Source organism: Cnephaeus nilssonii, assembly GCF_951640355.1.
Source record: "Cnephaeus nilssonii genome assembly, chromosome: 7".
In the NCBI taxonomy this organism is placed as follows: domain Eukaryota; kingdom Metazoa; phylum Chordata; class Mammalia; order Chiroptera; family Vespertilionidae; genus Cnephaeus; species Cnephaeus nilssonii.
Genome location: NC_137078.1, coordinates 94593092 through 94731577, shown reverse-complemented (window position 1 = coordinate 94731577; position 138486 = coordinate 94593092). Strand labels below are relative to the sequence as shown.

At 52.3% G+C, this 138486-nt stretch overlaps 5 protein-coding genes and 1 pseudogene across 13 annotated transcripts; all 6 read left to right on the top strand.

The window, feature by feature from the left end:
• The first annotated feature begins 5474 nt into the window (after positions 1 to 5474).
• On the top strand, positions 5475 to 41851 carry DDI2 (DNA damage inducible 1 homolog 2). Of its 4 annotated transcripts, XM_079777244.1 has the most exons (10): positions 5476 to 5796; positions 15315 to 15444; positions 18673 to 18906; positions 20595 to 20721; positions 23227 to 23354; positions 27183 to 27311; positions 32492 to 32595; positions 34757 to 34949; positions 37315 to 37377; positions 39708 to 39846. In XM_079777244.1, exons 1-9 carry the CDS (start codon positions 5659 to 5661, stop codon positions 37329 to 37331), a joined length of 1200 nt encoding a protein of 399 aa, XP_079633370.1. In that variant the 5' UTR covers positions 5476 to 5658; the 3' UTR covers positions 37332 to 37377; positions 39708 to 39846. The 4 variants fall into 4 exon arrangements, with proteins under 4 accessions (XP_079633367.1, XP_079633370.1, XP_079633368.1 ...); XM_079777241.1 differs by lacking the exon at positions 37315 to 37377 and having other exon boundaries at positions 5475 to 5796; positions 39708 to 41851; XM_079777242.1 differs by lacking the exons at positions 5476 to 5796; positions 15315 to 15444; positions 18673 to 18906; ... (2 more) ...; positions 27183 to 27311; positions 32492 to 32595 and having other exon boundaries at positions 34874 to 34949; positions 39708 to 41851.
• Positions 9053 to 12383, top strand: LOC307102718 (ferritin light chain-like; annotated as a pseudogene). The gene is made up of 2 exons: positions 9053 to 11668; positions 11866 to 12383. The product of its transcript is annotated as a ferritin light chain-like (transcript).
• A 14655-nt stretch (positions 41852 to 56506) lies between the features above and the next one.
• Positions 56507 to 95028, top strand: PLEKHM2 (pleckstrin homology and RUN domain containing M2). 4 transcript variants are annotated; one of them, XM_079777531.1, is made up of 21 exons: positions 56509 to 56682; positions 78088 to 78194; positions 78560 to 78669; positions 79208 to 79307; positions 79868 to 79955; positions 80717 to 80903; positions 82319 to 82378; positions 85512 to 85737; positions 86114 to 86302; positions 86399 to 87250; positions 89097 to 89166; positions 89289 to 89379; positions 89719 to 89783; positions 90108 to 90196; positions 90743 to 90875; positions 91006 to 91196; positions 91608 to 91673; positions 92485 to 92644; positions 92940 to 93119; positions 93200 to 93316; positions 93756 to 95027. In XM_079777531.1, the coding sequence occupies exons 1-21, from the start codon at positions 56623 to 56625 to the stop codon at positions 93888 to 93890; spliced, it is 3276 nt and encodes a 1091-aa protein (XP_079633657.1). In that variant the 5' UTR covers positions 56509 to 56622; the 3' UTR covers positions 93891 to 95027. The 4 variants fall into 4 exon arrangements, 3 of the variants coding, with proteins under 3 accessions (XP_079633657.1, XP_079633659.1, XP_079633658.1); XM_079777532.1 differs by having other exon boundaries at positions 56543 to 56682; positions 78560 to 78682; positions 93756 to 95028; XM_079777533.1 differs by lacking the exon at positions 86114 to 86302 and having other exon boundaries at positions 56510 to 56682; positions 93756 to 95024.
• A 393-nt stretch (positions 95029 to 95421) lies between these two features.
• On the top strand, positions 95422 to 100741 carry SLC25A34 (solute carrier family 25 member 34). The gene is made up of 5 exons (XM_079778446.1): positions 95422 to 96761; positions 97894 to 97959; positions 98050 to 98202; positions 98504 to 98638; positions 99253 to 100741. Exons 1-5 carry the CDS (start codon positions 96342 to 96344, stop codon positions 99412 to 99414), a joined length of 936 nt encoding a protein of 311 aa, XP_079634572.1. The 5' UTR covers positions 95422 to 96341; the 3' UTR covers positions 99415 to 100741.
• A 439-nt stretch (positions 100742 to 101180) lies between these two features.
• TMEM82 (transmembrane protein 82) lies at positions 101181 to 105337 on the top strand. Its single transcript, XM_079777538.1, has 6 exons — positions 101181 to 101451; positions 101577 to 101649; positions 101848 to 102022; positions 102464 to 102881; positions 104302 to 104489; positions 104976 to 105337. Exons 1-6 carry the CDS (start codon positions 101187 to 101189, stop codon positions 105063 to 105065), a joined length of 1209 nt encoding a protein of 402 aa, XP_079633664.1. The 5' UTR covers positions 101181 to 101186; the 3' UTR covers positions 105066 to 105337.
• Positions 105338 to 113654: 8317 nt separating this feature from the next.
• Positions 113655 to 138125, top strand: FBLIM1 (filamin binding LIM protein 1). 2 transcript variants are annotated; one of them, XR_013813768.1, is made up of 9 exons: positions 113655 to 113753; positions 117719 to 117989; positions 123953 to 124140; positions 125424 to 125541; positions 127045 to 127214; positions 128614 to 128792; positions 130302 to 130419; positions 135076 to 136065; positions 136158 to 138125. XR_013813768.1 is itself a non-coding variant. In XM_079776540.1 (8 exons), the coding sequence occupies exons 2-8, from the start codon at positions 117740 to 117742 to the stop codon at positions 135187 to 135189; spliced, it is 1137 nt and encodes a 378-aa protein (XP_079632666.1). In that variant the 5' UTR covers positions 113655 to 113753; positions 117719 to 117739; the 3' UTR covers positions 135190 to 138125. The 2 variants fall into 2 exon arrangements, 1 of the variants encoding a protein (XP_079632666.1); XM_079776540.1 differs by having other exon boundaries at positions 135076 to 138125.
• Positions 138126 to 138486: the final 361 nt, after the last annotated feature.

Sequence of the window (138486 nt, the reverse complement as noted above, 5' to 3'; positions counted from 1 at the left end):
TTGCATTATACATATGCACATGATCTTGGCCTAAGAAATAGGAAACCGAATGAAAAAGATTTTGTGTTAAGGTGAAATGAGTAAAATGGAGCACTATCCGCTCTCAGTTGACATGCCAGAAACAGTAAGGTGAGATAGGCTTCTTTGAACAACCCACAATGGATCATGAGGGGAAATATTAAAGACCAATATATACATGCTTTAAAAAAAAGTAACAGGTCACAAATATCAAACAAGTTCCTCAGTGTTTGTGGAAATTGGTTCTTATTGTAGGAATTTTTGTAATCAACAGGGTTTACTGATTTGTTCTTTCTGGTAGAAAAGAATTAGGCAAGAACCTAGAGGTAGGCAAAAACTTTGCTGGTAGTGACCATACAGTGATGAAAGTCAGGGTGTTGGCATTTCTGCTCTAGTGAAGGGTTGGAAATAGATGTTTTCACTTAGAGTTTCTTCCAGTTTGGAGAATCTGCCACTGACTAAATGTATGAAGTTGGGCAAGTGTAAAACCCCCACATGTCAGTTTCCTTATCCATGAAATGGGAATAAATATAGTTCCTAGCCTGGCCGGCATGGCTCAGTGGTTGAGCATCGACCTCTGAACCAGGAGGTCACAGTTCGATTCCCAGTCAGGGCACATGCCGGGTTGTAGCTTGGTCCCCAGTAGGGGGTGTGCAGGAGGCAGCCAATTAATGATTCTCTCTCATCGTTGGTGTTTCTCTCTCTCTCTCTCCCTCTCCCTTCCTCTCTGAAATAAATATATTTTTAAAAGTTCTCTCTTTTTTAAAGGAGTTTATTGGCTGTGCCTTTATTCAGTGTACCGGTTATCGTTGCTTTGTAAAAAGCCACCCCAAATACTCATTTTTGTGTGCTCACAGATCCTGTGGGTCAGGAATTCAAAAAGAGTATAGTGGAGACGGTTCCGTGATGTCTTGGGCATCAGCTTGGAAGACTCAAAGGCTAGAGATGACTCAACAGCTGGGGTTGAAATCAACTGGAAGTATCTTCATTCATGTGCTTCATGGGTTTTCCTGATAATTGGCTTTGATCTCAGGTGGTTTGTTGCCTGGAACATCTACACATGTTCTCTCCATGTTGTCTCACTACCTGGGGTAGTTTGGGCTTCCTCACAGCATGGCTATTGAGTTCCAAGAGCAAGTGTTCCAAATGAACCAGACAGCCAGGCTAGTGTGGTTCAGTGGTTGAGCATTGACCTATGAATCAGGAAGTCACGGTTCAATTCCCGTTCAGGGCACATGCCCAGGTTGTGGGCTTAATCCCCGTAGGGGTCATGCAAGAGGCAGCCAATCAACGATTCTCTCTCATCACTGTTTCTCTCTCTCCCTCCCTCTCTGAAGTCAATTATATATATACTAGAGGCCCAGTGCATGAAAATTCATGCACTCAGGGTGGTCCCTCAGCCTGGCCTGTGCCCTCTCGCAGTCCAGGACCCCTTGGAGGATGTCCACCTGCCAGCTTAGGCCCACTCCCCAGGGGATCGGGCCTAATCTGTCAGTCAGACATCCCTCTGGCAGCTGGGAGCCCTCAGGGGATGTCCAACTGTGGCTTAGGGGAGTGGGCCTAAGCCACAGTCAGACATCTTTAGTGCTGCTGAGGAGGCAGGAGAGGCTTCCACCACCGCTGCTGTGCTAGCAGCCGTCAGCCCGGCTTGTGGCTGAGTGGAGCTCCCCCTGTGGGAGCACACTGACCACCAGGAGGCAGCTCCTGTGTTGAGCATCTGCCCCTTGGTGGTCATGCGTGTCATAGCGACTAGTCGTTCCACCGTTAGGGTCAATTTGCATATTACCCTTTTACTATATAGGATATGTGTACACACACACACACACACACACACACACACACAGTATATGTATGTATATATATATATATATATATATATATATATATATAGTAGTATTTATATAATAGAGGGACACACATATATATAAAAAGAGGTAATATGCAAATTAGCCAGGATGCTCTAACAGTCATGACCAGCTCAGGAGGAGGCTATGCATGCAGATGGGCCAGAGGGGACTGCGTGTGCGGTGAGGCAAGCCACGGATGGAACGTGGCACGGCTGGAGCAGGCCCGGAGCGGAGATGGGGGCCTGCCAGCAGTCCCGCCTCGGCGCTTGAGCTTCAGAGGAAACACCTTTTCTGACAGCTCATTGGCTAAACTCTCAGTATGCCACTCGCAGCGTTCTTGGTAACTTGGGTAATAAGAATCCAAGAAGGTGATCTAGGGTTTTTCCACCTCGCTCCTGGAGGAAAAAACGAAGGTCCGCTGCTGGAGGGGCTAAGGAATGTCATATCCTACCTTAGCCAGTTTGGCTCAGTGGATAGAGCCTCGGCCTGCGGACTGCAGGGTCTGGGTTCAGTTCTGATCAAGGGCATGTACCTAGGTTGCAGGCTCCTCCCTGGCCGGGGCCCAGGTCAGGGCTCATGCAGGAGGCAACCAATCGAAGTGTCCCTCTCACACTTTCTTTCCCTCTCATGCTCTCTAAAAATCAATGGAAAAATATCCTCAGGTGAGGATAAAAAAAAAAAAGAAAGAAATGTCATATCCTATGAAAGAGACATCTTGAAAATGCCTAAAGAAAGTTGTCATATTTTTTGTGGTGAAGGGACTGGAGTCCGTGTTGATGAAAACACCTTGGCGACTGCAGCAGCCGGCAGTGGCAGCAGCAGTGGGGTGATGGGGGTGGCACCTTCCCCTGATCATCCCAGTTTCCTCCCACAGAGGGAGGCCAGACTGTGGCTTAGGACATCCTCTGAGGGCTCCCGGACTGTGAGAGGGGGCAGGCTGGGCTGAGGGACACCCCCCCCCCCCCAGTGCACAAATTTCGTGCACTGGGCCTGTAGTGTGTGTGTGTGTGTGTATATATATATATATATATATATATATATATATATATATATATAAAGAACCAGGCAGAAGCTGTATTGGCTTTTATGACCTATCATCAGAAATCAAACAATGATACTTATGCCAGAATCTATCTGCCATGATTCAAATGGAGGGATATAAACCCCATCTCTTAATGGGAGGAATGTCACAATATTGCTGTGGAAAGATCATGTAAGATGAGAGATACTATCATGGCCATCTTTGGAAAATAAAACCTGTCACACCTGGACACCTGAGCACTACTAGAAAAAAAAAAAAAGTAACAGAAAAAGTAATTCATAATTCAAACTCCAACTGAATCCTTGACACTACCTGGCAATCCTACATCATTTCTCTGCTGAACTTGCTTCAACTTGGAAATGGTTATTTCATACCTCTGCTGTAATAGGCACTATGTATGTCTCACCTAATACTCATTTCTCACCCCTTTTTCTCTGTCCCTGCCCTTTGAGGAGGTGAGAAAAGCTAAACACTCACTTTCCTAGCCTTTCTTGCATCTTTGTGACATAGTTCTGGTTAGTGGGATGTAAACAGAAACCAACTGGGGCACTTCTGGGAAAGATCTTGCCTTGAAAAAGAACTAATGCGTGGAGCGGAGGCAGCCAGCCACACTGTGACCCTCAGGGAAAGCCCCTCACTCTCCCCACCCCCAACCTCCTCTTTATTCTCCACAGATGACCTTCTCTCCTCCTTTACAGAAAAATAAAAAGTCTTCAGCTGGTCATTCTCTTTCTTGTGTTAACATAAGAAACATTCAAACCTGTAAAGAATTTTTGTGAGTGTATTTGAGCCAAACTGTCAGTAATTGCCTCGAAGCATAATCTCAAGGTAAGTAGGTTACATGAACTCCATTGGTGATAGATTAGGGAGAAAGCAAAGTGGGGAAACCTCTGGGATTGGATAAAAAGTAAAAGGATAGACACATACTTGTTTTACATAGGTGGGTACAGGATAAATAATAGTCAACAAGATAACAATAACAACGGAGTTTTTGTGCTCTGCACCCTGGCCCCCTGGCGCATTGCTTGTGCCCTTGAGGGGGTCTGGAAAAAAGGGACGTTACAAGTAACCCTGACATTCCACAGGTATGTTATCTTAGATGCCAAAAGACAAATAGGCTCAGTAAAGACCGAAGATACTGGCCTAAGACTTGACAACTCACTATAAACTGCTTTTTAATTAAAAGGTTTTAATTTCTGCCCTAACCAGTTTGGCTCAGTGGATAGAGCGTTGGTCTGCGGACTGAAAGGTCCCAGGTTTGATTCCGGTCAAGGGCATGTACCTTGGTTGTGGGCACATCCCCAGTAGGGGGTGTGCAGGAAGCAGCTGATTGATGTTTCTCTCTCATTGATGTTTCTAACTCTCCTTCTCCCTTCCTCTCTGTAAAAAATCAATTATATATATATATATATATATATATATATATATATATATATATATTTAAAAATAAAACAAAAGGTTCTAATTTCAGACCATCCTTTGTGGTTACTTTAGGTCTCTTAGTTTGCAAGGCCACTACACAGGCCTTCCCTTAGTCAGGTTGTTAGCATGTGGCTCCTTGTCATCCACACTTGTCACCAAACCTACCTATTTACCTGCTTGCATGCCATCCTGTTTCCTCCTTCCCTCCCATTATAATAGAAGAGGGGTCCCTACTCCATGGATGGGTGAGTAGGAGGAAAACAGGGAGACGTCAGTCTTGCATCCATTTTCTCTTTCTCTTTCTGTTTTGGTTTTCTGACTCATCTCATGTTCTGGGCCTCTATCTCTCATCAGCTATGTGGCCTAAACAGGCCATTGAAGTAACAAATATTTTATCCAGTGGATTCTAAGCCCAACAAAGGCACCGCACTAGTTGTTGGGGGCATGCCAGGGCTAGGAGAGAGACCGCCCAAGTAGAGAACACTACAAGGCAGGGGAATGAAGCCTTCCTTGGAGGAACTGAATCACCCTGTGGCTGGGAGAGCAGGGTGTAGAAAGGGCTCCGGAGGCAGGGCTGGAGGCGAAGACGGGCCAGAGGTAGCAAAGTTCTATGGACCAGGCTAAGGATTTCGGTTTTAACCCTAAACCATTGGGACAGGAAGTGAATTAATCCCTCTGGGCCTCAATCTTTACTTCGGAAAACATGTTTTAGAACTATGCTCAGTTCTCAGCCTCCTCTACTTGCTTCAGAGTTCCTTAAGGACAAAGAACTGTGTTTTTTAGGCATCTTTGTAACCACATGACAGGCGCTTAAATAAATGCCTGTTGGGTGAATAAATGATACTGTGGAGTCCTCCACAGACTTTTATTAAATCAATCCATTACTACCCTTTCTCTTTCCTCTTCTCCCTCCCTCTCCTCTCGCGCAGACCCTCCGGATATTTTTCTGGCTTCCCGCCTCCCTTCCCCATCCCGCCCCGCCCCGCCCTTCCGCTGCGTCGCGAAGGTGGAGCGGGCCAGGCGTGCTTTACGGCAGCCGCGTTGCGGCGGGGCGGGGCGGGGCGCGGGGGGCTGGCGCACTTGGCGGCAGGCAGCGGAGGGAGGCAGGCCGGCAGGCGGCAGACGGAGTAGCAGGCGGCGGCGGCGGCTGTGCTCGCCAGCCTGGGCGGGAGGGAGGGAGTCGCTGAGCGTGTGTGAGGGAGGGAAGGAGCTCGCAGTGGAGCTCGCAGCCCGCGCCGTCTTCCCGCAGCACCAGCCAGGCCCTGCCGCCGCCCGCAGCCCTGCGACGAGTCCGGGCCGAGCCGAACCGAGCTGGATCAGGCCGGGGCCATGCTGCTCACCGTGTACTGTGTGCGGAGGGACCTCTCCGAGGTGACCTTTTCCCTCCAGGTCGACGCCGACTTCGAGCTGCACAACTTCCGCGCGCTGTGCGAGCTCGAGTCGGGCATCCCCGCGGCCGAGAGCCAGGTACGCCGGGCAGCGAGCGGGGCCTCCCCAGAGCTCGCCCGCCCTCGGAGGGGCCTCGCGCCTTCCTTGGCTGCTGGGGAAGACTTGGGGGTGGGGGAGCAGGATGGCCATTTCTCAGCTCGCCCCCGCATCCGGAGGGAGCTGGGATCGGCGGCTGCCCCCACACACTCCTGGGGTGGGGTGGGGTGGGGTGGGGTGGGGTGGGGTGAGGTGAGGTACGGTGCTGGGGGAGGAAGTGGAGACCCTGACCTCCGACGCACCCACCGCAGCCTGAGGGGCGCGTGGACTGCTGTGCGGCCCGCCCTACCTTCCAGCTCTGGGGCCCATTCTCCTCTAATAGCCCCAGTTTGGGGTGTCGTGGTGGATCTAGGAAGAAGCCCTAGGTTCGCACGAGTTCACACATCCTGCTTCCCCAACCAGAAATACCAGTTTGGATCACTGGTAGATGTTCATCTGCATGGAGGAGAGGGTTCCTGCTTAAGGAGACGTAATTTACCTTTAAATATACACATTTGCACTCTTCAGTGAAGGAAAAAGTTTGAAACTGGCACTGCCTTGTTTTGAGGCCTTTAGAAATGCGTTTCCCTCCCCCTCTACCACATTGGTTTCTAGTTAAATTTCTTTAAAAACAAAAAACAGTTATTAGTGCAATTCAAACTGTTTGTGTCTCTGGCTTCTTCCCTGGTAGGCCAAAATCCCTCTTTCAGGTCACAATTGAGAGTTTGGATCCGTTCGAAGCTCAGTGCTTTATGAGGATATTTGCTTTAAAAATGGCCTGTGTTCTCTGTGATTTGCATGTCTCAATTCCCTACCCTGCTGGGTAGAAGTTCAGCTGCTCTTACATTTTAAATAAGCTGCAATTTATTCCCAAAATGCTTTGGGGCTGCCACCAAACAGAATTGGGGACAGTAACACTGTGGCTTTCACACTCACATTTAAATCTTGACTTGATAAGTCTAAATATTAAGAAAATTGAAGAAGTTCTCCAAGGTCCCAGAAAGTAAATCTTGATTTCCTACTGCAGTTATGAAATAGTTACAAAAAACTATTGCCCAACTGCAGCTCTGTGATATCATAAACACATGGGTTAATATTTTCTTCAGAAGCGAGTATGGTTCCTTCACACTGTGTGAATTTTAGAACTTTGGCATAAAGCTGAATATCAAAAAGAATTTATTTCAAGGCACAGTGTCACTCAGACACGCATTCTGGCAAAAGCTACAAAGAAATTGGAATGAGGGATTTTTTGTAACTTCTATAAGGACCCAGTTCCTGTCAATCAATCCCTCAAGTGAAGAATAGGAAAGGACAGTTTAAATAGGGAGGGAAATTTAACTCTTAAATTTTTGAAGTTGGTTTTAAAGCCCCACTGTTCTCCCTCGGGCTGTTGTATTACCCTGGTTATAATCACCAGCTGGTAGAGGAAATAAAATTAAAGTGTAAATTGATTTTGTTGTTATTAGGGCTTGGGAGAAGACAGATGTAACAAAATTTAAATAAAGAGGGTGCAGGCTGAAAAACAATTGTGTGGTTAAAACAGGCCCTGTTCTCTGCCAGCTTAGAATGTGAGGAATACCTTGCCAATTGAACAACTAGTCTAACTCCATATTCTTTCTTATTCGCTAGGTCAACATTTGGCATTACCTTCTATCCTAAGCCATATTAGCATATGGAGCCTGGGCTCCAACTGGTGTTAAGCCTGTATTACATAGCTGTAAACAACTCCTGTTTTTCAAGTCTGTTCTGTGGGCCTTACTGTAACCTAACACAGTGTCTATTTTAAGATGTCTGGTGGTCGGTTGTCTTTCAGTTGCTTGCCCATCGGGCAGGAACAGAATCCACCCTAGACACTTGAGTCATTTCCTTTTCACCAAATCATAATAGTAAACATTATGGTTTTTGCCCACAAATAGATCATCTTGGCTCACTTGAAGTACCCCCACCTTTACCTCCCAGGATTCTCCATGTTACTCATCTTCCCTTCCTCCCTCTCATTGTTCTGGTCTCTACCTCGTTCTTCTTATTTACCTTCTCCATTCTCACCCTTCACTTCCATTTCTAAAAGGAGTATATATATTTATGTTCCTGGCTATTCTTTCCTGTCACTGTGTGTCCAGACCACTGATCTCCATACTTTTTCCGTCATGTTTCCCTCTGAGTAAAATGTTTTGAAACATACATCTTTGTGATGTATGTAAAATATGAAATAAGTTATATACCCAAACTAATGTTATGTGCATGTATATTGCATATGTGATAACTATAAACACCAATTACATATACATGAAGTAATATCTTCTGTGCCTGTTTATAATGTACAGAATAGAATTTAAAGAAGGATACAAATGAAATGGAAATTCTGATATTTTTCTGTTTTCTTTCTACATCCTTAAAGTATTATCTTGCATTGAGGATCACTGGTTTAGAATTCAGTCTTTCACAACAACATCAATTGTGCATAAGCAAACACTTAGAAAAGGTGTTAAATTTTAACATCTCTGGTCTTATTATAGTAGTTATAATGTGATGATAACAAATTTAGAATAGAAGCCATCTCTACTTTACATGTGACTGAAGCTTAATACAAGTGTGTGCTTGGAAGCCAGTCATGGCTCTGTTTGATGCTTTGATGCAGACCTGGCTGGGCAAACTTCAAACAGTTATCCGAACTTAGCTTCACTTTAATGTCTGTATTTTTGAAACACTGTTATAATTTACCCCTGTAGGTGGCATGTGGTAAAGAGGGTGTGAAATGTGTAAGTACTCTCAAGTGAAAGACATTTAAATGCCAAATAATAGCAATAACTGTATGATCCTGGAAACGCAGCTCTGCACACAGCATGAGTTGTGGTTTGTAAAATACTATTTTAAACCAGTGGAAACTGAAATTTTCTATTGTAGCTGGTTTGGGTATGTTTATTTTTGCAGGTAATTTTCATGTATTTTTCCCCCTTGATAAATACTATGTAGTCATTATAGAAAACTTGTAACAAAGAACACAATTACTTATTACCTCTTAACTTTTAGATAACTGCAGTTTACTTTCTAATGTATTTTTTTAATAACATTTTATTCCCTTTATATATTTAAAATGTGTTTTTTAAACATGGCCTGAACTGTATAAACAATAGCTTCAGCCAACACTACATTGTCGGCATTTTCCCATATATTATAAACGAGAGGCCTGGTGCACGAAATTCGTGCACTGGGAGCGGGGGGGGGGGGGGGTGGAGGCGCGTGGGGGAGAGTTTCCCCAGCCTGGCCTGTGCCCTCTCATAGTGCGGGAGCCCCTCAATCGATCTCCCCAAAGAGGTAGGCCCCGCCCACCCATCCAGGGCTCCTCGATGGATTGCCCCAAAGAGGTAGGCCGGAGCTGGGGGATCTCTGGCCTCACCACATAGAGGCAGAGCTGCCAGGACCCCTGGCCTTGTGCGCGGAGCCACCGGGACCCACCTCCATGGCTCCGCGAACATGCAGCCCCGCCCACCCGTGCGCACACGCAGCCTCCTGGTGATGGATTGTGACAGCATGGGGGCGTAATGACCATTTGCATATTAGCTCTTTATTATATAGGATTCTTCAAATTCATCCCTGTAATGGCTAAATGACATGTCATCATATTGATGTACTACAATTTATTTAATAATTTCTCTATGTCTGGATATTGGAATTGGGGGGATTGGAAGCAATTATGGGTAACATTTCCATGGATATCTGTATACTTTAAGGCTTTCTCTTCATTTCTGATTATTTTCTCAGGATAAAGTCTTATGGAATTGTCAGGTCTTTTGAAAGGCTTTGGTAACTGTTGCCAAGTTATCTTCCAGAAGGGTTGTAAAAGTCAAGCCATTACTTGGAATAGTGTATATAGATCACTTGGTATATAGTGGGTTTTCAACTCATGGTAGATACTATTATGAAGCCATTGAGATGTGATTCCAAGGGTTTTGTGGCCAGTTTGTGGTCCTTAATGCTAGAAATAGTGTTATGATTTCTGTTCAGAGATCAGAAAACATTTTACATCATCCTTAAAGGTCTTGGAGTTGTATGAATTAGTTTATTGTTAAATATTGGTTAAGATTAGAATCCAATCTCGGGTACCTCCTGGGGTGAGCACCAGCAGTGTGCCCCTTCTGCAGATTAAAACCTGTAGCTGTAAGAATTGTATGCCCTTGTAACTGTCAAAACTTCCAAACCGGCTAGGGCTGAGCTTTGTACATTTGAGTTGGGTGTTATGAATGGTGGAAAGCCTCACCAGTGCCATTACTAAAACTCATTTTGTTTTGTCTGGTGGGTATTTGAAACCATGGTCTGATGGACACTTCTATTAAGTTAGAAAATCATTCAGATTTATTCTGGGACCTAAGCTGCAAAATAATTATCTTTCTTAGTCTCTTAACACCTATTTTAACAACAAAAAATTAGTTCTTTGCGGCAATGATAATTTCATCTAAGCTTTTGTTTATTTATTTTGTGTCCTTGAATTAAAATGGAACATACCTGGCGCTTTGTCACGGTGAAGAATGTTTGCCCCTCACACATTCTCCAGTCTGGTATTTTTATTTAAAAAAATATTTTTATTGATTTCAGAGAGGAAAGGAGAAGAAGAGAGAGAAATATCAATGAAGAGAGAGAATCATTGGCTGCCTCCTGCACCCCCCCTACCGGGGACCGAGCCCACAAACCAGGCATGTGACCTTGACCAGAATCTAACCCAGAACCCACAGGCTGACTCTCTACCCATTGAGCCAAACCAGGTAGGGCCAGTCTAGTATTTTTAGGAAGTTGGGGCAGATAGCAATATCCCATTAGTGATTATCTGGGTCTTACCTGGTACATTTTTATTGTTAGATCAGGCTGCCCTCCTTTAAAAAGAAATTGTATGTCTTCTGAGGAAAGGCTATGCTAACTGAACAGTGGAGTGGTGTACAGCATCTGTGAAATGGGTCCCCAAAGAGTGAGGACTTGGTAGTGTTCCTTGTCTGGGTTCAGGGCAGGGGATGCATTGAACAGTGGACACTGCTTTGATCCTCCTGGTGAGTATAGGCCCGTAATGGTGGTAGATGGCTTAGTAGCTCCTGTTAAGGTCACCCAGCTAATCTATATATATAAAAGCCTAAGTGACTGGCCGACCATTTGACTGTCTGACCGATAGCTTGACCCACACTGACCACCAGGGGGCAGACGCTCAACGCAGGAGCTATCGAGCTGCGGTGACTTGGCAGCTGTGGTTCTCAGGTGATGCACCTGGAACCAGAGAGGAGGGAAGCCTGATTCTGGGATGCGTCACCCGAGAACCGCCCTCTCGCAATCCAGGACCCCTCGGAGGATGTCAGAGAGCCAGTTTCAGCCCGATCCCCGCAGGCCAGGCCGAGGGACCCCACCAGTGCACGAATCTGTGCACCGGGCCTCTAGTTTACCAGAACACTTTGGACTTATGTGTAGGAAAGTTGTGTGTGGTACCTGAGAGTTCCTGCATGTGGGCTTTCGAGTCAGGCTGATGTGGTTCCACTCCCAGTTCTCCTTGATAGCTGTGTAACCTCAGGTCACTCGTCTGTTTCCCTGTCCATAAAATGGGACAAATAGGCAGTGCCCTCGGCGGTCCCGGATCTGTCTCTTGCTTCAACAGTGTTTGGACGGAACAGACCCAGGGGCGCCCCTTCTTCCAGCCTCCAACCACCCTCCTGTGTCTTATCCAGTCACCACCTTCAGAAACACCTCCGGGACCAGCCAACACAACAGTTTTTTTTTTCTACCTTAACTCCTTATTGCTGAACAACCATGAGCTCCCAAATCCGTCAGAATTATTCCACCGAGGTGGAGGCTGCGGTCAACCACCTGGCCAACCTGCATCTGTGGACCTCCTACACCCGTGGTCAGCAAACTGCGGCTCGCGAGCCACATGCGGCTCTTTGGCCCCTTGAGTGTGGCTCTTCCACAAAATACCACGGCCTGGGCGAGTCTATTTTGAAGAAGTGGCGTTAGAAGAAGTTTAAGTTTAAAAAATTTGGCTCTCAAAAGAAATTTCAACCGTTGTACTGTTGATATTTGGCTCTGTTGACTAATGAGTTTGCCGGCCACTGGCCTACACCTACCTCTCTCTGGGCTACTATTTCGACCATGATGATGTGGCTCTCGAGGGTGTGGCCACTTCTGCGAGTTGGCAGAGAAGCGCGAGGTCACCGAGCATCTCTTAAAATTGCAAAACAAGCGTGGCGGCCGCATTCTCTTCCAGGACGTGCTGGAGCCTCCCAAGATGAGTGGGCAAAACTCAGGATGCCATGGAAGCCGCCCTGGCCTTGGAGAAGAACCTGAACCAGGCCCTTTTGGAGCTGCAGGCCCTGGGTTCTACCCATGCAGACCCTCAGCTCTGTGACTTCCTGAAGAACCACTTTCTGGATGAGGAGGTGAAACTGATCAAGAAGATGGGTGACCACCTGACTAACCTCCACAGTCTGGCTGGCCCCAGGCTGGGCTGGGCGAGTGTCTCTTCTAATGACTCACCCTCAAGCACAACTAGGAGCCTTTGGAGCCCAGAGGCCTTTGGGGGGCCCTCTGCATCCCCCTGGTGTCTGACTTTTACCTGAGCCTCTTCCCGAACTACTAGCCATTCTTTTAACCACCCTGGAGCCCTCTCCCATGCATTGGACCAAATGAAACAAAGCTTTTTGCAGCAAAAAAAAAAAAAAAGGGTGGGGGGGGGGGCGGACAAATAATACCTGCTTAAGATGATTATAAGACTTAAATGAGCCGAAACCGGTTTGGCTCAGTGGATAGAGCGTTGGCCTGCGGACTGAAAGGTCCCGGGTTCGATTCTGGTCAAGGGCATGTACCTGGGTTGTGGGCACATCCCCGGTGGGGGTTGTGCAAGAGGCAGCTGATCGATGTTTCTCTATCATCGATGTTTCTAACTTTCTATCCCTCTCCCTCTCTGTAAAAAATCAATAAAATATATTTTTTTTAAAAAAGATTTAATTGAGAGGATATGAGGATTATGTGGGCGACTAAGAACCTGGTATGATGCTGGCTCTTCGTGGAAGTTCTCAGTGGTAGCTGTCTGTCTACTCTTTTAATAAGGCTTTCCACGTGTCATTTCCAGCCTGAAGAGAACTGTGATCCTGTGGATGGGAGCATTCTGACTCTTGGTTTTGATTGCTTGTAGATAATTAAATATTCTTCTATAAGTACAGTTAGAATATGTCGACTGATTGTGTATCTCTAAATATACTGATGGTTGAACTTGTGAACCTGGAAAACTAAGAAGTAAGCCTTGGACCCACTGGTGGCTTCATAATGTTGATGCCACCTCATGAGTGTCTGCATGGCATTACTCTTAGCACGCCCCTTCTTTCTTGCTGTACACTTCAACCTGGAACACTGGTCATTTCAGACTTATGGTGGTTTTTTCAAGCAATCCTACAAGTTATAGAATGACTTGGGTTGTATTGCAAACAATCTGTGTTGATTTTGGTGTGCTTTTTATTGTGAGATACATAAATAAGGGAGTGTGAATAGATTGATGGTGACAGTTGCAGTCTGTTGTAACATGTTTTAAGTTTGTGTATAAAACTTATAAAGTATAATTGGACCTACAAACTCTGCAAATCAATTTTTTGCTCATCCCCAGAACTTTTTTACGTTGGAGGGAACTACATTCAGTTTCCTGTTCTGTTCCTCATTTCAGTGTAAATTCTGAGAGCAGATAAGACAGATCATATTTCTCCTGTTTAAATCCTGGGTGTTTCAGGTTCTGTGTCAGGCAGTCTTAGTGTTAAGAGTTATGAGGACACGTGAGGAAACACTGTAAAATGGGAGTGTAGCAGAGAGGCCTGGAAGAGACAGCTGTAATGATGATCTAGCCCCACTGCTTGCCGAACAAATGAGAAGTGGGGTGCCTGGGCCAGCTGAGTGACGGGCCCGGTCAGAGCCAGGACAGAACTGAAGCCTCTTTGCATGTGGCCTGTGAAAAGCGAATTGTTAGGAAGAAAACCTTTCAAAGTCTGACTGTCCCTCTGGAGTAGAATGATGCAGGGAGGTTTTATGTTCCTTCATGGTAAAATTATAGCTTGCCCTCGGTGTGTTCCTGTTCTTTCCAGAGCACAGTGTTTCACCTGTTTTTATGCTCTCAAGCTTTCTTCAGTGTTTGATTGCACATCGTCAAAATAGATCTTTTTAATTTTATTTACTGATTTTTAGAGGGAGGGAGGGAGGGAGGGAGGAAGATAGGGTGATTGATTTGTTGTTTCGCTTATTTATGTATGTATTGGTTGATTCTTGTGTGTGCCCTGACTGGGGATTGAACCCGAAACCTTTATATCTGGACGATGCTTTAACCAACTGAGCTACCCAGCCAAGGCCCATAAAAATATTTTTATTAGTAGTACATCCCTGTTTCTTTTTTCCACTGTGTTCAATTGTTCTTTTTGGTGTCTTCCATTTTTATCTTCCACTCACAAACATGAGTGATAAAACCTTGGGGATTTTTTTTTTTTTAAAGGAAGAATGCAGGAAGGTTGGTGTTTGGGTACCTTTTAGACTTGATAGTGTGCAAGATCATTTTAAAAATGGGCACATTGGGTCCTGGCCAGGTGGCTCGGTTGGAGCGTCCTGTAAACCAAAAGGTTGCGGGTTTGATCCCCAGTCAGGGCGTGTACAAGAGGTAACCAATTAATGTTTCTCTCTTTCCCTCCCTTCCTCTCTAAAATCAGTGAACATATGGTTGGGTGAGGATTAAAAAATAAATAACTAATGGGCACATTGGGATGTAATGTAAGTTCTCACAGGGAAGAAAATTTGTAGCTATGTGAGATGATGGATGGTTAATTTATTGTGATCATTTCCTAAAATACATATATCAAGCCATGGTGTATACCTAAAAATAATGCCAGTTTTTAAGTCAGTTCTAGCTCACTAAAACTGGGGGAGGGGGAGAACTGCACGCGTTATTTCATAGTATTTTAGTTTGCGTACCCAGAGTAAATCATTCCCATTTCCCTCTCTGCTCAAAGTGAAATCTGAAGTTATATCCACTACTTCCATAGACTTGTTCGTCCTTTAATTCAACAAATAGTTGGGCATTATTTATCTGACAGGCCCTGTTCTAGGCATTTGGGATATGGCAAGCAAAGCCAAGTCCTTGTCCTCAAGTAGTTTACATTGTAGCGGGGGCAGGAGGACAATAAAGAAATAAATATATGTGTTAAGTGAAGGTGATTAAAAGAGGTCTCTGAAGAGGTGATGTTTGATCAGAGACCTAAAAAATGACAGGAAAGAACATTCCTCAGGTAGAGAGAAGAGCACGTGGAACGGCCTTGAGAGGAAGTCGTTACTTGAGAAACAGCAATCGTGGTGTGAGATCGGGTCAGAGGGAGCCTGGAGGTGGTGAGAAGGACTGGCTTTTATTCTGGGTGTGATGGGAAACTGTTGGCGGGCTGTGCAGGAAGTGACTATCTGATGAAGAGGAAACCTAGTCTTTCTTTGCTCAGTGCTTTGTACTGTGACATCTTTTCTGGTTGTAGATTGTCTATGCTGAAAGACCTCTCACAGACAACCACAGGTCTCTGGCTTCTTACGGCCTGAAAGACGGAGATGTCGTGATTTTACGACAGAAGGAGAATGTGGACCCTCGACCTTCAGCGCAGTTTCCAAGTAAGACATCTCGGAATGGTTAGCATCCCCTGGCACAAGCATGACTAGATAGCATAGCGTAGTGGTTCAGAGTTTTGAATTAGCTTTTGATTCAGACCACTAGGGTGCAGATCCTGACTCTGCCCCTTTAACTCAACTCCTAGAATTGATGTGAGAATAATGCTTATAAAACCTTCAGCACATAGCAAGCCCTCACTAAATGTTAGCTTCTGTGGTTATCAATGATAATTTTGTCCTGGAAGGACTTGGAGAGGCTCCACATGCCTGATTGCTGACTGACATGCAACATTGTGTCTGGGGTTCAGTAGCAGGTCTTTGCAGTCAGCCAGGTACTCACGTGATCTCCTAACTCCGATGTAAAGGAAGAGATTCCTCTTTACAATTTACTATCATTAACAGATGAAACTGATTTTATTTATTTGTTTGTTTGTTTGTTTGTTTGTTTAGAGGAAGGGAGAGAAACATTGATCGGTTGTCTCCCAGATATGCCCTGACCGGGGATCAAACCCGCAACCTGGGTATGTGCCCTGACTGGGAATCAAACCCACCACCTTTTGGTGCACGGGAGGATGTTCCAGCCAACTGAGCCACAATAGCCAGAGCTGAAACTCTGATTTTAAATTATGTCTTCCAAGTTACATAGCTAATAAGGGAAGGCATAGGAATTAAAACTCGGTGCTTTTCTATTATACTGAACTTTATGAACATTAAGCAGCTAAACCACTAACTTCTGGTTCTTTCTCACCACCTTCGTTAATCATGTAAAAAGAAGAAAGGAGCCCTGACTGGTTTGGCTCAGTGGATAGCGTGTCGGCCTATGGACTGAAGGGTCCCAGGTTCGATTCTAGTCAAGGGCGTGTACCTTGGTTGCGGGCACATCCCCAGTAGGGGGGGTGTGCAGGAGGCAGCTGATCGATGTTTCTCTCTCATCAATGTTTCTAACTCTCTATCCCTCTCCCTTCCTCTCTGTAAAAATCAGTAAAATATATTTTAAAAGAAGAAGAAGAAGAAAGGATTCTTATCTTAGGAGTCCCACCCAGAGTAGGTGTTTATAATTTTGAATCTGTCCATTGGGTTTAAGAGGTTTCTGTGTCCCCGAAATAAGAAGCACAATTGTGAGGGTGTGGGCATTTGATGGGGACAGGGCTCATAAGTTGCTTCAGGTACTCAAAGGGGTTTTTGATCTACCAAAGTTTATTATAAGGTTCTGATGTGGAACTACTTGATGGAATGAATTAGTTTTTCTCCACTCCCTATCGTATCCTGATAGGTTTCTTTAAACAGTGTTTGTTCTCTAGGTCACTTGGTTTTAAAATTTTTGGTAACAACTGATAGGTGTCCAGGTGATGCCAGTCTCGAGCTTAGAGCACAGTGCTTCCATTCAGCCTGGAACTGGGCTAGAGGAGATCACTGGCAGGGCTCCTCCAGATTCGGATTACATTACCCCCTGGGGCTGCTGTTAAACTTCAGAAAGGGTAGTGGTTCCAAGATGCCCGTCAATAAAAACCAAGTCTCCCTTTGATTAAGTTGGTGAGATTGTTAGTTCTGGAAACGTAGCTGTGTTTTTCTGGACGGCCCCATATGGACAAGAGAGCCACCGGGTGAGGGAGAGAGTGGGATCTGGTCTACAAGGTGAACAAGTTTTCACATTTTTTCTGAAGTGAGCAGATTCTCAAGATAAGTATAACAGGGTTGGAGATAAAATTTCTCAACCCACAAAGAAGGCCCCCCATATGTGTTTTGCTAATTGGTATAGTTTCCCTCACAGAGATCATGCCATTCCTTTCACCTTTTCATTGGTTGGAAGTTCATACACATACACTGCTAACTGCCAGCTGAGTGACTAGTTGGACCCATGCTAAGAGACAGAAACCTTATGCCCAAGTTAAAGCATTCCCTCCTACTTGAGGTCCAAAGGGTTCAGGATAGCCCCAGGCTTGGCACAAGTGTGACCATCATCTGCATTTTGTGATTGGAGAAATGTGGATTAATTCAGTCCTAGCCCCTCATTCTGGTTCTACTTCTCTTCTTCCTTTTTAAAAATAAAACTTTTAAAGTAATAGTTTAATGAGATCATTCACATACCACACAATTCTCTCATGTAGAGGATACAATTAGATGATTTTTAGTATATTGAGAGTTGTGCAACCATCACTACAATCAGTTATAGCACATTTCATCACTTTAATTAAAGGAACCCTGTAATTCTTCATCTTCCCTCAAGCCTCCTAGCCCTGGCAACCATTGGTCTACTAACTGTCTCTGTATTTTCCTGTTCTGGATATTTCATATAAATAGAACCATTTGGGTCCTTTGTGTAAGGCTCCCTTTCATTTTACTTTTAGTTTAATAAGTCAGCTCAGCCTGGAGTGTGGGATCTGCCATGTCTGTTAGTGTACTCAGCACTGGGAACCTGTGCACATTATTTTCCTTCTGTTTTTCTCTCTTGTAAAATGATTACACCTGCGAGCTCCCCAGGGCTATTGGAAGAGTTAGTAGTGATGCACAGATGGAAGTGTAAATTCAAAGAACTGCTATGTACAACACAGACTTGTAGAATTTAACATCGGTCATTTGTGCTGTGCACTTGATATACATAGTATTCTTTACCCAGGGTGTCAGGGTCCTCAAAGCATATTTCAAAGCAGACCACGGTTTTTCTTAAGAACCACATCGATTTTTGTCGTTACATTTGAGACTAGCTTTACTTTTTTAAAAAACAAAAAGAAAAACATCTATTTTATGATATTTTATAAGCCGAAAATTTGGGGTTACTACCATAGTCTCCCTCCCCCCTTGTATTTTTTTCTACCTGTTCACTCTCAGGCTGCAGCCTTTATATTCAAAGTCAACATGAGAAACTTGAGCAAGGGAGAGGGCGTTTGGCTCAGTGGATAGAGCATCGGCCTGTGGACTGAAGGGTCCTGGGTTCAATTCCAGCCAGGGGCACATGCCCGGGTTGTGGGCTCGATCCCCAGTGCGGGGTGTGCAAGAAGCAGCCAATCCATGATTCTCTCTTATCACTCATGTTTCTATCTCTCTCCCTCTTCCTTCCTCTCTGAAATCAATAAAGAAATATATTTCTTCTTTTTAAAAAGGGAGAGGGCATTAGTCTATCTGCGATCACCACTTACTACATTACATACCATGTATGAGCACATGTTCTGTTTCCTTCAGATGCTTGTTTTCACGGATCATTTAAAGTAAACAATCACTTTTCCTCAACAGACATACCCCGAATAGACTTCCGTAGTATATCTGTGCCCGGCACCTCGAGCTCCCGGCAGCGGCAGCCCGGAGTACAGCAGTCCCACTCATCTCCCGGAGAACTGGCTTTATCTCCGCAGGGCTTGGATAACCCAGCCTTGCTCCGAGACATGCTGCTGGCCAACCCCCATGAGCTGTCCTTGCTGAAAGAGCGAAACCCGCCCCTGGCAGATGCTCTGCTCAGTGGAGATCTTGGTAAGTTAATCTGAAAGGCTGTCAAGCTGACCTGAGGTGAAGTAGTGTATCATAGCAGGTGGGGAGAATTGGAAGCAACTAGTGTGTTCAGTCCACTGTGGCACATGAGTTATGAACATATCAGTTGGTCTGTGAGAGGTAAGTTAGCACTAATGTAGAAGTCTGAGTTAATGACAGTATTGACAAAATTTCAGGGCTGCATAGAGTCCTGAAATCCAGCTAAACCAGTCCTTCCATTTACTCTTTTTTTTCCTAATTATTTCAGCAGCACATAACCCAGGTACTGATATTTTAACCTGTTTAGTTAGACCTTCAATAAAGAGAGCGCCAATAAGCCTATGGTGCTTGTTAGCTACAGGAAACAGGTCTGAGGCCTTCAGCCTGTGTGGCTAATTGAACCCCCTTACTCGCATCCACCCCAAGTTTAATGAAGGGGTTGTTACCAACAGTCTATTTGGAGCTGTACTTGAGCCATTCTTTCATTTCACAGAACATTTATTTTTAGTCCTCTTTATGAGTCAGGTTTTCTCTGTAAATTTCTCCCATTTTACGAAACTGTACTGATTAAATTTTAAAACATAACAAATACTTAATAACTCATTTCTTAACCATTCTGTAAATTGAGGTAATATTTACCTACAGAGAAATTCGCAGATTTTATGTATACAGTTTGTTTTGGCTGACTCATATATCCACCACCCCAATCGAGAACTAGAACATTTCTTTCCAGAAAGTTGCATTATGTTCTCTTTCGGTCAGTTTCCTCCCCTTATAGACTACCAAATTCTGATAATCATTTTAAATTAATTTTGCCTAGATTTGATCCTCATGTAAATGGAATCATGCAGAATGTCCTCTCATGTCAGGCTTCTTTCACTCAACTTAATGATTATAGATTCATCCATATTGTGTGTAATAGTTCATCTGACCAGTATCTTGGTTCCTTTAATTTCTTATGCAGCATATTTAATTGTCAAAGACCATGATGATGCCACATTTAAGTTTACACATTTAAATGCACCCACATTTAAGAAATAGCAAAATAAAGGTGATTTTTGTAATGTATCTTATAGTAAGCAATCTTTCCTCTTTACTAATATTCCTGTCTATTACCCATCAGGTAATAGACAGGAATATTAGTAGTTTGCATTTAATTTGTCTGCTTTAAGGCAGATTGTTATAAAGGAAATGAGACCAGAAGAGGAAATGGGGTTATAGCGCTTTATTTTATTTCTAGCCAAAAGAATAACAAGGGCAGTGGGGAGGAGACAAGTGGGGTCCTTTATAGCATTTTCCAGATTTAAATTGAGAAGTCGTGATCTCTGACTATAGATAATGTGGTAGGTAACTTCTTAAAAGACTAAATGATTTTTCCAAATATTTTATTTCTTTATACTGAATTTAGGTGAAGAAATAGTCTTGCCTCGGAGAATATAAAGTAAATGTAATTGCTTATTTATTTTTAGGCATCTTGTAGAATTCTGCACCTGAAACCTGTACAATTTTCTTAACCAGTATCATCCCAATACATACATTAAAAAGGGGGGAAAGGAGTAAGAAACAAAAAATAATTTTTTAGGCATCTTTTCTGCATCTCTTACAGTTATATTTTGAGAAATTGTCTGATGTGGAAAAGTACTAGTAAGGAATGAAATCTAGTGGTACTTAAGATTTTCCTCCTTTTGTAGAGAAATTCACTAGGGTCCTGGTGGAGCAGCAGCAGGACCGAGCCCGGAGAGAGCAAGAAAGGATTCGTCTCTTTTCTGCTGATCCTTTTGATCTTGAAGCTCAGGCAAAAATAGAAGAAGATATAAGGTAATGATGCCTTCACCTAAACAGCAAGAGTTAGAAAATGGAAACTGCCAAACTACAGGCTGTCTGGTATTGATTGGGCATTTGCTTTGAGGTAGATTCCTTATTTTGCACCTAAGCTAGTAACTTCAGTCCTTTCCTTCATTCCCACTCTCATTTTCCTCACATTTTGATTCAACATTACAAAGGTACCCCATACAAATGACTTTTCTCCTCTAAAATTTTAGTAAAGACTCCCTGACTAGCCCAGTGTGTCATCAAAGCAACTGCAGTAGATGACCCCAGGATTCAGTGATGTGGTTCCCACCTGAGGCTGCATTAAAATCTTGTTGGAATCTTTTAAAAATGCAGATGCTTGGGCTCCACTCCTAAAACAGGTACAATAATGCTAATGCCAACCTTGGTTACATGACTAGCCACAAGCCAGATGATGTTCAGTCAATCCCTTTGAAGTCTAACTAACAGCTGCTACCCCCTCAACACCACCACCCACGTCTCAGTTTTTGTGGCTCATTGTAATGGTTTTAGTATAAATATGAAGACCATAACTTTTACCAGTACTACTTTTAGGGGCTTTGTCATCATCTTTGGTTATTTACATGAAGGCTAAGTTGGTCATTATATTATACTGTCAACTAGGAAGTTAAATCATGGTTTTCTTCTTTCTTATTTCTCTGACTGCATTTGAAATCAAAGAAATGTAAATTGTACACTAGAATCATGTGACAGCCCTAAGCCATTTACTTATGTTCTTATTAAGTGTTCCCATTAATTATATCAGAAATTGTATCAGAATTCATGAATATCTTTGAAAAACGTCTCACTCATTAAATCTACTCAGAGAAATAGGAAGATATCTGTGCTCTCAGAACTAGACTGCATTACAGCTATAAGGGAACCTTATATAATTCTCAAGAATATGTTCAACCCAGGAAGCAGGAGGTGTGGGAGGGAGTGTGGTGAGGCATCATAGCTAAACCATGGCACTGAGCTGTTGGAAGAGCAGAAGTGAAATGAGGCATATCCATGTGGCTCATGTTTCTTCCCAGGGCGGGGTAAAGGAAATGGGGAACGCACACATTCTTTCCAAGGAGAAAACCTGGTACCTGTAAAGTCTACATACAGAGCCCAGAATACCGAAGGAGCTGGCATTGTCTCGAAGGGTTTTTGGAGCCACTGCAGTGTCAGGAGTGCATAGTGCACAGCTAATTTTAGGCTATTTCTAACTTCAATAATACGGCACACGAGAAAGCTGTGATTATTGAATGCCTGTTAAAGTTTATGCTTCGCCAGTGATTGTACAGGGAATGTGTACTCAAAAAAAGGTATAATAGCTTGCGTGTTTGCCTAAGTTAAAGGAGTGTGCCTTTGCTTTTATAAGAAGTTTAATATTCCAATAGAGAATGGCTGATAAAACCATCAGTTCAGTTGAGCTAGAGTGTTACTACAGAAAGGATAGTTTAGAACAGGGGTCAGCAGACTTTTCCCATTAAGGGCCAAATAGTAAATAGTTTAGGCTTTGCAGGCCACACTATCTCTATGGCTGGTGCTCAGTTCTGCCAGGGCGGTCAGATACAGTGCCGGTATGTAAATGAACTGGGCTATAGTTTTCTAATGCCTGGTTTACAGTGTAACTTGTCCAAACCTTGGACCTTGTTTTGTTACTGTCTCAGCCTTCAAGTAAGTGTCCTAGTCCCTGCCCTAGTTTCCATTAATGTTGGTTCTATTTGGTTATTTTTTTTAAAAGGAGGTTGGGAATGGAGGAGACATGAGATGCTAGAGTAAGCTGGAACTCCCTTTTATGTGCTTTTCTCATGTAAGAATTAGAATGTTCAATTTTAGAAGAAATTATTTGACCAGGTGAACAATGATTTATATGTGTGTATATTAGTAGTTTTCTAAGTGATAGGTAGAAGGATCTTTTTTGAGTTTTTTTTTAACATCTGCTCTTAACGTTGGCATCATATAATGATGCTTTCCACCTCTCAGCAATCCTGTAATAGGAATGAATTATCCTCATTTTGCAGATTAGAAAACCCAGTCTTAGAGATTAAGCAGCAGATGCAACAACAAGCAGTTAAGACATCAGTATTGTATTTGCAAACAATTTTTAATGCCCTGGACATAGGAAATGTACCCAGATACCCAGTAAGTCCTCAGTTAAAATTAGAGCACTCATGAAATTTTAACATTCTATAGGATAAAAAGGGTTGTGACCCTTACTCTCCAGAAGTTTCTTTTCCTGTTTCTGAGCTTGTAAAGGGAACAAACATAGTCATTTTACATGAGGGTAATTTGTATGCCTTTAATTTTCTGCTAACTGTGTATCTCTCTGCCTCCTACTAAATCACAGACTGCAGGGTAGAGTACCAATTTCCATTTCAGTGACTCAGCTGCTATAGCTGGAGCAAAAGATATGCACAGATCTGTTTTAATATCGTGACTTTGAAACAGATCTTTCTTCATGGAAGTAATGCTCTTAGTGTCCCTGGTTTTGGTTTGTTACAGGCAACAGAACATTGAGGAAAACATGACCATAGCTATGGAGGAGGCTCCGGAAAGTTTTGGCCAAGTAGTGATGCTTTATATTAACTGCAAAGTGAATGGACATCCTGTGAAAGCCTTTGTTGACTCAGGTGACGTCTCCGTCCTTTGTATCTTTGTCTCTCCAGCAAACATTCTGACCTGACACAGGGAGAAGGAGAGACCCTGGGGTCCTTAAAGATGGCATTCGTCCTATGGACTGCTCACCAGCAAACCTGGGGGTTGTTTCACTTCCCATCTTTTCTTGTTTGTGATAGCTTGTTTTTTTAATCATTTCTTCACCAGTTTTGTATTTTCAGTGTCTCCTTTATCTTCCTGCTCCCCTTAGTTGGCATCCTGAATTCTAGGATACCTCTAAGGAATTGGGGAATCATTTGAATAAGTTTAGAATAAGAATCTAATAAAGAAGGAGCTGTGTAGCCCTAGCCAGTTTGGCTCAGTGGATAGAGCGTGAGCCTGCGGACTGAAGGGTCCCAGGTTCGATTCCGGCCAAGGGCACATGCCCAGGTTGCAGGCTCGATCCCCAGTAGGGGGTGTGCAAGAGGCAGCTGATCAATGATTCTCTCTCATTGATGTTTCTGTCTCTTCTCCCTTCCTCTCTGAAATCAATAAAGAAATATATATTTTTTTTTTAAAAAAAAGAAGGAGCTGTATAGTGTAGGTCAAACCAGTATTTCTGCCTCGTCTGTGTGCCATCACTTTGCCAGGAGCAATGAGGAGTGTAGGATACAGGGCGTGGTTCTTGCCCTGAAAGAAGAAAGAACGGCCAGGTAGGGAGGCAGGGAGTTTTGCACTTGAAGATTCAGAATATCCCTGTACTAAATGTCACCTTATCTCTTAGTAACAGCTCTTTGCTTTTTGTGTGACCACACACAGGCAGTATCGTGGGTGTGACAGTGGCCCTCCGGGAATGACATCCTAGAGTACTAAAAGCTCCTGCTCAAGTTAACTTTTCCTCCATTTTTTGTTGTTGTTGTTGTAGTTTTTTGTAATATATATTTTTATTGATTTCAGAGAGGAAGGGAGAAAAGAGAGAGAAACATCAGTGATGAGAGAGAACCAACGATTGACTGCCTCCTGCATGCCCCACACTGGGGATTGAGCCCGCAACCCGGGCATGTGCCCTGACTGGGAATTGAACCGTGACCCCTTGGTTCTCAGGTCAACGCTCCACCACTGAGCCACACCAGCCGGGCACTTTTCCTCCATTTGTTCATCCACAAGTACTTGAGCACATGCTAGGTTTCAACTGTTGGAAATAGTTTATACTGAGATGCATACAGTCCTGGGAGAAGTAAACTGCTGATTACTCAAGTTTTAAAATGTCTGTTGAATGCTGTGTACAGGGCCTTGTGCTGAGTGCTTGGGGGGTAAGACTTACTAACTGGTGCTTCACAGGGCTCCTGTGAGCGAGAGACAAATACCTATAGGAGACCCTAATCTGACACTAGTATTTATTGAACCCTTTCTGTATGATAAGCACCATGCTAATTCATGCTAAGTTACCTAAGTGCTTAATATATATCAGTTGATTCACTTTCACTTAATCCTCAGCATGTCCCCCATGAACTGCGCTCTACTGTTACCCCTATAGACACAGAGAGGGGAAGTCATTCTCCCAGGTGTCCAGAGTTCACGAACTGCAGATCTTGGATTCAGCCCCTGGTCTGCTTGGTGCCAGAACTCAAGCACTGTGCAAAAATCAGATGCATGTTGGATGAATATAGAAACCACATTCTCACTGACTGGGATGCTTCACCTCAGGTGTGGCTTCAAAAGAGAGGCCATTTGAACTGAGCTGTCTCCATGGGCAGAGGAGTGGGGCTTGGAGCTGAGGCTTGAAAAGAGGCAGGAGCTCAGTAAAAGGGACCCTTCCCATCCTGGGGTTGCTTGCTGTACATCAGTAACTAGTTTTTGTGGAGTAAATGGGGAGGGAGGAATATAAAAAGAATCGCCTTCCCAAACTCCCTTTTCCTTTTTGATTTTCATTATTTCTCTGCCTTCTTGACTCTAACCTTCAAATGCCAAGACCTTCCAGTGCCCGTGTAGTGTGAGAAGCCTTAATGAGCAACATAAACAGGAAGTGTTGGGATTGAGTTTGAGGAGACATCGTGGGGAAAGGACAGTCAGTTGGGGAGGAGGTTGGCCTTGAACTGGGCTTAAAGCATCAGCACGACTAGAAAGTGAACGCAGGGGAGGGGCACTCTCCCGGAGGGTCAAAGTGAGTAAAAGGCAAAGGGAACGCACCCCCCTGGTAAAGTACAAGGTGTGGAGCGTTTGGAATATAAGTCTGGCGTCTGGGTCTGTTTGGGCTGCCATAAACCGGTGGCTTATAAACAACACATTTATTTCTCAGTTCTGGAGGCTGGGAAGTCCAAGATCGAGGCGCTGGAAGGTTGGTGTCTGATTCCTAGTCCGTAGATGGCAGTCTTCTCCCTAGGTCCTCACGTGGTGGGAGTGGTGAGGGAGCTCTCTGGGCGGGCTCTCATAGGGGCATGAATCCTATTCAGGAGAGCTCCACTCTAGTGAGCTAATCACCTCCCTAAGGCCCTGCCTCTGTATCATTGCATCGGGGATTAGGTTTCAACATGAAACGTTCAATCTACAGCAGCTGGAAGAGGTTTGGCCTGGATGAGGGGGGGTCTGAGGCTGGATGTGGTTTGAAGTTGGTCTTACAAGGAATAGGAGCCATTGAGGATCTTCGAGCAGATGAATTAAGTGATCTGAAGAAGGTGGTAAATAGGAAGACAGAGGCAGTGTGACAGATCTGGAGAATTTTGTGCCACTGAGGGTCAACTAGCTCCTTGCTTTCAGTTATACATCCAGAGTGGTTTGGAAAGCAGAGAAATGGTCCACTAGCAAGGGGGTAGAGTGTGAGCTAGGCTCACTGCTGTGGTTGGAAGAAGGAGCATCAGAAATAGCAGCAAGTGCACAGAACTTATTGTTAACAGGATTGGACCAGAATTTGAAAGTGGGGAAAGGCTAAAAGGAGTCAAAAGTGAACAATGCCTAAGTTTTATTATTGCAAGAAAACGATTCAGTTGGCAGAAAGAGAAATCCAAAGAGAATTATTTGTGGAGAAACAGTTTTATACCTGTTGGCTTTGAAATAGAAATGTCCGACACAGGAGTGGGAACTAGAGTCTGGGGGAGAAATGAGCACTGTAGGTAAAGTTTAGAGGAGTGTGTCTTCCCCAGGCCAACTCCAGCTGTGGCCGAGTACATGTCACTGCAGGAGAAAAGTCCCTCCCTGCCCGCTTCCTGAGAGGGAAGAGGGTCTGACTGTTGGAGCAGACAATAGGGAGTTCACGTCCAGTTTTTTGAGAGACTATATGATGTACTTTTTAACTGGTAAATTAGAGTGTCCCAAAATTTGGAGTGACAATAACTTGGCGAGGTGTCTAGAAGCTTTGTGGAACACATCTGAATGTAAAGTAGTACTTGGTGAGCATTTCTGTGTGTAGTCATTTTGACTTTTTGGAAGTCTTTTCACGTAGTTTTGCTTCCTGTTGGTAAAGTTTTTAAGTATCATTTAATAATTACATTTAAACAAAATATTCTTCCTCTCAATGTCAAGTTTCTACACTGTTTCAGATTCCACTGTGGAACTGAAAGCTGAACTAAGCCTGGCAGGAAACCGCTAGGTAGGAACAATGTTGCACAGATAAAAGCTGTGGGTAGCCCTGAAGGGGCTGGTCAGTTGCCCATCAGGCACATGTCCCTGTTGCAGGCTTGATCCCCAGAATGGGGTGTGCTGAAGGCAGACGATTGATGGTTCACTCATTGATGTTTCTCTCTTCCTCTCTCTAAAATCAACAAGCCTGGGGTATACTTGCTTTGCCCTGTTCTTAGTGCTGCATTTTTAATCTTAACATAATGTGGGTTTTGTCTTTATTATCTGATCTTTCCCTCCGCCTCCAGGTGCCCAGATGACTATTATGAGTCAAGCTTGTGCGGAAAGGTGTAACATAATGAGGCTGGTGGATCGTCGGTGGGCAGGGATCGCCAAAGGAGTGGGCACCCAGAAGATCATTGGAAGGGTGCATCTAGGTGAGTGCAAGGCACTGGGAGGCTTGGTAGAGCAGTGGATTTAAAACCTTTTCTCTTGGACAGGTACATCTGATCCAGCAAGCCTTACAGAAATTCAAACTCTAGATTGAAGTCATATATATATGTGCATATTAGCAGGTGGCAAAAAGAACATCAGTCCCCTATGTACTTCTCTCTTTTCTACTCCTGACAGATAATTCCTTTCAACTATTTTAGCAGACTTCTATTGGTGCTTGCCTCCACATTTCTAAACACGTTTATAGTGCTATTTACTCATATGATTATATAAATACTATTGAGAGCATAGCCATCTAATTGAAAATAATTGCTTTTCCTTTTCTTGGAATTAATCTCTCTCTCTCTCTCTCTCTCTCTCTCTCTCTCTCTCTCTCTCTCTCTCTCTCTCTCTTTTTGTCATTGGGATTTTGGTGTGTCACTCATCCCAAACATTTCCCTGGGTGGGTAAATGTCCTTGCTGCAGTCCATCCCATTGAAGATGCTTCTTCAGGACCTGGGCTGCGTCATGCTGCTGTTTTGGAATCGCCCTTGACTGAGTCCCCAGGGTTCCTTTTTCCTTGGTCTGATGTTGGGCTACATGAATCCCGTGTCATCCTCTTTTTATTTTGCTCCTCAGTTTATAAGAGCACATCTTCCAGTAACTTCCTGAGAAAAAGTGCATGGTAGTAAATTGAGTCCTTGAAAATCAGAGCATGTCTTTTTCCCCTACATTTCACCAGTCCCGCTAAGTTGGAAATCATTTTCTTTCACAATTTTTGATAGTATCGCTGTGGAAAAGCTGGCTGCTCTTCTGGTCCTTGATCCTTTATATGAAAGATTTCCTTTTCTGAAGGTTGTAGAATCTTTTATTTGACCTCAGTATTTTGAAATTTCACGATGATGTACTTGGATATGGCTCTCTCTTCATCCAGTGTGCTGAGTGCCTTTCAGTCCGAGAATGACTTCCCCCCCTCTCGGATGTCTGTTATTCAGGGAGGATGGTCTCCGGTCCTGGAATTGTTCTGAAGTTTTCTGTTTTCTTTCATTGTGCCCTGGGGGGCTTGGGTGAGATCTCCTCAACTTTGCCTCCCAGCCTTTCTGTTAAGTTTTGGTTTTTTTGTGGGTGTTTTTGGTGCTGTTGGTTTTTGTCTCTCATATTTAGATAGTTTTCTCAGATGTCTGGTGATCCTTGGCACCTGCTCATATTGAAGAGTGGAACACCAAAAGGCTATTCGGAAGATTGCTCGGGTGGGCAGCCATGGCGGTTGTGGGTGATCTAGAAGTTGAGTCTCAGTAAGCTTTCACTCAATCCCCTGGGTCTTCATTAGGTGCTTGTGTTGTGTCCCTGTCTTCCTCTGTGCCCATCTATTATGAGAGCCTCTGTTTCACCCTCTTGAGAAAGAACCCCTCTGGCCTGCTGTTGAGGCAGAGGGAGGTACTTAGCCACCTGGCTGAGCAGAGTGCAGGAGAGGACCCCAAGATCTAACTGCCTGCCTAGACCTTCAGCGAGTCTCTGCTCTGGACCTGCCTTTACCCCTGTTTTCAGAGGTACTTGTTTCCACCAGCGCATCGGCCTCTGGGGAGGTCTGGGGTGTTAATTGGGTTGCTTCTTAGTTTTCCTTTCTGTCATCTGCTTTCTACTTCCAAAATTGTGTTTCACTTGTCTCTTTCATTATTTTTGACCTTAGTGATTTTATGCTGGCAGAGTATTTCAAAAGTATAGAAATGTGAAAAGAAGCCAAAATATCTTAAATTCTTTTAGGTGAGAATCAGCCATTAATAGCACTTGGACATGCCTCTTTTTGATCTTGTTTCCGTGTGTTTTTTTTCTTGTAAAGGATAGTCATATGGCAGATAGAATTTTATCCTCTGCTGTTTTTTGTTTATTTGTTTGTTTTTGTATATTTTATTGATTTTTTACAGGGAGGAAGGGGGAGGGATAGAGAGTTAGAAACATCAATGAGAGAGAAACATTGATCAGCCGCCTCCCGCACACTCCCTACTGGGTATGTGCCCACAACCAAGGTACATGCCCTTGATCGGAATCGAACCTGGGACCCTTCAGTCCACAGGCCTATGCTCTACCCACTGAGCCAAACCGGTTAGGGCTATCCTCTGCTTTAAGAAAAATTAACAGTCGTAGCATTTCTCAAATGTTACTAAAAATTTCATAAGCATCATTAAGTAAATGAGTAACAGTCTGTTGTATAGGTTTAGTGGTCAACTTTTGGGATATATTTTTATCCAGTATTTTGTCGTTGTAACATGGCATTGGATTTTTGTGTAGTGCACTGATGTTTTTCCTTAGTCAAGGTTCCTGTAAGTACTGAATCAAAGGTTATGGATACTTTAAGACTCTTGTTAACTGATACCAATCTGGTTTCCCTAGCCCTGAATGAATATTCACCTCAACTTTGCACAGGGGCAGTATCATAGCCAATGAGGTTTATCCGAGGCGTGGTTATTGCTAATTGAATGAATAAATGAATATTCACCTAGTGTCCTTGTACAATCAAGTATTGTTAGTTTTAACTCCTTTAATTTGCAGATAAAGTGGTTTCTTATTATAAGTTACTTTTCTTTTATTGCAAGTCAAGTTTCTATTTTCTTTTTAAATATATGTCTGTTAGTCTTATTTTCTTTTATTGATTTGTATAGCATAGGATTATTTAAATACCTTACTTTCATATACTTTCCTACACACAGAATGTAAATTGAGGAGGAATATCACAAATTGGTTGCTTCAGAGCCTGGCGTCTCAGATTTTTCTTGGTTTTCAGTGAGAGGATAATAGGAGATAAAGTGATACCAGCCCCTTGTGTCCTTCCTTGTGGGTGGACAAGTTGTACTATTTTGCAACTTTGCATCTGATCGGCATGAAGAAAACATTTTAACAATAAGGAGAGATTTACCAACAGAAGCTTGTTAATATATCCAAATCCCAGGAGGGTGTGTGTGTGTGTATGTGTGTGTATGTATGTGAGAGAGAGAGAGACATGATGTGCTAATTTTAGATTTTATATATGGGCTTTTTACATCACACCCAAAAGTCAATTCAAGGTTGATTAAAGACTTCGATGTGCCCGACCAGAGTGGCTCAGCTGGTTTAATTCCTGGTTAGGGCACATCCCTGGGTTTCAGGTTAGATCCCCGGTCAGAGGGTCAGGGCACACGCGGAAGGCAACCAATAGATGATGTTTCTCTTTCCCTTCTCTCTAAGCATATCCTCAGCGAGGATTTAAAACAAAAGACCTACACTGTTTCAGATTCCACTGTGGAACTGAAAGTTGAACTAAGCATGGGAGGAAACTGCTAGTTAGGAACAATGTTGCACAGATAAAAGCTGTGGGTAGCCCTGGCCCCTGTAAGTCAAAGTCAAAGCTTTTAGAAGTAGGGGGTGGGGGATGGCTTGTGGGGGTCAATTGTGGGAAAGGGAGGCATATGTAAGACTTTAGACACTTAAAAAAAAACAATTAAAAAAAAAAGCTTTTACCCAACGTGGACACCCCGGGAGGTCACTCTCCCCGGGCTCTGTCCAGGTGGCGTCGGGGAGCGTAGGGCTCTGCCCCGTGACGTACAGTCCCTTTCCACAACGTTGGAGAGAAAGTCGGGCCTTGGGTCTGCGCCTGCATATTCCTACAACTTCTCAGAGTCCTGGGGACCATGACTGAGGAGGTAAACCATGCAGGAAACATCTAGAAGAAAGAAAAAAAAGCTTTTAGAAGAAAATGTAGGAGAATATCTTGCATAGGGAAGAGGTTCTTTCAAAGGTAGGAAGGAAATTATTTGATAAATTCAGCCACATTAAGATTAAGAACCTTTTATCAAAAGACAAAAAAGTGAACAAACACAAACCAGGAAAGGATTTTAGTAATGCATGTGACTAATAAATAATGCATATTCAGAATATACACATACTCTGTTTGTTTGTATATCCTCCAACTCCCTAAGAAAGACAATATTAAAAATTACATACATACTTTCAGAGGAAACCAATACGGTTAATAAGTGCTATATATGAAAAGTTGCTTAACCTTATTTTTAACCAGGGAAATTCAAAATTACTGCCACATTTAGCAAAATTTTAAATCTAATCATATTGAATGTTGGTGAGAATGTGGAGCAATGAGAACTTTCATGCACTGCTGGAAACATTTTTAGAAACAATTCAGCATCACCAAGCAAAGTTGAGCCTAATAGAACCCTGTAATTCCCCTTCTTAGACTGGACCTTAGAAGAACTCGTGGCACAGCAGTAGATAAGTACAGAAGTATTCAAGTGAGCAGAAACGAAGCACCCCAGAAAGGCCCGTAGGAGTGGAGTGCGTACCTCAGTTCTGGTGTGTTAGACATTACAGTACTCTAAGAAGTGATGTAAAACACAAGACTTAGTCATGTGCACCTACAGGGACCAGTATCTCAAAATATTTTTTGAGTAAAAGAGCAGGTCATAGTTTAAAAATACAAAACTAATTTGCTTAGAAATCATACAAAGCTGGTAAGAACTATAAGAAATGCGGGAGTGATTAACACAAAACCCAGGATAATTGGGAGGGTGGGAGGAAGCAAAGAATAAGCTGTGTCAGTAGGACATACGGAAACTTCGTAGTTTCTATTTCTTAACTTGGGGAAGAGATTTGTGGGTGTTAGTTTTATCAGGCTTTATGCTGTGCATATGTTTCATACACTCCTATTTATAAGATAAACTTACGAATAGCAAAGTACATTTTTTAATCTTACATATTAAGTAAGGGGAGAGATTGATGAGAGAGTCAAGGCAAACACAGGCCTTGGTGTTGTCTCTGGTTCGGCATATAGAAACTTGATTATCACAGGCGGCAATGAACAGTTTACTCTTTGGAGGCTGATTTAAAGGGTTTAAAGTGCAGGTTTTATTTCCCTTTAGAAACCTTCTGTAAGTGTATAGGAAGTGGGTGGTTTATTGGAGGGATTGGTCCCCTTTTTTTTTTTTTAATCCTCTTTACCATCTGGTGCCTTCATTGGCTTTTAAACTGATTATTAGTCTTACAGGATTTTCTTTTTATACTCCCCCTCTTTGCATGCTTTGCCTTGGTTTTGACTGATTGGGAGAAGCAAGGCACAGAGTGAAAGATACATTTCCAAAGTTTGTGTTGGGCTTCTGAATAAAAATCGGTAACATGGTCTTTCCTTCACGTGCTTTAGCTCAGGTTCAGATCGAGGGCGATTTCCTGGCGTGCTCCTTCTCGATCCTTGAGGAGCAGCCCATGGACATGCTTCTTGGACTGGACATGCTGAAGCGACATCAGGTACTCAGCCTCACTTGCTTTTGCATTGGCCTTTTGTATGTTCTGTGGTTATTCCTGCATCGCTACCCGTGGCCATGTGCACTGGAAAACTAAGAAGCACGGCTCTTAGAACCTGAAAAGGTCTTTAATTGATGACAATGTCATGCAGGTTTGAAATGGTGTGTAAGGAGAAATAGAATCTTTTGTGAAATTTCTCTGAATCTTAAACACATTGCGAAACAGTAATTTTATTGCTAGCTTTACCCAGTGGCCAGATAAGTTTCTGTTGAACGGGTACAAAAAATGTTTTATATAAATGTTCAAGGCACGCTTTAAAATTAAATGCCCATTGCATTTTGAAGTTATTTATTACATCTATACTAATAAAAAGGGTAATATGCAAATTGGTCAGGACACCCTCACAGTAACGACCGAACAGCAGGCAGCATGGGGAGACCAGGCCGGCCGGGAGGTTAGTGAGGAACAACCAAATGTCTGAACAGCAGGCTTCATGGGGTGACCAGGCCGGCAGGGAGGGCAGTGAGGGGTGACCAGGCCAGCGGGGGGGGGGGGGCAGTTGGTGGCAACCAGGCCGGCAGGGGGGGGGGAGTTGGGGATGACCAGGCTGGCAGAGGGGACAGTTGTGGGTGACCAGGCTGGCGGGGGGGGAGGGGGGGCAGTTAGGGGCAACCAGGCCGGCGGGGGTGGGCAGTTGGGGGTAACCAGGCTGGTGGGGGGGGCAGTTGGGGGTGACCAGGCCAGCAGGGGGGAGTCAGTTAGGCGCAACCAGGCTGGCAGGCAGAGGCAGTTAGGGGTGATCAGGCTGGGGGGGGGGGCAGTTAGGGGCGGGCAGGCAGGCAGGCAGGTGAGCAGTTAGGAGCCAGTGGTCCCGGATTGGAGAGGGTGCAGGCTGGGCTGAGGGGTCCCTCCCATTCCTGTGCACAAATTATGTGCACCAGGCCTCTAGTGTTCTTATAAGCTGATATCTTTTTAAAGTATGATACTTTGCAAAACACTGTGTAATATGAAGCGAGAATTCTCGTGATCCGTCCGCAGTGTGTTAAATCTTTCCATCTGTTTTGATCTTAAAATGGGCTTCAGTTCCCTTGTGTAATGTGTAGTTTCTGATTAGAACTCAAGTAATTTTTTTATGGGTTTGTAGGGAAGTGTGAGTAACGCACGGTGGTGGTTGTGTGCCAGTGCGAGTTTAGCAGGTTCCTTAGTATCTGGTCAAACGATCCTTGGGAAGAAGAGCTTCAGGATTAAGGGAGAAGCCATAGCTGTTGGGAATGGAAATGTTTGTTCAGCACAGAGAGAGGGACTTGTCACTGTATTCATTTGCAGTGATACTTATATTTCTACTCCAAAGCCTAATCATTTGTTTAAAGATAAACAGCTCTCAGTGAAGAAGCAATTAGTGTCCCCTGGGTAGTAATATTGTTCACAACTAGGTTTTATATCTAGCCAGTATTTTTATGTCACTATTTAAAATTCTTTTAATACCAAATTCAATGTGCAGACTTTTAAGTAGAAGGAATGAGTGAATGCATGTATAAATAAAACCTATTTTATTGTCGCTGTCTTTCCTTATTTTTTTAGTCATGGTACAGACCATGGTATCTCCAATTACAGATATAAAGCATATATGTATGTAATTGTCCTATACTAATTAATTATAAAAATACACAAAGAATGAAAGAGTTTTATATAGATTGCCTTACCTTTATATCACTTTTGAGACCATTAGTACAGAGTTTAAATATAAGCTGTATGTGTAAAAAATAACAAAATATAAAACTGTATAAACAATATGTCTCCGTTTTATTTTAAAAAGTCACTTACATGTTTGTAAAAGGTGGGGCCATTGATTATGCCTGGCATTTTCCCAAATTTGCACAATGAACATGTATTACATTTAAACTTAGAAATGAATATACATTGTGTTAGACAAATAAGTGTGAACTGTATTCTGTAGAGATTATTCTGCTATAAACTTCATTAAACAAATTCTAAATTAACTGTCACCTAGGTTAAAGTTTAAATGCTTTTAGGCAAAGTTGTTTGGAACCATCTCTGTCTCTGTCCATGTTGCTCTTTGTGAATGAGTTTTAAATTCAGGATCACAATTTTCCTGCATGGTGTTTTATCTGCTATCATCTGTCTTTGGTTTCTTCCTTCTAAGTGTTCCATTGACCTCAAGAAAAATGTACTCGTGATCGGTACCACAGGCTCCCAGACCACCTTCCTCCCCGAGGCAGAGTTACCCGAGTGTGCCCGGTTGGCATACGGGGCCGGGCGGGAGGAGGTGCTGCGGCCGGAGGAGATTGCAGACCGAGAATTAGCAGAAGCCCTTCAGAAGTCCGTACAGGATGCAGGTATTTGCAGTGCCGGGCTCTTGAATACGTACCTTTTTACTGGCGGGTGAGCAGGGAAGTTGAGCTTTAGAGGGTAGGGACCTTTCCAGGTCGTGATCGGTCTCATCGTCCTGTCAGATGTGTTTCTGTCCTCTTACCACCTTCTTCTGTCTCTCAGCACAACAGAAAACGTGGTGTTTCCAGGGCCAAGAAACAGCAATCCACTGCTGTGTGCAGAGTGGGAGCTGTTGGCTTAGGCACGTTTTGCTAGGCTTCCTGAAAAACCTTGTATCTTTTTCCTAAAGAAAACTGTAACAGTAAGCAGACACTTCCTTTTGCGTCCAACAGTATTTCCCTGAAAATTTCTTTGCCTTTTTGTAGGCCCATTTTCGCAGGCATTGTCTCTGCGACTAAGCAGCCCAAACCTTTTTTATCGACTAAAAGTGCTGCCACCAAAGGAACCAACAATAGAAGCACCATTGAGCGCTAGTCAGCATATAGGATTATGCTGTTAATGAGGTCACAGTAGTGAGCCAGTTAGAACAGGATGTGAGCTATTGAAATGAAGTCACCTAATATGTGTGTTTTTTCCTAAGTCTGAATTGTTGTAGCCCATTTCAACCTAAAGTCCAAGCCAAGTTTCTGGGTAAAATGGAGGGGCATGGTTTTGCTGAAACCCATGAGTAATAGACTGGGGTGCATTTTCTAGAAGCTGAAGAGAATTAACTTTTAACTTTGGGTTATTTTAAAGTCTTGAGTTGTAATTATTCATCAGTGACTAGTATCACATGTTGCATTTTTCAATATGGTGAAGTATATTGGATCTACAAGTTCAGGGACTAGCTTTCTTCTAAAGACAAAAAAGATAAGAGCTTTAAAAGGCAGATTTTGCCAGTGTCTGTTACTGGAGAACACCCAGTGGGTCAGCCTTGAACCTCCCTTGAATGGACATGTGTAGCAGATGGAGACTTCTGAGCTGGCCTTGTTCACAGTCTACTCCACTGCCTTATAGTTCAGATTTACATACAGACTACAGTTTTAAATGTGACTTAAGTATTTTGTAGGAAAGGGAGGATTTTAAGCAACCATACAGAGAAAAAAAATAAGTTTTGTTTTTATCCTCACCCAAGGAAATGTTTTTATTGATTTGAGAGAGAGTGAGAGAAATCAATGTGAAAGTGAAACATTGATCAGTTTTGTCCCCTATGCACCCCTCCTGGGGATTGAACCCGAGACCTGAGTATGTGCCCTGACCCAGAATCAACCCACACAACCTTTTGGTGTACAGGATAACACTAACCAACTAGGCCACTAGGCCACCCAGCCAGGGCAAATTCAATTTTAATCTTACCTGCAAGGCAAAATTGAATGAGGTTGACATACCTACTTAGAATGTTTCACATTTTCTTAGTAACTTGTCAGCTTAGTCATAATACTCTGTGTTAATAAACTAGAATATATTAACATTTTGTGAAACCTCTATTTTCCTCCCCATGGTTTTGGTGCTTTTATTTAAGAAACAGTAGCTGATGGTAGCAGTGCTATCTAAACTAATAACAGTTACCCTCTTTGGGTAATTACCTTTTATTAAAAAGCTTAGGAGATTAAAATAGAAACCACAGATGTTTTCAGACATAGTGAAGATGTATCCACTTTAAATGATTAAAAGGAAATGGCTCTTTACCCATGTGACCTTTTGTTGCTGATGCGTATTGGCTTGTGCTGTGTGTAATGTTTAAGTAATGAGGTAATTCTACAACATGAGGTTCTATTTGTTTGGGACTTCCCAGTATCATCAAAGTCAAAACTCTGGACATAAAAGGTGAAATTATTTTTGCTAAAAACTGCTTCTTTGGTGGCACTCATTACCAAAGTATCTATCTTTTCTACTAGTTGAAAAAATAATTCAGAATAAGAGCTGTATTTGATCTGTTTTCTACAAACTGATTAAAAGATAAAGAAGTTAAGTCAAGCTAGATAATCATGTTTGGTTTGTATTTCTTCTAAAAATAAGTCTCAACTGAGAAAGGAATTTGGAAAGTGACGTTATGTGTGTTCACTTACCCTGTACTCCATAGAGGATGTCCATGTCACGTAATTCTGTGCATGGGCCTACCTCTTTTCACCTGTCCGACGTGTTTGCCCATGAATTTTCTGTGTGTAAATTAATTCTTTCCAAGTTCTATTAAAAATCTGTTGAAGTTGACGCATTACTTTATGTATTGTGGGAGAATTCTTTTGATGTCCAAACTACAGAAACATTCCCCAGCATTGACTGCCAGTTCCTGAGGTTAAAGATGGCCAAGGAATGGAGACTGTAACCCCGCATGCTGTGTGGTTTGCATTGTTAACCCAAGTTTGCTTGTCTGTTTCCTAATTCAAACAGAGCGTCAGAAGCCATGATGCATGTAGTGTGTGTGTGCTGCAGCTGGAGTGGGCCCCAGACCAGGTATTTATAGACACTGCCTAAGCCTTCCATCAGTCGTCTGTGGTCTATATCTGCAGCAGTTTCGGAATTTAGCGTCCGTCATTCACCATTTCACCTTGTTTAATCTGGTTACAACTAGCCTGTATGTGTTTATATGTTAGCATACATACACATCTAAACATAATTTCTTATTTAAAATTTTATCAATTATTAGAACAGTCCAAGGGGGAAATCCCAGAAAAGCGATGTCCATCTGACTGACCATTGTGACTGTCAAATGAAGAATGTCAGCCTCCCAGCCCTTCGTTGGATAACTAGTCTGTTAGGGATTTTATAGACCTGAAAAACTGGCAGTTCTTTTTGCACATGACTGCACACAGCCACCTGGAGCTATAGAGCGGTAGAAATTTTCATTCTGTTGAAGAAGCGATGGAAACAGGCCAGGTGACTTGTGCAGGGTCACAGAGTCAGTTAAAGGTGGGACTGGCGTTTTATACTCCCGGCAGTAAGAGCTGAGACCCTGCTTTTGCCTCTCCCTGGCCGGACCGATTTCCCCACCCTCCCTCTCTTTCCCTGCAGTGTAAACGTGGCCGTTGTCAGCCTGAGCATATTGGCGGATGTATCAAGAGGAGGAAAATCGGTCTTTTAAACTATCAACCTCAGACTTGATAGGGATTCGCAGGCTGGTTGTAATGAGATACATGGGACTTAATTTCTTCTTTCTTTTTCTTAAAGGCTGGGTTAAAAGCAGGCATAGTGTAATTATTCTTAATATCCATTGTCCTCATCATCTTCTCCTATCTGATGGTACTGACCCAGACCTCCCCTGCACTTAGGACTTAGGCCAGTGAAACTGACTCTCTCAGCTACAGGAGGACTGTATGCTGCTTTCATAGTGAGTACAAAATACACTCAGGCCGTGTTCACCTTGACCTCACCCAGTTGTTAAAACTGTTATCAGTTGCCAGAAGACCGTTATCATTCTGCCCCAGCCCATGCTGTTGGCATGGATATTTCACTAAATGCATCTTTCCTGTTCACAGTAATTCAACATTGAATCTTTTCAGAGTCAGCCTTAGAGATTGACAAGTAAAACTAATAACTGTTTTTAGACTCTAAGGGATATGGTTTGCACTGAGATAAATGCTGTTTTCCTGTTTACCCCTAAACTATAAGTAAGACTGTTTCATAGAAGCCTGTCACTCCCTGGCATAGTGCTTCATCGTCTCGTGCTGTTAACCAGTGTTGTGTCAGAATGATCTAGAGCCATTTGAACTGGAACCGCATTGCTTCAGACTTCTTAAGTCAAGATCAAGCCCCCACGTTGGACACTATAACGTTGAGCTTGAAGCAACTGAGTTGTATCTGCCCTAATAGATTGTATTGTGAAGTCATTTTGTTGCCAGCCTTTGACTTTTGAAGATTGTGTGATAACTGCATAGAAGACAGTTTTTAACCTATCAGTGGCAAACAGAGAGTTGGAACCTATGTTTCATGACAGCATGCTTACACTGAGGTCATGTTTAACCCTGCCATCTTGTGGGACTGGTCAGAAAGCTACTGTGGGTCTATCGTCATTGCCTATTGAAAACTATCTCCCTCCACTGCCCGAACTACCTCCACCCCTACTCCCTTGCCCTTAACATACTTCAATGTTCTTACTTAGTTCTACTATGTTCCTGTGATAAAAGTAAGTGATAATCTTTTTATTTGGTAACATGATGATTGGGACTTAATCTGTTTGGTCTTTAGCTTTACTTTTGTTCTCCCAGTCAACGCTCACATAGTTTTATTGTTATTTTGGGGAAGTTTGGATAGAAATAAATAGAATGTTTACTTTTCTGTCTTCTGGAGATCCCCAAGCATTACATTCTTCTTTCTCTTTATAATTCCTGCTCTGACCCAGATGATATGCCTGGTTTAGACTTCTCATTTATAACCTCCCAAGAAAGTGTTCCAGAATCTGCGTGCTTAGCAAACATCCCAGTGATTTTAGGACAAGTGGTGGAGAACACACTGGGGAAAGTATCCAGGGTTCTGAACTCACTAAGATTAAAGGTACTGAAATGGCCTTCAGTCTTGAGCACAAACCAGCCATCATGTATGTTTATTAATGATACTTAAAATACGGAATGCAGTATGCATCTCTTATTAAGAACATTCCTACCTCTTATTTTCATGCTGTGATGTTAAATTGTCTACCACAGTGGGAATGGTTCTTGTGCAAGTTTGTGAATATAAGCAAACCCAAGTTTAAGGACCTGTCCTGTCGTGTTTATTTGTATCCTCTGGTAATTTAGTGGTCTTCATAACCTGCTGATCTCTTTTCCTCTCCCTTTTGTTCCATATAGAGAAAAGTGGTGAAGAAACTACCTCACTGGGAATGTCATCGTTACCACCTTCAGATGGATTTAACCATCCGGCCCGTCCTTCAGGACAGAGTCCTGAGATTGGTAATCCTGCGGGTCTCGCTCACTCTGTCTCTGCTTCAGTCTGCCCCATCAAGCCCAGTGACCCAGACAGCATCGCACCGAACGCTGTGAAGGCCTCGAAGGCTACCACTGAATTCCAGATACCCTCTGAAAAGAAAGAGCATCTTCCTCTACAGGATCTCTCTGGTCCTGCTTCTCCAGCAGACTGGAGTCCGGCTATGCCCTGGCAGAATTCACCCGAGGAAGCCACTGTTGCAGATAATCTGGAGCCATCTCCTGCTGAAAGAAGCACCCAGAGCCTCAACTCTCCTCTCCACCCAACACAGGAAGTGTCTGTCACAGCGACTAGGATGCAAGAACCACGGAGGTTTCTAGGGGGAAAGGGTTGGCATCCAGAAGGTCAGACTCTGAGTCAGATGAATGGCCTTCGGCAGCAAGAGGAACCAGGGAATGGACAACAGAACGTGCCACGTGACCGAGAGCATCTTTGTAACAAGGGGGACCTTGAACTTCTTGGAGAAAGGCAACAGAATCAACCAGAAAGTGTGGATATGGAAGCTGCGCTGAAAGGAGACGGGCTGCGGCAGGATGTGGACCTCCCAGGTGTACAGAACAGTCTGCCCTCAGGGTGCTCTGACTGCTCCAGTTCAGAGACACTTATGGAAGTAGATGTAGTTGAACAGCCCCCACTCGCTGTGCTTAGTTTGGCAGGCGGTCAGAATGCCAATGTCAAGAGCGTCAGTGCATCTGATCTCACCTCCGATAACCCCTTGATGGAAATGGAAACATCAAAATGCAACCCTTCGTCTGAAATCTTGAGTAGTTCCATTTCCACTCAGAATTTACAGCTCCCAGAAAGTAATGTGGAAATGTCTGGAACAAATGAAGGCTGTGGGAATTGCTCCCCCGCCGTAAGTCTCTGTGGCAGTTGTCAGCCCTCTGTGGAGTCGGCAGAGGAATCTTGCTCCTCCATCACAGCAGCCTTGAAGGAACTTCAAGGACTTCTGGTCACTAGTAGTAAACCAGCTTCAGAAATTACATCTGAAGAAAGTATCTGTCAATCAGAAACAGTAACTGAGGGCCAAACAAGTCTGGGGGTCCTTTCTGAAAGATGGATCCAGAGTGAACAGTGTTCACAGGTCTCCTTTCATCAGGCCACATCTGTTTCAGTACAGACAGAAAAATTAGTAGACACTTCAGCTGGCACTGGAATGGAAGATGTAGAAGATATTAACTTCAGGGGTCCAGCTGATGGCCTAGTAACTGACTCGGAAGGTGCCCCCCAGTCTACAGAATCAGTAAATGAGAACAGTTCTGTCATTCTAGCCTCAGCTAAAACGTCTAATCAATTACACTGCACCTTAGGTGTAGAAATTTCACCAAAACTTCTAGCAGGTGAGGAGGATGCACTCAATCAGACTTCGGAGCAAACTAAGTCCTTGTCATCGGATTTCATATTGGTTAAAGGTTTGGGTCAGGACACACACAATCCAGTGACAGATGGGCCTGAGACCAGAGAAGACGTCTGTCCTGAAGCTGCAGGGCCACTTGTTGAAGTTGAGCCACCTACCAGCTCTCCATCCTCAAGTCCCTCCATTCTTCCCCCATTGCTTTTTCCTGCTGCAGACATTGACCGGATTCTCCATGCCGGCTTCACTTTGCAGGAAGCTCTTGGGGCTTTGCAGCAAGTTGGTGGAAATGCAGACCTTGCACTTCTTATTTTGCTAGCAAAGAACATTGTAGTTCCTACGTAACCATGGAAAAGTGGGCTAGACCATACTCCATTCCCTTGGGAGAAAAAGCTATTATACACACATACACACATTCACCACATATACAGTATATGTACTAGTAGAAACCTGCAAGCAGAATGTTGAGCCAGATTTTTTTTTAAGATTTTTTTTTCAGCCAAAGTAATTTATGATCTCTTGTCTGATGAATTTGTCTATTTGTTAAAATTTGGGCCTTTTTAAATGTAATGGCATATATGTATACAAAAGCGTTTTATTCTCATTAAGATGATGTATTCTGGAATAAAATTGATGGCTTTGTGTTTAGCATACCATTTTAGAATGAGAGTGAGTCTTTGAGAAGCAGAAGCCCTGAGAAATCCCACCACCCATGCAGCTGAGAGCAGCTCAAGTTCACACTTTGGCTGTGTCTGTGCCACAGGCAAGGTATGGCTTGTTGGTTCCATTGTCAACTTACAAACTTTTGATCACATAGTTTGGGTGTTCGGAATTCTACTCAGTGCTCTATGTATTATGACTCATCAGCTATAACAGGAAAATTGAAGAATAATTGAATAATATTGCCTGGCGTGGTTTGTGGTTAGGATTTGACATTTTAAAGGGCTGAATCGGGAGGGTTTAAATCTTGAGTTACTTTGTACATCATAGGCTGCTGCATGGATTGCCACCTTGGATGGGCTATTGTAGGGGAATTGACCTTAGAGTGAAACATGGTGCTACCCAGATTAAAAAAACAAACCAACCTGGAATTCCATTTGCAAATGTCTTGGTGATGTTTCAAGAACTGTGAGTGAAAAATAGTGACCTAAACACTGGAATTTACTAGCGATTGGGTTTGCTAGCATCTCACTGATCACACTTCAGCCCTCAATGACAAATGATGGTCTCGAGTTCAGCTAATGGGCTGATTGTCAGCAGTATATTATCTTTCTAAATTCATCTTCTACTAGGAAGTTCTTCTAAAGCTCAGTTTGAGCTGTGATCTGAGTGAACTGGTGAAGTGTGAACCGTGCCGCTGGTTCATCGTGGTGCTTGGAATGTTCCGTCTGTTTGGCGAGTGTGCTTCGTGGCAATAGAAATAAATAGTAATGGCAGTTTCTGACTCAAGTGGCCTTTTACTAGATGGTTGGTAGTGTATTCCATCCCCTTCTTTTCTCAGGAGTTTCTTTTATTAAACAAGAGGTTCACATTTGTGTTTACCATGTCAAGTTAGAGTGGGGCATAGTGTCTCGATGTATTTATTGTGGCCTTTTCCTAGATGAGGACTAGCCCTTGGAATCCCTGTCCTGTGGGCCCCACTGTGCAGTAATCCTACTGGAAAGACACCTGCTCTCTTCTGTACCCAGAAGGAGTCTGAAATCTTGTTTTATTGGAAAGAATTTTGAGCATGATAATTCCCAGTTCTGGGTTACAGTTTGCAATATGTTTGAAACAGAACTTTTGAAATGGTGATTTGTGAACTTAGTGTTAAGTGATTTTGTCTAAAGTCTGACTCTCTTTAAAAGCTTATTCTTTCCATCAAAATGCAAGTCATTTAGCACAATCAAAATGGAGGCTCATATCTCAGAGGAGTTTTTGAAATTTTAATTTGTGGCTACTTCAGGCATTTCTCTTGTACCCTATTCCATCTTCTCTTGGCTGTACAGTTTGTGTGTGTGTTAGGAGACTTGAGTGACGTGATGGAACATCACCTAGATCCGGCACGATCCTCTGAAGTCAGGGTTGTGACAAGTTGTAGTTAACTGTTTTCAAGAGGGCGCGCAAAACAACAGGCGAGCCAGATTGTCTTCAAAATGTCCTTTTAGACAATCACATGCTGCAGACCCTTTTGCCCGCCTGACACCAAAGATGTAAGATGCACTAGGAAACTGCTTGTAGTGTTTCTGTCAGCCACCTCCGAGAGCTGTGACTGGAATGAAGTAGTTAGTGCTGTGTGATTGGGAATTTATTCTGAGTTTATTTATAAATCTTTAGGGCCACAGAGTGGTGGGTGGGGTGGAGGAACTTCGCAATGACAAGAAGGCCTGTGTGAAGGTGGGCCTCATGGTGTTCCGTGAGCAGGCGGCAGGCACCGCCCAGAGGCGTGGCCACTGTCTTTTCACAGTGTGGAGACTGGGGAATCGGTCCCAAAGATGGAATATGGGAGATCAATCGGAAAAGGTTTCATTGCAATAGCGTTTAAGTGTGTGTGTATTTAGATTAGGCCTGTAGATGTCCATGTATACTTGTTAGGAATACTTTGAGGGAACTTAACCCAAGTATCCTTGTCCTTTTCCATCATTTATTTTCCAATGTATAGTTGCTTTTTATTTCTAAGATCTTATTTCCTGTCCATCGTTTTTTTAGGGAAGTTAGGTGGTTGATATTGTGAGGTTTTGAGTCATTTGTGAAGTCAGAAGTTCTAGAGTGACACTAGTGAACCGTCACTGGCAGTTTTTATTCAAAGTGCAGACATTGGAGATTAACTTCTCTAAAAATCCGATGAAATCATTGTGAAACTCCTCTGGTTGCCAGCAGTAAGGGCCAGCCCGCCCAGTAATGGGCCCCTTCATCGGCGGCTCCTTCGCCATTACCAGTCGTGGACAGCGGTCTGGTTCGTGATCACCTCCAGGGCTGGTCTGTTTATTCACCAGAGAGGAGGCGATTGTTATGTATGACTTCCGCATTTCTCCTTAAGCTGGTTCCTGTGTGTAAGAATGTGTTTGGTAACCAGACACCTATATCTGCGTTACAGATTTTGCCCATTGAAGGTGATAGGAATTATTTCCACTTGTACCTGGTTAGGCCCCCAGACGGCAGCCAGTAGCCTTCATCCCAGAGTTTGGGCTTTAGCTATAAACATAAAGATTACCAATTGCTTGGCGAAGGGAACTGGTTAGATGGTGAGTGTGTGTTAAGGTTATTTTGCCTTGCAGCCTACCCCACGTGTTTCTCCTTAAAATACTTACCCAGCAAGAGGGTCGCATAAAAATGGAAAGACACATGAGGCTTCATGTCACTGGTTTCATTATAACCATTTCAAGTGGAATCTGCCTGTTCTTCCTTAGCACTTCTGTCTCTAGTAAAAGCCATAAAAATGTTGGTTTACCCGCCAGCTCTTGTGTATATATACGTGTGTGCTTGACAAATATCCTACAGTTAACTTTACATAGATTAAAAAGCAAACGGTTTTCATATCTACAGATAGAGTCTTCACTTGTGGCTTTTACCCCCCTCTGTATATAAAAAACAGCCTTGCAACTAAGTGGCCAGGAATTGCAGTGTTTTCTGATTTCTTTGTCTTACCTGTTTGACACCTGCCCTGAGGGTAAACCGGATACTTGAACTGTTAAATATTCCAAAGTTGTTATCGCTGGTAACATCGGAAGAGAAGCTGATTGGATGATGCCTTCTGCCATCCTCTAGCACAAATTCCAAAAAGCGTTTCTCCTTTGAATTTGGTGACTTAGTGTACTCTGTGGCTTTACTAGAAAAAAAGTTTCCCATTCCCATCCTGGAAGATGACTGTTCCCGTTCGTGTTAGGAGTTCCATAAAGTGAAAAGAGCTTCTCCTCTGAGAGAATTTCAAGTGCCGGTTCCTCATAACAAAATAGATTGAAACCATGTCCTTGAGAACGGGAAATGTAAAACGGGCTCAAGTTCTGTTCCTCGGTGGGCCCTCAGTAGGTGTCACTAGGAGTTCATTGCATAAACTAAAGAACTTTAGGTGAACCTTTGATGTGCTTGATCTTCTCTTGTGCCTTAGTTTCTCCAAATAGCAGAGGCATCTCATTTTGGTGGGAAATGAAAAGTATGGGGGCTCCATTGAAAGTGGCCCTCCTGAAGATAGGGGGCACACATGGGGTGGCCTTGAGGCTCACCGTTAGTGTTCATTCAGAATTGTCCTGCACAAGTCATTTGGTGGAACTAATTGAAGAGAGAAGGTATTCAGAAATCAGTTAATACTGAGGGGGTGGGGGGAGAGTACAAGTAAATGGAAGATGACCCTTGCATGCAGGGTAGAGATATGATGGAGTGTGCTGTAGCATCCTCCCCAGTCCCCCAAGCGTGGCTGCTCAGAACACTGACCGTTGGGGCCAACAGGACTTAGAGGGTTCTGCAGGGCTTGCTGTTCTAAAGCAGCTGAGTGCAATGTGTGAAAATGGGGACCTAGAGCAGGACATGTAGCCAGCAAGGGTGTGGGACCGGTGATGGGCAGGATTTATAAGAGGATTCGAGGCTTTAGCAAACCTATGGGACAGCTCCATCAAAGGACATTCTTAAACCCGTTTAAATGCCATCGCGTGATCCTGCGGCATACAGGGAGGATTTCTGGACTTTAACTGCTAGTGATTGGGGTTTACAGTGAGTTATGTATTGGTGATAGGTAACCTAAACCCTCTGGGGGCTCCAAGGTGAGAGGCTATAGCTGATACGTTTTAGGACACAATCTTATAGAATGAAATCTGCAGAGAGAATGGTTCAAGGGTGTAGAAGTTAGAAAATATTTTTGCCTAAAACTAAGCAAACTACGAAAGACCTGGAATGGAGGCGAGGAATACAAAATTAGGACAATGCTTACAGAACTATATCCCTTCAAATATGTACCATATGGTTTCATTAGCTGACTTTAGGAGGGGGCATGCTGGGATTTTTTTCCTGGGAAATACATGTCTGATGGGAAATGATGCTGTTTACCAGGAGTTTGTTTTACACACAACCTTGAATGAATGCATCTGTGGCTTAAAGAAAGGCAGACCCTTACTAGTTTCCTGCCGGAGGCAGTCAGATTGGTTTATTTCTGAATTCCTCTGGTCTGAGGTTACCTGATGCTGACCAGACTTCTTTTTCCTTCCCTGAAGGCTCCCCAGCTGAGTTAATGCCACCCATCTGTGACCTTTCCCTCTGAGTGATTATATTTCCATTCTCTATTCTTTTTATCATTCTTTTGAGATAGTTCTGGTGATAAACTCAGAGCAATTCAGCATAGAAATTGCATTTGCCTTTTTCACTGCACCTCTGATGGAACTTAATTTACTCATTTTAATTCTAAATCTCATCTTCATGGCAAGTTGGGCCAATGGCCTTTGCACTCAAGGTTTGTTTACCAGTTTTGTAGCCATATTTGGCAAATCTGAGCAAATAGAAATGGCTCTTTTCCCCTTATTTGTTCTCGCTATTGCTCATGCTTTCCTGACTTTTCTTTAAACTTTTGAGACTACTGCATCTTACAAGAACTGGGCTGATTGGCAAAATAGGCTTGCCAATAGCTCAGTCTCTCCCATAATGCTTTGGTTTTGAGAGTTGGGAAACTCTGAGAACTTAAGGGAACCAAACTCAGGAATCCCAAAGTTGGTTGCGTTGTGCCATTGGTTTAGGGGCTGGGCATAGGACCAGTCTGTAGCTGAGTGAAGTAGATGCATTTGGGTTTGAGTTTGTGTCACGTAATGAAATGTAAGTCAGCCCTAAATAATCAAAACACTTTATTTTCTTTTCTTTTTTTTTAATAGGAACTTTCTGAAGAAAAGTGATGTGTAAAACATTTGATATTTAAGACAATAAAGTTTTTATCCTAAGACTCTGGTTTGATCAATTTCTTTTCCATTGAGATGGTTAATTAATTTGAATTCCTGTCTCTTATCTCCCTGCCCCTTTAAATAACTTCTACCCAGGCTCTGTGACTTGTCATGTGCCTGAAACCCAGAAGAAATGGGCATCTCCAAGCCATTAAAGTAACTTGCAGATAACCACTGCAGGAGGGTGGCTGTTGCTGTTCATAAAGTGTGCACTGTGGCTCCACATGGGCGGTTGATGCAAAGTAATAGAAACGCGCGATGGGGGACTGTGGTTCAGGCTGGTCTCCAGAGCCGGGCTGCTTGGGTTTGAATCTCGGCTTTGCTACTTACTAGCTGTGTGACTGGGTAAGTAAGTTACCTAACCTTTCTGTGCCTCGGTTTCCTCTTCTGTAAAATAGGGACAATTGGAGGTCACAGGGATTAAACAATACATATAAAGTCCTTAGAAAATTACTGGCACATTGTAAGTGCTCACTAGGTATTAACTAGTATCCATTGCATCGCGCGAGATTTGAGGATGCTAAAGGAAATTTCCGGAAGTCGGGCAACTCCAGCAGTGATGTGTGGGAAGGGAGGGCTCAATCACTAAGGGCCCTAGGCTACCAGGGTTCTGCCCTTTTCAGCGACGTGGCTTCCAAGATTCCTTTGGACATCCGCGTGTAGCTGGCATACCAGGAAAAGAATGAGTTCAGTGAAGTTTCTATGCCAGGCCTGGAAGGGGTGTTCATCACTTCTCTACCGCGTTTCACAGGCTGGAACTTTGCCGCATGGCCATGCCACACTGCCGGGGAGGCTGTGCGTGCCCGAGAAGATGAGGAGTACAGTGTGGTGGTCAGCCAACAGTCCTCCACCTTCACCTCAAGCATGGGCCACACAGCCTTTCTCCCAAGTGGAGCGCCCCATACCCCACCCCAGCATGCCACTGACCTCCGTCTAGAATCTTCTGCGATGCCCTGTTCTCTCCTTCAGGTCTTGCTTGTGGCTTTTTAAGGTCTGACAAACAACTGGAGGTACCTTAACTGCTCCTACGCCTATACAGGTGTTGGTGCAGGGATGGACAGCTGCAGTAGAGATTCATAAAAGTGCTAAGTTATCAGCTTATACTGCATCCTTGCTCACAGCTGTTGGTGTGGGAATGGGATTAAGCAAGTATATCAATCCTTACTTGTGGCTTTTGTCCTTTAAAAACTTAGAGCTAGGGTGAGTGGGTTCCTCCTAGAAAGTTCCTAAGGCCAACATCATTTTTCCTCTTCTGCCTCAGGAATCTGAAATGCCCTGAGCCCCAAATCCTCCACCCCCAACTGCTCCTCTCACTGTCTTCCCGGGAGAAGTAAGTGGCAGCTTCATCCTTCCCGTTGCTCACTCTCAAACCTTTACTTGCACACCCTGCATCCATCTACCCTAAGTCCTGTTGGCTCCACTTCAAAGTCTATTCGAAATCTGATCCTTTCTAGAGCCCTGGTCCCAGGCACGGGCACCTCTCAGCTGGGTTATTGCAGGAGGTCTCCCTGCTCCTGCCCTTGTCTGCCTGCATTCCCTTAGAACAGCTGCCAGCATGAGCTGGGACCCTCCAGTGAGTCCCATCTCAGAGTGGAAGCCACAGTCCTTACAGTGCCCCCCAGGCCGCTATTGCCTCTGCCTTTACCTCCTGCTTCCCTCCCCCTGACCGAGCTTGACCTCACCATGACCTCACCGGCTCTCTCCACCTCAGGACCTCTGTATTTGTCCCTCGTCTGGAATGCTCTTTCCCCAGGCACCTCTCGCTTCCTTGAGGTCTTAACTCAAATATCACCTCAGTAACGTCTTCTCTGGCTACTTTTTCTAAAATTGTAGCCGCCCACTTCTCTTCCTATGTCACTTCCCTTATTCATTTTCCTCAGCAGTGACCCCACTACCCAACACACTCTGCATGTCATTTCTCTACCTAGTTTATTGTCTTCCTCCCCCATTAAAACAAGGTCTATGAGGGTAGGGATTTACATCTGTCCTTTTCACTGCTGTATATATCCCCAGTGCCTGATGCATAGTAGAGTTTCGAATGAATAAATCCATGAACACCATTACACTGCCTCAGTTTCTTAGCTCAAAGGCCCTCAGGGGTTGTTGTACCGTAAGTGGGGTGACAGCAGAACTGGGTTATTGAGGTCAGTTTGCAGGTTTTAGGGATTCTAGACCAGGATGACTGTTGAGTTTGAGTAATATAGGTTTTATTTTTATTTTTTAAAATATATTTTTTATTGATTTCAAAGAAGGGAGAGGGAGAGAGAGAAACATTAATGATGAGAGAGAATTATTGATTGGCCCACCCCCTGGTGGGGATCCAGCCCACAACCCGGGCATATGCCCTGACCAGGAATTGAACCAGTGACCTCTTGGTTCCTGGGTCAATGCTCAATTGCTGAGCCACACCCCACTGGGCTAATGTAGGTTTTAAAAGACATGACATTCTGAGGTTAGTAAGCTTGCAGGCATCTATGTGAAGTACTACTTTTTATTACGTCCAAATATAAGACTAATTTGAAATATTGACAAACTGCACTTCTCTGCCAATGATTGTACAGACTGACCGTAGTTCTTCATCCACTATCTTCCTAAAACAGAAAGGCCCAGATCAGGTACAACGAGAAGCAGCCTTCTATCAGTCCCTGGTTTTTTATGGCCTTTTAATTCTGTAGATGGCTAAAAAAATTTCTGCATCCCTTTGAGTTAAAAAATTCATCAGAAGATATTAATTCAATAAACATTGAGTCATGTGCCAGATTGCAGGAACCGAGCAAAGATGCCTATTCCCATGGACCTTACATGACAACAGTCTCTTTGAAGAATGATGACAAACAAAATGCCAAGTAATAAATTCTATGATGAAGATTGACTAGATTGGTATGATGGAAGGAACTAGAGACTACTTAATGTTGAGTAATCAATGAGAAGGTCTTCTGAGAAGCTAAACTTTAACATTTGAGTGCCAAGTGAGGATTTGGGATGTTTTATGTTAAGCTAGGCTGGGGAACAAAGAGACCTAAAATTTCCAAAATTTATAACCACAAAAATTTTGATCTTGCCTATGTGACAGTCCAAGACAAGTGTTCCTGATTGATGGGCAGCTCTCCTCCACTAGTGATTCAGGGAACCAGGCTCTTTACACCTTGTAAGTCCAACATCCTCCTTGCTTCATAAACAGCTTGGAGAAGCCCAGCCTAGAAGTGGATCACTTTATTTCTGTTCATGCTGTGCTGGGGAGAACTTGATAGTAGTCTTGCTTACTGCTAAGGAGGCTGGGAAATGTAGTCCAGCACTGCCTGACTACAATGCCATCACTGTGGAGAGAGCAGATTTGGGTGAACAGCTAGAGGCCTCTGCAAAGGCCCTCAGATGTGTACGCACTGGCATGTTTGAGAAACAAGGTTGGTGGGGACTGGCACACACCTCAGAAATTAGGACATGAGTCAGGGAGGGAGGCAGGATCAAATCAGCTATGGCCTTAGAGGCCAGAGAGAAGAATATGGAGGTCAGTCTAGACCAGTGATGGGCAACCTTTTGAGCTTGGTGTGTCAAACTTTGCCAAAAAACTGAGCATAACTCGGGTAGTGTGTCACTTTGAGGAAAAAACATTATTTTGCAAATGTTTCATCCTCAGGAGCAGCAAATGTTTCATCCTCAGCATGCGGCTGCCTCAGTGGCCGCATGTCATCAGAAATGGCTACACGTGTCAGTGCTGACACGCGTGTCATTGGTTCGCCATCACTGGTCTAGATGCTATGGCCGGAAGCTGTTGGAGGCTTTTAAGCCAGGAGGTTGGGTAATATCCCAATGTTCACCAACCCCATCTTGCTGACTGAACAGTAATGAGGAAGGGACTGATGTTCAACATCCTATCTAATAAAAGAGTAATATGCAAATTGACCATCACTCCAACACAGAGATGGCTGCCCCCATGTGGACACAAGATGGCCAGCAGAGGAGGGAAGTTGGGGGCGACCGGGCCTGCAGGGAAGGGCAGTTGAGGGGAACCCAGGCCTGCAGGGGAGAGCAGTTGCGGGGCACCAGGCCTGTAGGGGAGGGCAGTTAGGGGTGACCAGGCCTGCAGGGGAGGGCAGTTAGGTGCAAACAGGCTGGCAAGGGAGCAGTTAGGCATCAATCAGGCTGGCAGGGGAGTGGTTAGAGGGTGATCAGGCTGGCAGGCAGAAGCGGTTAGGGGCAATCAGGAAGGCAGGCAGGCAAACAGTTGGGAGCCAGCAGTCCTGGATTGTGAGAGGGATGTCCGACTGCCCGTTTAGGCCCGGGCAGTCAGACATCCCTCGAGGGGTCCCAGATTGGAGAGGGTATAGGCTCGGCTGAAGGACACCCCCCACCATGCACGAAATTCATGCACCGGGCCTCTAATTTTAAAATAAAATCACCTAAAGTCCGGCCAGCGAGGCTCAGTGGTTGAGCATCAACCTATGAACCAGGAGGTCAGGGTTTGATTCCAGGTCAGGGCATATGCTCAGGTTTCGGGCTCAATCCCCAGTGTGGGGCGTGTAGGAAGCAGCTGATCAATGATTCTCTCTCATCATTGATGTTTCTATCTCTCCCTCTCCCTTTTTCTCTCCCTTCCTCTCTGAAACCAATAAAAATATATCTTTTAAAAATAAAATCACCTAGATTAAAGCTGCCTTGTTTGGGTTTACTCAGTCCTAGAGCTGTAGATTGCACTTGCAGAACCACTGCTGTTACGTACAACCAGCCCCTCCTACCTCCCTCTCTCAGATGGGATCAGCTGTACAAGCCTGTTGGACAGGAAATACAGGGTGTCCCCCAAAAATGTATACAAACATTTGAATAAGTATAAAGGTAGTGTTTATTAAAATACATTTCAGCCCCAGCTGGTTTGGCTCAGTGGGTAGAACGTCAGCCTGCGGACTGAAGGGTCCTGGGTTTGATTCTGGTCAAGGGCACATGCCTGGGTTGCAGCTCGATCCCCGGGGGCGGGGAGGGGAGCCTGCGGGAGGCAGCCAATCAATGACTCTCTGTCATTGATGTTTCTAATCTCCCTCTCCCTTCCTTTCTGAAATCAATAAAAACAATTTTTTAAAATACATTTCATTTTCAAAATTGAGCTTACAGCTGCTACAGTGTGTATACATTTTGGGGGGACACCCTATATTTATTCCCCTCTTTGGAAACAAATATATTTGCCTTGAGTTGGGGGGAAAGAGAGGAATGAGTCCCTTAAACCATCCTGCACTTTTTTTTACAGTCCTGTCCCATGACCTTTTAAGGATGTGATAGGATGAAGGTGCCAGAATTATTTTGTTTCCTCTCTGAGGCATAACACATCTTTGGAAAGAAGAGAAAAGGAGACAGACCGGTGGGCCAGGGCTATGGTCTCTCTAGGATCTTGCCTTTCTTCCCAACCTCTTCCTTCATCTGATGGAGTTTAGCAGTAGGAGACTTAGGTGAGGACAAAATTAAATGAAGAAGGAGGAGGGGGAAGAGGAGAAGAGGAACAACAACAACAAAATCATTTTTCCTGTGTCACTCACTGATTTGGAAACTAAGACAGTGATTTGCTCGAGGCCCTCGCATGAGTCAGTCGGAGCTTTTGATTCCGACGCCTCAGAGTCTCGTGCCCTTTCCATGTGATCAGGGTTGTGCAATAAATGACTGGGCTTCAATTTTGAGTGGAAATGACTCCCAGTAACAGGATTGATAGGCGTCCTGGTTGTGGGTGTTTGTTTGTTTCTGACTTGCCTTGTTTTTGACAGGCAAGGATGGATTCCACATTTAAGTTCTCGGCATGGGACATTCATCTGCACATGAACACCCACACGGGGGCCCTCTCCTTTCCTGCAAAAGGTCTTGTGGGATTAAGACTTTCTTCTCCCACCCACTCTCATACCCATGCAAACCTTAGGGATTGATAGGCCGTGAGACCAGATGTTTCTCCTACGTGTTGTAAAAAGTTGATTGTGACCATACCCAGTGTGCGAAGATGAAAGCCATAGGGCAGAAATGCCATCACCTTCTCACACCACAGGATGCAGCCAAGCGATTAAAAACACCCACCGGTGGAAGGTGTCAAGTGCCCAAGCACCTGACCGGAAGGTGGCGCCCAGCAGAAGGTGCTGCCCGAGCGGGCTTGCTACCTAACAGTGGAATTACAAAGCTAGTTGCTTCCACTCTGGGTTAATGGCTTCTCAGGAGCTGGGGTTGCATCCAACAGGTTGGGGCCTGTAGGCACCCTAACACGGGTGGAGTAGGCAGGGAGTGCACCCAAGCTATGAGACTGGTCATTCAAGCCGGCTTCCCTCCTCCTCTTCCTCCTCCTCCCCACAAACACTCAGACACCTGGCTGTTTCTTTCCTCCTAAGTAACGTGGCCTCTGCTCTCCTCCTCTGCTCCACCTGTTCAGTAGCTGCAGCCTCCATCCCCACCTGTCATTCTGCCCCTGCCCAACTCCGCGGAGGCTATCTCTTTATTTTTCTAAACTCGGTACTAATGAGAAAATGCCCTGGGTTCAGAGATCTTACTTCTTTCCCTAAAGGGTTAGACCAAAGAGGTTACCTCCTAGAATAATACGAAGAAATGAAAAGGGATCTTTAGCTCAGAAAAGGATACAAATGGCTTCTGGGCTCCACCATTTGCTGTATGGTCTCAGGCAAATGACCCCACCGCTCCATGTCATCTGTACAGGAATGCTGTGAGGATCCATGAGGCAAACGTAAGGCATTTGGTTCAGTGTGTGGTACCAGTCAGCATCCAACACATCGTCATCGTCATCATCGTTCCCGTGAGCAGCTCTCGCCCTGACCGTGAGGTGGTGATAGAATGCAGCGAGCCCAGTTCCTCAAGTAGGTAGTTGTTCTCTTTCCTTTTCCTGACACACACTCGTCCCCTATTCAGTCACATCAAAACAAAACAAAACAACTGCCACCATCTTGGGTGTCCCCTGGAGAAATGGAGGGAAGGGGAGGGGTCTCTGGGTGTGTATGGGGTTAGGCCAGTGGTTGGCAAACTCATTAGCCAACAGAGCCAAATACCAACAGTACAACGATTGAAATTTCTTTGGAGAGCCACATTTTTTAAACTTAAACTTCTTCTAACGCCACTTCTTCAAAATAGACTCGCCCAGGCCGTGGTATTTTGTGGAAGAGCCACACTCAAGGGGCCAAAGAGCCGCATGTGGCTCGCGAGCCGCGGTTTGCCGACCGCTGGGTTAGGCCCATCCAGGACAGGGATGGGAATGTCTGAGGGTAGGAGGGTGTTTTGGAGGTGGGGAGGGGCAGCAAGGGCCCGGGGCTGTAAAAGGCCAGAGAAATCACTGGGTCTGGCCCTGCCAAGGGAACTGCAGGTGGAACTGGAAATTCAATAAATCTAGGAGCTTTTTTCATAGCAACATCAACTCATATGAAGTGAATTACGTTACGCGAATGATGTTATAAACACCCAAATGGCCCTTGGCAGAAGAGAGGTTCCCCACCCATGACTAGAATAAGCTGTAGAATCAGTGTTTCAGGTGGGTGCTAGGGTGACTAAGTGTGGGAGGCTGCAGGAGGGGTAACCTGAGCAGAGGAGAGGAAAAACTGGGGGGCTGAAGTTGAGAAATGGGGTGTCTTAAGCATAAAAGGGGGAATGATCATTTTGCAATATATACATATCTTGAATCATGCTGCATACCTGAAACTAATGTTATGTCAGCTATATCTAAATTTTTTGGAAGTGAAAAATAAGTATATATTGACATTTGAATAAAGAATAAAAAGGAAAGACTAAAGGAATGTATTTATTTGGGACCAAAGGAGTGAAGAGAACCAGGCAGGAGAGTGGTGTGTGAGGGCAGGGGAGGGGTGTGTGAGGGGCAGGGGAGGGGTGTGTGAGGGGCAGGGGAGGGGTGTGTGAGGGGCAGGGGAGGGGTGTGTGAGGGGAGGGGAGGGGTGTGTGAGGGGCAGGGGAGGGGTGTGTGAGGGGAGGGGAGGGGTGTGTGAGGGGCAGGGGAGGGGTGTGTGAGGGGCAGGGGAGGGGTGTGTGAGGGGGAGGGGAGGGGTGTGTGAGGGGCAGGGGAGGGGTGTGTGAGGGGAGGGGAGGGGTGTGTGAGGGGAGGGGAGGGGTGTGTGAGGGGCAGGGGAGCGGTGTGTGAGAGGCAGGGGAGGGGTGTGTGAGGGGAGGGGAGGGGTGTGTGAGGGGAGGGGAGGGGTGTGTGAGGGGAGGGGAGGGGTGTGTGAGGGGAGGGGAGGGGTGTGTGAGGGGTAGCAGTGCTGTGGGTTCGGGCTGAGGGAGGTGGCGCCCTCAGGTGAAGCAGTGGGAGGGGTGAGAGGAGGAGGGCGCTGGGGCTGCAGGTGGGGGAGAGGTGTTTGGAGGTGGGGGGGGCACAAGGACTGAATGGCCTGAAAGTGTGGGACTGAGCGGGAGGGTTAGAACTGAGCTCCGGAGGGCCAGGGTGGCCAGTGAGGGCCAGAGGGCTGGGGGCGGGCGGCAGGTCAAGGTGGGGGTGCTGGGGTCTCTAGGCTCCGCAGCCCTGGGGCCCAGGTCTGTGCACTGCGGGGGTTGGAGGTCCCAGCACGGCAGCCTCTCTGTGGCCCTGGCCAGCGGGTTCAGTGGTTAGAGCATCGGCCTGCGCTCGGAAGGGTTCAATTCCCCGTCAAGGGCAGGTACCCGGGTTGCGGGTGGATCCCTGCCCCAGTCCCCCTGTTGGGGGCGCCTGAGGAGGCAGCCATTGATGTGGCTTTCTCGCTGTGGGATTGATGTCTCCCTCCCGCCTCCCGCTCTTCCTAAAAATCAGAGGAAAAAATATCCCTGGGTGAGGATTAAAAAAAACAATCAACCAATGAATGCATAAATAAGTGGGACAACAAATAGATGTTTCTCTTTCTCTCTAAAATCAATTAATTAATGAATAAAAATGTTAAAAAATAAATTAGAAGAAAAGGAAGGGGAGGGTGTTGGCGGGGGGGTCTGCGGGCTGAGGGAGTCTTCAGCTGGGGGGGGGGCGCGGGGCGGATAATGTGAGGGTCTCCGGGGTCCCCAGGGTGTCTGAGCTGATGGGAGTCTCGGGGTCCCCGGGGTCAGTGGACTGAGTGGGGTGTCGGGGTGTCGGGGCCCCGGGTCTGCGCGCCGATGGGAGTCTCAGGGCCCCCGGGGTCCGTGGACTGAGTGGGGTGTCGGGGTGTCGGGGCCCCGGGTCTGCGCGCCGATGGGAGTCTCAGGGTCCCCGGGGTCAGTGGACTGAGTGGGGTGTCGGGGTGTCGGGGTGTCGGGGTGTCGGGGCCCCGGGTCTGCGCGCCGACGGGAGTCTCAGGGTCCCGGCCCCGGACGCGCCCGCCCCCAGGCGCCGCCCCGCTGACATCAGTTCCGCCGCCGCCGCCCGCGGCCTCCTTCCCGCCGGCGCTCGGAGCCCGGGCCGCGGAGCGAGGGGCCGGGAGGCGAGGCCGGGCGGGCGCCGGGCCCGCGGCCGGCACGACGGAGCCCCCGCACGGCCGGCCGCAGCGGTTGGCGGCGGCCCCGGGCCCGCGGCGCGGGAAGCGGCGGCGGCGGGGCGGCGGCGGCGACATGGAGCCGCGGGAGGTGAAGGACCGGATCCTGGAGAACATCTCGCTGTCGGTGAAGAAGGTGAGCGCGGCCTGTGCGCCGGCCGGGCCGTCAGCCCCGCTTCCCGGGCCGCTCGCCGGCCGGGCCCCCCTGTCGCCCCGCTCGGGCCCCCGCCCTGCCCGCCGCGAGCCCGGCCGGTGCGGGTGCGGGTGCGGGTGCGGGGCGCTCACGTGAGCGCGGCCTCCGGGCTGTTTCTAAAGGAGAGGCGAGGGCAGCATCCTCGGCGCGGCCCCGGGAGGACCCGCGGCAGCATCGCCCGCATCCCGCCTCCTCGGCCTCCGCCCGGCATCGCACGGTCAGGGCAGAGGCCGCCCCCGCGGCCCCGGGCTCCCGGTTCTGCGGGCAGTGCCGCCGGCCCCGGGCTCCCGGTTCTGCGGGCAGTGCCGCCGGCCCCGGGTTCCCGGTTCTGCGGGCAGTGCCTCCGGCCCCGGGCTCCCGGTTCTGCGGGCAGTGCCTCCGGCCCCGGGTTCCCGGTTCTGCGGGCAGTGCCTCCGGCCCCGGGTTCCCGGTTCTGCGGGCAGTGCCGCCGGCCCCGGGTTCCCGGTTCTGCGGGCAGTGCCTCCGGCCCCGGGCTCCCGGTTCTGCGGGCAGTGCCTCCGGCCCCGGGTTCCCGGTTCTGCGGGCAGTGCCTCCGGCCCCGGGTTCCCGGTTCTGCGGGCAGTGCCGCCGGCCCCGGGTTCCCGGTTCTGCGGGCAGTGCCGCCGGCCCCGGGTTCCCGGTTCTGCGGGCAGTGCCTCCGGCCCCGGGCTCCCGGTTCTGCGGGCAGTGCCTCCGGCCCCGGGCTCCCGGTTCTGCGGGCAGTGCCTCCGGCCCCGGGTTCCCGGTTCTGCGGGCAGTGCCTCCGGCCCCGGGTTCCCGGTTCTGCGGGCAGTGCCTCCGGCCCCCGGCTCCCGGTTCTGCGGGCAGTGCCGCCGGTCCCGGGAAGTTCCCTGATCATCGGCAGTTTGGAAGGGGCTGCTCGGAGCTTTGCTTGCGAGCCGGAGCACCTGGGGGGGTGCGTTTTGTTTGCTGACTCCCAGGACCTGGCGACACCACAGACCCCGAGCTGTGTGGGGCTCCCTGCAGTCCAGACCATTGACCATTTCCAGGTGGGAAAGACTATTACCCATTGCGGGGCCTGCAGCTGTAAGCCGGGGAGTCAGCGTCTTTGAAAAAGGGCCCCGTTCTCCAAGGCAGAATGCACAGTCGCTTAAAACCAGGCTAGAACTGACAAGCATTTCAGGATGTCGTTGGATTTTATTCCCGCCCCCCCCCCCCACACTTGAATTCCTCGATCACCTGTCTCAGCAACTGGGGGCGGGGGGGGGGGGGTGTGACTTGGGGTGGAGGGCTCATCCGAGTGTTTTATCACTTCAACAAACCAAAGGAAAAAAAGTTAATTAAATCAACCGTTATATTTAAATAACTTTTCCCCATTTAAATGCCTGGAAAGTAACTTAGGCAAGCAATTTTGCCTTTCCTAAAGGTCCGTGCGGCTTCAAAAGAAGATTCCAAAGGCTCTTACTAAAATACTCCTCTAAAATGCACAACGAAAAGTTACATTGCAGGCATCCAGCAAACGTTTCATTTATCTCATTCCCCCCAGCTTTGCTAATGCAATTGGGGTGTAGGTTTTGCTTACCCAAGGAATGCAGAATGAGCCAATACTCGGTTAAAACGCAATACGTCTTTCGTAATGGAAGGGAAAGATTGCTGACTTGACTCATCTGATCCGGGCGGGTTATGGCTTCAGGTAGGCCCGGCGTGGTGTCTCTGGATTTCCGACAAACAAGTGGGGAAGCCCGGGGTATCAAGGCGGTGGACGTGGACACTCTGTCGTCAGTGTAAACGTGGATGGATTTGAAGGCAGAGACACGCTCTGTAAATCAGAGTAAATTAGGAAGGAGTTGTCCAAGTTCTTATCATTGTGTGGGTTTGGACAGGCACGTTTTATTGAGCTGTAACGAACGCCACGCGATGCAAGTCGCACACGAGAAACCGGAAACCCATCCCTGGGTGCGTCGCAAGGGAAGGCCTGACTGACGGGCATCGTGGTGAAGGGCATGGGTTCTGGAGTCTAGCTGCCTGGGTTGAACCCCTGCCCTGCCCGTTAATAACCCTGTGATCTTGGGTAGGTTCGTCAGCCTCTCCACACCTCAGTTTGTTCACCTGTAAAGCAGGGGTAAAACTGGGGTTGCTTTGAAGAGTTAAGGAGAGTGTGTATGTAGAGTGTTCGGCGCGAAGCTTGACCCAGTCTCAATAAGTAAGTTGTCTTAGTCCAGTGGTCGGCAAACTCATTAGTCAACCGAGCCAAATATCAACCGTACAACGATTGAAATTTCTTTTGAGAGCCAAATTTTTTAAACTTAAACTTCTTCTAACGCCACTTCTTCAACATAGACTCGCCCAGGCCGTGGTATTTTGTGGAAGAACCACACTCAAGGGGCCAAAGAGCTGCATGTGGCTCGCGAGCCGCAGTTTGCCGACCACGGTAGTCTGGGCTGCTATAAAACAACATGCACTTACTGGTCACGTTCTTCGCCGGGGCGAAGACTGCTGATCTCTCCGTGTCCTCCCAGGGGGGAAGGGGCGTGGGGACTCCCCTGGGTTTCTTTGGTGAGGCTGCCACCCTCATCACCTAGCACCTCCCTAAGGCCCAGCTCCTAATACCACCCCATTGGGGGTCAGGACTTCAGCCTGTGCATTGGGGGACATGTTCCGTCTGTAGCTAAGTGGTCATTACTTCTGTTTGTTTGTCATGCAGTTAGTAATTCCTTACTTTGATAAGATCTGAAGACGGCTCAGTGCCTCGCCACCTAAAGGTTGTTATACAACAGCGCTCTGGACTTGTCGCCTGCTCCCTTTGTGTGCCGTGTCTCGGAGAACTATTTTATGATTCTTGCGCCATGAGGTGCATCTGGTTTCCTGAGGATCTGCCTCTCGTAGGAATCGGTTGGTTCGGTTGCAGCAGGAGGCGGTGCGGGCTGGCGGTCTTGGGGGCCGATGTGCCCTGGAACACCAGCGTCACTGAAATTTGTTACCCAGCCCGTGAGCGTGGCTCCACCTCTTTCTTCCATCCACCACCAGTCAAATGGGCATAAAGAAAATGAGATGTGGCCCTGCTGGTGTGGCTCAGTCTGCAGCATACGTGGTTGGCAATCTAGGAATCAGGAGGTCACAGTTAGATTCCTGGTCAGGGCACATGCCCAGGTTGCAGGCTCCATCCCCAGTGTGGGGCGTGCAGGAGACAGCTGATCAATGATTCTCTTTCATCTTCCTCTCTGAAATCCATAAAAATATATAGTTGTTAAAAAATTTTAAAAAAGAAAAAAATGAGATGTGTATTTCTACAAAAAAATTTTAAGGATCCACTGTGTATTACTATGCTTGGAGAGGGTAGTGTAGGACTTTTTATTGAAGTAGAATATACCTACATCCTATATACCTGGGTGAGTCCTCACAGCGTGAAAACGTTCACATATGCAGCACCGAGATCAAGAAACAGAAGATAGCTGTCATCCCCAAAGCCCCCTCTCCGGTGCCAGGTCCCCCTCCCAGCCACTTCACCCCCAAGTGTAGGTAACCCCTCCCCCCAAGCACTGTTGTGAGTTCAGCTCTTTCCCACCTAGATTCTGTGATGGTGAGCATGCACTGTAGCACCAGAGGTGAAACAGCTGTTACCCGCCGGACCCGAGGGAACCTGTGTTCTCGGAGGCAGGATTCCCGGGGGGGTTAAAGAGAGAGACGAGTTGAATGGGGAACGCAGGTAAACGACAGTGGTCACCGTGAAGGCAGGCTCCACGTGTTCCCAAAAGGGAGAGAGCAGCAGAAACGTCCCAGGCGCAGATAACAGAGCTTGTGGTTGCCGATTTGTTCATCGTTCAAGAGAAACATCCAAATCAAAGACGTTTTGCATCGGCATGTGGTGCTGACTAAATAGCAGCCCCTCCAGGGGAAAGGCAGTGGTTCCATCGCAGTTTTGTGTGGTGTTGAGGACCGTGTCCGCGGATGCACGTGCCGAAGGAGGAAAGGCTGTGCTGTGAGGGGCAGCCTCTGACCCCCCCACCCCCCGACAGTTTGCGCATGGGTTGGAGGGAGAATTTTAAAAATCACTAGGGCAAGGAGAAGCCTCAGAGGAGGAGGACTTAACTGAGTCTTGACCAATTGGTGGAATTGAGAGAAAGAGAAGAAGCTGGCATTCAAGACAGAAGGAGCAGCCTAAGTGTCCCCAAGGAAGTGGGGGTGTCTGGTGGACTTCTGAGGACAGCGAGGAGACGGATCAGTGTCCGAGGGCGCGGCTTGCTGTGGCTGGAACATACTCTCCCTGGAAGCTGTACAGCACAGTGGATACAAAGCAGGTGTCAGAGGGCACAGACCTGGAGCTGGGGGTCACTGACCGTGTTGACCCCGGCCAGTGGACCTCTGGTGGCCTCAGCAGTCACCACTTACTCGTGGTGTAATGGGAATGAAATTGCTGGAGAGAACACTCTGAACGCATTCAGCAAAAGCCTAGCACATAACAGGGCCTAAGTAAAACGCAGCTGCCATCCTCACCTGCGAGTGTCTGTGTGAACTCTGCATGTACTCTCATGCAGTTTTCAGGAAAACTCTTTTTTTTAAAAAAAAATGTTTTTAATGAGTTTAGAGAGAGAGGAAGGGAGGGGAGAGAGAGAGAGAGAGAGAGAGAGAGAGAGAGAGAGAGAGAGAGAGAGAAACATCAGTGTGAGAACGAAACATTGATCCGTTTCCTTCCCTTTGCACCCTGACTGGGGACCAAACCCACAACCCGGGCACATGCCCGACGGGGAATTGAACTGGTGACCTTTCGGTGCTCAGGACAACGCTCAACCAACTGAGCCACACCAGCTGGGCAGGCAAAATTGTAACACTACACTTTTCCATTGTTTGCAAGCTCAGAGTTTGTCAAACTTCTTAAAAGCCCAGCTGGTAAATATTTTCAGCACATACAATTGTTGGCGCAACTACTCAGGTCTGCCCTGGGAGGAAAAAAGCAGCCTCAGACAGCCCTTACATGTCTGCGTTCCAGTAAACCTTCGTTACAGCTCCAGGCAGCAGGCTGGAATGGGCAGGCCGTCCTTTGTATGTGTGCATGTGTGTTCACATGGAAAAGGCCTCGCGGGGGCAGGTTGGGGATCCCGTTTAGAGACTTGGTGCGACCGGTCCAGTTCACCGAACCTCTGTTGTCACTGTGTTGGAGCTCCTTTTGTGAGGCTTGTGGGAGGAATGTGGACACTTGTCCGTCCCATCATACGTCCGTGTATTCCGGTTTTCGGAAAGACATAATGATCACTTCCATATGTCCCCACCGTCCTGGGCCCAGGAGGGAGGGCCGTAGCGAGCGAGGCAGGTAAGATCCCGGGCCTCACGGAGTGGATATTCCAGGAGGAGGAGAGATGAGTAGACAAACCTCTACAAAGAGGGTTTCAGCCAGGCCGGCGTGGCTCAGTGGTTGAGCATCAGCCTATGAACCAGGAGGTCACGGTTCTATTCCCGTCAGGGCACATGCCGGGTTGCAGGCTCGATGTGGGCCATGTGGGAGGCAGCCAATCAATGATTCTCTCTCATCATTGATGTTCCCCCCCCCCCCCCCGTCGCCCCCCATCCTCTCTGAAATCAATTTTAAAAAACTTTTTAAAAAATGATAGTTTCAGACCGAGACAAGTCTTTACTTGTCACGTGATCAGTAATTGGCCAGGGAGTTTGCTGTGGATGAGGTGTCAGTTAAGACCTGTCTAAGGAGGTGGCATTGCATCCAGCAAGGGGCACTGCCTAGGACAAGAGAAGGAGCAGCTGTTTTAAAAAGCACGCAAAGAGCTCGGAAGTGTATAAAAGGAAAAGTAAGCGACCCCTGTCCTCCGTCTCCCCAGCCCCAAGTCTGCTCCCCTTGAACAGGGTAAATAGATGAATTTTGGTAAAGTCACCGCCCTTCCGGGAATGTTGCTGGACTGTGACAACCTTCCCTCGCCCAGGGCACCCAGTGTCCCGCCCACCTCAGTGTGACTGCCCCACCCGCCCAGAGCGAGGTTGTTTCTGACCAGGCCCAGCCTTCGTGGGGCAGGGGGTCTCCCGGGCGGTCAGCTGGTGAATGAGCAGCAGCTCACCCATCTAGCCTGTCAGCGCAGTGTGGGGGGTGGGCTTTCCCCGTTCCCATTTTTCCACTCCTTCAGACAGCTTAGGTCTGCCAGAAATTAACAATTAGTCAGGGCAGCTCATTCCTAGACAAGGCCTGGTAGTCAGATAAATGTGGGAATTATATTGACCATTTGGTTTCAATCAATAGTTTTGTGCTCTCTGGTTTCATGGAAAAACTCTTAAGAGTTTTAAGAATCTTAAAAAGTCACTGAGCAAAGCGCTAAAGAAAATAATATCTACACACACATTTTATAAACTGAAGGCCAAGGGTCGGCTGCTGCTCCTCGCTTCCTCTTTCCCTGCCTCAGTCCTGGCATTGGCAGCAGCTACTTCTCCGTGCCTCTCCTCTCGCTGAATAGAGGCTGTCTAGTGAGGGATGTGAGGGGCCAGAGACCCCCAACCAGGCAGCACAGGCGTGTGCACCTGACCCCATGGTGACCCCACCCAGGCCTGGCGTTAGATGCCAGGGGAGAAGTGTGAACGGCCCTGCCCATTCCACTTTAAGATGGTTCTCCTTTTACTAAATGCTTCTCTAACATTAGGTTTCTGTTTGAAGCCTTGTGACTGTGGTCCTCCCTCTTTCTTCCTTCCTTACTTTTTTTTTTTTTAATATATTTTTTATTGGTTTCAGAGAGGAAGGGAGAGGGAGAGAGAGATAGAAACATCAATGATGAGAGAATCATTGATTGGCTGCCTCCTGCAGGACCCCTACTGGGGACCGAGCCCACAACCCAGGCATGTGTCCTTGATCGGAACCGAACCCAGGACCCTTCAGTTTGCAGGTCAGTGTTCTGTCCACTGAGCCAAACCAGCCAGGGCTCTTTCTTTCTTTTTTAATATATTTTTATTGATTTCAGAGAGGAAGGGAGAGGGAGAAAGAGATAGAAAGATCAATGGTGAGAGAATCATCGATCGTCTGCCTCCTGCATGCCCCCTACTGGGATTGAGCCCACAACATGGGCATGTGCCCTTGACCAGAATCAAACCTGGGACCCTTCAGTCCACAGGCCGACGCTCGAGCCACTGAGCCAAACAGGCTAGGGCGGTCCTCCCTTTCTCTGTTGCCTGGCTCTAGCGTGAGGCCCATCCAGATGAGTGGGGTCCTGGCAGAAACTCACCTGCACTTGGGGTTGGACATAGACAGGTGGCCCCTGTCAGTCGGGGTGGACTACAGCTGTCTCTCTATAGTCACAGTTATCACTCGGAGTTCCAGGTGGAGCAGTGGCGAGTCCCACAGGCTTCCCCAACCTCCCAAAAGAAAACCAAACTCATCCAGGTGCAGCCCATCCTATATAATAAAAAGCCTAATATGCTAAGTGTCCGGTCAGCTGTTCAACCAATCAAAGCATAATATGCTAATGATATGCTAAGGCCACTCAACTGCTCGCTATGACATTCACTGACCACCAGGGGGGGAGACAGTCGACTGGTCGACCAGTCGCTCTGATGTGCACTGACCACCAGGGGGCAGATGCTCCGACTGGTAGGTTAGCTTGCTGCTTGGATCTGGCCGATTGGGACTGAGCAAGACGGGCTGAACACATCCTCGAGCCCTCCTGCGATCCTTCCCTGGCTGGCCAACCTCCCCGTCCCTCCCTGGCCCCATTGTGCACCAGTGTGGTCCCTCGGTCTGGCCTGTGCCCTCTCGTAATCCAGGAGCCCTCGGGGGATGTTGGAGAGCCAGTTTGGGCCCCATCCTACAGGCCAGGCTGAGGGACCCCACTGGTGTATGAATTTGTGCACCGGGCCCCTGGTTATGAAAATAAATTCCCAGCAAAATTGGAAATCTGTTGCTGGTGGACAAAAATGTTAGGCCTGGAAACTAATGCTGAGTAAGGGGTGGAGTGGCGAAGTCCTGTGTTTACGTGGAAAGAAAGGAGCTGGTATGGGGAGTGAGCACTGTGGGAAGAAGGAGGCCGGCATTTGTAGTCACTGTGGGCTCCTGGGTGGGTCATTCTTCCCCCGCGAGTCTTTGGTGCTCCTCTCAGGCATGAGGACTTTCCACCTTGGCAGTAGAATGGTGCCATTGCAGCTGGCGAAGGCAGTGGGTCTCTGCTCCCTTTGGATAAACAGCTCTCCTGGTGGCCTTGCTGCTGCCAACGCCGGTGTGTCACTTGGGACCTGGAGCCCCAAGTGCAAGGTGGAGTGACCACCGCTGGGCCCAGGGCTCTCATCCTTGGTTTGGGTGGACTTGCCTTCCCAGCCCCGTTCTCCTCCTCCTGCTGCTCACTGCTGGTGCGAGTGTCCTAGAACGTCCTAGAACTGTGAGTGGAGAGTAAGGACAGCTTCTGGGCGAGTCCATTTGGCTGGAGCTGAAAGGTCGGTCATCCACCTGTCGGTTATTATAACCACCGGGGTCCTGGGAGCCTCCTCTCTCCCTGGCACAGTGGCTGGCCCGGCCACACGGACATTCTCCCCCGTGTTATGTATTTGCTATTTATCTTTTTTCCCTGTTGCTTTGAAGTGTTGACAACATTGTAGAAATACACAAGGAAGAAAGTGTTCGTTTCCTATAATCTCCCTTCCTCCCTGGGTCATTGTAGTTGGAACTAAGATTCTGAGAAACCCAGTAATGTTTGAGAACAAGGAAAGACTATTGTAGAGTTGAAATCCACAAAAATCTCAAACCTTCATTTTTGTAAGTTGTCAACTTCCATTTACACTTTCACCCTAAGTTCTTTGTTTTTGGTCTTAAACTACCATTGGAGGCATGAAATGTCCAAACACACTGGGGAGTGGGGAGTAATAATGCCAGAGCATCCTTCACTTTAACTTGCTGCTTATGCACCTGCTGTTTATACCCATTTCCTCCATCAGGCTCACAGCACACTTCCCGATGAGTCATGATCCCTGTTAATACTGAGGGAAAGGAGCTTCGGAGCTGTAACCTGCCCAAGGTCATGGCCTTCGTGAGGGGCAGAGCTGGACTTGAACCATGTTTCTGGCTCTTGCCCTTTCCGTGTCTCTGACCCTTTTCTTTTCCATCTCCATGATGTTTGTCTTGAAATTCAAACCGTAGGCCAGTCTTGTAGGTAGGCCTCCATATTCATTGAACAGATACTTGGTTGAGTGATTGTGCTGTGCTGAGCTCTCTTCTAGTCCCAGGGATCGGCAGCGAACAGAACCCACCACGTCCCTGCCCCCTTGGGGCTCACACTCTGGAAGGAGAGACTGACCTTGAACAGATCACAATGTCTTCGGCGTAAACCGCAGGCCCTCCTCATGTCCTGTAACGACCGCGATGGCCTGGTAACCCTGGGGTTTCGTGTGCTTCCTGACTCTGTTTACATTTTCAACCTCTGAAGTCTCGGACTGCATCGCACAGGCCTTGATGGAGGCCAGGGTTCCCCGTGTCCATGGGGTAGCTCTGACCACACCCATCTAATCTTGTGATTTAGAGACTGGGTGGCCATTTTCCTGAGCAGCAGAGTGGTTGTCTGGGTGGGGAAGCACGCATACGGTCATGCAGTAGGTGCAGCCGGGGAAGGGGGAAGTGAAAGATGAACACAGAACCAGTGAAGGCTCCAGGCCTCGAAAGACTGATTAAAATGAGGCTTCGAGAACCTCCCTCCCCCAATGCCCAGAGTACACTGAACGTGGAGCGCTCAGAAAGCGCGCACAGGGTTTCTGCCAGCCCCTGCTTTCACCCCAGCGGCAAAAGCATGGAGTAGAACCGGAATAGAGCCGAGCATGCGTGTTCTTTCAGGCCTTGGGTTGGCCGCTGGCCCCTGTGTTTGCCTCTTGGCAGAGCCTCCTGCCATTCCCTCCCCACTCCGAAGGGAGTCCTGGTTCCTCCACAAGAGGTCAAGGCCCTTGCGGAGTTCAGAGGCAGAGCAACCCTAGAACCTGGGGCTGGACACGCCCCTTCCAGGAAGGAGAAGCATTCGTCTGCTTTTGGATTCCAAATTCTGTCAAATGACCCAAGAGATCTGTGCCCAGCCAGCCAGCCCCCTTCTGCTGTCATTGTTCCAACGCCCCAAGGGAAGCATAGAAAAATGAAATCCAAGCACCTGCTTTTCTTGGCCTTTCCCCTGCCTGTCTTTCCACAGAGCTGCCAGTTAGAGAGCCGGCAGCTCCCAGCCAAAGGCTCGTGCGCAGTGACCGGGGAGGCTGGGAAGAAAGCTGGACTTGGGGGTCTGAGTGGCAAAGGAATGGTTAAGAAGCATTGATTTCACCCGACTTGCTTAAAGAACCAAGCGGGCCCATATGGTAAACAACAGCACATGCTTCGAGACGACTCCACGTGTGGGGGTGCCAGCCAGCCCGGATGTCACCCAGCCTGGGCACAAGTCCATCCTGGGCAGGGGCCTTGGCCGAAGGGCAGTGTTTTTCATGACCAGGACCTGATTGGCTCTCACGCAGGGGTGGTTTCTGAGTTCTCCAGTTCTAATCTACTGTAATTGATTGTCACTGGGCGTGAAACATCTTCCAGGCTAACGTGGGGTGGGCTCTCAGGGGTCTTTGTAAAATCAGGACACTAAGTCAGGAGCACTGTGTTGCCTGGGTGGGTGGGGCAGTGGGCACCCAGCGGCCAAAGCCTCTGACACTCGTTGTCTAGGAAGGAAGCGATTAGGACACTCTGGCATTGCCCCTCACCCCCCAGCTCCCATTTTACAGAGCCCTGGGGATGGCCCACGGCCCCCCCCCCCCCCCCCCCCCCGCTCTGCCCTCCTCAGGAAGGTGTGGGGTGAGCACTCTGCAGATGGTTCCAGCGGGTGCCCTGGCCTTCGCTTCGTCCCCAGGTGGATGGAAGCAGAGAAGCTCCCGCTGGCGCCTGCGCACACCTGGCCAAGACTGCGGTGAAACAGAAGGACCCGGGGCCGAGCCAGGAGCTCTGAGAAGTCGCTTCACCGCCCCGGCCCCAATCTCCCCGCCTGCAAAATGCGGGTCTGAGAAGTCAGAGTTTCATTCACTGACAGCCTGTCTCTGGCTCACACCCCTGCGGCTCAGGGCATTCTCACTGAATGAGTTTCCTCCGGGAAACTCCGCTTAGCAACTCAGTGGTTTCTACGGGCTCTTCTGCTCTTAGATCCTGAAATCCTTCAGCCCGGCTAGCACCCGGCCTTGTCTTAGATTCCAGTGGAGAATCTTCACCGAAACGCTGTTGGCATTGGCCTTCTAGCCCTCGGATCGTGGGAAAGAGGCATTGTTGCTCTGAGAAGCTTTGCGGGAAGACTCCAGCTGCCCGCCTTACTGTTTATGTATTTGTTCACGTGTGTCCGTTGATGTGGTGGCCACCTGACGGGGACATTGGGGAGCTCCAGCCACACCAACCCTCCTGCAGCTGCCACTGACATGGGTGGGCCCTCTTAGGGTCCTTCTCCCTGAGGGAGCCCAGGCATCGAGGTTTGGGGACATCCCGACACAAAGGTACTCGGTGGTATCACACGGCAGGCGGTGCCCTGCCCACAAGGCCCGTCCCCGGCTGGCCGTGCACCCGCAGCAGCATCCCGTGGAGGCAGCCTCGGGGATTAGGTGGCCTAGAACAAGCATGTCAGACTCACGGCCGCATGCCTTGTTTATTTGGCCCGTGTTAAGCCTTTGAGTGGCATGCTTGGCCTAGAGGGTCCTGCAGCTCAGGGTGGCTCTGCGTTTGAGCTGAGCTCATGTAACAGGGCCATCATGGATTTAATTTTTAAAAGAGCTGATTTCCAACCGGCCGGTATGGCTCAGTGGTTGAGCGTCAACCTATGAACCAAGAGATCATAGTTCGATTCCCAATCAGGGCACATGCCCAGCTGCAGTGGGAATCCAAAAGCAAAAAAGACCCCAAATGAAGGAAGGGTGGGCTCGATCCCAGGTGGGGGCCGTGCAGGAGGCAGCTGATCAATAATTCTCTCTCATCACTTATGTTTCTTTTTAAAAATATATTTTTATTGATTTCAGAGAGGGAGGGAGAGGGAGAGAGAGATGGAAACATCAATGATAAGAGAGAAGCATTGATCGGCTGCCTCCTCGTGTCCCACACTGGGGATTGAGCCCACAACCAGGCATGGGCCCTGACTGGGAATTGAACCATGACCTCCTGGTTCATGGGTTGATGCTCAACCACTGAGCCACGCCGGCCGGGCCATTTATGTTTCTATCTCTCCCCTTTTCCTCTCTGAAATCAATTAAATGTGTGTGTGTGTGTGTGTGTGTGTGTGTGTGTGTGTGTGTGTGTGTAATATATGTATGTGTGTGTGTGTATGTATGTATTTATTTATTTTTAAGAGCCGACTTCTGGTCAGGTGGCAGCCCACCCTTCCTTCATTTGGGGTCTTTTCTGCTTTTGGATTTCCACCTCCTAGACTCGGCCTGCTGCGGCTGTTCTAAACTTCCTGTTGTTTAAATACATCCGATGGCATGGAGCCACTAGGGAGGCAGCATCCAGAGGTCCCAGCCCTCTGTGTACTGAGCCGGATGGAGGAGGCCCACTCAGCCAGTCCGCACAGGCGCCTTTGCAGCCCTCTGTCTCTCCAGCCGCGCAGACTCTCCTGTCTTTGGGGCGGGGAGTTAATCCTGCTCTGTGAATGAGGGCGACGCCCCACGTGCAGCCGCTGAGTAGGTAGCAGTTAGATTCCAGGTCTCCCATCTGGAATCTTACTGGGCAGCCCACAGCCTCTTTGTCTTACCTGAGAGGGAGAAAGGAAGCAGGGCCCCTGTAGTGTCTTATTTTCATGTGGCCACTTCCACTCTGTCACCGCTGCCTTGGAGTTATCTATTAGGGACGAATTCTGGAAGGATTTCCTAGTACCAGCCCAGGCCTAGAAATTGATTTGTGGTTGTGTGTCTGTAAGAAGAGGCAGGAGGACCTAGAGGGCCGGGCGGTGGCAGCTCAGAGCAGAGTGGGACTCGCCCTGATTAACATGCTCTGAGTCAGGCTGTTCTGGCTGGCTGGAGCTGCCACCCACATTTCCCCGCAGCCACGGGGTCTGGCACAGTCATGCCGGCCAGTCCTCCCAGCGTGCTGGGCAGGGAGCACCGCCATCCTGGCTCTGAGAGTCGGGTGGGCTGGGCCAGCTCCCCGCCTGGTGCCCAGCGCACCCAGAGCATCTGGGGCGGGAGAGAGGAGCAGCTGGGCCAGCCCAGGGTGTGGTCTGAGAACAGGCCTGGGTTAGGGAAACCACGGCTCCTTTTTTGTTATCACTTTACATCTTAATCCTTCTTTTCATCCTCAGCTGACCTTGCTCTTTATTTATTTATTTATTTATTTTATATATTTCTATTGATTTCAGAGAGGAAGGGAGAGGAGGGAAGAGAGGGAGAGAGGGAGATAGAACCATCAATGATGAGAATCATTGATCTATTGGCTGCCTCCTGCACGCCCCCTACTGGGGATCAAGCCCGAAACCAGTGCATGTGCCCTTGACCGGAATGGAACCTGGGACCCTTCAGTCCACAGGCCTGACGTTCTATCCCCTGAGCCAAGCCGGCTAAGGCTGACCGTGCTTATTTTTAGATACTCCTCCGCTGAGAGCTTTTTCACGCTCCCACCACCAAGCACACCAGCCCCCCTGCATCTGGGCTCACATGGGGCCATCCTGTCATTCCCGCCCAAGGACTTGACTTTTTCACTCCACCCCCATTTTCTTGCCATCTTTTTTGCAAAACTGCTCAGAGGGTCGTCTCCTCTTCTTCCCTCCTCCCTTCTTCCTCTCTGCCCCCTCTCCTAACCCAATAGGCAGTACTTTATAATTTATTATTATTTTTTTTATTTTTTATTCGAGCCTAGCCGCTCATCCTTAGGGAGGTGTTCTTCTGAGCACTTTATAATTTACGGAGGTCCCACGGGCAGGGCAGCTCCTCTCATCTCAGGGACCGTGTGTGTCTGCTAAACCCATCCCCTCGCTGTTCTGAAGCAGAGGCACCCAGAACATCTTCGGTCAACACTGCTCAGAGATGAGGATGCTTCCCCCCCTCACCCAGCACCACAATCACACCTTAAAAACTTTAATACTAATCTTTCTCGATGCCTCAAATATCTACTAAGTTTTCACCTTCCAATTGCCTCATGGATCTCACTTTAAAAATACCTCATGTGCTGGAAGCAGGATCCGAGCAAGCTCCGCCCCTTCCCGACAACCCCTCCAGGCTTTCGTCCCTTCCCTTCGCTCACATTGCTTCGCCAGGGTTCCCAGGCCCTCCCTCTGTCACTTCCCTTTGTGACCTCCCTTTCTGTGGGAATGTGACCCCCATGGACTGATCGTCCCTCCCTTTGGAACCTTCTTCACTTGTAAAGGCCAGGTAGTGCACATGTTAGTTCTTCAGGCCACACAGTATCTGCTGCATCTGCTCCACTCGCTGGCATGGCTCGAAAGCAGCTGAAGAAAATACAAAACCAGTGGGCGTGGCTGTGTTCCAATAAAACTTTATTTACAAACACAGGAGGGGGACCCCCTGGGCACAGTTTGCCGACCCCTGCTCTGAAATTCTCTGGACGGGAAGGAAACACTGAAAACTACTCGGCAGTCTGAGCAGCAGGATGAACTTCTTCCCAGAAGTGGGGAGCTCCTCCCGGGCCTCTGCGGCTTGCATTAGCCAAACCACACACACCGCCCTGGGAGGGGGCCGCGTGGGGCCAGAGGAGGGAGGGGGTAATGGGAAAGCTGTCTTTTTAAAAGTGTATGTGTAGTTTTAATTGGTGTCAGAGGGGAAGGGGAAGGGGAAGAGAGAGAGAAATATCAAGATGAGAGAGAATCATCGATCAGCTGCCTCCTGCAAACCCTGCACTGGGGATCTAGCCCGCAACCTGGGCATGTGCCCTGACTGGGAATCAAACCTCGACCTCCTGGTTCATAGGTCGATGCTCAACCGCTCAGCCACGCCGGTGGGGTCAAGCTGTCTTCTTAAAGATGCCACGCTGGCTTTTCTCCTGGTTCCATCTTCCAAGAAGCAGAGCTGCAGGACAGTGAGCTCATCCACCTCGGCGCTTTTTAGTTCCTGGGACTGTGAGAGAGGGGGCTGCCTCTCCCTCTACCACACATTAGAACAGACTTTAACATTTTATATATATTATTCATTTAGGGGTCTTTGACCCAGCATAGGTGAAAACAATTTAAAATCAAGCTCTGCCACTTACTAGCTCTGTGACCTATTTTACGGGGTGCTGTGATGATTACAGTAAATAGTCTTTGTAAAGTGAGTCATCATTGCTGCTACATTTATGAAGTGTTTGCAAGGTGTCATGCACTTTGCTATGATATAAGGAGTATCTGAACCCTCGCAGCAACCTAGGGGAGGGTCCTATTACTAAACCCATGTTACAGATGAGGGAACCGAGTTTGGAGAGGTTAGCTAACTTGCCCAAGGTCACACAGTGAGTGAGTAGCAGAGCCACATTCAAATCCAAGTTGTCTGACCCCGGAATCCACGCTCTCAACCATCTGCCTCCTTCCTAGAGCATCTAATAAGCACTCAGTAAGTGATGGTGGTAATTCTAGCCGGTTTCAGCTCTACCAGGAGGCGGTGTATGTAACCACAGAGTAATTTGGAATAGAGGTGGTAATTGTACTTCCAGGCGGAGTCGTGTTCATTCTCCTCATTCCATTCCTCCTGTTGCTCAGGAGCCCTCATTCATTCCATCTTGCTCTCCTCCCACTCCTGGCTTTCTCAGAGCCTGCTGGTCTGACTGGTGCAGTGAGTGGCCACCTGCTGAATACCTCTGCTGTTTGCCTTGATGTCCTGCATCGCTGACCAACTCCCCAAGCAGGAGTTCGGGCTGTTGACCCTGATCCGTAGACGTTCCCCTTCTTCGTCCTGCTCCTCTCTAGGACTCTGCTGAGCTGCAGCATTGATTCAGACTCGCCTCGTCCCCTGAGGTCATGGGAAATCTTTATCAACCTGCAGTGAGAGCGGTTGAAGGACAGGCCTTGGAGCCGCCTGCTCGTGAACGGAGAGCAGATCAGTCCTGAGAGCAGAGCCACCATCCTGTCTTCTTACCTGAGCTTACGTTTGGCCAAGTGCTATCTTACTAGTTTGACGAAGACTGGGGGTTCATTATTCCTCATGATCTTGGTTCCTGTCCATTGAGCACTGGCTGTTTGCCGGCACCTGTGCTAAGCCTTTTCCATACTTTATACCGTTCGCTCCTCCACACCAGCTGTTCAGTGCTTTCTGCAGTGATGACGTCTGTGTCTGCTCCGTCCAACAGAGCACCCACCAGCCACACGTGGTCTCTGAGCGTTTGAAATGTGAATAGTGCAACTGAAGAACTGAATTTTCTTTTTCTTTAATTTTAATTAATTTAAATAGTTACATGTAACTAGTATGGAGAGCTTCTTTTAACCCGTTTTACAGGAGAGGGTTAGAGGGTTAACCCATTTTTAAAATGAGGGTTAGAGCCCAGCCAGCGTGGCTCGATGATTGAGCATTGACCTATGAACTAGGAGGTCACAGTTCGATTCCCGGTCAGGGCACATGCCCGAGTTGTAGGCTCGATCCCCAGTGGGGGGCAGGCAGGGGGCAGCCGATCAATGATTCTCATCATTGACATTTCTATCCCACTCTCCCTCTCCCTTCCTCCCTGAAATCAATAAAAATATATTTTAAAAATAAATAAATAAAATAAAATGAGGGGTAGAGAGTTCGGTAATTTGCTGCAGGTACTCGACTAGCGCAAAGCCGGCTGTGGACCCAGGATTCCTGCCCAGAGCCTCGCTCTTCACCACCACGTCACACCCCCTTTCCGTTAGACATTTTACAGAAATTGTTTTCTGGTTACAGACTGTTCCCTAATTCATAATACTGTGTGTGTGTGTGTGTGTGTGTGTGTGCGCGCGCGCGCGCATCCCACCTGGAAATAAATGTGCAAGACCTATGTAAAGGAAGCTTAAGACTTACCAAAGGATAGGGAAGAAAACCTGTATAAATGGGGGAAATTCCACGTTCTTGGGTAGGAAGACTCAGTATTGCAAAAGTACCATTTCTCCCCACAAATAACCTCTGGATTCAATGTAATTCTACTCCATATTCGAAGGGAATTGTAATGAAATTTGATTCTGAAGAATGTGCCTGAATAGTCGAAACAGTTAAAAATGAATAATTGGGGGGAGGGGTGGACTAGTTCTGCACACATCAAAATAATGAGTGAAGTGAAAATAATTAAAAGCAGGGTCTGCCACAGGAGTAGACAATGGACCAGGTAAGCAAAACAGCCCAGAAAGCTGGCGTATTAAATCACAAATCAGTAAGAGGCCGTTAATAAAGGTGGAAAACGGGTTTTCCATCCAGAAAACAGCTGGATCCTCACCTCATGTCATAGATAGAGAGCTAAGCCTTTTTTTTTAAAGTCCTAAAACTATAGAAGGATAAAGTACTTTTGTAATATTAGACTGGGGAAAATGGGAAACTATAAAGGAAAATATTGACAGATTTGACTACATAAAAAAATTAAAATTTCTCAATAGGAAAACACACACCAAAAGCAAAGTTTAAATGTCAGTTGAGACTGGGCAAAAACAAACAAACAAACAAAACAAGAAACAGTGTAACAAACTGGGTTAAATTCTTGAGCTGGAGCAGATAAGCAGAGACCAGCAGCCAGGAGATTGGGCAAAGATTATGAATAGGCACTTCACAGAAATGTGAAATACAAATGGCTAATAAAGCTGTCCAACTGCATTAGTGAGCAGAGAGAAACAATTTAAGGCAATTAAGAACTGTTTTTCACTGATTGGAGTGGCAGAAATTAGACTAATTTCATCCTGTGTTGGCCAGCTTGGTCAGAGTGGAAACTGACCCACCTTTTAGACAGGCGAGTGGCCGGCTCCAGCCACACTGAATGTGCGTGATCTTTAGCTCCGCAGTTCCACACTCAGCACTCACCGGGCAGAATTACCCACACAGGGATCCACCCATGCTCGTCGCAATATTTTGTGTAATATCAGAGAATTGGAGCCAGTAGCCATGTCTGACCATGGTTAAAGCATGGTGCTTCCCATGGTAGAATACAGTGTGGCTATAATGAAGAATACAGTGGATGTGGATGTAGTGATATGGAAAAGTACACCTGATGTATTGTTAAGAAAAAGCAGCTTTCAGAACAATGAGTACAGTATGATCCTATTTCACTTTTTAAAATCTGTGCATGGCCCTGGCTGGTTTGTCTCAGTGGATAAAGCATCGGCCTGCAGACTGAAGGGTCCCCGGTTCAATTCTGGCCAAGGGCACATGCCCGGGTTGCAGGCTCGATCCCCAGTAGGGGACGTGCAGGAGGCAGCCGATCAATGATTCTCTCTCATCCCTCTCTCCTTCTCCCTTCCTCTCTGGAATCAATAGAAATATATTTTTAAAATAATAATAAAAAAAATGAAATCTGTGTATGCAGGGAAAGGGTTGGGAGGACACACACACACAAGCTGTTGACGGTGAGGAACAGGGAGCAGGTGGCTTTCATATTTATATCCACTTCCATGTCACGTGCATTTTTAGGGTGAGCAAGTATTGTTTCCAGAATAATTTTTTTTTTTACTGTGAAGAGACTAGTACTTTAGTGGAATAAAACATGCCGAGCTCCGCCAGGACACAGCCCATGCTAATGCGGGAGCCAAGGAGTCTTTTCTTGCTTTAGTAAAAAGATAATAATCTGCACATCACCAGCATCTGTGGTTGGCTTGATTTAAAATGCACATAAAACAGGAAATCGTTGTGTTTATAGCTTACCCACATTGTCAGTGGAAGGCCTTTGCTGCTCCCAAATAACACTTGGCACGGGCTGTCTCCTAGTGCCTTCCCTAAAGCAAAGGCATGGTTCTCACCGCTGTTCCTTCTATGGGTCCCTGGTTCTCACACTTCCAGGGAGCCAGGGGAGCAGACCGGCCCCTCTGGCATACTCCCCACCGCTGCAGCCCAGCTGACAGCAGCTGGCTCAGAAATAATTTTGTTTAAGAAGATAATTTATTTCAGAGGAAGGGAGAGGTAGAGAGAGAAACATCAATGATGAGAGAGAGAGTCACTGATTGGCTGCCTCCTGCACACCCCACACTGGGGATCGAGCCCACCACCCGAGCATGTGCCCTGACCGGGAATCGAACCGTGACCTCCTGGTTCATAAGTCAACACTCAACCACTGAGTCACACCGGCCAGGCAGGAATAATTTTTTTTGAGGTATCTTAACCTGAGAAAGGAGTCTGCGTTCTAGCCATGGCTCCCTCCTTTAGCTAAACATCATAGTGAAGGTGGCTTCAGTCACCTTCTCTGTTTAAAAATAAATAAATAAAGCCCTAACGGGTTTGTTTCAGTGGATAGGGCGTCAGCCTGGGGACTGAAGGGTCCCAGGTTCGATTCTAGTCAAGGGCACGTACCTTGGTTGTGGGCACATCCCCAGTGGGGGGTGTGCAGGAGGCAGCTGATCGATGTTTCTCATCGATATTTCACCGACTTTCTATTCCTCTCCCTTCCTCTCTGTAAAAAAAATCAATAAAATATATTTTAAAATAAACTAATAATAAAAATAAATAAGTAAAAATTTAAAACTTGTCCATGTTTTCAAGTGGGAGAGGCTACTTTCTCAGCGAAGAAGATGGATCGGCCGGTTGGGAGTCGCACTCGATCTCTGAGGATGCTTCTAGCTCTACCATCTAAGCCCCTGGCCTCAGATCTCCTTGGATTTTGACATAAAATAAAAGCGACAACCGCGGACGTTGGCGGTGTGGTTCTCGGTAGTCAAGGGCACAGAAGACTTTGGGTCGTTGCCGCCAGGGAGTCTTGTGGTTTTCACGGGCTCACTGCTCTCCCCGTCCGTTCTGGAAACCTCTCCTCCTGGGCTTAGCTTGCCTGCCTCTCGGGCGCAGGGCAGACCCGAAGGCCTGAGCCTCCCGGCAGCAGGGCTGCGGGCTCACTGGGGCCGCGGAGAAGAGACTGAGACTGTTTCCGTGGTGCGGCTGGCTGGTGGCCTCTCTCCGGGACCGCGTGCCTGCTGGTGTGGGTGATGCGTCTCGCCTGCTGCCTCCACTGCGGCTCCAGAAACACTTGAGAACACGTTTGTCCGACGCCAAGAGCTTGAACCTGAGCTGAGCGAACGGGGTGGCGCTCTTCCATTGTGTCCTTCCCCGGCCATGGCAAGGGCGACAGCAGACAGAATGGCTGAAGCGAAGGTGCCAAGACGGCTCCTGGGCTTTACTGGAAAGGGGCTCCTGCCTCCTAACTGGTGGCAGAGAACTCAGTCCAAATACCGGGGCTTTCGCCCGGCTGGTGTGGCTCAGTGGTTGAGCGTCAGCCTGTGAACCAAGAGATCTCTGGTTCGATTCCCGGTCAGGGCACATGCCCGGGTTGCAGGAGGCATCTGATCAGTGATGTTTCTCTCTCTCTTTTTTTAAAAATATATTTTATTGATTTTTTACAGAGAGGAAGAGAGAGGGATAGAGAGTTAGAAACATCGATGAGAGAGAAACATCGATCAGCTGCCTCCTGCACACCCCCTCCTGGGGATGTGCCCGCAACCAACGTACATGCCCTTGACCGGAATCGAACCTGGGACCTTTCGGTCTGCAAGCCATCGCTCTATCCACTGAGCTAAACCAGTTAGGGCGATGTTTCTCTTTCGTCGATGTTTCTATTTCTCCCTCTCCCCTTCTTTCTCTCTAAAAATCAATAAAGACATTGTCTTTAAACCCACAAATTAAATAAATAAATAAATAAATAACCCCCCCAAATACCTGGGCTTTCTTCACCTGGACTAAGCGGGTCGAGCTGCCCTCACCGTCGCCCGCCGGGTGGCGTTTGCTGGGAGCTGCACTTCGCCCGCCCGCTGTCCACGCCTTGTATCAGTCCACCTGAGGACAGTGTCCTTCTTGGGTTAGGGCTTGCATGAGCCTGGCATGTTCCCAGGTCCTTGTCCAGCCTTGTCAGGCTCCTCAGGCAGATCCTTGCCAGAGGCTGGCACGGAGACCGTGGCAGCCGGTGCCCCGGCCCATCAGCCCTGCGTTTTTCCAGAGGAGCAGCTTGGAGCAAGGCCTCTGGGTGGCACAACCCAGGGGCACGGGGGTTCGGTTAAGTGGGTGGTAACATTCTAGGTAGCAACCCTGGGGCTGTGTAGCTCGGCGACCCAGGCTCGGACCCTGGTACCACCTGAGACCTCCGCATGGACAGTGACAGCCTCGCCTGCTGTCATTGTGCACAGCCCCTGGTAGTGGCTGGGGGGCCTGAGCTGCAGGGACACAGCCTTGGTCTCTGGGCAGGCAGACTGAGGCGGGCCCCTCTCGGTCACCACGAAGACGCCATTCGACTGGTTTTCTCAGCAACCGTGTCGGTTCCGGACTTCTGTGGCCGCCTCTGGACCCATCTCCAGTTTAAGGTGGTTGTTGCCCCTCCAGTTGCAGAGCTACTTCGCTGCGTGTGAGGATGAGACCCCTGCCATCCGGAACCACGATAAGGTCCTGCAGCGCCTGTGCGAGCACCTGGACCACGCCCTGCTGTACGGGTGAGCTGGGCCGTTCTGGGAAGGCGGTGGGCACCACAGGGCACGGCCGGGCCACGCGCGGCCTCCGGAGAGAGGTCCCCAGCCTCGCCCGCCTTCTGCGTCTCCTTCCCCTTGGCGGAGAGAAATTTGTCTTGCTCGGGTGGGCCGCAGGCGGTCTGTGGTTACTGGGGCAGATTGTCTCTGAGCCGGCACACGAAGGGGGAGAGAACGAGTAGGTGAAATGGGAAGGCACGTTGCCTGTGGGTCCCGCTGGGAAGCCATTGCTCTTGGCCTTGAGCTCACGCCTGGCGCAGCTGGTGGGCCCGCTGACGGCACCTTCCCCGGGAGCCCTGCCCGGGTCCAGCAGCGCCTGTCCTGTTCCTCAGGCTGCAGGACCTCTCCTCCGGCTACTGGGTGCTCGTGGTGCACTTCACCCGGAGGGAGGCCGTCAAGCAGATTGAGGTGCTGCAGCACGTGGCCACCAACCTGGGGCGCAGTGAGTAGTGCAGGTGGATGCTGGGAAGGGCCAGCTCCGCTCTCCCTGTGGGTGGCTCGGGGCTTCGGTGCGGCCTCCTGGTCCGCCCAGGGAGCCAATTACCGTGTGATGTCCAGAGGCAGAGGGGCCCCCAATGCCAGTGCCCTCCAGGGGCCCCTCCTCCTGCGAATGGCAGTCCGTGGGAGAGTCGAGGGCGGGTGAAGGAGAGTGGGATACGGGAGAGAATCCCAGCCGAGCACGTGATGGGTCTCGCTCCCCTCCTCGGTGAGGATCAGTGTTAGCCTGCAGGGTCGAGCAGGATCCTTGCATTTGTCAACCCCCTGGAGTTTAAAATCTGCCTTCTTTGTCCAGCTTCCTGGGCAGCCACAAGCTAGGGGCTCCCCGGGAGAATAAAGATTCCGGGGTCGTGGCCCTCCAGGAGGCGAGGCTGTTGGCGTGCGTGGGCCCCTCCCCCGCTGTCTCTCCTTCCTGCCCATGCCTGGCAAACGCACTGCGCCCGGGCAGACCTTCCTCCCAGTGACTCTGCCCTTGTTTGCAGGCCGGGCCTGGCTGTACCTGGCCCTCAACGAGAACTCCCTGGAGAGCTACCTGCGGCTGTTCCAGGAGAACCTGGGCCTGCTGCACAAGTACTACGTCAAGTGAGTGTCTGGTCTGTCCACGTAGCCCCCAAGCCGCCCTGGCTCAGTCCCACAGGTTCTTGTCACATGCGGACACCGTGGTCTGCCACCTCAGAGGCCCGGCCTGGCACTGCCTGCAGAGGACACGTCCGTGACGGCCACAGGGCGCTCCGAGCCCTGCCTGTGCGGCTTTTGCCAGGAGCTCTGGGGCTCCAGCTGGGCTCCTGTGTCTGGTGCTCTGCCTCTGCCTGATCCTCTCCCGATCCTCTCCCGGGCCTCAGACCGGACTAGAATGTGCAGCCTTTGCTGGGGTGGCTGCGGGATCAGGGTATTTATAGCAGCTGCTGCGAGCCAGGTGGGCCTCATGCCACAGGCCCGTGTCTGAAGACACTGGCGGGAGCTTGCTGTGTGGCCCAAACCCAGCAGGAGAGGGCTGGAAAGGTGTGGGAAGCTGCCTCCAGCCGGCGCCCTCAGGGAGAGGGGTGTCACATGTCACATTTCAACACAGCGGGCTTGTTGGCGAGGGAGGGCCGAGCTGGACACCAGACCAGCCCCACCACCGCCCCCTCCGTGTCTCACAGGAATGCCCTGGTCTGCAGCCACGATCACCTGACTCTCTTCCTGACCTTGGTGTCTGGGCTGGAGTTCATCCGCTTCGACCTGGACCTGGTGAGACCCCGTGGCTCTCCCGGCTTTCGGGGCAGAGGAGTGGGCGGGTGGGCACGTGGTATCCGTTTTCAGGCCCCTCTGGGGAGTCTCCAGGTGTGACCGGGCCTGAGCCACGCCTTGTTCATGCAGGTGAGGGCCGGGGTCAGGGTCTGCAGTCGGAGTGAGAGGATGGGTGTGATTCTCTCTTGGCCTGAGGCCAGATTTCCTGGTTCGCCCGACTCCTTCCGATCTCTGTCCCGCCTGGGAGAAGAGCCACGCTGCCTGGATGTGTAGGACATGAGTGTTTGAGGGGGACATGGCCGACTCATCCTGTGCCTCCTGGGGTCCTGCTCCCGGACTCTCTCCTACATTCACACACTAGAGACGTTCGGTGCCGGCCCAGATCGAGCCGAAGGGGCCCACGGCGCCTCGAACGCAGCTGCCCCGTCCGAATCCAATCCCCTTCCTGGGTCCCTGCCCGGTCGGCACAGACTGAAGAGGAAGAGGGACTAGGGGAAACGAGTAATTCAAATAGTGAGAGGTCAGAGACGGGCTAGAAGGCCTCGATGGTTCCTGTCCTCTGTGGGCCTCAGGTCCAGCTCTCAGCGCCACACCCTTCACATTACTCTTTAGCAGCTGGTTTCTGCATTTAGTACCTTAAGCCCATTGGTTTCCCAAAGAAAAGCTATCACGGGGGGAGGATGTGACAGGCAGGCCCGTGGCTCCCGAACCTGGCCCAGCGGAGGCCGCCACCCAGACCTGCCTTTCTCCTCTCCCCTCAGGACGCCCCCTACTTAGACCTGGCCCCCTACATGCCCGACTACTACAAGCCTCAGCACCTGCTGGACTTCGAGGACCGCCTTCCCAGCTCGGCCCACGGCTCCGACAGCCTGTCCCTCAACTCCTTCAACTCCGTCACCTCCACCAACCTGGAGTGGGACGACAGTGCGATCGCCCCGTCCAGTGAGGGTAGGTGGCCGGGCAGACAGGAGCCAGGCCTCCGCGCTAAAACCGATTCTAGAGCCACTTGCGCCTGGCAGGGCGGCATCTCTCTCGGCTCCTCCTGGTCCCTAGTCCTGGCCCAGTGGCTGAAGTGAAAGTTAAACAGGGTCAGCCGTCTCTCAGATCCTCAGATCTCCGAGTCCCTGTGGAGGCTAAGAAACTAACTCTGGGGAAAAAAGAAGCTAACTCTGGAGACAAAAAGTCAAACAATCTTGGGACAGATCTTGGGAATGTTGGACCCTTTTCTAGAAGGCTATAGCCCCATGCCCCGGGGCAGTTTTCCGAGTGAGGAGGGATTAGCGTGTGACCAGGAGACTTTCTCTCATCGCTGGGGTGAGGTTGCCCGCCCCAGGTTTTCGGCAGAAAGAGGCTAAGGAACCACTGGAAGGAGAAGAAAGCAGGTGGACGCAAAGTTTAGGGGAAAACCTGCCGGCATTTCTCAGGAGTCCCTCCTGCACTGTTAGTGTGTCCGCGAGGGTCGCACCTGTTGCATCAGAGACTGAAAAAGGTCACTGCGTCTGGAGGTCATTGTGTTGTCTTGATGCAAAAGCTTACCGAACAGCCTGGCTCCTTCAAGCCTTGGGCCTCCGTGTTCATGTATTTTTTATTTACTTATTTTAAAATATATATATTTTTACTGATTTGAGAGAGGAAGGGAAGGAGAGAGAGAGAGAGAGAAGCAACAATGATGAGAGAGACTCATTGCCCCTCAGTGGGGATCGAGCCCGCAACCCAGGCATGTGCCCTGACCGTGGATTGAACTGTGACCTCCTGGTTCATAGGTCGATGCTCAACCACTGAACCACGCTGGCTGGGCTGTGTTCATTTATAAAACTGGCTGTTTCCTCACCTCCAGGGGGGGGGGGGGGGGATCCAAGCCCCTGGGACTCCCTAGAATTGCATCAGCATTGAGGCCTTGACCTTTTCTTTATTTCTGATTGTGCCATGAGCCATGCATGCCCAGGGAGAGGGCAGCTACTGTCAGACTTGCTGTTAGCAAGACTTGCATTGCTCCTTGTACAAGTGGACGGAAGGTCGGGCTCACGGGCTGCCTCAGAGAAGGCAGAGGGGCACCCCAAAGGAGCAGCCCCCCTTGTCTCAGCTGCTGGTGCGGAGGAAAGGAAGGCTCGGGATAGAAAAGACGGTCAGGAGCAGGTGGGCCCACCTTCTCTGCCGGAACCAGGTTCCCGGCCCCCGACGTCTTCCCAGCTCGTCAGAGGTCACTGGGGTCCGAGTAAGTCCCCTGAGGTTGGCTGTTAGATAAAACGTAGAAAGTTTAACTTTTCCTCTTGTCTTCGCCCATGTCCCCGCCCTGTTGCCCTCACCCGCCCTGTCCTCCCACTTCCTGTTTCTAATCGTCAGTTTTGTCCCCGTTTTTGTAGATTATGATTTTGGAGATGTGTTTCCAGCAGTGCCGTCTGTACCCAGCACAGACTGGGAAGGTGGGCAGAGTCCGCTCTTACCCTCGTGTCCTGTTGTTGCCACGTTTCCATGCCAAGCTTGCTGCATGATTCAAAATCAGCTCGATACTTATAATCATGTCCGTGATCGTACTAAAGCCGAGCCTGGTGTCCCGATAGATGGAATTCTGCAGGAGGCGCTCCACCTCTAGCCCAGGCCCACGCCTCCTCCCAGGGCAGGGCTCCTGCCTGCGCTGACCTGACGCAGTGGCCTGTGGAGTCCTCCGGCGCCACGCCATGCACTGGAAGTGCGTGGGGACCTGCCGGCCTCGGGCACGCACTGGGTGCAGACTTGTTCTAGAAAGAGAGGCCTTTGAACGTGTGGGTTGTAAATTCCTGTAGGTCAGACGCATTCCTGTGTCAGAAGCATCAAGAAGCAGAGGCAGAGGGCTTGATTCCTTCAGTCCGTTCTTAGTGGCTTCTTCTCGGACATTTTTGAAGGAGATTGAGGGAAATTGCCCACATACAGATGAAACTTCCTATGGAGTTTCTCTTAAATTTCAAGGCAGATGAAAATACTCACTCAGCCCACCCTCCCACCGTGTCCACTAGGTGGCAGTAATACTCAGGCATTTTCCGGCGGGGGGCCGGGGGCGGGGACGGCCCACTTCTGGGCTTGTGAAAATTTGTGAAGCTATTCTTTACATTCCCCTGATTGCTCAGAGCACAGGGCATGTTCCTGACGTTAACACGTCCGTCCTCTTTAAATCTGCGGCCATAACCAGGCCTTGTATTAAAGACCCTCTTGCCCTGTGGGTCACTTCGTCCAGGGTGGGGCGGGGGCAGCCTCTGAAGGGGAGGGACAGGCGCTCTCCCACTGCTCCCGAGCTGGCCCCTCGTTATTAGAGCCGTGACCTCTGAGTAATGGATGACAGACGATCTTTTCCCCAGTGACGTGCGGATGGAATCGCTGAAGTTCGAGGGAAATAAGGTGGCACTGGGAAAAATACATCATCTGCCAAGAGCGTAGCATCAGAGTCCCACTCACAGTGAGAGTAGCGTGAAGTCCAGAATTCCATCCTGACAGCACCTGTCCTCTCAGCCTCTCTTCTCGCAGCAGGCAGCGTGCTGGGCACCGACATCCCCTCTGGTTCTAACAGCTAACCCTCCTGACCCGCTACTTGTTGCCTGTTGCAATGCTTGACCAGCAGGGCCTGCGCCCCTCTGCAGCCCTGCAGAGCCCTGTGGGCCCCGGGTGGGGATTGGGCGGCTGTCCCATGGTCCTTGGCTCATTTACAGGATTGGTAGGTACCTCAGCCTTCACACCCACCACGTCCGGTGATCTGCTCGCTCACCTCTCGGGCTCCTCCCAGGAGCAGCTGCAGATCTCCAGGGCCTGGGACAAGACGCGGGGCTTTGCAGGAACCTTCTGTGAGACCGAAGGGCAAGGTTTTCTGCATTGAGAACTAGGGCGCTGTGGTCCCAGGACGTCGGGGGAAAGGCTCATCTATTGCTGGTGGTTTTGGGTGTTTTTTTTAACCCTTTGCACTCCGCTTGCTTTTTTCTCGATTCCTTTATTCTACTCGGGATTTAATTTTTAAATACCCCAGATTTTACAAAGCGCGGCAGTAGAATAAAAAACTGGAGTTTCTTTTCATACAAACTTATTTATTTGGATTTTTCTATATTTCAAATTATTGATACATTCAAAGAGTAATTTTAATCTCGACATCCAAGTGCAAAAGGTTAATATATTTTTATTGATTTCATGGATGCGGAGAGAAACATCAATGATGAGAGAGAATCATTGATCAGCTGCCTCCTGCACGCCCCCTACTGGGGATCGAGCCCGCAACCCAGGCATGTGCCCTGACCGTGAATCCAACCATGACCTCCTGGTTCATGGGTTGATGCTCAACCAGTGAGCTACACCTGCCAGGCTATTGCTGGTGTTTTTTTCTGGCACGGCTGGCAATTGCTTTTAGCTGCCTCCTTTGCCCTTATATTAAAAGACAATGTACTTTTTGAAAAACATGGGTGGCGTGCTGTGTCAGCAGGCAGCGGCCAGCGGTCTCCGAGATCCACTAGGAAGCTGACGGCAGCCTGGCCCTTCGGGTGAGGCTGAGGGTGGGCAGCATGCTTGCCCGTCTCCGGGGCAGATAATGGCCAGTAAGATGTGTACAAGGTGGCTAATGGAGCGTGAACGGCCTGTGTCCCCTGCCATTAACCTCCACCGGCCGGGCCTCCGTCTCTGCTTGGGCAGCCATCTGCCACCAGATGAATGTCCCGTGTGCTTTTCCTCGCCATGTCCTGTTCTGGTGACCCGGGGTGGAAGGGTGGGGTAGACCAGGTCCGCTCTGGAGGGGCAGCAGCCTCCCCACCCGTCTTCTCCCGGGGGCGGAGGCTGGGTGACAATGGTCTCGTATGCAAGCTGAGGCTTGAGTGAAATCGAGTTCTCAGCACCCCCCTTACAGGGGCCCCTGGTCCTGCCCCTGGAGCATGTGGGTCGTCAGGGAGAGAAGCAGCCACTGAAGGGCCCACGAGGCATCTGTGGGGGCAGCCACTCGGCACACCTTTCTTGTCCCCTTCACATCTCTCTCCTGGGCTCTGGCTCCTTCTCTCTGCCCTTCCCCTTGCTCCTCACCCCCCAGCCTTTGCCCTTCACTCTGCACCCTGCATTTTCTCTGATCTCTGTTCTCTCTTTTGTTCCTTCTTATCTGCCTCTGTGGGGGATCCTCAGAGGACTTTGGGTATCTCGGCCCTGCCAGTGCCTTGTGGCGCTGAAGAGGCTGCCGGGCACCCCTCTAACCTCCTCTGATGGAGGGTTAAACTGAGGGGCGTGCAGCCCGTTCCTCTGCGGGCACCGAGGTCACCATCCTCAAGGGGCTTCAGCTTGGAGCTCTTACCTCCAATTTGGCCATGTTGCCGTGGCTCTCAAGGGCTCCTGCTGGTGGTGGTGATGGTGGTGGTGATGGTGGTAGTCCCTCCAAGTTGCTCTTAAAGCACAGATCCCATGTCCTGTTGGGTCTGGGCTTCTACGCTTGGAACAGGGCCACCCCAATCGGATTTCCCTGGGAGGAACTCGCCCGCCTTCCGCATGAGGAGAGGCATGCGGTGGGGGCCCCAGAGGGTGTCTGACGGGCTGTGTCCTGTTTCCTGTCCCTCCTCCTCGCAGATGGGGACCTCACCGACACTGTCAGTGGCCCCCGCTCCACCGCCTCCGACCCGACCAGCAGCAAAGCTTCCACCAAGAGCCCCGCCCAGCGCCACAACCCCTTCAACGGGGAGCAGGCAGAGGCCGTCTCTTCCTCCGACACCACCCCTGTGCACACCTCCTCTCAGGGGGCCGAGCCGCACCCCCCGGAGCTGCTGGACGCCGGCACGGAGCTCGAAGTCATCAGGTCAGCGGGGAGGGGGTGAGCATCACTCTCTAGCCCAGGCAGGCAGTGGGGCATCTTCCTGGAGACGAAGTACCCCTCTGCCTTTGGCGGTGCTTTCCGCAAGAGGAATAGCAGGCCCGGAAGACAAGAGGGACTGGCTGGTTCGAGTCCAGAGCAGCCTGAGCCGCTCAGACCCGGGGTCCCCAGGCAGGCCCCCTGCAGCCAACGTGGGACCAGAGTGGGTGCCAGGAGTGGGGGCCCAAAGACTTAGAGTACATGTCTGGTTGAATTGTCCGCGATGGGAAGTGAGGTCAGCAGGGCCCATTGCCCACATCCGAAGGGAAGGGCTCAGTAGAGGGACCGTTGGCCTGACCAACCGTGGCCTGTTGTTCCCTAGAGCACAGCTAGCTGCACTGCAGGACCTGCTCAGGGGCCTCTGGCTGCTGCCCTCTGTGCCTCCTCGGGCCGGCCCCTGCCTCTGCCGGCCATGGGGGAGACCGCAGGGGCCGAGCCGCTGCTGCCCCCAGCCAGGACCCTGCACCCAGCACTGCCCGGGACCACTGAAGCTCTGGCCATGCCCTCAGAGGTCGCACACCCAGGGTCACCTCTTTTGGCTCCACCCGTCAACGTCCCTCAGTGCCTGGTGCGCAGATGCTAATTTCTCCCCTCGCCTCGCTCCCAGGGTCACCAAGAAGAAGAAAACTGGCAAGAAGAAGAAGACCAGATCAGATGAGGAAGCCAGTCCACTTCGCCCGGCCCCTGCCCAGCTCACTGGTGCCAGGAGGGGGGATGGCGACAGCCGGGTCAGCAGCCCAGGCCTTGGGCGGGGCTCACCAGACACCACCTTGGCTTCCCCCCAGGAGAAGGGAGAGGGGCCCAGCAGCGCAGCTGAGAGCAGCGAGCGCTCGGAGCCCAGCCAGATGGGCCTGCTCATCCCTGAAATGAAGGACACCTCTATGGAGCGCGTGGGGCAGCCCCTGAGTAAAGTCATCGACCAGCTCAACGGGCAGCTGGACCCTCGCACCTGGTGCTCCCACGTCGAGCCCCCAGACCAGCCCTTTCGGACCGGCTCTCCGGGGGACACCCCGGAGAGACCGCCGTTTTGTGACTTTAGTGAGGGGCTTCCGGCCCCAATGGACTTCTACCGCTTTACCGTCGAGAGTCCAAGCACTGTTACATCAGGTGGCGGCGACCATGACCCTGCAGGGCCTAGCCAACCGCTGCATGTTCCTGGTGGCCCTGCGGCTGCTGGCCAAGAAGAAGAGGGAGGAGGAGGAGGAGAGGGACAGGCGCCTCCGCCCCTAGGGGCCACCCTGGGGGAGGCTCAGGAACCAGAGGCCCGGGCCCCAGAGACCCAGGTGCCCCCCATCAGGGAGGGGCCCGGGCCCGGGCCTGAGCCAGAGTCTGGGACCCAGCAGGCTCTTTGCCAGCTCAAGCGAGACCAGCCCAGCCCATGTCTGAGCAGCGCGGAGGACTCTGGGGTGGAGGAGGGGCAGGGGAGCCCTTCTGAGATGTCCCACGCGGCAGAGTTCAGGTGAGCAAGGCTGTGTGCGCTGGGGTGACTCTCCCAGTCCTGGAAGCAGGGGCCCGGGGTCTGTCCTCCCAATCAACTAATAACTCCCGGAAGACCCAACCCCGGCTGGGAGGTGGGAGGGGTGTGGTCCTCCCCTCCTTCATTTGGCTCCTGGGTGGGGGCAGAGTGACTACAGCTGCACGCCTCTGGGGGCACCTTCTCTAGGTGCCTGTATGCCCTCTGGGTGCCTCTACCCCCTCTGGGTGCCTGTACACCCTCTGGGTGCCTCTACGCCCTCTGGGTGCCTCTACGCCCTCTGGGTGCGTCTTTGCCCTCTGGGTGCCTGTCTGCCCTCTGGGTGCGTCTTTGCCCTCTGGGTGCCTGTACGCCCCCTGGGTGCCTGTATGCCCTCTGGGTGCCTCTACTCCCTCTGGGTGCCTCTACTCCCTCTGGGTGCGTCTTTGCCCTCTGGGTGCCTGTACGCCCTCTGGGTGCCTGTATGCCCTCTGGGTGCCTGTACGCCCTCTGGGTGCCTGTATGCCCTCTGGGTGCCTGTACGCCCTCTGGGTGCCTGTATGCCCTCTGGGTGCCTGTACGCCCTCTGGGTGCCTGTATGCCCTCTGGGTGCCTGTACGCCCTCTGGGTGCCTGTATGCCCCCTGGGTGCCTCTACTCCCTCTGGGTGCGTCTTTGCCCTCTGGGTGCCTCTACCCCCTCTGGGTGCCTGTATGCCCTCTGGGTGCCTCTACTCCCTCTGGGTGCGTCTTTGCCCTCTGGGTGCCTCTACCCCCTCTGGGTGCCTGTATGCCCTCTGGGTGCCTCTACTCCCTCTGGGTGCGTCTTTGCCCTCTGGGTGCCTCTACCCCCTCTGGGTGCCTGTATGCCCTCTGGGTGCCTGTACGCCCTCTGGGTGCCTGTATGCCCTCTGGGTGCCTGTATGCCCTCTGGGTGCCTGTATGCCCTCTGGGTGCCTGTATGCCCTCTGGGTGCCTGTACGCCCTCTGGGTGCCTGTATGCCCTCTGGGTGCCTGTATGCCCCCTGGGTGCCTGTACGCCCTCTGGGTGCCTCTACCCCCTCTGGGTGCCTGTATGCCCTCTGGGTGCCTGTACGCCCTCTGGGTGCCTGTATGCCCTCTGGGTGCCTGTATGCCCTCTGGGTGCCTGTACGCCCTCTGGGTGCCTGTATGCCCTCTGGGTGCCTGTATGCCCCCTGGGTGCCTCTACGCCCTCTGGGTGCCTCTACCCCCTCTGGGTGCCTGTATGCCCTCTGGGTGCCTGTACGCCCTCTGGGTGCCTGTATGCCCTCTGGGTGCCTCTACGCCCTCTGAGTGCCTGTATGCCCTCTGGGTGCCTCTACCCCCTCTGGGTGCCTATACGCCCTCTGGGTGCCTGTACCCCCTCTGGGTGCCTCTACTCCCTCTGGGTGCCTGTATGCCCTCTGGGTGCCTCTATGCCCTCTGGGTGCCTCTATGCCCTCTGGGTGCCTCTACCCCCTCTGGGTGCCTATACGCCCTCTGGGTGCCTGTACCCCCTCTGGGTGCCTCTATGCCCTCTGGGTGCCTCTACCCCCTCTGGGTGCCTGTATGCCCTCTGGGTGCCTGTATGTCCTCTGGGTGCCTATATGCCCTCTTGGTACCTACACCACCTCTGGGTGCCTGCACGCCCTCTGCCCTCACCACATCTGGGTGCCTCTATGCCCTCTGAGTGCCTGTACCACCTCTGGGTCCCTGTATGCCCTTTGGGTGCCCGCACCGCCTCTGGGTGCCTGTACCACCTCTCTGTATGTGTATCTCCTCTCTGCCTGTTTCACCTCTCCTGCCCCTGCCCCAGCCTGACACCGCGCCCTCCCCACACTGTCCCTCTCACAGAGTAGACAACAATCACTTACTCCTGCTGATGATCCACGTGTTTCGAGAAAACGAAGAGCAGCTCTTCAAAGTAAGTCCCAGCACCCCCCGGGCAGGGCGGGTGGGCCAGCGAGCAGTCAGAAGGGGAAGTGTGCTGCCCGGGGCTGGCGGGCAGGAGCCACGGTGCCTGAGCGGTTTCTGCTTCACCCGCAGATGATCCGGATGAGCACTGGGCACATGGAGGGCACCCTGCAGCTGCTGTACGTGCTGCTCACAGACTGTTATGTCTACCTGCTCCGGAAAGGTGCCCGCCCCCCCCTTCCCCAAGCCCCCCACACTCCCGGTGTTCCTCAGCTGCCTGGCATGCCGCCCCCCTTCCCCAAGCCCCCTACACCCCTGGTGTCCCTCAGCTGCCTGGCGTGTGGTGATGAAAATACACTTCACGGAAGGTGTTGCCAGCAGGCCCAGCAGCCCCAAGACATGAGCCCGGGCCTCCTCTCCATCCGCACCCATGTCGTCCTCCATCATTTCAGATCCCGGGGCCCAGGCGGGTCTCCTGGAGAGAGGGGCCAGGGCTTAGAAGATGGGCAGGGGAGGGAAGAGAGGCCATGTGGGCAACAAGCATTGGCATTTCCTCTCTCAGGGGCCACAGAGAAGCCATACCTGGTGGAAGAGGCCGTTTCGTACAATGAGCTTGACTACGTGTCGGTGAGTCCAGGCTCCGCAGCTGCTGTTTGCCGTAGGCCCAGCCACACGCAGAGCAGAGCAGCCCCTGCCTCAGCCCGGGGTTGGGCGCCAGCTCCTCTCAGAGCAGCTTCTGTCCCTGGTGCTGGGGATAGGAGCCGAGCTTGGGGGTGCCTCTCCGTCCACCCCTCCCTCACTCGGGCCAGGGTCCCAGGCCTCTGAGCGTTACCTCGTGGCGACCCCAGGGTGCGCCTCCTGCCCGCCCCCCAGGCTGGCCCTCGGTCTGGCTGTGGCTGCCTCTCCTGGCAGCGGCCAGGCCCGTGTGCATGGAGGTGTGGTCTCTGGCAGGTGGGCCTGGACCAGCAGGCGGTGAGGCTGGTGTGCACCAACCGCAGGAAGCAGTTTCTGCTGGACACGGCCGACGCGGCTCTGGCTGAGTGAGTGACACCCCGCCTTCTGCTGAGCTGGAGGATCGGCCTCCCGCCCTCGGGTGGAGGGTGGGAATTGGCATAGGAAGAAGTGGGGACAGAGGTTTATTCCCTCTGGACCCTGCGGTCTGGTCAGAGAGGCAAGGAAATAGACAGACATGGCGACTGGTTGATTCGTGGTCAACCCGGGCGACTACCGAGAGGAAGGGGTGGCATGAGTTTCCGCAGGAAGAAAGCACAGCCTGGCTGCTGGACCCCGGCGTGCCCCCAGACTTGCACACGGAGCCTGCGTGTAACCGGGTGGCACTGGTGTTCGAGTCCTGCTGCGGCCCCTTGCCAGTCCCCCGCTGTCAGAACCCGAGGCCCCGAGGCCGTTGGGAGTGGGTGGGCCTTTTCTGAGTCGCCACTGGGTGACTGGCCTGCTGTCCCGTCACTGCCCGCCCGCTGCCCTGAGCTCTGGTTCCAGCCAGGTCCCTCCCCCAAGTGTCTGTGAGCCAGCCTGGCGGGGGGCGGGGGGGCACGTGCCTCTGACGGCAAACCCCACTCCCTGGGCAGGTTCTTCTTGGCTTCTTTGAAGTCGGCCATGATCAAAGGCTGTCGGGAACCCCCGTACCCCAGCATCCTGACCGATGCCACCATGGAGAAGCTGGCACTGGCCAAGTTCGTGGCCCAGGAATCTAAGTGTGAGGTAAGAAGCTGGGGAGGCGGGGGCAGGGGCGGAGGGCCTGGGCCCGGGGCGTGTCCTTGCTCTCAGTGGGGCCCCTGGTGCTGGCCGGGACCTCACCACTCTGTCTACCGCCCCCCGCCCCCCGCCCCAGGCAGCCGCTGTGACAGTGCGCTTCTATGGGCTCGTGCACTGGGAGGACCCCACTGACGAGTCCCTGGGCCCCATCCCCTGCCACTGCTCACCCCCCGAGGGCGCCATCACCAAAGAAGGCATGCTGCACTACAAGGCGGGCACCTCCTACCTGGGCAAGGAGCTCTGGAAGACGTGCTTCGTGGTGCTCAGGTGGGAGCCCCGAGGTTGTGGGTTGACAGGCCGTGAGCTCTTTGCAGCAAGTCGCTGAAGGGAACCGAGGGGGAAACTCACTCCCCACAGGGCTTAGGAGGAGACATGCCCAGGACAGTAGAGCTTCTCTGTAAAGCCAGCCTCCTTGGGGGCCCCAGGGCTCCCACCGGCCACCCCAAAGAAGCCCGCCTGGAATGCTGCGGGCAGAGGCCTGGGCAGGGCTGCCCCGAGCTCCCAGGTGGCTGTCCCTCTGCCGTCCTTTCTTCACCCTCCCCGCCACAGAAGACAGCCCCCCCTCACCCCCCCCCAGCCTCTGGGGCAGGGCTCCAGCCTGTGGGAGTCCCCGGGATCTGGGCTTCTCCTGGTCCCGCGCTGGGACAGGCCTCAGCCCTGCCACGTGTGTCCCTGCAGCAACGGGATCCTCTACCAGTACCCCGACCGCACCGATGTCATCCCCCTGCTCTCGGTGAACATGGGGTGAGTGTCCTGGCGACGGGCCTTGGGAGGTGGGGTCTGGCATCGCGGCCTGAAGGTCAAGGCTCTGGCTGAGCTTGGGACCCGCACTCCTGTTCTCCCTGAGACGGCTCCTGGCTCTCCCTCTCGCCTGCCCCTCACCCCACTGCATCCAGCAGCCCCGACCCTGTGCCCTGGGTCCTACGGAGCTCTGAGGACCGCCGGGACCCAGGGCGGGGAGAAGGGAACGCTCCTCTCGGGGAAGCAAGAGCTTCTTGCCTGGAAAGGGTCTGGCCTGATAGGGGGCACTCCCCCAGCCCGACAGGGGGCAGTCCCCCAGCCCGATAGGGGGCACTCCCCCAGCCCGACAGGGGGCAGTCCCCCAGCCCGATAGGGGGCACTCCCCCAGCCCGACAGGGGGCACTCCCCCAGCCCGACAGGGGGCAGTCCCTTCCCTGGGAAGCGCCTGCCCTGAGGGGGAAGATGGATCCACACAGACTTGGAGGAAGCGTCACCCCTAACAGCGAACATGAGGATGTGCACTGATCCTGAAGGCCAGAGCTAAGAGCTGATTCTCACCCCGCATGTGGCCATGTTTAGGTTCTAGAAGGATCTTGGTGATTCTGGACGTAAAAGGTGTTACACAGGATGGAGTGGGGCTGCCCAGCAGCTTTAAGCCTCTCCTGAGAGCCAAGGGGTCTGGACTTCTCCCGGTGTCCTCCGCCCTGGGACTGGGCAGGCCCTGTACCCACAGGCTTGAGCCACACCCAGGGGCTCCCACCCCGAGCCAGCCCTGCCTCCTCGCTCCCGTTTCACCCCTCCTCCTCTGGCCCAGGGGGGAGCAGTGCGGTGGCTGTCGGAGGTCCAACACCACGGATCGGCCCCACGCCTTCCAGGTCATCCTTGCCGACCGGCCCTGCCTGGAGCTGAGCGCCGAGAGCGAGGCTGAGATGGCCGACTGGATGCAACACCTCTGCCAGGCCGTGTCCAAAGGGGTGAGCTGCTCCTGCCTCCACCGTTCACCTGGCCTCCCGACCCCGCTCTGTGTCCCTTCCCTGAACCCACACCAGTCATGGAGCAACCCGTGGGGACCAAGACAGGTTCCTCCAGGGACAGCCCAGGAGCAGGCCCTGGTACTCTCATGGTCCCCCCACCCCCACCTATAGCCCTGAGTGGGCGGAGCCTGCCTGCCTTCTGGAGGCGGGGCTAAGGGCTGGCTGGGCCCCTGGATGGGGAGACCAGCAGCAGGAGCTCCAGCTTGCTTCCTGCCCCTCTGTCAACGCCCTTCAGGTCATCCCCCAGGGGGTACCTCCCAGCCCCTGCATCCCCTGCTGCCTGGTGATCACCGATGACCGCCTTTTCACGTGCCACGAGGATTGCCAGACCAGCTTCTTCCGCTCTCTGGGCACAGCCGCGCTGGCCGACATCAGCGCCGTCTCCACGGAACCGGGCAGGGAGTACTGTGTCTTGGTGAGTCCCGTGGGGGGTGCTGGAGGCAGGCCCTGCAGAAGGAGCCCTGTGTCTGCTGACCGGGGCCCCGCTCTCCCCAGGAGTTCTCCCGGGACGGCCAGCAGCCCCTCCCACCCTGGGTCATCTACCTGAGCTGCACATCTGAACTGGACCGATTCCTGTCTGCACTGAACTCTGGGTGGAGGACCATCTACCAGGTACCCAGCTGCCCGGGCCCTGCGGAGCGAGCCGTTCCCCAGAGAGGAGCCCTGCGTGGCACAGACCGAGGCAGGGGTGGGGGGCCTGGGACAGACACGAACTTTAGGACCAGAGGCAACCCTGCCTCCCAGGGAGTCTGGGACTTAGCGCCATCCCTGGCCTCCTTGGTTCCAATGAAATAGCACGAACTGAGTGCTGACGGTGGGCTGAGGCCGAGCTGTTCCAGGTAAGCAGGACACGCAGGTGCGCAGCCAGCTAGAGCACAGGGCCTGCCAGGTGGGCACCCACCCCAGAGCCGGGCCTCCCCCGGATGGAGGCTCGGGGCCGTCACCTGGTCTCAGCTTCAGCCCCTCCTCGAAGGGCACAATTTAGCTGGGCGGACGAGGCTACCCTGGTGCGGGGGCTCCGTGGCCTCATGCTCCCTGCCGCCCGGCACAGGTGGAACTCCCCCACAAGGCCATCCAGGAAGCCTCCAACAAGAAGTTCGAGGACGCCCTGAGCCTCATCCACAGCGCGTGGCAGCGCAGCGACAGCCTCTGCCGCGGCAGAGCCTCCCGGGACCCCTGGTGCTGAGGCGGAGCTGGCCGGTGTCCTGGGGGGCAGTTCAGGGAGGCGCACGGGGCACATTCACCGTCACCACGGTGGCAGCGCGCTGCTCGGGGCCAGGCCTCCACCCGTTCCACAGCCCGCTTCCGCCCCGGGCGGCAGAACCAGCGGGCGGGGCCTGAGACAGGGTCTGTCCCTCCCTGTGATCCGGAGTGGGTGCAAACACCCTGGGCACCCTGCCCAGCAGGTGGCACTGGAAATGCCAGGGGCAGAGGTCTGAGCCCTATGGGCTCTGTAGTTGCACAGCCTCCTCCCAGGCCCACGCCATCTCTTAGGGTGGCGATGGGAATAATACCGACCCTGAGGGAGAGAAGGATGGGGAGGGGAGGGTCCCCTCTTCCTCTCCGGCCCGGGCAGAGGCTCAGGCCGCCCTGGGGGCCCGAGGGTCTGGCCATCCTGTTCATTTTTGAACGTATTCCTGGCTGTGCAGGGAAGCGGAACACTGAGTTCTTAGTGCATGTCATCTCCTCACTAACCCGTCCCACGCGCACAGCTACCTGCCTTCCAGGGCGGGGCCGGGCGGACTGGCCCTCCCTGGCTGCAGGAGGCCCTGCATGTCCGCGGGCCCCTGCCCTTGCCTCTCCCTGAACCTGGCAGTGCCGTGGACCCAGGAATCGGGCTGAGTCCTTGCACCGGGAGCAGAGGGGAGGGAGGCGGGCGTGGAGAGGGGCAGAGCCCACCAGCCTGGCGTGCGCGTTGGAGCCTCCTGACTGCCCTGCTTGGCTAGAGCCAGGCCCTGCCCGAGAGCTTGTCAAGGGCCCTCTCGGGGAAGGAGTCGGGTCTGGGCTTTGTTTTTTAAAATAAAATAGATATGTTATATTGCCAAGACTTGTCACTGGCCTTTTTGACCAGGCTGGAGGTGGGGGACCTCCGATCCCTCTTCTCAGGCCCCTCGACCCTTCGTTCTTCATTCCACAATGTTCCATCAGCCGCCGGTGCCAACACGGAACCAGACCCCTGGGGCCCTGGGCACTGGAGTCTGGAGGAGCCCAGGCCTGGGAGTTTCACGGCCTGACCTTTGCCCTCTCTCCTGTTTCCTGCAGGGGCCAGGGGTGGGGTGGCCCCAGTCCTAGGCAGGTCTCCACCACCAGAAAGGCACGCCTGCCCCCTGGCCTCCCAGCCACGGGGGTAGATGCCAGCCACTCCGGGTAAACCCGGGAGAGTTCACGCTGTTCCCGAGGCCTCTTGTCGAGCTGCTGCCCCAGGGGCTGGCTAGAGGATGCCAAGCCTACCAGGCTGGGAGCCATTCACCACTGCCACCTGCAGGGCCTCGCACACACCGGGAGGGAGGGGGTGGGTGTGGCGGCCACTGAGGCGGGGTTCCAGGCAGGGCGGCTCTGCCTCCGGTTTTGACACTGACATCAGCGCCCAGGGTGATGCAGGGTGGCCCTGGCAGGAGAGCTGCTCTGAGGGCAGAGGTCAAGGTGAGCAGCCTGGCGCCTGGCAGCAGGGCCGGGGCGGCGGGGGAGGGGGGGGGTCCCTTCTCACCAGGCACAAAGCCATTTCCTGCAGGGGCTCCTCCAGAAGCCACAACCCAGGAGGGGCTCCACGGGGAGGAGGGGGGGCTGAGGGACAAGTCCCTACCAGGTAAGCGGCCAAAGCCACTGGTCACTCCTTGAGGTCTCCTACCCAGCAGGGACCCCCGGCAGGGGCAATGTGGACCACCTTTGTTGGGTGCTTTTCACACATCGCTGATCCTCCAGAGAAGCCCTGCGTGGGCATGGATGCCCCCCTTTTACAAACGGAGAGCTGAAGCTCAGAGGGGAAGTGATTTGCCCAGGTCACGTTCTAGCACAGCTGGGAGTCCGGTCAGTCCCCTCCTCTGCGCCCACTGACAGTGGGACCCAGACTGGAAGGCTGGGGCCGGGAAAGGGGACCTCACAGCGGCAGGGGTACGAGTGGGGCTGTTGCGGAGTTGCCCAGGCAGACTGTGGCCAGGAGCCCCCGGGGCAGTTCCCCATGCCCAGGGCTCTGAGCTGCAGCTGGACTGGCTAAGCCAACGGTGGGGCAGCAGCACCAGCCCTTTGCCCCAGGGACCACAGGGAGGGCTGGAGGACAAGGGGCAGGAGAAGGAGTCTCAGCTGATTGGCACCTTCTCCCCGCCCCCAATCTCTTTCTGATCCAGGTGACCTTTGCCCCAGATCCCAGTGTTTAGGGCCGCCCCAAGCCAGGAGGTGTGGAGAACAAAGGCAGCTGGGATTGGTCAGAACCCAGCAGGGGTGTGTCCTAGGCGCCCACAGCCCAGGCACTGAGCGGAGCAGGTGGACTCCCTGGATAGATCAGCAACCGCCTGGCAGCTGCAGGCCTGTCCCACCGGTCCCTGCCCTCCAGACATGGTCCCAGGGCCCCTCGATCCATAGCCCTGTGACCCTCCAGGGGTACAGGCAGCCTAAGCGCCACCACCCCAGGGTCTGTGCCATGCCCCTGACCCGGGCAGAGCCGGCTGCTGGCACAGAGGACACGGGAGCGGTGGCCCCGGCTGTGGACCTGGTGCTGGGCGCCTCGGCCTGTTGCCTGGCCTGCATCTTCACCAACCCCCTGGAGGTGGTGAAGACTCGGCTGCAGCTGCAGGGGGAGCTGCAGGCCCCGGGCACCTACCCTCAGCCCTACCGGGGCTTTGTGGCCTCCATAGCCGCCGTGGCCCGAGCAGATGGGCTGAGTGGCCTGCAGAAGGGGCTGGCCGCCAGCCTGCTCTACCAGGGCCTCATGAACAGCGTCCGCTTCTATTGCTACAGCCTGGCCTGCCAGGCTGGCCTCACCCAGCAGCCAGGTGGCACCGTGGTCGCAGGTGCGGTGGCTGGGGCACTGGGAGCCTTCGTGGGGAGCCCTGCTTACCTGGTGAGTGCCTCGTCTCCATCCTCCACCATCCCGGGACCCAACTCCCGCCAGGGCTCTGAAGCTTCCCGGGCTGCCCTCCGTGGGTGGGGCAGGCTGGGTGGGGCTGCTCCCTGGAACATCCCTTCCCAGGACTGAAATCTGCCCCAGGACCTTGCCTCATCCTCTGTCCCCTGGAGTCCCCCACCAGCAGGTCCTGAGCCAGGGCGGGGGCGGAGGGTAGCAGGTGTGCTGGAGGTAAGCAGGAGGTGTGCACTTACGTGGCTTGTAAAGTCAAGAATAAAGCTTCCAGCCCGGTCAGTGTGGCTTAGTGGTCGAGCATCCATCCATGAACCAAGAGGTCCTTGGTTCGATTCCCAGTCAGGGCACACGCCCAGGTTGCAGGCTTGACCCCCAGTGGGGGACGTGCGGAAGGCAGCCTTTCGATGTTTCTCTCATCTCTCTATCCCTCTCCCTCCCTCTCTCTCTCTTAAAAAAGTCAATAAAAACGTATTAAAAAATAAAAAAGAATAAAGCTTCCATGCCCGTCTGGTATAGCTCAGTGGTTGAGCATCAGAAGGAACTAAGAGGTCACCTGTTCTATTCCTGGACAGGGCACGTGTCCAGGTTGTGGGCTCCATCCCCAGTCAGGGGTGGGAAGGAAGCAGCTGATCGATGATGTTTCTCTCTCATCCAAGTTTCTATCTCTCCCTCTCCCTTTCTCTCTCTCTAAAAATCAATAAAAAAATTTAAAAATAAAGAATGAATAAGTACTCTCTCTATAAAAAGAATTTAAAAAGAATGAAGCTTCCTGGAGCCAGGGCCGGCACTAGGCTGGATGCGGCACCACTGTCCTGCCCCCCGCCCCCCCCCCCCCCCCCCGCCCTCAGAACAGCTTTCCAGAGGTAAGCAGACACAGCAGGTGGTGCAGACCCAGGCCAACTCGGGAGACTTCCCCCAACCCTGTTTCACACGCCCCTAAGCTGCAGGCGTGGGCTCCTGGAGGTCCAGGTGCCCGGTGGGCCTGCTCCCTGGAACATCGCTGCCGGGCCTGCACTCTGCCCCGGGCGACCGGGAAAGGGTGCCCTCCACCCACACAGCTCAGCCAGGCTCCCAAGGCCGGGCCCTGAGCCCTCCATCACCTCTGCTCTCACAGGTCAAAACGCAGCTGCAGGCCCAGACGGTGGCCGAGATGGCCGTGGGGCACCAGCACCACCACCAGGTGGGACTGTCACTCCCCAGAGCTCCCTGGGCTGGGTGGGCTCCTGGGCGGGCAGGGGCTGCCCAGTGACCCTGTGCCCTCTCCCCACAGAGCGTCCTGGGCGCCATGGAGACCATCTGGCGGCAGCAGGGCCTGGCAGGTCTGTGGCGGGGTGTGGGCGGGGCTGTGCCCCGAGTCATGGTTGGCTCAGCTGCCCAGCTGGCCACCTTCGCCTCTGCCAAGGCCTGGGTGCAGGAGCGACAGGTGAGAGGCCAGGGACTCAGACACCCAGGAGCGAGGAGGCCACCTGCCTCCTTTCTCCCTCCTGCCGGGCCCGAGTCACACCTCAGCCTCTCCAGCTGGACTCTCACACAGGGAACCCCAGCAGGCGGTGACAGACAGGCAGGAATGGGGGGCCAGCAGTGAGCCCTGAAGGTGTGAGGGACCTTGTGGGGGAGATGTGGGTGGGGAATGGCTGGAGGGGCCCTGTCCTCTCCCGTCCCCCAGGTGGAGGGAGGCTGGTGGGCGCAGCGGCAGGTGTCGGCAGCCTGTGCCATCCCCACAGTGGCTCCCGGAGGACAGCTGGCTGGTGGCCCTGGCCGGAGGCATGATCAGCAGTGTAGCGGTGGTGGCAGTCATGACCCCCTTCGATGTGGTCAGCACTCGGCTGTACAACCAGCCCGTGGATGGAGCTGGCAGGGTGAGCAGGGGACCAGGTGGCGAGGACACACACACACACACACAGCTGAGACACACAGACATGTGACATACATGCAAATGCATTCATTCAGCTTGTGTGCGCAGCACCTATGACCCAGGCACGTGCTAAGCAGTCACATCTGGATTTTGTTCCATCCTCACACCCACCTTCATTTTCCTGATGAGGAAACTGAGGCTCAGAGATATCAAGTGACTTGCCTGAGGTCACCCAGCTGGCATGTGGAGGACCCTGCATTGAATCCAGGCCCGACCCCCGGCCTCACAGACAGGTGCCCGCCATCGTGTACGCTGGCACAGCTGTGCCCAACACACAGGTGCCCTCCACAGGCTGAGTTAGGGACGAAAACCACCTGTGTGCCACTAGCCAAACTGAGCCCCTGGCTGGGGCTGGGGCTGGGGCTGCCTGAAGGAAGAAACTCCTTTTAAAATGTTGCCACCTAAAGGTCCTTCATTGTGTAATTTCCCTAGCTTGCGGGGGGCGGGGGGGTGCCTTTTCTGAGGTGCCACAGAAGCCCTCACACACAGACATACTCTGGTGTGCCAACCAGGGCCCCACGGCCCCTGTGGTGACACCCACCCTGTGTCTGTCCCCAGGGCCGGCTGTACCGGGGCCTGGCTGACTGCCTGGTGAAGATCTGGCGGCAGGAGGGACCCCTGGCGCTCTACAAGGGTCTGGGCCCCGCCTACCTGCGCCTGGGCCCCCACACCATCCTCAGCATGCTCTTCTGGGATGAGCTCCGGAAACTGGCCCGATAGGGCGGGGCCCAGGCACCTAGGGCGTCCCTCACCCCACATCCTGACACAGCCCGTCACCCCGCTCCAGCTGGGAATGGCCATCTCTCACCAGCCACAGGCCCAGGCTCTGCCCCAGGTCTGGGGAGAGTGGACAGCTGGTCAACCCAGCCCCGGGACCCACCAGCCTGCTGCGAATCACCACCTCTGCTCTCCAGAAAGTCCTCTTCCCTTCCTTCTCTGCTTGGGGGACCTTGTCCCAGGGCCGTCCTCACCGTTACCATGACTGCCCCGAGCGAGCGCAACCAGGAGCTGGGTCACGTACCTGCATCAGCTGCTTCAACCTGAAACAACAGGGGGAGGTGACAGACCTCTCACCAAGGAGCAAGCCGAGGCTCAGAAGGGTGGAGAGCTTTGATCAAAGCCACACAGTGCTGAGATGGCAGAGCCAGGACTGGAGCCACCCTGCCCAACCCAGAATTGTACCCTTGGCAAGGACCAGGACGCGGGGGGGAGTGTCCCCAAGGGATCACTGCACACAGGAGGAGACCCTGGGTGCCCGGAGGCGTGTCATCTCCCGTGGCAGTCGGCCAGGGCTGCCGGGACAAACCAGGCGGCTATTTCTCCCAGTCCTGGAAGCCAGAAGTCCAAGATCCAGGGGTCAGCAGGGTTGGTTTCTTCTCAGGCCTCTCTCCTTGGCTTGAGATGGCTGACTTCTGTGTGTCCTTCCTTCTGTGCATGGCTGTGCCCCAATCTCATCTTACAGGACCAGTCATATGGGACTAGGGCCACCCTAGTGACTGCATGTCAACGTAATCACCTCTGTAAAGACCCTTCTCCAACTACAGCCACACTCTGAGGTCCTGGGGCGGGGGGTAGGACTTCATTATAATGAATTGGGGTGCAGGGGGACACAATTCAGCCTGCCACATCACCTATGGCTCTCCTGAGGCCCTCCCAGTGCCCAGCACTGCGGGCATTTGCACAGATCCTCATGGCGACCCTGGAAGGGAGCCCTCAGGTTGCCCGTGGTTCGACGAGGAGACTGAGGCCAGGCTGGGGGAGTGGCTGGCCCAAGTGGAGTAGCAGAGCCAGGCATCCTCCTCCGGCGCTTCCCTCAAGCTGCAGCCACACTCCCCGCGTGCGTGTCCCTAAGGCGCGCTGACCTCTGTGCTACGGAGTGGACACCAGGCCCCTGAAAGGGGAGGCCTGGCCCAGGCCCAGCAGCCTGAACTGCCTTCCCTGCCAACACCCGCGTCTTGGAAAAGCTGCTCCCGGGGGCACGCCTCCCAACACTCCAAACCAATAAAGTTTTCTATTTTCTTTACGTCAATGAGTCTCCTCTGCCGGCAGCCTCAGTCTCCCCCACCCCTGAACCCCTTTCCTTGGCTACTTCAGTCTGGGAAAGGAGGATCCAAAAGCCTTGGGCAGTCCAGCCCCACCCCGTCTGGCCCGGGGGAAGCCTGCCACCTCGTGGACACAGAGAGGATCGTCAAGGCAGCTGCCAGTGGCTGAGGGGTGGGGCCCAGAGCTGGATCCCAACCTCAGGCCTGGGGGCGGATATACGCCCCCCTCCAGACTTGGGGCTGAGAGTAGGGCCTGACCTCAGGAATGTAGGGGAATAGATGCCCCCTTCCAGATTCTGGGCTGAGAGGACAGAGCCCAGACCGAAGGCTGGGACCACGGATGACAGGACAGAGAGGCCTGGGCTTCAGGAAGCCACTGTGTGGAAGCCCTAAGGGAGAGTGAGGACAGCGGGCACCAGACTGGAGCAGGGACAGAGGCCAACCCCAAAGATGCCCCTTCTCCTGGTGGTCCCATCGCCCCTTAACCCTCCCGCTCCCCTCCCTGCCCCCCAGCCCTGGGCCTTTGACCCCTCCCACCTCCCTCGCCTCCACCGGCACCTTTGCCCTGTGACGTCAGCCTCTCCGGGGCAGACCTGGCCCGAGGCTGGGCTGGATCCGGCTGCCATGTTCTCCCTGCCGGCCCTCCCCTCCTGGCTCCCGGGCCTCTCCTCCCTCGAGTGGGGCTCCGGCCTCCTCCTCGACTCTGTCCTGAAAGGTGAGCGCCTCCTCCCGCCCCCTCCAGAGTCTGCTCCCTCCGGGCACCCCACCCATAGGTCTCCCAGCCCTAGGCTGCCCTCCTGTAACCCTACGAGCACGCCCACTCTCCCTCCCTCCCCTCAGGCCTCATCGGGGCCTGCGGAGTCTCCGTCCTGAACAGCCTCCTGAAGGTTTACTTCTTCGTGGGCTGTGCCAAGTGAGTGCCCACCTGCCCGGCCCACTCCCGGCCCCGTTCAGGCCCCCGGGCCCCCAGCTGTGACTCTGGTCTCTGAGGGAGGACTGGGGGCAAGAGACCACCCGTCCGGCCAGGGAGTGTGGCCGGGGACCCGGGACCCCCTCCAGGGCCCAGGCTGGTGGTTCTGCCACTCTGCCTACACCCCCTCCGCCCCCACAGCAACCCGGAATGGCGGCTGGAGAAGGAGCGGCTGCAGGCCCGGTGGGCCTTGCTGGAGACGGCGCACCTGCCCGGGCTGGCCCTCATCCTGACCCTCGTGGGGCCCCGGGTGGCCTCCCTGGTGGTGCTGGAGTTCTCCCTCAGGGCTGTCTCCACGCTGCTGTCCCTGGGCAAGGTGAGGCCTGGTGGGCGGGGCGGGGGTGCGCACTGCTGGCCCGAATGCTAGATCGTTTGAGTGCATCATCCCATGATCCTCCCAACCACAGGGGGAAGGTCTGTGGGAGCCCCATGTCACAGGTGGGGAAACTAAGGCTCAGAGAGGGTAACCCACAGGAAGGGGAGTCAGGCTTTAAACCCAGGTCTCCAAGGCTCCGGGCCACCACCGCGCTTCAGCGAGCACATGGGTCCCACGTAACAACCAGGATGGGAATTAAGCCGGAAGAAATGATCCATTAGGGCTTGACGCCAGGCAGTGCTCCCTCTTGGGGAATGATCCGAGGGGTTCCTTTGGGGCCCAGCCTCCCGTAGACTGAAGCATTTGTACCCTGCCAGTCCTCGGTGTCCCGGTGGTGAGGGGACCCCCCATCGCGGCCCCCCTCTGCCCCCTCCCCGCCAGGGCTCCGGGAGCGCCGAGAGGCTGCAGCTGTACCTGCTGGGCCAGTACTCGCTGGGCTGTGGGCTGACCTGCGGCCTGAGCTTCCTGCAGGAGGGCGCCCCTCACCGCACGCTGAACCTGCTGCTGGGCCTCGGGCTGGCTGCGCTGCTGAGCACGCAGGCCCAGCGCCTCCTCCGCCACGTCTGCCGCCTCTATGAGCTGCACAGCAGCCAGCACTACTGCGGGGTCTGCCTGGGTCTGCTGGCCGGGGCGCGTGACCTGCCCTGCCTGCTGGGCCGCGCCCTGGTCGTGGCTTTTGCTGTGGGCGACCTGGCGGCCGTGGCCCTCATCAACCAGGACTTCCTGACCACCTCGGAGGCTGTGCGCTTCTGGACGCCACTCACCATCTGCTACACCCTGCTGGTCATCTACATGCAAGGTGAGGGCTGCAGGGGGCCTGGGCATCCCCATCCTGCTGTCTGACCGCCCAGCACTGTCCTAGGTCCCCGGAGGCTGACAAGCTAGCCCCCACCCCTGCCACCCCAGGGCGCCTAGCCTGTGGCAGAGGCCACGTGGTGGGGCAACTCAGAGAGGGGTGCAGCGTGCTCTGTGGAGATAGTGCTGGAATTGGACCTTGAAGGGTAGGCAGGAGCCCCTGAGAGAGGTGAGGGGGACATGACCTTGTACGCCAAGGCTCAGAGGTGAGAGAGCACGGCAGCCTCAAACAGCTGGAAGAAGCTGAGTGTAGCTGTCACCCCAAGAGGGGCTGAGGCTGACGAGGTTCACTGAGGCCTGATGAAGAGTCCTCGTGGGCCAGGCTGGGCAGGGTTTGGGGCGGGTTCTGGTCAGATCTGGGCTCTAGGAAGAGGCTCCTGGCTGCAGAGTGGGGATGGACTGGACAGAGTGAGGGTGGCCGGAAAAGGAAGGGCGGTCAGGCCAAGAGCAGCAGGTGCAAAGGCACTGGGGTGGGAATGAACTTGGCATGCTCTCTGCACAGCAAAGAAACCCAGGTGTCTGCGGGTTTGAGTAAAGGGGAGCGAGTCAGGGATGAGATGAGGTTGGGTGCCGGCACCGGTCACATCCACTAGGGCAGGGGTCCTCAAACTTTTTAAACAGGGGGCCAGTTCACTGTCCCTCAGACCGTTGGAGGGCCGGACTATAGTTTTAAAAAAAACTATGAACAAATTTCTATGCACACTGCACATATCTTATTTTGAAGTCAAAAAACAAAACGGCAAAAACACCCGCCTGTGGCCCGCGGGCCGTAGTTTGAGGACGCCTGCCCCAGGGCCTCACAGACAAGGCTAGGAGGGTGCAGCTTCTGCCAAACGCCGTGGGGAGTGCTGGCGGGTTACAAGCAGAGGAAGGGCTTCCTCTCCCTGATGCGTTGGAAGGTCCTGAGCGGTTGAGTAGACACTTGAATTGTAGGGTCAAGAACACAAGCCAGGAGCCCAGCGAGGAGGCTGCTTGGAGAGACGAAGGTGGCCGGGACCGGGTGGGCAGTGGAGTGGCGAGGCGACTTGGGTGGGGATCTGCTTGGCAGTGGACAGGCTTCCTAAGGGGTGAGACGTAGACGCAGGAGAGGAGTCGGGCTGCAGGCTGGGTGCTCTGTCCTGAGCGCAGGAGGGGCACAGCAGCAGGAGACGCAGGCGAGCAGTGAGGCCTGGGAGGCAGAGGGCCTGGTGCCTTGGGGGGCTCCAAGAGTGGGGGTGGGGCCAGCAAGGGAGAGGGGCTGCAGGGGGAGGGAGGGGACGGCTCGCACTGGGAGGGGGGGCAGGGAGGTGCAGCCCTGATCCAGCTGGTCCTGTTTGGGGTGCCAGTTGCGGCAGGTGTGCGGTGACAGGCGGTGTGTCCCACAGAGGAGCAGCGGCAGCACCCTGGCCTGCAGAGCCAGGTCCAGACGGTGCTGGTGCGCATGGGCGGCCTCTTCGTGCTGCTGCTGACGGTGGGCCGCTGGCTGGACCTCCTGGGGGTCCTCATCTCCCTGCTGGGCGAGCTCTGGTGCCTGGTGGGCGTCCGCACTCTGCTTGACCTCTGCCAGATACAGGTGGGCACCCCACCCCTGCGTCCCCTACACAGGGACACCCTGCCCTGCTCCAGACAGCCTGGAGCCTCCAAAGACCCAAGTTTAAGAAGAGCTGGGCCCTCGCTGGTTTGCTCAGTGTTTAGAGTGTTGGCCTGTAAACTGAAGGGTCTTGGGTTCGATTCCAGTCAGGGGCACGAACCTCGGTTGCAGGCTTGATCCCCTGTCCCGGTCAAGGCACGTGCTGGAGGCAACCCATCGATGTGTCTCTCTCACATGGATGTTTTTTCTCTCTCTATCTCCCTCCTCCCTTCTATTCTCTCTAAAAATCAATGGAAAAAATATCTTTGGGTGAGCTGGGGAAACCTCTCTTGGGGTGGGGGCAGGAGCTCGGATCCCCTCTCTCACCTGGCATTAACCTTTGACCTATGCCCCAGAGGCCCTGAATAGGAGGGAGGGGACGGGCATTGGTGGGGTATCCTCCATCCTTTCCTCCCCACCTTCCCTCAGGAGTTTCCACCCCAGAGGCCTTCCGTGTCAGCTCCAAGCCAGCCCCAGCCCTCGGCACCTGCCCAGACCCAGGGGACGGGCCCCTCCTGACCTGCCCCACCGAGGACTCTCGGGCCACCCAGGCTCACTGGAGGCCTGACGCAGCACGGTGCCTGGAGGCTGGGGGGCAGGGTTGGCCCCACCTGGAACTCAAACTGGAGCCCCTGAGAGGGAAGGGAGATTTGGGGTTAGGAGGGGGCCCCCGGGGGCCACTGGGTTAGTCCTTTATGCAAGATGGGCAGTGGGCACAGCCCTGAGACCTGCCCCAGGGGCTTCCCCCACCCCTCCCCTCCTCTCCTCAGACAATAAAGATGTTTTTCTCACCCTGTGGCCGGAGTCATGAGCATGCAGCAGGGCAAGCTTCGCCCACCACACAGCTTCCTGGCCGGGGCGGGCTCCTGGAATGTGTGCAGGAGTGACTATCGAGGTGGCTGAGGAGGTGGTGGGTGCAGCGGATGGACACATGCACTAGCACCCATGTGCATGTTGGGTGGACGGTGCTGTCCTGTCCCATCCTAGGCTGAGGCACAGCCGAAGGGAACACAATGCTGGAAAGGCCTCTGGGTCCGTCCCCCCCCGCCCCCCCCCCCCCGCACCCGGCTTGTCTGAGACCATGAGGATCTTCCCGCCTCAGCTCCGTTCAGCCTCGTGTCCCCTGCTTTTCCAGCGGGTACCGAAGAAAGCTTGAATACCGACTCCTCTGCTGGCCAGCTGTGTACCCTTGGGTATGCTGCTGTCCCCCTCTGAGCCTATTAGAGCAACCACCATGGGTTGTGTGCTTTTTTTAATAACCTCATTCCATTCTGACATCAGCCCCAAGAGGTTGGCACTGTTATCCCTTTTTACAGATTCAGAAACTGAGGCCCAGAGAGGTTACATAACTTCCTCAAGGGCACACAGCTAGTTAGTGGCAAAGCCAGGGTCTGAATCCAGGGGGCCTACCCCCAGAGCTCAAGTGCTTTGCCTGCTTCCTGCTTCCCTCTTCTTGTTGAAGCATTGGAGCCAGAAACACTGACGGGTGGGCAGGAAAAATATGGCAGGTCCCTTCTTGGCAGGTTCTGGCATGTGGTTCTGGCCACCTTTTGTCCGGGGTAGCCAGAGTCTCCATCACAGTCCTGTTCTCCCGGCCCAGACTCCCAGCCCCACGGGGCCGCTTGGTTCCCTGGGGACCGAGCTGGGGCTCTTTCCCAGCAGGGGCCTCATGGGGCAAGGGAGACGGGCAGGCAGGGCTTCCAAGGGGTTGCGAGGCAGCTCCGGGGCAGCTGGGATTGAAGGCTGGAGAAGGTTCTTGGAGGATTCCAGGCTCCGACGGGTCTGGCTTCTCAGCAAAGGCCGCCATGGTCAACCAAAGTAGGATTTTTCACTCTCCACCTTGGGGCGCCCCTGGGACACAGGGCAGGCTGGCCCAGGCTGGATGGGGGGTTCCAGCTGACTCCTCCAGGAGTGGCCACCCAACTCACAGCTTGAGCCCCACCTCTGACCCCTTGCTTTGTCCTGCCCCCAGGAGAGGCCTCCCGGCCCCAGAGTAGCTGAGGTGGGGACAAGCCTATGGGTCCCTCCACCGCCAATATCGGACCCAGCCCCCCTCGGCCTGGGAGGGCGCTCAGCTCCCTCTGGGCAGGAAACTTGCCCCAGTCCGGGAGGAAATGGCTGTTAGGCGGGCACAGGGCCAGCCCCTTGCTGGACCCAGACTGGGCACCAGGTTCCAACTGTTGTGATGTTTTTGCTGGAAGGTTCCCTGACCTTCTGGGCCCATATAGCCTAGCACCCAGTGGGGACGGGCTGGGAGGGATTGGACTCGCGGTCCTTTCCTTTTTATGGGCACAGGGACCATTTTCCAAACAAAACCTGGGCCACGTGGGCTGGAATGGGATTCTTTTCTTATCTACTCAATTATTTTTGTGAAAAGTCCAACAAGGGTATAAACATTAGATCACTCTAAGAGAGGCATTTAGCAAATCTACATTCCAAACAAAGAGAAATAGGGCTGAAGTCCACAGGGCAGCGGAGATGCAAAAGGGATGGCCTGGAGCAGGGGCATGACTCGGGGACTTGATCCCACAGAGATTAGGAGAGCCCAGACCTGGGCCCTGACCAGCATCCTAAAGAGGTGGGAGACCAGAGCACCCACTCCCTGCTACGTGGGCGTGATGGTAACCCCTGGGGCAGCTGGGATTGGGGCAAGCCAGCCATCTCCCTCCTGAGCCCCCTCACACACACACACACACACACACACACACACACACACACACTTCTGGCTTTTCTGAGCTATAGCATTGTCCCTCAGGGTGTCCCGCATTCCTTTCTCTATTTATTCATTCACAAGTAATTACTGAACATCTGGTAAGGGGATAGAGTGATGGGGGCTACAGGGCTAGGGAGGGTATTTTGTTATTTACAGCTGCATAACAAATGACCCCAAAATCAAGCAGCTTAAAATAACAGACATTTATTGTCTCACTTTTGTGTGTGTTGGGAACCTGGGTGCAGCTTGACTGGGTCCTCTGGCTTAGGGTCTCTCACAGGCCACGGTCAAGATGTTGGCGGAGGCTGTGATGTCATCCTAAGGCTCGATTGGGGAAGGATCCAATCCCAACCTCACTCCCATGGTTGTTGGCAGGATTCACTTTTTTCCTGGGCTCCTGGGCCTTGGGCCTCGGTTTCCCCTGTGACTGTTGGGCAGGGGGCTCCCTCAGTTCTTGCCACATGAGCCTCTCTATCGGGCAGCTCACAACCTGATGGCTGGCTTCCCTCCAGCAACCAAGCAAGTGAGGGGGAGAGAGAAGAACAGCAGGACAAAAGTCACCGTCTTTCTGTAACCCAGTGTTAAAAGCAGCCTCCCACTGTTGTTGCTGTGTTCCATTGGTTAGAAGCAAGTCACCCTTGAGAGGAGGGGGTTATACAAGGGTTTGGCAGAAAGTGGGGATCCCCGGGAGCCACCCTAGAAGCTGCCTTCTACAGAGGGCTTCATTGAGGAGGCCTGAATGGAGCGAGGGAGCCAGCCAAGCAAAATCTATCGCTGAGGCTATCACTGTGGCTGAGTTAGGCCCCCCGGGGTTTCTGAACATTTCTTATAAACTTGCCCTGGGTTTGAATGAAGCTTACTAATGGACGTGACCTTGAGCAAGTTACTCTCTGTACCTAGGTTTCCCCATTTGTTGAGAGGACTGAACAAGATGGTGGAGGTAGGGCACTTAACCCAGAGCCTGTCCGTGGCCTCCAGTGCCCCTCACCCCAGAAGGGACTGGAACTCCGCCTCAACCACACCTTTCTGATGTGAGTAAGGAGACTGGGAAGGAGGCATTGGCTCAGGCGATGGGGCAGGAACCCATGGGTGGGGGAGGTCCCACCCAGGCAGTGAAAGAGGAGCACATTTGCATTTCACTTGCAGAGAGCTGTCAATAGGCAACTCTCCTTGAGGAGTGACAACCCCGTACTGTGCATTTTTCTTGCATTATCTACCCCCCGCCCCCCCCCCCCCCCGCCCCAGCCTTCAGAACAACGTTGTGAGGAGTTGATTATTGTTTTCTACCCAGCAGAAAGCTCAAGGTTCAGAGAGATTAGTGACTTGCTCAAGGTCACAGCGCTAATAAGTGAGGGAGCCAAGATCCAAATTCAAGTGGGTCAGACCCCAAAACCCAGCTCACTACATTTTACAGACTTCTCACGTGATTTGCATTATCAGCTGCTTAAGACCTACTTGTGCATTTTGTAGGAATTACTGAGCCCCTCCCATATGCCAAGCACTGAGCTGGGTGCTGGAGAGTAATCAGACATGAAGCCCTGTCCCCCTTCTGTGGGGAAAGCGTGTTAGTACAACCCCACAGCCTGGGGACATAGCCATGGGATGGAGATGACTTCTAAGCCCACCTAGAGGCATCAGGGCGGGCTTCTCAGAGGCAGTGATAACGGTGCAGAGTTTGCCAGGAGAAGGAGGTGATCCAGACCCATAGAGTCTCACCCGTCTTCATCACGATTCCACTGTAAGCAAAAGAAACACACTTTTAACTGGTTGGGGAGAGGCAGGGGGAGGAATCAAGGAAAAAGAGAATGCACTGGCTCCAGACATCCACGGGAGGATTTCAGGCACGGCTGAATCCAGCAGCTTCAGTGATAAAATCTGTTCATCTCTCCTTTTTCTCTCATCTTTGCTCTCCTGTCCTCCAAATTGGTCCCAGTGTTGACAAAAAATGGTGTCAAGCTTGCATCCTGACGGCCTGGAAAAATACTGCTTCTTTCCCAATAGTCCCAGCCAGGCACTGAGAGTGGGGGTGAGGTTCCCCAAACAGAAATTGGATGCGGTTATCAGAAGCCGGGAACGTGATGCTGGCTGGCAGAGACCATGCCATCCCTTAGGTTCTCTAGCAGGACCAAGCCTCCTCCTTGCCTTCAGCACATCTCTCCATCTCCCTATAATGTCCTGAAAACTCTCTTTCCTGTCTGACGGGAGAAGGAAAGGAACTCACCCCTGAACAAACACCAGGCACATCTATCCACATTCCTCCTAGCAAATCCTTACAATGTAGCCACAGGGAGGCACTGCCACCCCCAGGTTGCAAGAGGAAACTGAGGCTCAGAGAGAAGTGACTTGCCCAAGGGCCCAGGCTGGCACAAGGCAGAGCTGGTCACTCACAGGTACTGATGTTACTCATATCTGTGCTTGCCCACCCTGCCCCTGCTTCAGCATGTGTGTGTGGTGCTCCCACTTCTCTGTACTGATGCACCCCTAGCACAGCTCCCCCCCACCCCACCCCCCACCCCGCCCCAGTAGGTGCTCAGGAAATAAGTATTGAACTGACCTGACTCCCAGCAAGCAGAGTCGAGGATGAAGGGAGGGGCAGGGCAGAGCCAGGGCTGGGAGGCCGGGGGAGGGGCTGTTTGCTAACGAGTGGGTAACCCCCACCCGACCTGGATGTACAGCTTCCTGCGGCTGCACACCCGGGCCGCGCCAGGCTGGGCCTGACAGTCTGCTCTGACCCGGCCCCGGCGGAGCCTGTCAGGGGAAGGGCAGCTGGACAGATGCTTCCCTTCCCCAGCCTCTGGGCCCCGAGATCTCAGGGAATCCTGTCCCTGTCCTGGGATCCATGGATCACGTGCGCGGAGAGCTCCGGAGACCAGGCGAGGGTGATGGGAGAAAGCCAGTGCTGCTTTCACGGAGCGGGACTCCCACCATGGGTGAGGCCCCTGTGCCCGGCGGTTCTGCGAAGGCACCGAGAGGGAGCCTTGGAGTGGCAGGGACTTGGCCAAGGTCACAGCCAGCACCAGAGAGCTGGGAGCTAAGCCTAAGTCTCCCCGCAGACTGGACAGCAGCCAGGGTCCCCCCTGCTTTGGGTCTTGCCCACGCATCTCTCTCCTACCCTTCCCTGCCACCCAGGGTCTCAGCTGCCTGAGCCCTAATAGAAGATTGAGCCCCTTCATCAACTGCTTGGAAGAAAGCCGGTCGGAGGCTGGCAGGCGAGGAGGCGGGGAGCGGGGCCTCTGAGCCGCGGACAAAGGGCGTGTGTTCTCATTCAGCGCACTTCCTGGGTTTCCATTGCAGGACGCTTGGCACCTGCCGAGGTGACATTGACACCTGGGTGGGGCGGGGACCCTTGGCCAGGACGCTCCTCCTCCGCCCGGGAGCAGCAGCAGCAGAGGTGAGACAGGTGGCCAGGGGTGCTGGGTGGCAGGTAAGTGGTGGCAGCTGGACCCCCACGTTCCCCTTTGACCTTTCCTCAGGGTGAGGATGCCTGGGTCCCAGAGTCTGTGTGACCTTGGACAAGGCCCACATCAACCCTTTGGCGCCTTAGGGTCCCCCCACGGGGGGCAGGGGATATCATGGAGATGAAGGAGGGCAGCTGCGTTTTCTGTTTTAAAAGCTTTTGGGCCAAAACCGGTTTGGCTCAGTGGATAGAGCGTCGGTCTGCGGACTGAAAGGTCCCAGGTTCGATTCCAGTCAAGGGCATGTACCTTGGTTGCGGGCACATCCCGGGTGGGGGTGTGCAGGAGGCAGCTGGTCGATGTTTCTTTCTCATCGATGTTTCTAGCTCTCTATCCCTCTCCCTTCCTCTCTGTAAAAAATCAATAAAATATATTTAAAAATAAAAAATAAAAGCTTTTGGGCCCCAGAGCACTTGGAAAGGGGGTTCTACAGCATAAAATGTCTGAACACCCCTGGCTCTCACCCTCCTCCCACGGTCATTCCCATCTCCAGGGGCCCCGGAGGGAAGCTCTTTTCTTCTTTGTTTGTTTGGTTAATTCTCACGGGAGGATATTTTTCCATTGGTTTTTAGATTGGAAGGGAGGGGGAGAGACAGAGAGACGCACCAATGTGAGAGAGAGACATCGATGGGTTGCCTCCCACATGCTCCCTGACCAGGGCCAGGGACCGAGCCTGTAATCCAGGCATGTGCCCTTGGCTGGAAGCAAACCCACGAGCCTACGGTGTGCGGGCTGGCACTCGAGGGTCTTGAGGACTCTAACCATTGGAAACACCAGCCAGGCAGGGACTCTTACTCCAAAGCGGGAGGCATCGTTGCTCAGCCAGGAAGGAGCCGGCCGGGGCTCAGGCTGGTGAGGTCTGACTCTCCCTCCGCGTCCAGAGCTCTCTGGCCGCCTCGCCAAGCCTCCGCTCCCCAGGCTGGAGGGTGGCAGCCTCGCAGCCCTGGGACCAGCAGAGCCGTGCACCCGGGGCTACTGGTCTGGGTTTCAGTCCAGCTCTGCCCCTTGCCCCTTGTGTAGCCCGGAGCCTCTCTGAGCCTCGGTTTCCTCGTCTGTGAAGCATGAATAAAGCCGTCCCGCCGCACAGGGCTTTCCCGGGGACCCAACGGAAAGGAGGCCTGGAGGCCAGGCCCCGGCTGATGGGAGCCCCACACACGGCAGCTGCTGTTTCTGCTTTGGGATCGCAGAGTGGCTCTGTTACCGGAACCCCGTGTTTTCTCCCCGAGTCGGCCTGCCTGCCCGCACTGGCCCAGAGAGACACACGGGCAGGCGTTTGCAGTCTAGAAAGAAAAATAGTTAATATTGAATTGGCCAAGGCGGAGACGGGAGCTTATGCTTTAAAAACCGGACTCCCCAATGGTGTGTAGGTTCCAGGCTACTTGGGGCAACATCACAAGACCCTGTGGGTTGTGGGTATGGGGGCGTGCTGGGAGCTGGTTGGTGGGAAGGGAGGGCAGGGTAATCAGTCATCCCTTCGGGTCTTGAGGACCGTTCCGAGATCTTTTGCCGTGTTTCTCCGTCTCGTGGGAAAGTGGCCAGAGGGGTTGGTCCACCTTAGGGCTCAGGAGCTGGAACATAACGTAGGTCAAGATGAACGCAACTTTCGCCCGTGTCCTGGCCGTGTGAGCGTTAGTCAGGTCCCGGCTCCTGTCTTCTGCTGCCCGGAGGTTGCTGGTTGTAGGGGGTGAGGAAGGGGGGCTAGGTCTCTGATCGGAGTGTGATTTCTAGAGCTAGGGTTTAAAACTAAATGTAATCCAAGTCGTGGGGACCTTCCGTTTCAGCTGTGAGGATCAAATGTAAAGAGGATGACAAAAAGTGGGTGAGGGGTTTAGGGAGGTGGTGGCAGGGGTGGAGAGGATGGGACAGTGTTATGGGCACCCCCTTTCCAGCCCCTATGAGCGTGAGCCCCTCAGGAGCAGCCCAAGAGCCACCCGGGCCAGGTTGACTGGAGCTCCAGGCCGCATAGGAGAGCCAGCCCGGCCTGGCCTCCCCCCAGATGGCGCTGGGTCCAGTGCTCTGGCCTCAGCCACTGTGGCTTTAATCAAAAGAACAATCTGTTTGCCTCTGAATCAGACCCAGATTCCTTTTCCCAGCAATGCTCCCGAGGCCTCCAGGGACCCGGGCAGCCCATCCCGGCTCCATCTCCTGCCCCAGGGCCCCGGGCTCAGCTTCCCTTGCCCACTCCATTATCTACCCGCTCCAGTTTGGGGGAAGGTGTGCGAGAGGCGGGAGGTGACGCCTTGCCAACTGGGCCCTGCCTACCGGGCCTCCTAGAGGGGCCTGTCCCCGGGACCTGGGGGCCCACCTGCTTAAGGGTCCAGACAGGTAGTGCCAGCCCAGGACAGCACGCCCAGGTGGCCCGTGCCGGGGCACCCCGTAAAGAAGCGCACGCCCAGCATATAGTGCCACTCTCCGTGTCCTCCTCCCTGCCACTGGCACCTTTTGTCCTCAGCCCGACCCTGAGAGAAAGGCAGCCATACCCCGGTTTTACAGACAAAGAAACTGAGGCCCAGGAAGATGGAGTGACGGCCCAGGGCCACTGGGGTGAGCGAATGGCCCTGGGACCCCGCTCCCCTGACACCTGGGACCTTGGGAAACTCCAGGCCACACCGGGGCGTAAGCACCCTCCACCTTTACTGGGCAGGTAGGGCCACCAGCCCAAGGGATCCAGGGAGGGGGAGGGGGAGGGGGGGACCACTCGGGGTGCACACGGGACCCGGGGGTGGGCGGAGGGGGCGGCCCCCCCCCTCCAGGCCTGGGCCCGGGGAAAGGAGGAGGGGTCGCGGGAACAAAGGGAAGGGGAGCGGGCGGCGCGGGGCGAGGCCAGCCAGGTGGGGGGGCAGGTAGGGGGCTGCTTCCGCCCCGCGGGAGCCCCGGGCCCCCGCCCCCAAGCCTCACCTTTTATGGTCAGGCGGCCGGGGCGCGGGGCGGAGGGAGCCAGGGGGCGGGGAGGGCGGAGGGGCGGGCGGCCCGCGCTGCTCCGGGCTCGGAGGCTCCGGCGTCGGATCGGAGCCGAGCCGGCGGGACGCAGTGGCCCAGGTAAGCCGGGCGGGGGTGGGGGTCCCGTCCCGCCGTCCCTCCGCCCTGGCCCCGCGGCACACCGGTGACAGCGGGCAGCCCCGGCCGGAGCGCACCCGCCCCCCGCCGGGACCCCGGCCCCGCTCCTGGGGGGCCTGCGGGACGGGGCGGGGGGGGGGGCGTCCTGCCCGCTCCGTCCCTCGGTCACTGTCCCGGGTGGGGGAAGGGCTGTGCCCTGCCGGGAGCCGGCGCCGGAGGCGGGTGGGAGGCGGAAGCTCCCGCACAAAGGACCGCGTCCCGCACATGGAACGAATTAAAGTGCCCGCGGCGCCGCGGGGACCCGCCTGCGGGAGGGCGTCGGGGTTCCGCGGCTCCGGGACCGCCGAGCGCCTCTCCTCTCCGGGGCGGGCGAGCGAGGGAAGGGCGCAGGGCTGCCCCTCCCGGGCCTGGGTCCCCGCCCGGGGCTGGGCAGGGGCGACCCTGGGCGGTCCCCAAGGTGTGAGCGTGTGGGCCTGACCCGAGGACCCCGGGGAGAGGCTGGGCAGCGCCTGGATTCCGCTCCTCGTAAGCCGGGAAGCCAAGTCCTGGTCACCCCACCCCACCTCCCAGGAGCCCAGCCCCCAGGGGCCCCCGCCCCTTCCAGGGCTGAACAGCCAGCGGTCCCTCTGCCCTCAGTACCAGGGACCAAGATCTTGAGCACCTTCTCTCTTACCCGCTCAGCCCGCCACCCTTTAGGGCAGACCTCATGATTCTCACTTTATAAAAAAACCGAGGCCCAGAGAGGTTCGGTGACCTGCTCAGGGTCACCCAGCAGGAAAGAGGTGGGGCCCTGGTGAACCCAGCGCTGTGTGCGTCCTCCCCTTTCTTGGGGTGGGAGAGAGGGAGGGGGAACCCCTATCCAAGGCTGCTAGGACCCCTGCAGGGGCTGAGGGGTGCAGTACCTCCCCCACCTCCAGCTAAGTTTAATCCTGAACCAAGCATAGAACAAAGCTTCCAGGGGGTTCCAGAGTTTGGGGAGGGGGGTTAGCAGGAGGACACAGGAGGGGCCACTACCTGGAGGCCCTGCATCCCCTGGCGGCCCTGCCCTGGGCTGCAGCCTCGCCCCGGCTGGGAGGGTGGCTGGCTGGATCTCAGCCTCCTTCCTTCCTCTTGACAGGAAATGACTTTCCTTCCCTTTGTTCCCACTTTCTCCGCTTACCCAACTGGATCTCAGATCCTGCCGAGAGGGAGGGTGGGGTGGAGGGTCTGGGGCAGCTGGCTGGGACGCTGCCCACAGGGAGCTTTCCCACAGGTACCCCCCCCCCCCCAAGGGCAAGCTGGGGTAGAGGGACTGGAGGAGAGGGAGCCTTCTACTGGGGCCTGGCTGGCCCCGTTGCCCAGGCTTTGCAATTCCCCAGCTGGGCCCCTTCCCCTGGGGCCTGAAGTCCCTGCAGAAACCGCAGAGTGTGTGTGGGGGGGTAGGGACGGGGCGGGGAGTGGGGGGGGGGAGTGCCCAGCTGTGAACATCTGGCCTCAGCACTGGGACGTATGCCTTGGATGTTTTCTGAGAAACCAGCAGATCCAACTTCCTGGGGTGGAATAGGGGTCAGAGCAGGGTGGGAAGGAGGCAGGGGGCATCCGCAGCAGGCTCTGGGGACAGCCCAGAATGCACTGGCCTCAAGATAATTGGTCCGGATCGGGCCATTCTGGGGTGAGAACGGGCCTGAGAATTTGGGGGCCCCCATGACGTCCAGGAAAGAAAAGGGTGTGTCGGGTCCAAGGACTCACGTCGGATAGTGCTCACGTCCTTTGGAATTCCGAGTCTGCCACTGGTGCTTGGAAAAGTCGCTTACCCCCTCGGGGCCTCGCTGGCCATCTGTAAAGCCGGGCGGGCGGGCTGTGAGAACTGGGTGAGTCGAGGCGCAGAAGGCGCTGGGCACAGGGGCTGGCACGCAGCGGGCGCTTTATCCGCCGGCGCCCTTGTCGTCATTTCTTGGGTGGAAATCTCAGATGCCCTCTGAAATTTGTTTATAAAAATAGATAGTGAATTTGTAGGAAAGTATAAAACCAAAGACCATGGCCGCCAATATAAGCATCTACACTTCCCAGCAGCACATACAAAGCAAGAAGCAAAAGAGAAGCACTTTAAAGAACTTTTGGAGATTTCTTCACATACTGGTTTCTTTTTTGGAACAGATATTTTATTATCAGACGGATCGATACATTTTAACCAAACACATGAACCAGTTTACGAGGAATTTGCGAGCATATGGTGTTGTTTTCGTTGTTATTATTATTCTATGTCAGTCGCCAGGATTGCCCACGGTGGCCAGTTGGACTTTATGTGGAGGGAGGCCTTTGGGTGGCCACTTGGGCTCCAAGGCCACCATTAGGGCCCCTCGATGCTCATGCCCTGCCCACCCAGCCCCACTTCTCGAGGTTTGCTCTCTGGGTCCCTATTTTCTCCCCTCCCCCTGAACCTGTGGGCTGTGGGCTGGGCTTTGAGGCCTTGTCAGGGTGACCCAGCTGGAGAGAGAGAGAGAGAGGGAGGGAGGGAGGGAGGGAGAGAGAGAGGGCACGTTCCCCCACGGGTGCCAAGTGCAGCCCCGGAGCTGAGTGTGGTCGATTTGCCAGCCTAGGGCCTCAGCTCAGCCTTGGCCGCGGAGGCTACTGTCTGCAGAAATCACCTGAGAAATGAAAAGTGGGCTCTCCCCGGCCGGGGTGCCGCCCTGCTCCCAGGCCCATGCTTTGGTGCCTATACCAGGTGGGCGCCGGACTTGGGTCACACAGAAATCCAGACACTGCTGATGGCACATGCGGTCACTCAGGGAAGGGGAGGGACAGGCGTGTGACAGTGAGCCAGCGTGCCTGTGATGGGCTGTCAGCACCCTGTGGGAGCAGACAGCTGCCCCGGGAGGAGGTGATGTCTGAGCTGGGCCTCTAAGGAAAACCGAAATTCACCTCGTGGTGGGGACACTGCCAGGCGGGTAAGGGAGTCAGGAAGGGTGAGTGGTCCAGGTAGTGAGAAAAGAGGGTGAGGCCAGGGGCATTGGGGCTTTATCTTCAAGGTGGTAGGGAGCCAGGGAAGGCTTTGGAGTAGAGGAGAAACAGCCTCACACGCTAGAAAGGTTACTCCAGGGAGAGGGATGGAGCCCCTTGGGGCACCTGCCGGTTTGGAAATGGGACAGGGTGCTATGAGTCCAGCAGAAGAACAAAGCTTTGATCGAATATGAGGGCTGATGGTGGGGAAGAGGATGCTGGCTTGTGGGTTGGGCCGGAGAGGGCAGCAGAGCCAAGTGGCCAAGAACATGGGCCCTGGGTTCCAATCCAAGTTCTGCTGCTGCAGTCCCTGAACCAGTGACTTTCTTCACCTCCTGGTGGAAGGCGGGCTCCTCCTCTGGAAGGTGGGGCTCGCAGCCGTGCCCCTCCCCCAGCAGCGTTGGGGGGAATTGATGAGTTAATGGGCGGAAAGCGCTTAAGGCACAGAGTCGGTCTGGGTCCGATGGTTCTGTCCACTGCCCTCTGGGGGCAGCCCTGATGCTCTGAGCGGGTCAGGCTGTCTCCCTCCCGGAGGAGCTGGCCGAACCTTGGGGACTTCAGCTCTCCCAGGAACCGGGACCCCAGGTGAGGGAGGTGACCTGGGGTGTGGCCCGGGCTGGGAGGCAGTCCGCTTGCTGGGTGGGGGCTGGAGGAGCTGCTGCTTCCTCACTTCTCAGTGGAGGAACATTAATCATCGCGAAGTGAGCCGGGCAGGGTTGCCCTTTGCCCCCCCAGGTGTGTAGGTTCGGGGGAGGGGCAACCGAGACTGTTGGGTCCCACCCTGTAGCCAAGTCACCTGGTGAGCACCTGCCCTCCCCCAAGGACATCCCAGCCCTTCCTTGGCTGGGCTGGCTGTCTGGTGCGGTGGGCTGGCCGGCCAACTTGTTAGGAGGAGGGCCCCCGGGGAGGGGTCTGTGTCCAGGTGGAGGGTGCCTGTGCCCTGAGCCCACGTTCCACTCCGCCCCCAGCCCTGCCCCCGGAGCGAGGCAATGGCCGCACAGCCTGAGAAGCGGGTCGCCTCGTCCGTCTTCATCACCCTGGCACCCCCGCGCCGAGATGAGGCTGTGGCTGAGGAAGTGAGGCGGGCAGCGTGCGAGGCCCGGCCTGGCCGCCCCTGGGAACCTCCTGCCCCCACGAAGGCGCCTGGAGCCGGCTCGGCGGGGAGGCCCAGCCCCTGGGCACCGTCTGGCAGGGCTGCGGCCACGGTGCCAGCTGCCCCCTCTCCGCTGTCCAATGGAGGTAAGACGGTGAGGCCTGGGCTGGAGGGAGACCCGGTCCGAGGTGCACTGAGGTGTGGGAGAGGGCAGGCTCTGAGATTGCTCATTCATTCATTCATTCATTCATTCATCGAGCACCTACTATGTGCCAGGCAGACTCTGAAACCCATCTGCCCGGGTTTGAATCCCGGCTCCTCCACTTCCTGAGATGTGAAGTTAGCAAGCCACCTAATCTCTCTTCCTCAGCTTCCTACCTGTAAAACAGGGATATGACAGTACCTTCGCCAAAGGTTTGTTGTGAGGATTAGATGAGCTGATACATAGGTTTAGCCCAGCACCTGTCACATAGAGAGTGTCAGATATTAAAAGAGTGTTAGCTGTTGTTACTATTCTGGGCCAGGCACTTGGGGACGTGAATAAAGAGACAAAGCTGTCAGCTTGCATGCAACTCTTTATGTTCTAGTGGGGAAAACATAATAAAAACGCAAGTGCTATCTATAAAGGAATAAAACACGGTGAAGAGGTGAGGAGGTGTAACTTTTTATGGGGTGGTCAGAATGGAGTCTCCCAGGAGGTGGTATTCAGCTAAGGCCTGAATGACAGGGTGGAGCTGGGGTGGGGGCTGGGGAGGAGAGCTTGAAGGACAGTGGGGACAGCAAGTGCAAAGGCCCTGGGCAGGGATGGGTTTGGCAGGCAGGAGGATCGGAAAGGTGAGGATGTTCTCTCTGGGGCTCTGCTGTTCTCCTGCTGCGTGATCTTAGCCAAGCTGTCTCCCCGCTTGGTGTCCTCCTTTGGAAAATGAAAATGTCGTGTCTGTGACGTGTCCATTGCAGAACGGATGCTGGGTTAATGACAGGGCCTGGTCTGAGCTGGCCCTGGTAGCAGCGATGAAGGATGACAAGCCAGGGACCGAGGCAGGGGGGCGGCTCCTTCGCCGTCAGGGCACCAGCTGGAACAAGGAGGTGTCATTTCCACTTCCCAGGGTGGCAGCTGAGCCCCTCAGGATCCCCCGGTGCCTAGTCAGGCATCCTGCTAGCCTAGGGCAGCCCTGGGCAGCCATCACCATGGAAACCACACGGAGACCAATAGGAAGTGCCAATTACAGGAGGCCAGGAAGGGGCGAGAGAAGGGGCCACACGAGCACACACATGGGAGTACGTGGACATCCATGTAGCATGTGTCTTCATTAGGATGCAACCTCCTGCACTGATCTTTCCATCCCAACCACACGTCCCAACCACACAGCCTTGTTCAGCTGCTTCTCCTCATAGCAGAACCAGGACCTTGGTGACCCAGATTCACACATCAGGACACGTGATCCAATGGGAAAAAATATATATCCCTTATGGGTAGGAGAGGGAGCTCAAGAAATATCATTTATAGAGCGTTGGCCTGCAGACTGAAGGGTCCTGGGGTTGATTCCAGTCAAGGGCACGTACCTCGGTTGCAGGCTCGATCCCCAGCCCTGGTCAGGGCACGTGTGGGAAGCAACCGCTCGATGTGTCCCTCTCCCATCAATGTTTCTCTCTGTCTCTCCCCGTCCCTTCCACTCTCTCTAAAAATCAATGGAAAAATTTCCTCGGGTGAGGATTAAGAAAGACAGAAATATCCCTTAGATGCCAAATTTTCCTGGACATTCCCATGGGTTATGGGAATTATAGGCAGAAGATCCCGGGAGTGTGACAGCAAAACCAGACCTTCCTCAGGAAGGGGGGCGTTGGTTGGGGGGAGGGGGTTCCCAGGGACTGCTCAGCCACCTTGTTTGCTGGTTGGGCGACCTTGGGGTTCAGCCTGGCAGGTGTGAGGTAAGTTCTAAGTGAGCAGCTTGGTCATGAGTCGGGTCTGACTATGGGCCCTGCGGCCCTGCGAGCTGCTTCTAGCCACCTCCACAGCAGGCAGTCATCTGGTGTCCCCGCAGGAATCCGCCCGCATTTCTGTAGCCCTTTCATCCTGACGAAGCCCCACCCTTCCCCCTTCCTCCCCGTCCTCCCCGCCTCAGTCTCCTATTCCTAAGGCCATTTTTCTCCGGGCTTCTCCTAAAAAGGCTGCTGCCCCTCCTGCTCTCTGCCCGCTTCCTGCACTCCTGCCCTGGGCCTCGGGCCCTCTCCGGCATTCCTGCCCCGGCCAGGACCTGTCCACCTTCCTGGCCTCTTGTCTAGAACCTAAGGCAGGTCCTGGGAGGAGCTTCAGCATTCCTGCTGGGTCTCCCGATCCAGCTCCCGCTCCTGCTCCTGCTCCTGCTCCTGACTCACGTCAGGTCAGCTCAAGGTTCTCACACTTTAGCAACCTCAGCATCCCTGGGGGCCTGTTCAAACAGCCGCCTGGGCCCCACCCGGGTGGCTCTGATTCAGCAGGTCTGCGGTGGGGCCCAAGAATTTACATTTCCTACGCGTTTCCAGGTAATGCTGACGCTCTGGTCAGGGGGCCACACTTTGAGAACTATGGTTTGAAGCAGGTGAGACGTGGGGGCTAGAAGAGCAGTTCAGAGTGTGGCCTTTGAACCGGCAGCCTGGGGAGCTTTGCAGGAGATGTAAATTCTGGGAACGGACCCCTCACCTGCTGGGTCAGGAGTTCCAGGGTGACGCCCAGCCCCCAGCAGTGGAACAAGCCCCCCTGAGTCTGTAGTGGGGTGCTCACAGGGCTGGAACAAGCTTCCCATCTGTACAGTCCCCTCAGCCCTTGGGACAAAAGAGAGGGCTTCATTATCTGCATCCAGCGGATGGAAACCTGGAGCCGGGAGAGGAGCCAGTGAATCAGCAGAGAATGGACCAAGCCCAGGTCTTTACGGGCAGGCAGGGCCCTGGGCGCGTTCCCTCTTTTCCATGGTGTCTCGGGCAGGGCACAGGGCGGCCCGCCTCGCTGGGGCTGCCCTACCTTGTGCCTCTGAGACAGGAGGTGGGCGGAGTGCCTCCTCGTCCCTTCTCCCAGGACACTTTTTTACTATATATTTTTTATTGATTTCAGAGAGGAAGGGAGAGCAAGAGAAACATCAGTGATGAGAATCATTGATCAGCTGCCTCCTGCACGCCCCCTACTGAGGGGTCGAGCCCACAACACGGGCATGTGCCCTTAACTGGAATCGAACCCTCGACCCTTCAGTCCACAGGCCAATGCTCTATCCACTAAGCCAGTGGTCGGCAAACTCATTAGTCCACAGAGCCAAATATCAACAGTACAACGATTGAAATTTCTTTTGAGAGCCAAATTTTTAAACTTCTTCTAACGCCACTTCAAAATAGACTCGCCCAGGCCATGGTATTTTATGGAAGAGCCACACTCAAGGGGCCAAAGAGCCGAATGTGGCTCGCGAGCCGCAGTTTGCCGACCATGGTACTAAGCCAAACCAGCTAGGGGCATTAAAAAATATTTTTATTGATTTCAGAGGGGAAGGAGAGAGAGAGAGAAACATCCCTAATGATGAGAGAGAATCATTGATCAGCTGCTTCCTACACATCCCCATTGGGGATCAAGCCACAACCCAGGCATGTGCCCTTGATCAGAATCGAACCCGGGACCCTTCAGTCTGCAGGCCGACGCTCTATCCACTGAGCCAAACCAGCTAGGGCCACTTTTTTTTTTTTTTTTTTTTTTTTAAGAGAGACAGAGATAGAGAAATAGGGATCAATTGCCTTTGCACCCCGACTGGGGATTGAACAGCAACCTGGGTATATGCCCTGACCGGGAATTGAACCCGCCACTTTTTGGTGTACGAGATGATGCTCCAACTAGCTGAGCCACACCGTCAGGGCCGGGACACTGTTCCTAGTTCTCACCCTGTAGGGCAGTGGCGGGATTTTCATGGGCATGCCCAGCAGCCCCACACCACAGCTTCTCTCCTGGCCCCGGTCCCCTCTTCAGGGCTGACTTGGAGGGGTGGGAGTTCCTGGGAGTCGGTATTGCTGGATCGGGAGGGCCTGGGGCTGAGACGGGAGCTCCGTGATTTGCCAGCCCCCTCCTCCCTCCCTGCCAGGAGCCCCGGAAAGGCTGTGCCCATGGACTGAGGACCACGCCCCCATGCCACTCCTGTCCCGTGTGTCCGCATGTTTGCTGTTGGACTAGGGTGTGCGTGTGTGTGTTTAATGAGACTTTCGAACATACACAGAGGTGGAGAGCAGTACAAGGAACCCTGTGTACTGCACGTCCTGTTTCAGCAATTGCTAAGACTTCGCCACTTTTGTCATATGGATCCCTTTCTTCCCTTTCTGAAGTATTTTAGAGGAAACTCCAGCTATCCGGTCATTTCAGCCCCCACTCTTCAGGATGCATCTCTAAATGTGGCTTTTTTTTTTTATCATAACCACGAAGCCAAACAAAATCGGCAAGAATGCCTTCTGATTACCTAGTACACCATCCATCATTGATTTGCCCTGGATTGTCATAAAATGCCCTTTAGCTGTTGGACTGTAGTGGAATGAATGCCTTACATGGAGTCTTGCCTTCCTTTTGAGCTGTATCATCTAGCGAGATTTTTAGCTTTTTCTCGCTTTCAAAATGAGGAAATTAAATGAGATGATTCATGCTTTGAATCAGGATCCAACAAGGTCTGTACAAATGCTTTCCCATAAAAATAACGTGTGCCTGGCCGGTGTGGTTCAGGGGGTGGGCTTCGACCTGTGAACCTGGAGGTCACGGTTTGATTCCCGGTCAGGGCACATGCCCTGGTTGTGGGTTCAATCCCCAATGTGGGGCGTGCAGGAGGCAGCCGATCAATAATTCTCTCTCATCATTGATGTTTCCATCTCTCCCTCTCCTTTCCTCTGTGAAATCAATAAAAATATATTAAAAAAAAAAATATATATATATATAGTGAATCGCAAACGTAAGCATCGGATGTAATTTAAATTTTTCTAGGATCCACATTGAAAAAAAGTATAAGAATTAAGTGATATTACTTTTCATAATAGATGTTATGCAACCCAATATATAATGACTGTCATTTCAGCTTGGGATCATCATGAAGGTGATTATGAGGTAGTTTACATTCTGTCCTGAGTCCCCCGGCCCATCTCGGTGTGGGCTTTGCTCCATCGCCACCTGTGGCTGGAGGTACTTCATAGGACAGGACAAGTGTGAACACTATCTGTGGTCCTTTCCTCTCAAGTCTCTTGATTCTAAAGATCTCTCCCTCTTTCTCTCCCCTCCACCACTGACTCGGGGGTCAGGAGGGAAGCTGTTGTGAGTGTCCCCCCCACGTCCCGCGTGGTTCAGGGTTCGGGTTCTGGAGGAGGCTGCACACAAATGAAAGAGACTAGACAAGAAAATATAAATTTGGGAATTGGGGGCCAGGCAGGAGCTCAGCTCAAGAGGAAGGACTCCGCTTTGCTCTGGCCTTGTGATCCCTTTTATTCAGGTTTTGGGATGCACCCATAGCCCTTAGGCAGGCAATTCCAATAATAGCCCATCAGCAAGGATTTACATAAGACTAACAGGTGGAAGTTGCTTCAGCTCCCATTGTCTCAACTAAGCAGTGGGTGCTTGGCTCTGACCTTTCAGAGCTCAAGGTCTCCAGCCTTCCGGGTTCCTTGTCCACACCTCTCTGCTGGTGAGGACAATGGCGGCGAGCCTTGCTGCCCCAGGTGCTGCTGGTCCAGGAGCCAGTCTTTGAGAACCACAGCCTTCAGGCTTGGTGTTGCTTGTATCCCCACAAGGGCCTTCTAGCAGGGATTTGGGGCACACTAGCACCCAGGTTGGGGCGGGGGGGGGGGGGGGGGGGGGAGGGGGAGGCTGCTTTGACAGCTGCTGTTCTCTGAGCCTGTGCCATGTGCCAAGCCCTTGCCTGCATCATCTCATCGTTTTCATAACAACCCTAGGCAACTGAGACCCATTTCCCAGCTGAGCAAACTGAGACCCGGAGAGACTAAGTCTTCTGCCGGAGGACACATCGCATCAAGGCAGTGGCAGAGGCAGAGAGGGACCCCAGGCCTGGGTGCCCCTGGACCTGAGCCCTCAGCCAGCACGCCGGATAACTCCCCCTTCCGCTTGCAGGCCGTTCTCTTCCGCCTGCTTCCCGGGATGGCGAGGATGCTCTCCCGGACCTGGACCTCCTCCCACCTCCGCCGCCCCCACCCGCATACCTGCCTCCCCCTGACGACGAGCCCCCAGCCCCGGTGGGGGCTGAGCTCATTTCTGACTTGGAGCAGCTACACCTGCCCCCACCCCCACCACCATCACAGGTATGCCCACCCCTGATCGCTGGCGGAGCCCCGTGGGCCAGGGAGGGAGGGTCTGAGTTTTCTGGGCCTTTAGGGCTTTTAAGCCTGGAGATTGTTTGGTCCGCTCTCCTGTTTGAGGACAGTCCCTCTTTGAAGCTGTGTGAGGCTGTAAAAATGATTGTGCACCCCTTTTCCCCATCAGGCCCCCCTTCAGCTCTGAGAAGACGTTCCCCTGGGTCTAACCCACATCATCCCTATGCTACATATGAAGCCCATTTAAAAAAATATGTATATATATAATTTCAGAGAGGAAGGGAGAAGGAGAGAGGTAGAAACATCAATGATGAGTGATAGTCATTGATTGGCTGCCTCCTGCACATCCCCCACTGGGGGCTGAGCCTATAACCTAGGCATATGCCCCAACTGGGAATCGACCGGTGACCTCCTGGTTCCTAGGTGGACGTTCACCGCTGAGCCACACCTGGCTGGGCTGAAGCCCATTTTTATTTTTTTATAATTCTTTATTGTTGAAAGTATTACATATGTCCCTCTCCCTCCCCCCGCATTGACCCCCTCCAGCCTGCCCCCGATCCCCTGGGGACCACCCAGAACCATCCCAGGCCTTCAGCACCCTACTGTCGGTCCATGGGTTATGCATATGTGCATACAAGGCCTTTGGTTGATTACCTTCCACCCACCCACCCTCCCCGCCTTCCCTTGAGGTTCCGTACTCCGTTCCATGTGAAACCCATTTTTTTTTTTTAATATATTTTATTGATTTTTTACAGAGAGGAAGAGAGAGGGATAGAGAGTTAGAAACATCGATGAGAGAGAAACATCGATCAGCTGCCTCTTGCACACCTCCTACTGGGGATGTGCCCGCAACCAAGGTACATGCCCTTGACCGGAATCGAACCTGGGACCCTTGAGTCCGCAGGCCGACGCTCTATCCACTGAGCCAAACCGGTTTCGGCAGAAACCCATTTTTAATCCTCCCCCTTTAACAGAGGCCACTGTAGAAGTGGGAGGGGCTCCGGGCCAAGGAAAACCCTGATTCCAGGAGCTTCCTTAGAAGGAGAAGGAAGTGGCTTCACTGGTCAGGGGACCTGGGCTCCCGCCGCCACTGTAACCTTCCTGCCGAGTGACCTGGGCTGGGTCACTTGCTCCTCTGGGCCTCGGTTTCCTCCTCTGTTCCATGGGGCTCCTTGTGCCGGGTGCCACCAGATCAGGAGCGAAACTGAGAGGGCATGTGGGGTTCCCCTGGATGACTTCTCTCCCACCCCCCACCTCCTGTGTCCCCACAGTCCCTGGCAGAGGGGCCTCCGTCCCAGCCTGGGCCCAGTCGACTCAGGCCTGCAGAGGAGGACCTGCCGCCTCCCCCAGAGGAGCCTGCTGGCTTCCCGGAGAGAGAGGCGTCCACAGGTAAGGGCACAGGGCTGGGGGGTCCTGGGGGGCCCTCAGGGGCTGGCCTGGGCTTCCATGTGGGAACTAGGACAGCAGGGACCACCGGTGTCTTCCCCAGCTCACGGTTCAGGGACGGGCCTTATAGTTGTACATCAACTTCTTTTTTTTTTTCTTTTTTAAATATATTTTATTGATTTTTTACAGAGAGGAAGGGAGAGGGATAGAGAGATAGAGAGTTAGAAACATCAATGAGAGAGAAACATTCATCAGCTGCCTCCTACTGGGGATGTGCCCGCAGCCCAGGTACATGCCCTTGAGCGGAATCGAACCTGGGACCTTTCAGTCCGCAGGCCGACACTCTATCCACTGAGCCAAACCGGTTAGGGCTCAACTTCTTTTTTTATTGCCTGAACTGTTTTTCCTTTAGCACTAAAACCCACTTAACATGGATCACCAGATTTGCTCTGATAGCAAACACACCTTGAATTGTTTTCACTCTTTAATTTTTTGAGTACAGAAAACCCTCCCCTAGGACAAAACAGAAAGCACGAAGGGTACACGGCGCGCTCTTCCCTCGGCCCCATCCCCGCATCCCCGTTTCCTTCCCGACAGCCTCTGCGGTTAACATCTGTATATTCTCCCAGCTGTCTTTTATGTGTATGTGAGCAAACACAAATATGTATCCACACATCCCCTCCCTATTTTTCCACAAATAGGAGCAAACTCCACGCTGCTCTGCACGTTCTTTCCTTCAGGCATCTTCGAGCTCATTCCACATCACAACATAAAGTGGCTCCTTGCTCTTTTTCTCAGCTGCATAGTATTCCTCGGTGTGGCCCTACTGTGTGCACTGACCCAGTCGCCGACGAACAGGCGCTGAGGTGCTTCTTGCTGTGAAAAATAAGACCGAGCTGCATTGTCTTGCACGTGGGTCATTTTGCCTGTGTGCACGTTTGTGAAATAAATTCCTGGAAGAGAAAGTGCTGTGGCCAGAGGGGGGGTGCATTTGTAACTTCGATATTTTTGCCAAATTGCCCTTCACCATCGGCCCGATCTACCCTCCTGCCGGCAGGTCTGCGTGACCGCTTGCCCGCAGCCTCTCCGGCACCGTGTGTTACTCACTTTATAAACAGTATTAAGTGCTTAACCACGTACCAAAAGGCCTTCGCCACGCCAAGGTTCTAAACCACTTCTCCTCTGGTTTCTTCCAGTGTTCTTGGTTTCGTTTTCCACGTCTCCCACACATTCGGAATGGTCTGGGTGTGAGGTGTCGTGAGGGAGGCCTCCCCCCACCTTAATTTTTTTGCCGATGATAACCCAGTTGTCCTGACCCTGCCTCTCTTTCCAAAGCCCTTCACATTGCTGTCTGTTGATCTTCATGACCCTCCCCAGGAGACCAGGTCACACCAGGGCCCCCGGGGGTCCAGGCAGAGACCTAGCCCTCTGGGCATGTGCTGGGTGGTGACCGGGCACGGTGCTCCCAGGCTGGGCAGGTCATGGCCTGTGTCCCTTCCACCCCAGACGTCTGTGCCTTCTGCCACAAGACGGTGTCCCCCAGAGAGCTGGCTGTGGAGGCCATGAAGAGGCAGTACCACGCCCAGTGCTTCACGTGCCGCACCTGCCGCCGCCAGCTGGCCGGGCAGAGCTTCTACCAGAGGGACGGGAGGCCCCTCTGCGAACCCTGCTACCAGGTAACCCCTCCTCCCGCTCTCCCCCCCGACCCCCGCAGCAGCTCCCCGGGTGCCAGGCACTGAGCTGGGCGCTTGGGAGATGTTATATTATTTCATTCACAACAACCCTGGGCGGTAGGCACTACTGACCCATTTCACAGGTGAGGAAGCTGAGGCTCAGAGAGGGGGAGGAGCTCAGCCAAGGTGTATTACTCTCCTGTGACTAATGTAACATTACCACAAACTTGGTGACGCCAAGCAGCACACACTTAACCCTCTTACAGTTCCCGAGGTCAGAAGTCCAAACTCAGTTTTACTGAGTCAGAATCCAAGTGTTGAGCTCTGCCCCCACACCCACCCCAAACTCTAGGGGAGGATCCACTTCCTGGCCCTTTCCAGCCTCGTCTAACTCGGCATTCCTTGCATTCCTCGGTCCCTTTGTCCACTCTCAAAGTCGCCAGGGAAGCTTCTTGCTTCAGTATCCTATTTCCTGTGTCAGGTCTCCCTCGGGCTCACGGTGGCGTTTGGGGTCCACCTGGATAACGCCGATGCTCTCCCCATCTCGGGGGCCTCCACTCGATCACATTGCCATTCGAGGCAGTCACAGGTTCCGGGGCGAAGACCTGGATAAATTTGGGGTTGTCACTCACCTCTCACACCAGGTCACACTCCCGACGCTGGTGGAGCTGGGGTTCCACCCCAGGCCCATCTAGTCCTGGGGCCTGCCTGTGGTTTTGCCGCTCTTACCTAGAGCCATGAGGTTCTGTGCATGATGTAAGGGGGAGTCGGGGTCACCTCTGGGTACCGGATACAGTCTGGGAGCGCTGGTTTGGGTGCCAAGGTATTGGAACTGCTGACTCTGCGGTGGGGTGGGGTGTGCACACCACGCACAGACGCATCACCTGGATGTGCGGAGGCCTCCCTTGTCTTCCTGAATTGGCAGCACCTGCATATATGCATAAACGACCCCTGCAGCTGTTCCTAAAAGTGGAGCTTGGAATTTGACTCTGAGCTTCCGGGTGGCCAAAGAGAAAAGGGAAAGAGTTTCAAGGTTTATTGTTCATAAAAAACAAAAGCACACCAGTTTCTCTCGGCACTCCTTTTCCTGACTCTGAGATTGAAGAGAAGTTTCTTCTGTGGGTCCTCGTGGACACTGGCCTCAGCATTTCCTAGCAGCAACACATGCAGCCATCGCCTCGTGGCAGGATTCCTCACTGTAAGCCAGACACAAGGCCAGGCGTGGTCCATTTTAGGGAGTAGTGGAGGTTTGGGGCAGTAGTTACAGGCCACTTGCATGGATTTGAGCTCCTCTCCTGTACCCCTGGCCTTCGGGGTCAGCCTCAGAGCTGGCGTGAAGCCCCTGTGGCATGGAGTGGGCACGTGGATGGACTGGCTCTGAGGCACGGGCCCTCTGTCCCAGGACACCCTGGAGAAGTGTGGCAAGTGTGGCGAGGTGGTCCGAGAGCACATCATCAGGGCCCTGGGCCGGGCCTTCCACCCAACCTGCTTCACGTGTGTGACCTGTGCCCGGTGCATCGGGGATGAGAACTTTGCCCTGGACAGCCAGAATGAGGTGTACTGCCTGGACGACTTCTATCGGTACGGACGAGGGGCTCTGGGCTCTGGGTGGGGCAGGGGGACAGGGTGGGACTCAAGTTCTGGGTTTCCTGCAGAAACCGGGTCTGCCTGTTCCACACCCTCTATCTGGTCAGGTTCCTGATGGCAGCTACCTTTTTTAAAATATATTTTTATTGATTTTTAGAGAGGAAGGGAGAGGGAAAGAGAGAGAGAAACATCACTGATGAGAGAGAATCATCAATCGGCTGCCTCCCACACGCCCCCCACTGGGGATCAAGCCCACAACCCGGGCATGTGCCCTTGACCGGAATCGAATCCGGGACCCTTCAGTCCGCAGGCCGACGCTCTATTCACTCAGCCACACCAGCCAGGGCTGCAGCTACCTTTTTGAGCACCTACACTGTGCCGGGCACTGCACTTGGGTTAGGCCAGTGGTCAGCAAACCGCGGCTCGCGAGCCACATGCAGCTCTTGGGCCCCTTGAGTGTGGCTCTTCCACAAAATACCACATGCGGGCGCGCACGTACAGTGAGATTGAAACTTCGTGGCCCATGCGCAGACGTCGGTTTTCGGCCTGGGCGAGTCTATTTTGAAGAAGTGGCGTTAGAACACTCAAGGGGCCAAAGAGCCGCACGTGGCTCGCGAGCCGCGGTTTGCCAACCACTGGGTTAGGCCATTTCATCCTCAAAACCAATATAGTAGTAAATTCAGAAAGCTTAATTGAGTCAGGCCACGAAGTACACATACATCCCTTCCTGTGGGGCAGGTACTATCCAGGGTTCCATTTTACCAAATGTGGAAACTGAGGCATGCCGCGGGTAAGTGCCCAAGGCCTCCCAGCTGGTGGGTATGGAAGCTGCAGCAGACTCCTGTCCACCTGAATTTGGGGCCTTGCCCTCAACCTCCAGATCACAGTGCCCCCCTCGGAGCTGGAGCCTTAGAAGCAGTGGCAGCCCCAGTGGCGTGGCTCAGTGGTTGAGTGTCAACTTCTAAACCAGGAGGTCAGGGTTCGATTCCCGGTCAGGGCACATGCCGGGGCTGCGGGCTCCATCCCCAGTAGGGGGCATGCAGGAGGCAGCTGATGAGTGATTCTCATCATTGATGTTTCTCTCTCTCCCTCTCCCTCTTCTCTCTGAAATCAATAATAACATTAAAAAAGAAGAAGAAGAAAGAAAGGAGAGAAGAAAAAGTAGCGTCCTATAATACAAGACAAATGAAATGGGCCCCGGCCCGCCCTCCGCCCCACACCCCCAACTCACGTGAGAAGTCTCTGCTTTCTCAAACGCTGACGTTCCCCAGTCACTTCCTTGCCTCGAGCTAATTATACCCTGGGAAGCCGGGTCTCATTACACACGTCTCTCCGCCCGCTCCTGCCAGGAAGAAATAGGCATTTGCGGTTGTACTCCAGGTGCAGTCACATAGCAACAGGTCTGAAATAGCACTGGGATCTGAACGAGAGCCAGCCCCGTCCTGACAGCTAATTTCTGTGGTTGGCGCGAGCTCCTCCCAGCGTGGGTTCCTTTCCCTCTAGGAAATTCGCCCCTGTGTGCAGCATCTGTGAGAATCCCATCATCCCCCGAGACGGCAAGGATGCCTTCAAGATCGAGTGCATGGGAAGAAACTTCCATGAAAATTGCTACAGGTGCGAGGTGAGTGGAGCAGTGATTTAATGATGCTGCGGGTTCTGTTCACCACTGCCCCGGCCCTGGGCTGGGACAGGTCAAGGTCAATTTCTCCCAATAGCAGAAATAAATAAGATTGGAAATAAGCCCTAGCTGGTTTGGCTCAGTGGATAGAGAGTGTTGGCCTGCGGACTAAAGGGTTCCCGGGTTGATTCCAGCCTGGATTGTGGACTCAATCCCCAGTAGGGGGCGTGGAGGAGGAAGCCGATCAATGATTCTCTCTCATCATTGATGTTTCTAACTCTCTCTCCCTCTCCCTTCCTCTCTGAAATCAATAAAAAATATATATATATTTTAAAAAGAATGGAAGTAGTTACAAATAGAGTCTATTAATCAGAACTCTCTGGATTAATGATAGAAACTAAACCTGCTTTCCGAAAGAAAGGGAACCGTGGGCCCAGCTGTGGTGGCTCAGTGGTTGAGCTTTGACCCATGAACCAAGAGGTCATAGGTTCAATTTCTGGTCAGGGCACATGCCCGGGTTGCAGGCTTGATCCCCAATAGGGGGCCCATAAGAGGCTGCCAACCGATGTTTCTCTCTCACAAAAGTTTCTGTCTCTCTATCCCTCTCCCTTCCCCTCTCTCTAAAATCAATAAAAACAGCCTAGCCAGTGTTGCTCAGTGGTTGAGCTTTGACCCATGAACCAAGAGGTCACTAGTTTGATTCCTGGTTAGGACACATGCCCGGGTTGTGGCTTTGATCCCCACTAGGGGTTGTGCAGGAGGCAGCTGATCGATTGATGATTCTCTCTCATCATTGATGTTTCTCTCTCTCCTTCTCCCTACTTCTCACCCTACAAATCAATAAAAAACATTAGAAAGAAAGAAAGAAAGAAAGAAAGAAAGAAAGAAAGAAAGAAAGAAAGAAAGAGAGGGATGGGGAACCATGGGGAGGCTAGTGGTGACATCATTAATGATATCGTTAGGGAGCGCGCTCTCTCTCTCTCTCTCTCTCTCCATTTCTCGGTTCTGCCTTTTTTTATGTGTTTGCCTCATCTTCTCTTCCTGTGGGCTGGCATCCTCTGTAAGGTCGGGGATGCAGTGCATGGGCCAGGTTTATGTCCTTTTAACTTAGAAACCACATCCAGGATCCCATTCAACCCCAAGAAGGCCTCTGATTGGCCCAGTGTGAGTCACATGCCTATTCTGGACCAATTGTAACTGGACAACCAGGGGGTCCAGGCTGCCTGTCACTGCTGGAGCCAATTCAGCAGAGACAGGGTTGAATCATATGAGCGTTTATTCCAGTACTGCCGGCAGCACGGGGGAGCAGCGAGTCATCCACAAACATCGGCTCTGCACCCCCGATAAGCCAGCTGCTTATATTGGGTAGGACAAGGATTACATGGGAGAGTAAGAATTACAGGCATGGGAAAGTAGGCAAGGTATCATGGTTACAGGTACCAGGCAATGTGGGCGGGGGGGCGGGGGGCGGTCACAGAGGGCGGGTGCCTCCGGGCACCTCAGAGACAGGAATACAGGCAATATGGGCTGGGGTTGCAGAAAGAGAATGAACTGCATTCCGATGTGAGCTCCCAGGTCCCAGGGCGCACAGCTCTCAGCCAGGTGAGAATGTGCTGTCTCTAATCAGAATAAGCACAGTTACCAGAGCAGGATTTATGTTTCTTACAATTAGAGCGAGTCCCCAATATTCTATTTCTGCCCCTAACACAATCACTGGCCAGGGGCTATGGGGCCGTTGAGGCAGAGCCATATGAAACGAGTTGATACAACTGTAGGAAGGAAGAAGAAAGGGATGCAGGGCAGACCCACGCCACAGACGTCCCTTCTGGGTGCTGGGAAAGAGCGCGGTTCAGTCAGCGTTGGGACTTCCCTAGCCGCTTTGGCTCAGTGGATAGAGCGTCGGCCTGCGGATTGAAGGGTCCTGGGATGGATTCCGGTCAAAGGCACATGCCCAGGTTTCGGGCTCGATCCCCAGTAGGGGACGTGCAGGAGGCAGCCAATCAATGATTCTCTCTCATCATTGGTGTTTCTATCTCTCTCTTCCTCTCCCTTCCTCTCTGAAATCAATAAAAATGTATTTAAAAAAAAAATTAAAAACACATAAATAAATAAATCAGCGTGGGGACTAAAAAGGCAGCGACGGAGTCTAACCAGGGTGGTGGTAGAGGAGGTGATGCTTACAGCGGGTCTTGCGGGATAAGAGTTTGTCAGATATTCAGAGAGGGGAAAGGACCTCCAGAAAGAGGCCAGACCTGTAAACACCCACTTTGGCATGAGCAAGCCCGAAGGATCCGAGCAAGTGGAAGTTCCGGGCTGCGTCTGGAGTGCTGCGTGTGGGAGGGTGTGGGAGGGGAGAAGGAAAGGACCCCATGCTCCAGGCTAAGGAGTCTGGGCCTCAGGCTGCAGGCAGGGATGAGGCTGAGACGGAAGGCTGGCTAGAAGCTAGTGCAGGCGTCCCCACACTCAGAGACGTTGAAGCTCTGCTGTTACCATCATTTCATTCTTCATATTTGAACAAGGGGTGTGAATTTTCATATTCCCCCCTCCCCCGGGGTCCTGCAAATTCCATAGTCAGTCCTGTTGGGGAGGCTCTAGGAGTCCTCCCCTACCTCCCACGGTCACCTCCATGTCCCTAGGTGTCTGTCTTCTCTGGGGATGGCGAAAATGGTAGCAACTTCTGTGGGTGTCACCTCAGTGGGAACTCCCAGGGCAAACCTACCTCTTATCAGCCCGTGAGTAATTCTTATTCATGCAGATAATGGGCCCAAGAGGCTGTGTTCACCGAGTGTGGCAAGGGAGCTTGGTCCGGAAGTTGACAGATTGCTTCACAATCATGTTGTCTTTGCTGCTTAGAGTCCAAAGTCCCACTGATAACGCATCTTGAAAGAAGGATGAGGAAAGTCGAAAGCTGTTATCATCCCCACAGCCCTCCTAAGGTCCAGGGTGGATTTGCATTTCCCTGCGCCCGGTTAGTGAGCACATAACCCCTCCCTGCATGTCCTTGGTCAGCGTGGCCCAGGCTGCTGGGCGTCCCCGGCTGCTGCCGAACGTCAGTTTGGACTTCAGCAGTTACGTTTCCGATGGGAAGGCTCAGACCACGGCGGCCTGGAGCTGATCGGGGTGCTGTTCTCTGTCCACATTCCTCTCGTCAGCCCTGTTCAACGTGGTCCCCGTTACTTACTTCCATTGCTGGGAGGGGAACAATACTTTTGTGCCTGGGTCATGTTTTTTTTTTTTTTAATATTTTATTGATTTTTTACAGAGAGGAAGGGAGAGGGATAGAGAGCTAGAAACATCGATGAGAGAGAAACATCGATCAGTTGCCTCCTGCACACCTCTTACTGGGGATGTGCCTGCAACCAAGGTACATGCCCTTGACCGGAATCGAACCTGGGACCTTTCAGTCTGCAGGCTGACGCTCTATCCACTGAGCCAAACCGGTTAGGGCTGGGTCATGTTTTTTAATTTCATAAAATGTTTTCGTGGACATCGCCTTGTTTAATCAACTATGACGATCTTGCGAGATGGGAGTTATTGTCTCCATTTAGGATGGGGAAACTGAGGCTGAGAAAAGTGGTTCCAATCCTTGTTCGTCTGGACCAGGTCCAGCCAGCTGTCTGCCACCCCATAGCTCCTTCCCAGGCCGGGTGACTCGGTCCCAGTGGAGATGTTTCCTCACTTGATTCTAATTTAGAAAAGGTCACATGTGCCCCTTTGGCGCTGATGCTCTCAGAAGGCCAAGCAAGTGGCAGGCGGGAATAACGGGGCTCCCGGCATTGAATAGTCCTTGAGAGACGCCAGGTGCAGTTGCAGAAAAGAGACGCACGAGGGCGCCCTCTGCTGGCCTTGCTGGGTTCGAATTGCACCGTGTGCCCAAAGTTGTCTCTGTGGGGACCAACTGATAATGCAGCTTCCAGAGGATGCCAGCCATGCCCTGACCCGAGGCCGCGGACATTCCTCGTCCCCATTATTGCTCCCCAGCATGTGCCCTGGTGCAGCTCGGATGAGGTAGGGGCTTACGAGAGGGGTGGACTGAGCAGGCTGGGCTCCCAACCCCCATCTTCCCGCTCTGACAGCCTTCGGTGATTTGAAAAATTGGGATTTTAAAGTGTGTGCCAGTGCTGGAAGTGGAGCGGTGAAAAGCCCTCTGGACCCTGAGCCTGGACCTGGGGCAAACCCCACCCCTCCCTGGGCCTCAGTTTCCCCACCTGTGAGGTGAAGGCCGGGACTGGGTACAGTTATTCATTCAGCAGCTGTTTATTGTGAGCCCTTGGTGCGCCAGGCTCTGGTCTGGGCGGGATCCAGCAGGAAGTAGGGTTACTGCCTCGCAGAGGTAACATCCTAAAGGGCTGCTGGGTGGTGGCTAAGCCTCTTCCAGCTCTTTCCATAACCCCCTCAAGGGACGTCTCCCAGTGTCCTCAGCTGTCCCCCCAACTGATGCTGCTCCCATCACTCACAGCCCCCCGTCGGGGGCAGCCCCGCGGGCCTTGTCTTCCCTGATGGAGACCTGCCCAGGTGTGCTGGGGGGACAGGAATGAGGAGCCGCCTTCCTCACCCTCAGGGAGGCCGTTCACTCAGTTCATCTCATCGGCAGGTGCGGGGTGAGCCCCTCCCTGGGGAGGCTCCTGGGGCCCACCCGCATGTCTCTTGTCCCCGCAGGACTGCAGGATCCTCCTGTCTGTGGAGCCCACGGACCAAGGCTGCTACCCGCTGAACAACCGTCTCTTCTGTAAGCCGTGCCATGTGAAGCGGAGCGCTGCGGGGTGCTGCTGAGAGCACCCACCGCTAGCCCCGGTCGGGGTCCCTTCCCTGACTCAGTTTCCCTTCCTGGCCTGCTCTTGCACAGTTTCCTTCCGAGCCACTACAGGGACCGGCCCATCACGTCTGGGATGCAGGGCTGAGCCGCCCCAGCCCCAGCCTCCTCCCAGCTCAGCGGTGGGTGGCTGTACCCGGTGCCCCTCGGACTGTCCCCTCTTCCTTCCATCCTCTGGGCGCGGGGCGTCTCTACACCATGAGCATCGCACCTGGGTGCTCGTGTCCGAGGCTCTGGTCGCTCTTGTGTGCTGGCCTTAACCCCCCCATTTCCAGGAGTGAGTTGGGGCGAGTTTCGGGGGGCACCCTGGGTCCCTAGCAATGACACTTTAGCTGTCCCGTAAGGGTGCTGAGATCAGGCCTGGCTTGCAGGACTGAGCCGTTTGAGTAAAACTCCAAGGTTCCTTAAAAGGCGCTTTTTAAAAAAATGTAAATGATGGGAAACATTCTTTGGATTTTTTTTTTTGGGGGGGGGGGGTGTTGTATCTTAATAGGAAATGTCTCCCATTTGTTCATAAATGTACGAGAATGGGACCCGGTGGTGCCTGGCCATGGACGTCTCACCCGGGGGACGTGGGGCCCCGGCCCAGCTGTGCACCTAGGACGGGGGCAGGAGGAAAGGGTGACATGTGCTGACACCCAAGGACGTTGGCCACGCCCCACCCTGCTGCCTGGTGTCCTGTGGGCGAGGCAGCTGTCGTTGACCGGGTGCCTGTTTGCCGGGGAACAGGGTGCAGGTGCTCTGGGTGTTCCTCCTGCAGCCTTGACGGGGGCTGTGCACCCCCCCGACACCCACACTCCTCAGGACAGTGCCGGGGGTGGGGGATGTCTCTGGGTGTTCCTCCTGCAGCCTTGACAGGGGCTGTGCACCCCCACACACACCCCCACACTCCTCAGGACAGTGCCGGGGGTGGGGGGTGTCCCTTCAGCCCCTTGGTTATCTCCCCAAGTCCCACTTGGACCCTCCCACCCAGGCTGCCTCTTCAAGGCCACACCTAGAAGATCCCACTTCCCTTTTAAGGGCAGTCACTTTTGTTGCTTTGTAAGGGCCGAGGCATTTTGTAGGACGTGGTCAGGTTAAGATGTGCTTTGCTCCCTGGGTCTTGATGCACCACAGGCTCCTGTGAGGCTGCCCCGGGCTCCCAGCTCCGAGCGCTTGTCTGTAGAGCCCCTTGGGGGCTTCAGAGCGGAGCACAACTTCCTGCCTGAAGCCTGGAGGAGGGGCTCCCAAACTCCAGGGCTTCACACACCACCTCCCCAACGGTCATGATCAAAGACCTCACATGCTCTCGTGTCCTTAATATTCTCTTCAAATCAACATACTTTTTTTTTTTTAACTGCCAGCTTTAGTCTTGTGCTAAACAATATATCCACGCAGTCACCTGTTGATGTGCTAGTTCTATTTTTTTTCCTATTATACATGGAAATAAATGCATAACTATTAGAAGTCCGTCTGTGTTCCATCTAAGATCTCGCCTAGCTGGACACGAACCTTTGGGAGTGGCCCTGGGACAGTGCTCGCTGGGCGTCTGCTCACAGTGGCACAGGTGTAAGTGCATCCTTCCCTGCAAAGTGGGGCTCGTCTCAGCAGATCGGGGGACTCATGCCCAGCAATGGAGACTTGCACCAGGCAACTCACAGCGTGTTGCTCCTGGACACGGGCTGCCCAGGCGGGGGTTGGCTGGCTGCGGGGTGTCCAGGGTGGAGCCTCATGCTGTGGGGGGCCATCCTGGGCCAGCAAGTCTTGTAGCAGAGTCCATACCCACCCTCAGGATGTGCTCACTGTGCACGAACAGCGCCACACTCGTACACCGACACCAGGGTTTGCTTGGTGGGTGCAGCTCCCGAGAGAAGGGTGCATGGCAGGAAAGAGCACTGGACCTGGGGAGCAGGCAAGTCAGATCTCAGACCTGGCGCTGCCACTCAATAACGTGGACTAGTTCTGAATCCTCTGAGCCTTGGTTTTCTCATCTGTAAGATGGGGAAAACTTTACTAATAATATCTATCCTATAAGGTTGCTGTGATGGACAGAATGTTGGGCTGGTGGGTTGCTGACTAGTTAACCGAGTCACCTGCTCCCTCTGGGGCCCAGCAGTACTTGGTCATCATTCCTTGCATCAGCATTCCTCAATGGCCCTGTTGAGAGACATGCCCCAGGCAACAAAGTGGGGTTCGTTGTGCTTGCTGCTGCACACAGCCCAGTTAGGAGGGACTTAGGACTTGGGCAGGTGCTGAGGAATTTGGAGAGGAGTTAAGGAAGTGGGGGTTTGCTCCCAGGGTGTGCTCTCCGGAATATGTGCTCTCAGGGATAATGCTATGATTGAGAAGCTTTTTTTTTATATCTAGGGTGTGGCCCTACAGCTGTGCTTGGTGGGGAAGCAGCAGTGCTCGGAGGATGGGGTGCTGGTCATCTTTGCAGTTGGCCCAGAGGCGGCTACAGTGAGCTGTGAGGTTGGAGCCCACCAAGGGCCAACTCTGAGGGCCAGGCCAGCTCCCTGCTGTCAGGGGCCACTGGCTTGGTTTTTCCTGCCATTAAGTTGTGCCCTTGTGCTGTGATTCCTCATGGCCCAGCCTGTGTCCGGTTGGTTGTTTTGGAGGGATGCTATCTGGATGAAATTCTGGGGGTGCTTTTGTCTTCCAGGCTGCACAGTTATACACCACTTCATAAAGGGGACACTTCTAGGGGGGGTTCTGCAATGAGAGACAAGCCAGTCACAAAAAGAAGTACTGTATGAACCCTAACTGGTTTGGCTCAGTGGATAGAGCGTCGGCCTGTGGACTGAAGGGTCCCAGGTTCGGTTCCGGTCAAGGGCATGTACCTTGGTTGCGGGCACATCCCCAGTTGGGGGTGTGCAGGAGGCAGCTGATCGATGTTTCTCTCTCATCGATGTTTCTAACTCTCTAGCCCTCTCCCTCTCTGTAAAAGTCAATAAAATATATATTTTAAAAAAAGAAGTACTGTATGATTCCACTTAGATAAGGCATTATGGGTAGTCACATTCATAGAGAGCAGAAGGTCCTGTGCGGAGAGCACTTTGGGAAGGTGGGATGGGGAGTTGTTTAAGGAGTAAAGAGTTTCAATTGGCAAGATTAACAGTTTGGAGATGAATGGGGAGATGGTTGCACAATAGTGTGAATCTAATGCCACTTAAAAATGGTCACGATGCTACATTTTGTTATGTATATTTTATGACAATTAAATATGTATATTTAATGCTCCGGGACAGAGAGGGGCTGATAAAGTGATGTAGGAGTCC

Coding starts and splice junctions, on each gene's coding strand:
- DDI2 (XM_079777241.1), top strand. CDS start 5,659: ATGCTGCTCACCGTGTACTGTGTGCGGAGGGACCTCTCCGAGGTGACC. Junction 32,596..34,756: donor ACATGCTGAAGCGACATCAG/GTACTCAGCCTC, acceptor CTTCCTTCTAAG/TGTTCCATTGACCTCAAGAA. Junction 34,950..39,707: donor GAAGTCCGTACAGGATGCAG/GTATTTGCAGTG, acceptor TGTTCCATATAG/AGAAAAGTGGTGAAGAAACT.
- PLEKHM2 (XM_079777531.1), top strand. CDS start 56,623: ATGGAGCCGCGGGAGGTGAAGGACCGGATCCTGGAGAACATCTCGCTG. Junction 79,308..79,867: donor CTGCACAAGTACTACGTCAA/GTGAGTGTCTGG, acceptor CGTGTCTCACAG/GAATGCCCTGGTCTGCAGCC. Junction 90,876..91,005: donor CCCAGGAATCTAAGTGTGAG/GTAAGAAGCTGG, acceptor CCCCCGCCCCAG/GCAGCCGCTGTGACAGTGCG.
- SLC25A34 (XM_079778446.1), top strand. CDS start 96,342: ATGCCCCTGACCCGGGCAGAGCCGGCTGCTGGCACAGAGGACACGGGA. Junction 96,762..97,893: donor TGGGGAGCCCTGCTTACCTG/GTGAGTGCCTCG, acceptor CTGCTCTCACAG/GTCAAAACGCAGCTGCAGGC. Junction 98,639..99,252: donor CCGTGGATGGAGCTGGCAGG/GTGAGCAGGGGA, acceptor GTCTGTCCCCAG/GGCCGGCTGTACCGGGGCCT.
- TMEM82 (XM_079777538.1), top strand. CDS start 101,187: ATGCCCCTTCTCCTGGTGGTCCCATCGCCCCTTAACCCTCCCGCTCCC. Junction 102,023..102,463: donor CGCTGCTGTCCCTGGGCAAG/GTGAGGCCTGGT, acceptor CCTCCCCGCCAG/GGCTCCGGGAGCGCCGAGAG. Junction 104,490..104,975: donor TTGACCTCTGCCAGATACAG/GTGGGCACCCCA, acceptor ACCTTCCCTCAG/GAGTTTCCACCCCAGAGGCC.
- FBLIM1 (XM_079776540.1), top strand. CDS start 117,740: ATGGCCGCACAGCCTGAGAAGCGGGTCGCCTCGTCCGTCTTCATCACC. Junction 117,990..123,952: donor CTCTCCGCTGTCCAATGGAG/GTAAGACGGTGA, acceptor TTCCGCTTGCAG/GCCGTTCTCTTCCGCCTGCT. Junction 128,793..130,301: donor TGCCTGGACGACTTCTATCG/GTACGGACGAGG, acceptor CTTTCCCTCTAG/GAAATTCGCCCCTGTGTGCA.